Genomic DNA, 124,513 nt, shown 5'->3' with positions numbered 1-124,513 from the left:
GAAAGGAAAGGAAAGGAAAGGAAAGGAAAGGAAAGGAAAGGAAAGGCAGACAGGAAGTCAAGGCAGGTAGGAAGGCAAGGCAGGCAGGCAATATGACAAGCAGGCAAGGTATTTAAGGCAGGTAGGGCAGAGCAGGCAGAACAGGCTCTCGTGAGGTTCATGGCTGTTTGCTCTAGAGTTCACAGCAGGTTCTGAATGCCTCACCCGAATTACTGTATACAACTTTGGACTTGGCTAGTCCTGGGAGCCTCTGTCAAATATGTTCTTTCCTTTCATGTGAAGGATTTGAGTTATGATACTTCTGTTGAATTCAATATAATGAATAGATTATATTTGTCAATACAATATTTTTAGAAATGTGTACAGCAATGTAAATGTTATTTTTAAAGGTTGAATAAAAAGACAATAAAAAAATCTCCATTTGATATGGAGAATCTTTCATTGTTATGAAATGGGTAGTATAACTTGGTGGTTTATGATCAGAAAACAGTAACCCAACCACCCACCAACTAATGCACATAGCTCTCCTGTTCCACCGAGACACTCAGGTGCTGTGACGGCCCGATCATTACAGTCTGTTTGCACAACTGTGCCTCTCCCACAGCCAGAGTCAGAGCAGGACACTGTCCTCAAGGCAAGATGTCACCCCAGGGCAGGGAAAGGCTGTGTTGCATCATGGTTAAATTGAGAGTGACTGACTGATCTACAGATAATAATAAGTAGTTATTTATGATGCAAGGTGATTTGTAGATCGGTCAGTCTCGCCTCGCCTTTAAAGCCGGCTGCAATGTGGAACACGCCCAAAGTCTCTCTGTGCTTGGCCCAGTACGGCCTGCTCTTCATTTCAGGAAGGTGTTTCCTCCACGACCCTTAAAAGATCTGATCGGACTGGATTTGTTAAAGCAACATGGCAGAAACTGGATGGTGAAGCTATTGCTTAAACCTACCAAGTTGTCTCAGATTCATAAAAGGGGAGTAAAGGAGGACATAGGAGAGGGAACTTCTTGGAATGAAATGCAGCCTGGTGGCTCTGCAAACAGCCTCAACCCTAGCCCAGTTATCAGGAAAGATGTTGACCCTTAACACAGCTAGCTGTCTGGCAAATGGAAGATCATATGTATTTCACATCTCTATGTAGGCTAGTGTTGTTACAAGAGGAAGGGGCAGCAGTAACATACTGTATCCTGTTTGTGTACAGTTGAAGCAGTGTGCTGGGGAAGACAGGGATATGAGTCAATCCAGGGATTAAAACAAATGTGCCTGGATACATAAAATCAGTCAAATCTAAAATGTCATCTATTCACCTACTGTCACTGAACAGAACTTGGTAAGTCTACAACAATTCATGGCAACTCTGAAAACTTCTTGTGATCCAATCAAAACCCATGTGTGCTGTGACTACTAAATGTATAGCTGTTAATAAAAAATGTTTTTGCATACAATTTACTTTGCAAATTCTTCCTAATCATTTGATAATCCCTTGCAAACCACACTGTTTTCTAATCATAGGTGCTCCATATGCCATAAGGATGCTAATCGAATGTACACGTGAATATACAGTACAGTGCTGTGTGGGTGTGTGTGTGTGTGTCGAAGTTGATGTGGAATCTATGAAGTTAATGGTCTCTGTAGCCCCAGAACACACACTCTCCACTGGGACCCTCCATTAGCTGCAGGTTTACCCACTCACGCACACACACACACACACAGACACACAACCCTTGCTGGTGGTGAAATCCTCCTCTGGCACACGTTAGGGTTGCCCTCCCTCTTCGGGGAATCCTGGCTTTCCTCTCTCTTCTCCTTTTACTTGTACCAAGTATTTTTCAGACAAAAGGGTTTAGCAGTTTAAGGCAAAAGCAAAGTGTAACATTATCCAGTTTTTCTTATTTGGATATTTTTATTGTGTGGATTGGAAACACTTGAGAGGCTGGTGAGAAATGTAAAAAAAGCCCTCGACTTTTTTCTTTATTAGATTTCACACAACACTGGATCGGCATCGACCTGCTCTAGTAACCTTTTTCTAATGTTACCATTTGACTGTTGTGTCTTGTCTTTTTGCTGTGTAGAGTTTCCATGGTAACACCTGAGGGAGAACACTGGGGTTCCAACGAAGAGAGATGCGAGGCCGCTGTTACGGAGAACTATCGAAATGTGATTCTCAGGAAAATGTGACGTCCTGGAGTTAAGTCTAACCGTTTTGTATCGTATCTACAATTAGATGGCTCGACTGATAAACATGTGGTTGTTTATTTCAAACAAATAAAACAATTTTGAAAAGGAGGGGGGCAAACCCACGCTACCGGATATTTCACTCAACAATCAAGAAGCAGTGGATGCTGCTGATAATGGCCGGAAAGGAGCTAATGGAATGGCATCAAACACATGAACACCATGTATTTATACCATTCCACTAATTCCGCTCCAGTCATTACCATGAATGAGTCAAAGGGCTTCCGAGTGGCACAACAGTCTAAGGCACTGCATCTCAGTGCTAGAGGCTTCACTACAGACCCTGGTTCGATTCTAGGCTGTATCACAACTAGCCGTGATTGGGCAGCCCACAATTGGCCCAGCATTGTCTGGGTTAGGGTTTGGCCAGGGAAGGCTGTCATTGTAAATAAGAATTTGTTTTTAACTGACTTGCGAAGATAAAAAAATTAAATTAAAATGAGCCTGTCCTCGCCAACTAAGGTGCCACCAACCTCCTGTAGTTTCTACGTTTCTTTCCCTCTCATTGGTTGTGCTTCGCGGAGCACTCTGTCTGTGAATAGAGTTCAGAGAGAAGGGCTTATCAGGTGATAGCAACCACACCTCTCCTCATAAACAGAATCATGTTGGCCGGGATCTCTCTCTTGGACTCACATGCCATGGCCTCAACTGTCTGAGTATACTGCTCTACAAAGGTATACTGCCCTATACCCTATATACGGATCAAAAAATGTTCACCAAATTCATAGTTACCGTTATTTGCCTTTGTAGGGCAGTATACACTACTATATTTTATGCTAGTATACAATACCGTTCAAAAGTTTGGGGTCACTTAGAAATGTACTTGTTTTTAAAAGAAAAGCACATATTTGGTCCATTAAAATAACATCAAATTGATCAGAAATACAGTGTAGACATTGTTAATGTTGTAAAGAACTATTGTAGCTGGAAATGGCTGATTTTTTATGGAATATCTACATATGCTTACAGAGGTCCATTATCAGCAACCATCACTCCTGTGTTCCAATGGCACGTTGTGTTTGCTAATCCAAGTTGATCATTTTAAAAGGCTAATTGATCATTAGAAAACCCTTTTGCAATGATGTTAGCACAGCTGAAACCTGTTGTTCTGATTAAAGAAGCAATAAATCTGTCCTCCTTTAGACTATTTGAGTATCTGGAGCATCACCATTTGTGGGTTCGATTACAGGCTCAAAATGGCCAGAAATTCTGAAAGTCGTCAGATTATTCTTGTTCTGAGGGGTCTCGTGGTTGATTTGGAATCCAGTGTACGAGAAACGCTCCATGCACAACGATCATAGATCAGGGATTCCTGTTGTGTATTATTATTATATTATATTGCCCTGAGAGCCTGGTGCTGGTGGTTCTAGAACATGATGTTGTTTATAGTGAATAGTAAAGAGACCTCCTGCCATTGTCCCTGTCTTCAACTCTCCTCTCAACAGCAGTTCCTTCAGGCCCTGATTCATTCAGCCCACATCTTCCTGTTTCATCTTCATTGTTTGCACTTCCTGAGATACAACATCTCTTTCTTTCTTTCTTTCTTTCTTTCTTTCTTTCTTTCTTTCTTTCTTTCTTTCTTTCTTTCTTTCTTTCTTTCTTTTTCTGTCTTTCTTTCTTTCTTTCTTTCTTTCTTTCTTTCTTTCTTTCTCTCTCTCTCTCTCTCTCTCTCTCTCTCTCTCTCTCTCTCTCTCTCTCTCTCTCTCTCTGTGTGTGTGTGTGTGCATGATTCACCTTTACAGTGCACAGGGTTCATGTCCTCAACCCAAAGATTGTATATAAATGGACAAAGTCATCGATCACGTGACACCATTCATACCAATGTGAGGACTCAATAGCACATTTGAACCCAAGGAAGTCAGTTAAGATGGTGTGTCATGGAGACATAAAATGCGCAGTTTGAGCTACTCCAGGAAGTGACGTTTCAGGCTAGCTCAGTGCTGCCCCCTCTCATTAAATAACTCAAGTTGAAGGCCGACCTGGGTAGGCAGGCTGCCATTAGCAACTAAATTATCGTTATAATGTCTTCTGTGTGTGATTTTAAAATAATCAGTTCAAGGATATACATCTGGTGTATTAGAAGCAATTAGTGGTACCATGAATGCCTTGTAATTTTTATTTATTTACACAAATATTTAGCACAATTATTTGCATCCTGTTTCTTTAATAAAACAATGCCTATAGTACAGTGGTTGGCCTTGAACTCCGTGGCTTCAATGAGAGGGGCCAGTCGTTCTCCCCTTCCTCAACCACACTACCTGCTGGTTTGGCAATAACTGGCAAACTGAAATATCATAATTTCCCCTGGAGCAGTACCTGGCTTTGTGTACTTAATAATATAGTTTCCTGCCAGGTCACTGTTTGCGCAACCTTAAGAACGAGTCTCCTGTCCTGCCATTTTATTTTTGAGCAGTGTATTTTGTGTTTTGATTTTGTTCTGTTTTGTTGTTACAGTTGTTGATGTGTCAGAATGTTGCTTAAACTAGGTTTTCTTGGTATGTCTTGCCTACTTATCATTATGGATGCGATGTTAACCCCCATCCTGTCATGAGTAACACATTCAGCACGAATAACAACAGTAGGCCTACAATACATGTCAAATTGCTGTGAACACACACACTATCCCTCCCATTCCCCCAGTTACAGTCAGCTAGGAGTACTGTCTCTTTAAGATCTTGACGCCCTCTCCCCAACACCCCTGAGGTCATTGGCCTTCCTTAGGCTGTCTGCCAAGTGCTGTGTTACTGTCAAGGGTTTACAGAAATGGCAGCAAAGCCATTAGTCTAGACTCTTTTCAACAGGCAACAGGCTGGCCAGTGTGAGGGGCCAAACAGAGAGGAGAGAGGAGGGGACGGGAGGAGGGGGCTTTCATTGAATAACCTGAATACTGATTTGCTGTTGAAACACAGACAGGTGCAGTCTGCAGATTACATGTACATGTATCATTACTACATTACTACAGTATGACTGATGTTACATGTACATGTATCATTACTACATTACTACAGTATGACTGATGTTACTACTAATTTTACTAATACAACTAATAATACTGCTACTACAAATACTACTACAACTAATACTAGTACTACTACTAATAATAATACTGCTACTACAAATACTACAACTACTACTACTACAATTAATACTAGTACTACTACTACTACTACTACTACTAATACTACTACTACTATTACTAATGCTGCTGCTACTACTACTACTACACCTACTACTATTAAAACTACTACTGTTACTACTAGCACATGCCCTACTAATACAACGAATACTACAACCAATACTACTAACACTAGCTACTACTACTACTACTATTAATACTAGCATATGACCTACTACTACTACTGCTACTTCTACTAGCATATGTCCTACTAATACAACTAATACTACTACCAACACTACTAGTGCTACTGCTACTACTAATAATAATACTACTCCTAATACTACTAGCATATGACCTACTACTACTACTACTCCTACTAATAGTACTACTACTATCTCTAATACTACTACCACTACTACTCCTATTAATATTACTACTACTATGTCTAATACTACTACCACTACTACTTCTACTACTACTCCTACTAATACTACTATGACTAATACTAATACTACTATGACTACTACTACTACTACTACTACTAGCATATGACCTACTACTACTACTAGCATATGACCTACTACTACTACTACCTGTTGATTTGACTAACAATACATTACTACCACACCTCTCTGATTCAGGGGGGTTGGGTTAAATGAGGAAGACACATTTCAGTTGAATGCATTCAGTTGTACAATTGACTAGGTATCCCCCTTTCCCTTTCCCATTTACTACTTCACCACCAGTATTATATTGACTAATAATATAGTACAATTAATGAAAATGTAGTTACAGTTATCAGTTAGAGTGAAGCCTAAATGCAATGTAAGTACATATTCATAATGAATAACACATGATCATCACACATTTTGCTTAAAGAAACATATAGCTGCAAAGTAAATATTGTAGGGGCCTGTGATTGACTACCCCTTTGGTTAAATTATCTGTGCTGTCTGGGTTCCTTGGGACATCCGTACCCCAATGAAGTTGACCATTTAACAGGTTATGGTAAGGGTTATGGTTTTTAACTAGGAAAGGCAGTTAAGAACAAATTCTTATTTTCAATGACGGCCTACCAGGGAAAAGTGAGATAACTGCCTTGTTCAGGGGTAGAACAACAGATTTTTACCTTGTTAGATCAGGGATTTGATCTTGCAACCTTTTGGTTACTAGTCTGACACTCTAACCACTAGGCTACCTGCCACACAGCATCTGGGTTAAGGTTAGTGTTTAGGGTACTGATGTCCCAAGGATCCCGTATAGAGGTGACTCTTATTCAATTTGCCTCTAATTAAAATGGCTGTATACTGTGTAATGGCTGTATAGAATCTCTCAAATGCCTGATTTGCGCCCCCATGTGGTGGTGCTGGCTCCTGCAATGCTTGTGGTATACTGACATTCAGCAGCATCAGGTGGTAGAAAGTGAGAACTACAAGTGTGCATCATATGACTAGCAATATGCTATAACACCATTCTCCACCATTGGTAAACACACACAGGTTTACGTTCATATACTAGGATGAATGTTGAATCTTTTTTTTCTAATCGTGGCAAGGTCAGAGCACACTTTGGATAGAAGTTGACACTCCAAACCTATCAGAACTCACCATTTCGTCTAAAATGGATTGAAAAGTCCCCAGATGGTGCAGAGCTGATTAGTGTAAGCTGTAATGGGGGGAGAGGGTAGGGTGGCGGGTCAGGATGTCTTGTCCTGGTGGGGTGGGTCGTAGTGGCGGAGACCTGCTGCCCTGCTAGAAATCTGATTAACAGGTTGAGGAGCCCAGTTGAGGGGGCCAAATCATGTGTGGGGAATTCTCTTGGTGAAGTGGTGCTATGACCAGCCAACATGGCCAGGATCAGTATGGGACCCCTGTGGGCAGTCATTGTGGAGGGCTGTGTGTGGGGAGACCAACTGACCACAACACATCCAATGATCAGCACCCACTTAGAGCCAGTCAAAGGTATTTAATATGTAATCCGAGATGGTGTAGCAGTCAGGCGTCTTTGTCTTAATCTTGTCGTGTCCCGTGTATTTATATTTTTTCTTCACATATATTTCGTATATATTTTTTAAATATTTTTAAACTCCAACATACTCTCCTGCAGCCCGCCTCACTCAATGTGGTATGTGTATAACTTTAGACCGTCCCCTCGCCCATACCCGGGCGCGAACCAGGGACCCTCTGCACAGATCAACAATAGTCACCCACGAAGCATCGTTACCCATCGCTCCACAAAAGCCATAGCCCTTGCAGAGCAAGGGGAACTACTACTTCAAGGTCTCAGAGCAAGTGACGTCACCAATTGAAACGCTATTTAGCGCACACCGCTAACTGTTTCACATCCGTTACACTCACCCCCCTTTTGACCTTCCCCCTTTTCCGCAGCAACCAGTGATCCGGGTCAACAGCATCAATGTAACAGTATAACTTTAGACCGTCCCCTCGCCCATACCCGGGCGCGACCCAGGGACCCTCTGCACACATCAACAACAGTCACCCTCGAAGCATCGTTACCCATCGCTCCACAAAAGTCACGGCCCTTGCAGAGCAAGGGGAACTACTACTTCAAGGTCTCAGAGCAAGTGACGTCACCGATTGAAACGCTATTTAGCGCGCACCACTAACTAAGCTAGCCGTTTCACATCCGTTACATATGGATCTTCTATTTTCTAGCCAGCTAACTAGCTACTAGCTAGTAGTCAGCTAGCCATTGCTAGCGGTAATCAGCTAACCTTTAGCCCGGACAGCTCCTGGCAGTCTGCACAGCGCATTCAAACCAGAGCATACCGGACTCTTTCTCCCCACATCTCCGGATTCCTACCGCAAGCTCTGAACCTTTCCACCTGGATCATCGTAGCTAGCTAGCTGCTATCCGAGTGGCTACTCCTGGCTGACGTCTCTGTCCCGAAGCAAGCACCAATTAGCCTGGAGCTAGCCTATGCTAGGCCCATCTCCCAGCTAGCTGAAGAGGTCCATCAGCCACTTCCTTGGGCTACATTACCTATTTTACCAATTGGACTGGACCCCTTTACTGCCGATACGGAGCCCCGCGTGTCTCCAGCCCAACGTGTCTCCAGCTCGCCTCGCTACTCACTAGACCCCATGATCACTCGGCTACGCATACCTCTCCCTAATGTCAAAATGCCTTGTCCATTGCTGTTTTGGTTAGGGATTATTGTCTTATTTCACTTTAGAGCCTCAGCCCTGCTCAATATACCTTAGCTAGCTCTTTTGTTCCACCTCCCACACATGCAGTGAACTCACCTGGTTTAAATGGTGTCTCTGGAGACAATACCTCTCTCATTGTCACTCAATGCCTTGGTTTACCTCCACTGTATTAAAATCCTACCATACCTTTATCTGTACATTATGCTTTGTATCTATTCTTCCATGCCCAGAAACCTGCTCCTTTTACTCTCTATTCTGAATGGACTAGATGACCAGTTCTTATAGCCTTTAGCCGTGCCATTATCCTACTCCTCCTCTGTTCCTCTGTTGATGTAGAGGTTAATCCAGGCCCTGCAATGTCTAGCTCCACTGCCATTCCCCAGGTGCTCTCAATTGTTGACTTCTGTAGCCATAAAAGCCTTAGTTTCATGCATGTTAACATTAGAAGCCTCCTCCCTAAATTTGTTTTAGTCACTGCTTTAGCACACTCTGCCAACCCAGATGTCCTAGTCGTGTCAGAATCCTGGATTAGGAAGACCACCAAAAACCCTGAAATTTACATCCCTAACTATAACATTTTCTGACAAGACAGAAATGAATAAGCATGCAGAGTTGCAATCTACTGCAGAGATAGCCTGCAGAGTTCTGTAATACTATCCAGGTCTGTGCCAAAACTTTTTGAGTTTCTACTTTTAAAAATCCACCTTTCCAGAAACAAGTCTCCCACCGTTGCTACTTGCTATAGACCACCTTCTGCCCCCATCTGTGCCCTGGATATCATATGTGAATTCATTGACCCCATCTATCGTCAGAGCTCGTACTGCTAGGTAACCTAAACTGGGACATGCTTAACACCCCGCCCGTCCTACAATCTAAACTAGATGCCCTCAATCTCACACTATCTCACACTCACGTTATCCTGACCAACTGGCCCTCCAAATACACCTCCGCTGTCTTCAATCAGGATCTCAGCGATCACTGCCTCATTGCCTGTATCCGCTACGGGCCCGCAGTCAAACGACCACCCCTCATCACTGTCAAACGCTCCCTAAAACACTTCTGCGAGCAGGCCTTTCTAATCGACCTGGCCCAGGTATCCTGGAAGGATATTGACCTCATCCCGTCAGTTGAGGATGCCTGGTCATTCTGTAAAAGTAACTTCCTCATCTACTTAGATAAGTATGCTCCGTTCAAAAAATGCAGAACTAAGAACAGATATAGCCCTTGGTTCACTCCAGACGTCACTCCTGAGATCCTTAAAAGGTTCTACAGCTGCAACATCGAGTGCCCTGACTGGTTGCATCACTCTCTGGTACGGCAATTACTGCATTTGCATCGAACAGCCCCCGCGATATGCAACTTTTCAGGGACCTTAGGAACCAATATACACAGGCAGTTAGGAAAGCAAAGGCTATCTTTTCAAACAGAAATTTCCATCCTGTAGCACAAACTCCCCAAAATTCTGGGACACTGTAAAGTCCATGGAGAATAAGAGCACCCCCTCTCAGTTTCCCACTGCACTGAGGATAGGAAACACTGTCACCACCGATAATTCCACTATAATTGAGAATTTCAATAAGCATTTTTCTACGGCTGGCCATGCTTTCCACCTGGCTACCCTTGCCCTGGTCAACAGCCCTGCACCCCCACAGCAACTTGCCCATTTCTCCTTCACCAAAATCCAGATAGCCGATGTTCTGAAACAGCTGCAAAATCTGGACCCCGACAAATCAGCCGGGCTAGACAATCGGGACCATCTCTTTCTAAAATTATCCGCTGCAATTGTTGCAACACCTATTAAAAGCATGTTCAAACTCTCTTTCGTATCGTCTGAGATCCCCAAAGATTGGAAAGCTGCCGTGGTCATCATCCTCTTCAAAGAGGGAGACACTCTAGACCCAAACTGTTACAGACCTATATCTATCCTACCCTACCTTTCTAAGGTCTTCGAAAGCCAAATTAACAAACAGATCACCGACCATTTCAAATCCCACCGTACCTTCTTCGCTGTGCAATCTGGTGTCCGAGCTGGTCATGGGTGCACCTCAGCCACGCTCAAGTTCCTAAACGATATCATAACCGCAATCGATAAGAGACAATACTGTGCAGCTGTATTCATCGACCTGGCCAAGGCTTTTGACTCTGTCAATCACCACATTCTTATTGGCAGACTCAACAGCCTCGGTTTCTCAAATGACTGCCTCCCTGGTTCAACAACTACAGTGCCTTGCGAAAGTATTCGGCCCCCTTGAACTTTGCGACCTTTTGCCACATTTCAGGCTTCAAACATAAAGATATAAAACTGTATTTTTTGTGAAGAATCAACAACAAGTGGGACACAATCATGAAGTGGAACGACATTTATTGGATATTTCAAACTTTTTAACAAATCAAAAACTGAAAAATTGGGCGTGCAAAATTATTCAGCCCCCTTAAGTTAATACTTTGTAGCGCCACCTTTTGCTGCGATTACAGCTGTAAGTTGCTTGGGGTATGTCTCTATCAGTTTTGCACATCGAGAGACTGAAATTTTTCCCATTCCTCCTTGCAGAACAGCTCGAGCTCAGTGAGGTTGGATGGAGAGCATTTGTGAACAGCAATTTACAGTTCTTTCCACAGATTCTCGATTGGATTCAGGTCTGGACTTTGACTTGGCCATTCTAACACCTGGATATGTTTATTTTTGAACCATTCCATTGTAGATTTTGCTTTATGTTTTGGATCATTGTCTTGTTGGAAGACAAATCTCCATCCCAGTCTCAGGTCTTTTGCAGACTCCATCAGGTTTTCTTCCAGAATGGCCCTTTATTTGGCTCCATCCATCTTCCCATCAATTTTAACCATCTTCCCTGTCCCTGCTGAAGAAAAGCAGGCTCAAACCATGATGCTGCCACCACCATGTTTGACAGTGGGAATGGTGTGTTCAGGGTGATGAGCTGTGTTGCTTTTACGCCAAACATAATGTTTTGCATTGTTGCCAAAAAGTAAAATTTTGGTTTCATCTGACCAGAGCACCTTCTTCCACATGTTTGGTGTGTCTCCCAGGTGGCTTGTGGCAAACTTTAAACAACACTTTTTATGGATATCTTTAAGAAATGGCTTTTTTCTTGCCACTCTTCCATAAAGGCCAGATTTGTGCAATATACGACTGATTGTTGTCCTATGGACAGAGTCTCCCACCTCAGCTGTAGATCTCTGCAGTTCATCCAGAGTGATCATGGGCCTCTTGGTTGCATCTCTGATCAGTCTTCTCCTTGTATGAGCTGAAAGTTTAGAGGGACGGCCAGGTCTTGGTAGATTTGCAGTGGTCTGATACTCCTTCCATTTCAATATTATGCTCCTTGGGATGCTCCTTGGGATGTTTAAAGCTTGTGAAATCTTTTTGTATCCAAATCCGGCTTTAAACTTCTTCACAACAGTATCTCGGACCTGCCTGGTGTGTTCCTTGTTCTTCATGATGCTCTCTGCGCTTTTAACGGACCTCTGAGACTATCACAGTGCAGGTGCATTTATACGGAGACTTGATTACACACAGGTGGATTGTATTTATCATCATTAGTCATTTAGGTCAACATTGGATCATTCAGAGATCCTCACTGAACTTCTGGAGAGAGTTTGCTGCACTGAAAGTAAAGGGGCTGAATAATTTTGCACGCCCAATTTTTCAGTTTTTGATTTGTTAAAAAAGTTTGAAATATCCAATAAATGTCGTTCCACTTCATGATTGTGTCCCACTTGTTGTTGATTCTTCACAAAAAAATACAGTTTTATATCTTTATGTTTGAAGCCTGAAATGTGGCAAAAGGTCGCAAAGTTCAAGGGGGCCGAATACTTTCGCAAGGCACTGTAATTCTCTGACAGAGTTCAGTGTGTCAAATCGGAGGGCCCGTTGTCCGGAACTCTGGCAGTCTCTATGGGGGTGCCACAGGGTTCTAATCCCGGGCTGACTCTTTTTTCTGTATACATCAATGATGTTGCTCTTGCTGCTGGTGATTATCTTATTCACCTCTACATAGAAGACACCCTTCTGAATACTTCTGGCCCTTCTTTGGACACTGTGTTAACTAACCTCCAGACGATCTTCAATGCCATACAACTCTCCTTCCTTGGCCTCCAACTGCTCTTAAATGCAAGTAAAACTAAATGCATGGTCTTCAACCGATCGCTGCCTGCACCTGCCCGCCCATCTACCTTTACTACTCTGGACAGTTATGACTTAGAATATGTGGACAACTAAAAATACCTACGTTTCTGGTTATATTGTGAACTCTTTTTCCAGACTCACATTAAGCAACTACAATCCAAAATTAAATCTAGAATCGGCTTCCTTATGTCGCAACAAAGCATCCTTTGCTCATGCTGCCAAACATACCCTCGTAAAACTGACTATCCTACCGATCCTTGACTATGGCGATGTCATTTATAAAATAGCCTCCAACACTCTACTCAGCAAATTGGATGCAGTCTATCCCAGTGCCATCCGTTTTGTCACTAAAGCCCAATATACTACCCACCATTGCGACCTGTATGCTCTCGTTGGCTTGCCCTCGCTTCATATTCTTTGCCAAACCCACTGGCTCCAGGTCATCTACAAGTCTCTGCTAGGTAAAGCCCCGCCTTATCTCAGCTCACTGGTCACCATAGCAGCACCCACCTGTAGCACGGGCTCCAGCAGGTATATTTCACTGGTCACCCCAAAATCCAATTCCTCTTTTGGCCGCCTTTCCTTCATGTTATCTGTTACCAATGACTGGAACTAATTGCAAAAATCACTGAAGCTGCAGACTAATATCTCCCTCTCTAAATTGAAGCACCAGCTGTCAGAGCAGCTCACAGATCACTACACCTGTACATAGCCCATCTGTAAATAGCCCATCCAACTCCCTCATCCTCATACTGTTATTTTTTTTGCTCCTTTGCAACCCAGTATCTCTACTTGCACATTCATCTTCTGCACATCTATCACTCCGCTCCTTTAATTGATACATTTTAATTATTTCGCCACTATGGCCTATTTATTGCCTTACCTCCCATATCTTACCTCATTTGCACACACATTGTGTTATTGACTGTATGTTTGTTTATTCCATTTGTAACTGTGTTGTTGTTTGTGTCGCACTGCTTTGCATAATCTTGGCCAGGGAGCAGTTGTAAATGAGAACTTGTTCTCAACTAGCGTACCTGGTTAAATAAAGGTGAAATAAAAATATATAGATTTTTTAAATTACGTTAAAAAAAATTGAAGTTGGAAGTTTACATACACCATAGCCAAATACATTTAAACAGAGTTTTTCACAATTCCTGACATTTAGTCTTTGTAAAAATTCCCTGTCTTAGGTCAGTTAGGATCACCACTTTATTTTAAGAATGTGAAATGTCAGTATAATAGTAGAGAATGATTTATTTCAGCTTTTATTTCTTTCAGCACATTCCCAGTGGGTCAGAAGTTTACATACACACAATTAGAATTTGGTAGCATTGCCTTTAAATTATTTTACTTGCGTCAAATGTTTTGGGTAGCCTTCCACAAGCTTCCCACAATAAGTTGGGTGAGTTTTGGCCCATCCTCCTGACAGAGCTGGTGTAACTGAATCAGGTTTGTAGGCATCCTTGCTCGCACATGCTTTTTCAGTTCTGCCCACAAATGTTCAATAGGATTGAGGTCAAAGCTTTGTGATGGCCAATCCAATACCTTGACTTTGTTGTCTTTAAGCCATTTTGCCACAACTTTGGAAGAATGCTTGGGGTCATTGTCCATTTGTGACCAAGCTTTAACTTGTTGGGGATAGGGGGCAGTATTTTCATTTTGGATGAATTGCGTGCCCATAGTGAACTGCATCCTACTCTGTCCTAGATTGCAAATATATGCATATTATTATTACTATTGGATAGAAAACACTCTGAAGTTTCTAAAACTGTTGAATTATGTCTGTGAGTATAACAGAACTCATAGGGCAGGCAATCTTCCAAACAGGAAGTGAAATTCTGAATACATGTCTAATTTCAAGTCATCGCCTATTCACCTGCAAATAAGATATGGATCTGGTAGCACTTCCTACGCCTTCCACTAGATGTCCTCATTCAGTAGAACGTGGAGTGGAGCCTCTGGTGTGAACTTTGACTGAATGGGAGGGGAATGAGTCACTGTCCTGGCAGAATGCAATTTCCCTGTTGCGAGTTCGTCTGTTGATATCACCATCGTTCCATTTGGCTGCAGATGAAAACGTATGCTCCGGTTGGAACGTTATTGGATATATATGAAAATAACATCCTGAAGATTGATTCTCTACTTAGTTTGACCAGTTTATTCGACATGGAATATATCTTTTTGAAGTTTTTGTCCGAGTTCTCCTGGACCAGCGTCAGCTTTTGGGAACGTGAGCTGAAAGTGCTAGCAAATGCAGCTAATTGGACACTAGTATTGGACATTATGGAACAAAACAATGATTTATTGTGGAACTAGGACTCCTTGCACTGCATTCTGATGTAAGATCATCAAAGGTAAGGGAAACTTTATGATGTAATTTCGTATTTCTGTTGTCTCCAACATGGCGGAAAAATATATTAACGTCTGAGTGCCGTCTCAGATTATTGCATGGTAGGCTTTTTTCGTAACGTTTAAAAAAAATCTGACAAAGTGGTTACATTAAGAACCAGTGTATCTTTAATTATATGTAGAACATGTATCTTTCGTCAAAGTTTATGATGAGTATTTCTGTTATCTGGCATAGCTCTCTGTAATTACTCCGGATATTTTGGAGGCATTTCTGAACATGGTGTCAATGTAAACCGAGATTTGTGGATATAAAAATGCATATTATCGAACAAAACATACATGTATTGTGTAACATGTCATATGACTGTCATCTGATGAAGATTATCAAAGGTTAGTGATTCATTTTATCTCTAATTCTGCTTTTGTGACCCCTATCTTTGGCTGGGAAAAATGGCTGTGGTTTATTTTTGATTTGGTGGTGGTCGAACATAAATATATGTTGTGTTTTCGCTGTAAAACATTTAAACAATCGGACATGATGGGTAGATTAACAAGATGTTTATCTTTCATTTGCTGTATTGGATTTGTTAATGTGTGAAAATATTCTAAAGAATATTTTTGAATTCCCCAAGGGGAACTCCTCGCCATATTAACTTCCTGACTGATGTCCTGAGATGTTGCTTCAATATATCCGCATAATTTTCCTCCCTCGTGATGCCATGTATTTTCTGGAGTGCGCCAGCCGCTCCTGCAGCAATGCACCCCACAACATGATGCTGCCACCCCGTGCTTCACGGTTGGGATGGTATTCTTCGGCTTGCAAGCGTTTTTCCTCCAAACATGGCGTTGGTCATTATGACCAAACAGTTCTATTTTTCTTTCATCAGACCAGAGGACATTTCTCCAAAAAGTACGACCTTTGTCCCCATGTGCCGTTGTAAACCGTAGTCTGGCTTTTTTATGGTGGTTTTGGAGCAGTCGCTTCCTCCTTGCTGAGCGGCCTTTCAGGTTATGTTGATATAAGACTTGTTTTACTGTGGATATAGATACTTTTGTACCTGTTTCCTCCAGCATCTTCACAAGGTCCTTTGCTGTTGTTCTGGAATGGATTTGCACTTTTCGCACCATAGAACGTTCATCTCTAGGAGACAGAACACATCTCCTTCATGAGTGGTATGACGGCTGCGTTGTCCCATGGTGTTTATACTTGCGTACTATTGTTTGTACAGATGAACGTGGTATCTTCAGGCATTTGGAAATTGCTCCCACGGATGACCCAGACTTTTGGAGGTCTACAATTTTTTTTCTGAAGTCTTGGCTGATTTCTTTTGATTTTCCCGTGATGTCAAGCAAAGAGGCACTGAGCTTGAAGGTAGGCCTTGATATACATCCACAGGTAGACCTCCACTTGACTCAAATTTAGTTAATTGGCCTATCAGAATCTTCTAAAGGCATGACATAATTTTCTGGAATTTTCCAAGCTGTTTAAAGGCACATTCAACTTCCGCCACCTCCCTTCCTCTGCATTGTCCCTTCGATTGTGCCATTGATCTCCTCCCGGGCACTACACCGCCGCATGGGCAAAAAATTCTACATCACCTGTACTCCACACACAACGACTTGTACAAAGCTCTCCCTTGCCCTACATTTGGTAAATCCGACCACAACTCTATCCTCCTGAATCCTGCTTACAAGCAAAAATTAAAGCAGGAAGCACCAGTGACTCGGTCTATAAAAAAGTGGTCAGATGATGCAGATGCTAAACTACAGGACTGTTTTGATATCACAGACTGGAACATGTTCCAGGATTCTTCCGATGGCATTGAGGAGTACATCACATCAGTCACTGGCATTATCAATAAGTGCATCGAGGACGTCGTCCCCACAGTGACTATACGAACATACCCCAACCAGAAGCCATGGATTACAGGCAACATTCGCACTGAGCTAAAGGGTAGAGCTGCTGCTTTCAAGGTGCGGAACTCTAACCCGGAAGCTTACAAGATATCCTGCTATGCCCTGTGACGAACCATCAAATAGACAAAGCGCCAATACAGGGCTACGATTGAATCATACTACGCCGGCTCCGATGCTTGTCTTATGTGGCAGGGCTTGCAAACTAGTACAGACTACAAAGCAAAGCACAGCCGTGAGCTGCCCAGTGGCACGAGCCTACCAGACGAGCCAAATCACTTCTATGCTCGCTTCAAGACAAGCAACACTGAGGCATGCATGAGAGCATCAGCTGTTCTGGATGATTATTTGATCACGCTCTCCATAGCCGATGTGAGCAAGACCTTTAAACAGGTCAACATACACAAGGCTGTGGGGCCAGACGGATTATCAGGACGTGTGCTCCCGGCATGTGCTGACCAACAGGCAGGTGTCTTCACTGATATTTTCAACATGTCCCTGATTGAGTCTGTAAACCCAACATGTTTCAAGCAGACCACCATAGTCCCTGTGCCCAAGAACTCACGTCCGTAGCCATGAAGTGCTTTGAAAGGCTGGTAATGGCTCACATCAACACCATTATCCCAGAAACACTAGACCCACTCCAATTTGCATACCGCCCAAACAGATTCACAGATGATGCAATCTCTACCTCCCTCCACACTGCCCTTTCCCACATGGACAAAAGGAACACTTATGTGAGAATGCTATTCATTGACTACAGCTCAGCATTCAACACCATAGTACCCTCAAAGCTCATCACTAAGCTAAGCAACCTGGGACTAAACACCTCCCTCTGCAACTGGATCCTGGACTTCCTGTAGGGCCGCCCCCAGGTGGGGAGGGTAGGTAGCAACACATCTGCCATGCTGATCCTCAACACTGAAGCCCCCCAGGGGTGCTTGCTCAGTCCCCTCCTGTACTTCCTGTTCACCCACGAATGCATGGCCAGGCATGACTCCAACGCCATCATTAAGTTTGCAGACGACGCAACAGTGTTAGGTGTGATCACCGACAATGACGAGACAGTCTATAGGGAGGAGGTCAGAGACCTGGCCATGTGTTGATGGGGCAACAACCTCTCCCCCAATGTGATCAAGACAAAGGAAATGATTGTGGACTACAGGAAAAAGAGGACCGAGCACACCCCCATTCTCATCGACGGGGCTGTAGATTGAGAGCTTCAAGTTCCTTGGTGTCCACATCACCAACAAACAAACATGGTTTGGCAACAGACAAACAGAAACCACCAGTATATATACACAGGGAATAATGGAACAAATGGGAGACACCTGGTGGGGGGTAGAGACAAGGATCCACACCAAGACAGTCGTGAAGAGGGCATGACAAAGCCTATTCCCCCTCAGGAAACTAAAAGGATTTGGCATGGGTCCTGAGATCCTTAAAAGGTTCTACAGCTGCAACATCGAGTGCCCTGACTGGTTGCATCACTCTCTGGTACGGCAATTGCATTGCTCGGCCTCCAACCGCAAGGCACTTCAGAGTGTAGTGCGTACGGCCCAGTACATCACTGGGGCTAAGCTGCCTGCCATCCAGGTCCTCTACACCAGGCAGTGTCAGAGGAAAGCCCCCAAAAATGTCAAAGACCCCAGCCACCCCTGTCATAGACTGTTCTCTCTACTACCACATGCTTGCGGTACCGGAGTGTCAAGTCTAGGACAAAAAGGCTTCTCAACAGTTTTTACCCCCAAGCCATAAGACTCCTGAACAGGTAATCAAATGGTTACCCGGACTATTTGCATTGTGTGCCCCCCCTGCAACCCATCTTTTACACAGCTGTTACTCTCTCTTCTAATATATGCATATGTCACTTTAACCATATCTACATGTGCATACTACCTCAATCAGCCTGACTGACCGGTGTCTGTATGTAGCCTCGCTACTGTTTTTCACTCTCTTTTTCTGTTGTTTTTATTTCTTTGTTTTATTTATTTGTATTGTTCACCTAATACCTTTTTTGCACTATTGGTTAGAGCCTATAAGTAAGCATTTCACTGTAAGGTTTACCCCTGTTGTATTCGGCGCATGTGACAAATAAACATTGATTTGATTTTATTTGAGAGGAACTATGGCGTTGGTAATCGGGATCTTCTTGCAGTCAAGATGGCACTGGAGGAGTGGAAGCACTGGCTTGAAAGGGCAGAAAACTCATTCTTAGTTTGGACCGATCATAAGAATCTTGAATACACCCTTCCCTGCTCGGCCACTGGGCTCTCGCCTTTCGAGTGTTCCCTGGGTTACCAGCCTCCGCTCTTCCCAGAGCAAGAGGAAGAGGTCAGCGTACCTTCAGCACAGAAGTTCGTCCGTCACTGTCGGCATACCTGGAAGAGAGCCCGGTCCGCTCTTCTTAAGACCACCTCCAGGTATCAGCGACAGGCGGACCTCCACTGGACCACGGCTCCCCGCTATAGTCTCGGACAGAGGGTATGGCTCTCTACTCAGGATTTGCCCCTCAGAGTGGAGTCCCGTAAACTTTCTCCCTGCTTTATCGGCCCCTTTCCCATCTCTAAAATCATTAGTCCCAAAGCTGTTCGTCTTCTGTTGCCCCAAACCCTCCCCATACATCCCACTTTTCATGTGTCAAAGATTAAACCTTTGTCTCACAGCCCTTTGTCTCCTGTTTCCAGGCCCAACCCCCCTCCTCGTCTCATGGATGGCCATCCGGCATACACGGTGAGACACCTCCAGAGGTTTCCAGTGCCTGGTTGACTGGGAGGGTTACGGTCCGGAAGAGAGGTGCTGGGTCCCCGCTAAGGACTTCCTGGACCTGGCCCCCATCGCTGACTTTCAACGCCGGCATCCCGGTCAACCAGGTATGGGGGGGGGGGGTGGTACTGTCACACCCTGATCTGTTTCACCTGTCTTGTGCTTGCCTCTTCCCCCCACCAGGTGTCTCCCATTTGTTCCATTATTCCCTGTGTATATATACTGGTGGTTTCTGTTTGTCTGTTGCCAATTCGTCTTGTCTTATCAAGCCTGCATGTTTTTTAGTCCCTGTTTTCTAGTCCTCCCGGTTTCAACCTTTTCTGCTTGCCCTGACCCTGAGCTGGCCTGCCATACCATTCTGCCTGCCCTGACCTCGAGCCTACCTGCCGTCCTGTACGCATCTGACTCTGACCTTGTTTACAAACTTCTGCCTGTCCTCTACCTGCCTCTTTCCCTGCCCCTTGTCTATTAATAAATATCAGAGACTCTAACCATCTGCCTCCTGTGTCTGCATTTTGGTCTTGTCCTGTGTCGTTATAGTACGAACTGGCCATGACTGACCCAGTAGACTCGGACCAGCTCCGCAACACTGTCTCCCTGCATGGAGCCACAATTGGAAGAAATGAGGAGCTACTCCAGAACATTTTGGGCACACTTACTCATTCAAGGTTTTTTTCTTTATTTTTACTATTTTTTGACATTGTAAAATAATAGTGAAGACACCCAAACTATGAAATAACACATTTGGAATTTACGTAGTAACCAAAAAAGTGTTTGAGATTCTTCAAAGTAGCCACCCCTTGCCTTGATGACAGCTTTGCACACTCTTGACATTCTCTAAACCAGCTTCACCTGGAAAGATTTTCCAACAGTCTTGACAGAGTTCCCACATATGCTGAGCACCTGTTGGTTGATGAACTTCACAGGGTGGTGAAAGTCCACTTGTATTCTTGATGCTTCATTCCAATAAATATCGAGGGTCTTATTCTGGTGACATGATGCCAAGACTAGCCTTGCCGCACAGCCTACCTGCACTGTATCTGCAAGATGTTGGCTAGAGCTCACGTGGCAAAACCAGAGTAGGCACATTTCCTATTTAACGCAACAGTTTTTGTGACAAAACTATTGGTATAGTTGATAACGTTATGGAAACACATTCAACTTGAGATTTTTATTAGGTACATGAAAACTGAAGCAAAAAAGTACATTTTGTGTGCATTAAATCATCACGCATTGAGTTCTTTCTGCAACAAGTCAGTTTGGTGGAAACACACCACTGGTGGGAAATTGCTCATATTTAAGCGGATTTTAGAATACTTGCATGAAAATCTGTTGCTATTTTTGTGGAACACTTTTTTAAGAGGTTAAAATAATACTGTGAAATTGTGAAAATTATGATAATGCCCTTTCAGTCTAATAGCTGTTTGAAAACACATTTCAGCATATTGTGGTGAGATGACATCATCAGGCAGTAAATTAGTTAATAGGCCAATAAGAGAGTTCCAAATCTTTCTGCCATTAACAGCTAGTTTTCAGTTTTCCCTCCCCACTCAGATGACTCCCAGACCGTCCTGTCAAAATTCCTGCTTGAGAAATTGCTCTTTGCTAAGAAGCAATTTATGTTTCTGTTTGACCATTATTTTTGACCACAGTAAGATACTTAATTGTTACCCAGAAATGATTTATATTGAGATAAAAAATGGCTGCTTAACTGGACCTTCAAGAAAAGTGCAAGGGTGCCAGTATATTTGGCCAACTGTAGATGTCCCCCCCTGGCCCAGCGCCTCTTTAAAACCGCTGTAGTGGTCTTCATATGAGCTTGACAGTGCTTGAGCATGGTAGAAATGTTTGCATGCCAATCCTTCCCATACCCGAGAGCTCACACATTTCTCCACGGCTACTAATAATACCCACACCTTGTTTCCATAGGTTCTGTCCAAGTAAGACCAATCAGGGTCTGTCAGGGGAAAGTTCTACTGTTACCATGATGATAATTACAGTAGGCCCAGTTCCCTCACAATGTGACCTAATAAATAAAATAACATTTTATTGGTCACATAAACATATTTAGCAGATGTTATTGTAGGTGTAGCGAAATACTTGTGTTCTTAGCTCCAACTGTGCAGTAGTATCTAACAATTCACAACAATACACAAATCTAAAAATAAAAGAATGGAGTTAAGAAATATATACAGTGCATTCGGAAAGTATTCAGACCCCTGGATTTTTTTCCACAATTTGTTATGTCGCAGCCTTATTCTGAAATTGATTTTTTGGATTGGATTTGTTCCCTAATCAATTTACAAACAATGCCCATACATAAAAAGCAAAACAATTTTGCAAATGTATAAAAAAAACTGAAATATCACATTTACATAAGTATTCAGACCCTTCACCTCAGTACTTTGTTGAAGCACCTTTGGAAGCGATAACAGCCTCAGCTCTTCTTGGGTATGACTCTACAAGCTTGGCACACCTGTATTTGGGGAGTTTATCCCATTCTTCTCTGCAGATCCTCTAAAGTTCTGTCAGCTTGGATGGGAAGCATTGCTGCACAGATATTTTCAGGTCTTTCCAGAGATGTTTGATCGGGTTCAAGGCCAGGCTCGGGCTGGGCCACTCAAGGACATTCAGAGACTCCTGCATTGTCTTGGCTGTGTGCTCATGATCATTGTCCTGTTGGAAGGTGAATCTTCAACCCAGTCTGAGGTCCTGAGCACTCTGGAGCAGGTTTTCATCAAGAATCTCTCTGTACTTTGCTCTGCTCATCATTCCGTTAATCCTGACTAGTCTCCCAGTCCCTGCCGCTGAAAAACATCCCCACAGCATGATGCTGCCAACACCATGCTTCACCGTAGGGATGGTGCCAGGTTTCTTCCAGACATGTCGCTTAGCATTCAGGCCAAATCTTGGTTTCATCAGACCAGAGATTCTTGTTTCTCATGGTCTGATAGTCTTTAGGTGCCTTTTGGCCAATTCCATGTAGGCTGTAATGTGCATTTTGCCGAGGAGTGGCTTCTGTCTGGCCACTCTACCATAAAGGCCTGATTGGTAGAGTGCTGCAGAGATGGTTGTCCTTCTGGAAGGTTCTCCAATCTCCACAGAGGAACTCTGGAGTTCCATCAGAGTGACCATTGTGGTCTTGGTCACCTCCCTGACCAAGACCCTTCTCCCCCTATCAGCTTTCGGCTTATGTACATGATGGGGTGCTCCTCCCCATTGTGTATCTAGGACAGAACGGCCCTTAGCCTAACATCACATGCATCCGTCTGGACCAACAACGGCACCTGGAAATCGGGCGTTACGAGAATCGGATGGGAGTACATTGCTTCCTTCAGCCGCCTGAATGCTGCTTCGGTCTGGTCTGTCCATTTCACTGTTTTCGGGAGGCGGGCCCTGGTTAGATCAGTGAGGGGGGAAGCTATAGCCGCAAAGTTGGGGATAAACCGGCTATAGTATCTTGCCAGTCCCAGGCCGGAAGGACTTGACCTGTGTCTTGGTGAGTGGAACGGGCCAGTCACCTACCGCATGAACCTTCCTCTCCTGGGGCTTGACGTTCCCCCGTCCGATCAAATATCCCAGGTACTCCACCACCTCGAACACTAGTTTGCATTTCCTGGGGTTCACTGTCAACCCTGGCTTGTCTGAGAGCATCAGGCGCGTCAGGTGCTCTTCCCAACCTTGGCTGTGGATGATAATATCATCCAAATAGGCCGCTGCGTACTGCTGGTGGGGTCGAAGTAGTTTGTCCATCAGGTGCTGGAATGTGGGCGGGGCTCCGCGGAGATCAAGTGGGAGTACCTGGTACTGATATAATCCATCTGGTGTCAAAAATGCCGTCTTCTCCCGGGAGGAGGCTGCCAACGGTATCTGCCAATATCCTTTGGTCAGGTCAAGGGTGCTGATGAACCGGGCCTTTCCCAATCGGTCAAAGAGCTTGTCCACCCTCGGCATGGGGTAGGCGTCGAACAAGCTGATGTCGTTCACACCATAGAAATCATTACAGAAGCACAGGCTACCGTCCAGTTTGGGCACCAACATGATGGGGCTGCACCATGCACTGTTGGACTCTTCAACAACCCCATCCTCAGTATAACCTTCACTTCCTGCTTCACGGCCTTCCTTAGGGCCTCAGCAATCCAATATGGCCTCTTTCGTACTGTTTCCCCGGGCCGGGTATGGATGTGGTGTTCAATGAGTGTCGTGCGGCCCGGCTTCTCGGAGAACAGCGCTGTGTTCCCGATCGACGAGCTCCCTGAGCTCTTGCTTCTGGGCCAGGTCAAGGTCCACATTGCTCGGGACCACCACTGATACCGTTGGCATCCTGGGTTCCGACCATAACACGGCCAAGGCTGTCCTCCCGTGCCACTTCTTCAACAGGTTCATGAGGTACATCTGTTGGGGTTTCCGTCTCCCCGGCTGCCATACGCGGGAATTGACACGTCCCAGCTTCTCTATCACCTCATAGGGCCTGTGCCATGTTGCCAGGAACTTACTTTAAGCCGTGGGGATTAAGACCAACACCCTGTCTCCCACCTGGAATTCTTGGGACTGGGTTCCTCGATTGTAGACCTAGGCTTGGGCGCATTGGGCCTTCTCCATATGTTCCCTACCACGGGCCATATGGCTGACATCCACTCCCTCATCGTCTCCATGTGCTCTACCACGCATAGTAAGGGGGTCGGCTGGGCTTCCCACACCTCCTTGGCGAGGTCCACTAGGACGTGTGGCCTCCTTCCTTAAAGGAGTTTGAAAGGGGAAAAACCTGTGGAGGACTGGGGTAGTTCATTTATCCCCTTACACTGTGTATAAGACAGTAGTTTTTTTTGGAATTGTTAGTTAGATTACTTGTTCGTTATTACTGCATTGTCGGAACTAGAAGCACAAGCATTTCGCTACACTCGCATTAACATCTGCTAACCATGTGTATGTGACAAATAAAATTTGATTTGATTTGAGATGGGGTAGTAGCTGGTCCCAGTTCTTCCCATTCTGCTCGATGACCTGCCGCAGCATTTGTTTGAGCTTTTTATTGAACCGCTCGATGAGCCCATCTGTCTGCGTGTGAAAAACGGAGGTCCGGATCTGCTTGATTTGCAGGAGAGCACCCAAATCTTTCATTAGGCGGGACATAAACTCAGTACCTTGGTCTGTCAGGATCTTGTTTGGGATGTCCACCCAGCTGAAAGGTGGAACAGCTCCCGGGCGATTCCCTTGGATACTGTCGCCCATAGGGGAATGGCCTCGGGATACTGGGTGGCATAATCTAGTATTACCAGGATGTACCGATGTCCTCATGCTGTTTTTACCAGGGATCCCGCTATATCCATGGCGATGCGTTCAAAGGGAACCCCGATGATCGGTAGGGGGACCAGTGTGTTTCGGAAGTGTGCTTTTGGGGCAGTGATTTGACACCCAGGGCAGCTGCGACAGTAGTCTTCCACGGCCCTCCTCATCCCGGGCCAGTGGCACCGGGCAGCGATCCATTCCCGGGTCTTCTCCATTCCCAGGTGCGCCCTCAACAGGTGGGTGTGGGTGTGGGACACTGTCGGGGCAGCAACAATACCTCTCGAAGTTCCCCTGTTGGCGTGACACCTGATACGAAAGGTTATTCTTGATTTGGAAATGGGGGTATCACCAGTCACTCACCCCGGAAGTAGCTGTCCATCCACCGCTATCACTTGGGCTGCAGAGGCTTTCAAGTTCGGATCCTCCCACTGGGCCGTCCCGAATTGCCCCCTCAGTTGGCCCCCAGCGGGTGTCTCGACTGGCCCCTTGAAATCAAGGAGGGGTAGGCTGGGCTACAGTGGGCTCCAGTGGTTCCCCAGAGGGGTCGGGTTCCAGTGCCCCCTCTGACTCCGGACACATAGATACAGGTTGGTCAACCGTTCGCTTCAGGGCTGCACAGGCGATGGGTCGTCGAGCCGGGAAATTCCAGACAATGTGCCCCCGGGCACCACATCCAAAACACATCCTTTGGTCTCTATCTACCTGGGGTCGTTGGTGGCGGGTCGGCCCTACCCCAGCCACCCGAACACGGGTTTGCGGTCGTTTGGCCCTGCCGAATGTTGGTTCGGGGTACACAGCAGTGGGGCTGTACTTCCGTCCCCTCGAATGGGTCGCCGACTCGGCCCTGCTCCCACTCAGCAGGGCCTGAGTGTTCTGATGCATCTCCACTGCTTCCAGGAGGCCCTCCAAGGTCTGGGGCGCACATAGACTCACTGCCCTCTTCATGTCGGGGGGTAGTGCCCTTAAGAAGCGATCCAGGACCACTTTGTCTAGGATTAGAGAGGGTGGATACATCGGTTGGAGCCATGCCCTGGTGAAGCACAGTAGGTTGCTCGTCTGGGGTCAGGGGGCTGCGTCGGTTATGAACCTCCAGTTGTGGAATAGTTGAGCCCGATGGAATAGTTGAGCCCGATGTAACCGTAGAAGCTGACTATCTCCCATTTGAGTCTGTCGTAGTTAGCCGCCTGTTCATCGTTCATGTCCCAATACGCCTTTTGGGCATTCCCAGAGAGGAACGGGGTCAGCAGACTTGCCCACTTCTGCCTTGGCCATCCTTCCCGTAGCGCTGTCCATTCAAACGTGCAGAGGTATGTTTTCGATGTTATCATCTTCCCTTAGCTTGATTAAAAACTAGTTTGGATGTGATTCAGTAGACGCTCCTCCTTGTAGCTTCCTGATTTCCTCAATGAGGCGGACATTTTGTAGTCGCTGTTCCTCCAGCGTTCTTTCCTGAACTGCTAGTTGGGCCCGGACAAACTGAGCTATCAACTCGTCCATGCTGATGCTGCGTAAACGTCAACCCTGATCTGACCAAGTTAACAGATTGCCCGCATTCTCCACCACTTGTGGCAGACCAGGGGGTTTGGTCAAAACGCTTACACAGATCAGACACGGACAGAGTAGGATTAGCTTGGTTTCAAGGGTATTTATTTGAATAACAAACCAAAATAAAAGAATAGGTCTCCTCCATGAGACCCTCTCCGGGATACCGTCTTCTGGGCTCCGGGTCTTGCTGTATCCTGTGGGGAACAAAAACAGAACTCCCTCCTTTTACCTCTGGAATCGTCCCCAACTATACAGTAATAACCTTTCTTCCCCCAGTACCTTCTCCCATGTGCTGCCCTTCTGGCAGCTTTATGAGACCCGTCCAGAAGGTGAGCAATCAGCCCTTGATTTACTCACCAACCACAATCAGCCCCAATTAGTCCTGGCTGGAGAGCCCGTCGAGACCTGTCACGTCCAGCAGAGGGAGTAATCGCCTCGTGATGTATACTCCGTCTGTCACCAGGCCTCGACGAGTCCCCCCTGGTGGCTGTTCTGCTGTACGTTACAATAAGGTATTTCAGTTTTTTATTTTTAATACTCAAAAAATTTAAATGACCTGTTTTCGCTTTGTCATTATGTGATATTGTGTGTAGATTGATGAGGATTTTTAATATTTTATTTACTCCGTTTTAGAACAAAGCGGTAACATAACAAAATGTAGAAAAAGTAAAGGGATCTGAATACTTTCCGAATGCACTACATATATTAGGACGAGCAATGTCGAAGTGACATGGACTAAAATAGAGTAGAAAAGAATAGAGCATATACATATGAAATGAGTACAGCTAAATGTAAACATTATTAAAGTGACTAGTGTTACATTCTTAAAGTGGCCAGTGATTCCATATCTATGTACACAGGGCAGCAGCCTCTAAGGTGCAGGGTTGAGTAACTGGGTGGTAGCCGGCTAGTGACGGCTATTTAACAGTCTGATGTCCTTGAGATAGAAGCAGTTTTTCAGTCTCTCGGTTCCAGCTTTGATGCACCTGTACTGACCTCGCCTTCTGGATGATAGCGGGTTGAACAGGCCGTGGCTTGGGTGGTTGATGTCCTTGATGATATTTTTGGCCACCGGGTGCTGTAGGTGTCCTGGAGGGCAGGCAGTGTGCCCCCGGTGATGCGTTGGGCACACCAATAATAATAATGGCACAAACCAACCTCTGCTGGGATGTGTTCTGGAGAGAGCAATTCTATAGATACTTTGTAGAACAGACATCACACTCTATCATGAAGAATAATAAAGCTCTATTCAACACAATGTAATTTCTGTCTTGCCAGAACGAGTGTCTGAGTAAAATAACTATTAAAAAGTGTCATGCTATTTCAAAATGTATTCCACTGGTCTCAAAATGAGTCCGCTCCACAGAAGGTAAAAGTCCATCATAACAAAAACCACATCTAGGTAGCTGGGTGTGCCTTTTTTGTCCATTGTTAAGACACTAGCTGTTCATCTCCATGTCTATTTGCGCCACTTTTTTTGGTCATGTGAGAATAAATTGTTGTGTCCGAGACAAAGTTGGTTGGTTATGAGTCACATGGACCATTACATCCAGGAGGGGGGTGTCAAGATATATATAGTGGACCTGTGCTTGTCCTCTGTGTTCTCATAACATACTTCTTACCCCTAGTCCCACGCCATGTTGGTTCGTCCTGTTGACGTGTCTCTGTCTCTGAAGAACAGATGGCTTTACACATAAATCCTATTAGCAACTTTCTGCTGATGGTGAACCATTCAGTTCAAGGCTCCTCACTCTCTTAATTAACCTCCATTGTGTTGAATTGCCTCATTTTGTCTTTCTTTTTACTAAGAACGTTTTCAGTAAAGAGGAGTTTGTAGTTTATTAGAGCCGAAGTCACTGGCCACACCATGTCTGCAGAGAAGGTAACGTTATAGAAACTGTGTTTTGAAGAGCTTTTGTTGTTGAAAGGATGTGAGAGAGGGAATAATGGTGATGAACTTAGAGCATTTCTTTACGTAGCATTTTGATTCAGATATACCGTCATGGTGTTTAGATGAATACAGATGAATGACTTAAAGTTATTCCCTCTAGATCGTTAGACAATTCACTGGATAGAAGACCAGTTGACCTGTAATCAGATTATTACAACAGAATGCTGCTGTGGTATTGTTACAGTTATTTTTTTATTTAACCTTTATTTAACCAGGCAAGTTTATTTAACTAGGTATTGTTACAGTTGTACAGTTGTAGTTGATTTCCCCCAGCCTGGACTGGTGTGCATAGTAGTGCTGGTTATGTAGAATTAGCCACCTAGTTGTGTGGAGGTTCTGGGATAAATGTGCTGTAGTGTGGGAAAGACTTGGGAGGTGGTTCTATGTTGTCTGTCATTCATGAAACCAATCATGTCTCTCCTCCTATTTTATGGACATAGTACCCAGATTTATTTCAGAAAGAGTGTTGTTAATGGACTGTGGTTGTCATTGGCTATCACGTCATGGTGAAAAACCCACAGGTGGTAAGATGAGAGTGGATCATTTGCCTCTTCCTTCTCTGCCCCACTGTCAGAGGCCTCATGTCCATTAAAACTGATGGGGAAGGATTTACCTATCTGAAGGATACAAAAATATGAAAAATACTGTTTCCTTGAACATATTGATGCAGTTGATGCAATGATTTTGAATTCGGTCATCAGTTCCCCCCTTACAATTGCCTGACGACTTTGTCTGTAGGCTGCCATTATTCAACTGACAGCTTGTCTAAGGTGAGGACAGAAATAGAGCCACATCTTAATCGGATTACTGTGGACATCCATCACTGCACCCCGTCAGTCAGTGTTCAAATGACCAGCAGGATCACAGTGGATGACATCCTTATTCTCTGTGTCTTGGGATGCTGGGTTGTGCTGTGTTGTTTTGTGGTGTGTTGTGTTGAAAGGGATTTCTGGGATGTTGGTTGACATAATACCAGATCATATAGTGGACAACTGTCTGGTTACTGTGGGAAATGGGACTAATTGGGAGAGAAGCTGTATGTGCTTGTGTTTGAATAGAGTTGGATTGTCCAGTGCACTTCCAACTGCACAAGAGTGTTTTTAAGAATGCAAGTAAAACATCTGCCCAATTTCAATTACATTTGCATTGATTTAAAAGTCCAGAGCCATTACTTTCTATACTTATTTTCCGGAGCAACCTTGTGCAGTTGATATGTAAATCTCTAAAACACTATTACTACAACTAATATACAACTACTTAATCTCTGTAGCACTGGATGTGACGCAACATGTTCACGTGACTGAGGCAGCTGACTGTGATTTTCTCAGTCCTGACCAGTTTGTTAGGTCACTGTGTCATTAGGACAGGTTACATAAAATAGATTAACTAGAATATTCTAATGATTATTATCAGTTCCAAATGAAGATATTCATGGATTGATTACTATTTCCTTTTTGAAAGGAAATCAGTTTTAAGAGAATGTCTTGAAAATATGCATTTTTGGATAATCAAGTGTACTGTATTTGTAGTAGTGTGATTTGAAATGTACAATGTTTGACTTGTTTCTGTCTCCATACCTTTCTGCTTGCATATTCCACTGTCTTTTGAATGGTAAGTCACTAAAATCCTCATGCTCCTAAGCACACATTTCCAGTGATGGGAAAAAAAGTACATGCATATGCAATAAACACATAATCTAACTGGGGACAGCTAGCTAACATAATGTCAATAAGCATGATGCGCTTGCCAGTTAACTTTCACCATATTTCTGAGTTGGTCAGATATTAGTTTAGAAAGACATGAAATTGGCATGGGAGCTAACTAGCTAGCAAGCCACCAGCTAGATGCTTATCAAAGGTAGATAGGTTGTTGGTTCATTTTTACAAAAGAAATTGACCAATATACAGTACCAGTCAAAAGTTTGGACACACCTACCCATTCAATTAAAAAAATAAAAATATTTACTATTTTCTACATTGTAGAATAATAGTGAAAACATCAAAACTATGGAATTTGAGTTTCTTCAAAGTAGCCACCCTTTGCCTTGACGACAGCTTTGCACACTCTTGACATTCTCTAAACCAGCTTCACCTGGAATGCTTTTCCAACAGTTTTGAAGTAATTACCATACATGCTGAGCACTTGTTGACTGCTTTTCCTTCACTCTGCGGTACAACTCATCCCAGACCATCTCAATTGGGTTGAAGTCAGGTGATTGTGGAGGCCAGGTAATCTGATGCAGCACTCCATCACTCTCCTTCTTGGTCAAATAGCCCTTACACAGCCTGGAGGTGTGTTGGGTCAATGTCCTGCTGAAAAACAAATAATTGTCCCACTAAGTGCAAACCAGATGGGATGGCGTATCGCTCCAGAATGTTGTGGTAGCCATGCTGGTTAAGTGTGCAATGAAGTCGAAATAAATCACGGACACCATTTTATTTTTTAATTTTTAATTTTACGGATAGCCAGGGGCACACTCCAACAGTCAGCATAATTTACAAACAAAGCATGTGTCTTTAGTGAGTCTGCCACATCAGAGGTAGTAGGGATGACCAGGGATGTTCTCTTGAATTTGACAATTTTTCTGTCCTGCTAAGCATTCAAAATGTAACAATAACTTTTGGATGTCAGGGAAAATGTATGTAAAAAGTACATTCTTTTCTTGATGAATGTAGTGAAGTAAAAGTACAGATAAAGTACAGATACCTCCAAAACTACTTAAGCATTTTAGTACTTTATTTTTACTTAAATACTTTACACCAGTGCCCATTGACATAAATGCATGCTTCATGCAAAAGGTAGAGTTACAGAGTTTAATGGTTGTGATAGGATGATTAAAAATATTGTAGTTATTCCACAATACTAACCTAATTGACAGAGTGATAAGAAGGAAGCCTGTACAGAATAAAAATATTCCAAAACATGCATTCTGTTTGCAACAAGGCACTAATGAAATACTGCAAAAAATGTGGCAAAGCAATTAACTTTCTGTCCTGAATACAATGCGTTATGTTGGGGGCAAATCCAATACAGCACATTACTGAGTACCACTCTCCATATTTTCAAGCATAGTGGTGGCTGCATCATGTTATGGGTATGTTTGTAATCGTGAAGGACAAGGGAGTTTTTCGGGATAAAAAAGAACCCGGAATGGAGCTAAGCACAGGAAAACTCCTAGAGGAAAACCTTTTCAGTCTGCTTTCCACCAGACACTGGGACATTAATTCACCGTTTAGTTGGACAATAACCTGAAAGACAAGGCCAAATCTATACTGGAGTTGCTTACCAAGAAGGCGGGGAATGTTCCTGAGTGGCCGAGTTACAGTTTTGACTTAAATCAACTTGAACATTTATGGCAAGACCTGAAAATGGTTGTTTAGCAATGATCAATAACCAATTTGACAGAGCTTGAAGAACTTTGATAATTATCATGTGCAAATGTTGGAAAATCAAGGGCTAACCCAGAAAGACTCACAGCTGTAATCACTGCCAAAGGTTCTCCTACAAAGTATTGACTAATGGGTGTGAATATTTATGTAAATGAGATATTACTGTTTTTCCTTTTCAATAAATGTGCTTCATTTTCTAAAAACATGTTTTCACTATTTCATTATGGGGTATTATGTATAGATGGTTGTGAAATTTTAAATTCAGTCTGTAACACAACAAAATGTGGAATAAGTCAAGGGGTAAGTCAACACTTTCTGAAGGCAATGTAGATCTGAAATTAGGATTTTCTCCTTACTTCATATCTGTGTCATCTGTCTCTGGTGTCTGACCCTCTCTTTCCTCACCTCACCTGACTCTTCTTCCTATAGATAATGCTTTATAGAAGCCAAAGAAGAAGAAGGCAGAGACAGCGAGCTCAGCCACCAATGGTGCCGACGCAAAGCCCAAAAAGACCAAGAGCAAGAAGAGTGATGACCTGTCTGGAGAGGAGAGTCCTGCAGTTCAAAGTACGGACAGTTCAGATGAGATATCTTCCAAAGAGCTATATGGAAATGATTGTGTAAAATATCACCAGTATTTTGCCAGGAAACAGACCCAGGCGAAGTGAACTTGCTGCCAAAATGTTGTTTCTTAAACAAATCATTTTTATCTGAGATAGAGTGAGCGGCTTAAAAATGTAATGAATAAATATATCAAAACATTACATTTCTTTGGAGGTCATCCCTCTCTCAATCTTCCTAACGATGTTGTTTCTTTTCATTACGTTTGTCAAATAGATGGAAAAAAGGTAAAGAAAAAGAAAGCAGATGAAGAAAAAACTGAAAAAGAGAAAGAGAAAGGGAAAGGGATAGAAAAAGAGAAAGACGAGCCAAAGAAGAAAACAAAAAGTGTGCCAAAGAAAAAGAAAGGTGAGCAGTCAGAAACATAACTGGTATTATGCCCAAGGTGAACTGCATGTTATAGCATCAAAACTTCTGTAAAACCCAATGAAATGTACTCTTCTTTTCTGCCCAAGGTTCAGATACAGAAGATGACGACGATGATGATGAGGAAGAGACTCCACAAAAGAAGACAAAGAAAAAGACCACAAAGGAAGCTTCTGAAAAAGATGGCAAAGATGGCAAAGAGAAGAAATCCAAAGCTAAAGGTGGACAGATGTATAGGAAAGCAATTTTCTTAAAGGAGTTAGTAGACAACAAGAATAAGACCTGTTTTAAGAGGATTAGGTAGGAGATTGAATTGTAATGTTGAGTGAAAGGAAACACTAGTCCTGCACACGAGGTGGAAGGCCACAGTCTTATGCTGTCATCACCTAACAAGCTGTTGCAGATTACACAACAAGACAGTGTGCAAAACATATAAACGAAATAGCATCACTGATAGAAGTATTTTCGTCTCACGTCTTTTTTCAGATGACAAAGAGTCTGACAAAAAATCAAAGAAAGACACCAAGAAAAAGGAACCAGCTTCTCTGTTCTCTGTAAATGGAGATAAGGATAAGTCAGACTCCAAGAGCAAGAAGAAAGGTACAGTAAGCCTCAACACTATAGCTTTAAGTACTCATTTTAAACTGATGCAACTTTAGGGATAATGATTAACTTTGTGGTTGAGAATCAATAACCCATCATCATGTATGATTTGTGTCTAAACATCTCCAACATCGGAAGTCTCACACCCCTTTTGCAAGAGCACATACTGCAGTGTCACAGTACTGTTGGTAAAGCACTGTAGGTACACTGTGATACGATTATAACCAGAAGTGGATTCTTTTAAACCAGCAGCCAAATCAGATAGTGAAGACAGCGAACCAGAAACCAAGTCCAGCAAGTCAAAATCAAAGAAGAAGGAGAACGCCAACCCAGCATCCATGTTCTCAGCAGGGGGGGACAAGGACAAGGACAAAGACAAGGACAAAGACAAGGACAAGAAGAAGAAGAAGAAAGGCAAGTGTTTTCTGTTATAATTAAACACAGCTCCGGTGTTTGACCATATTCCTGCTGGTCAGTAAAATAAAGTTGTCTGATATTTCCCAACGTTCTATTTCCTACCAGCCAAAGCATCAGACAGTGATGATTCTGACTCCGAAGCAGAAAAAGGAAAAAAGAAAAAGGGAAAAGGGAAGAAGAAAAAGGTTTGTTTGTTTAGTTATCTAGGTCATAGTCTGTTTAGTTAGCTAGGTCATAGTCTGTTTAGTCAGCTAGGTCATAGTCTGTTTAGTTAGCTAGGTCATAGTCTGTTTAGTTATCTAGGTCATAGTCTGTTTAGTCAGCTAGGTCATAGTCTGTTTAGTTATCTAGGTCATAGTCTGTTTAGTTAGCTAGGTCATAGTCTGTTTAGTTAGCTAGGTCATAGTCTGTTTAGTCAGCTAGGTCATAGTCTGTTTAGTTAGCTAGGTCATAGTCTGTTTAGTCAGTTAGGTCATAGTATGTTTAGTTAGCTAGGTCATAGTCTGTTTAGTCAGCTAGGTCATAGTCTGTTTAGTTAGCTAGGTCAAAGTCTGTTTAGTTAGCTAGGTCATAGTCTGTTTAGTTATCTAGGTCATAGTCTGTTTAGTTATCTAGGTCATAGTCTGTTTAGTTAGCTAGGTCATAGTCTGTTTAGTCAGCTAGGTCATAGTCTGTTTAGTTAGCTAGGTCATAGTCTGTTTAGTTAGCTAGGTCATAGTCTGTTTAGTCAGCTAGGTCATAGTCTGTTTAGTCAGCTAGGTCATAGTCTGTTTAGTTAGCTAGGTCATAGTCTGTTTAGTCAGCTAGGTCATAGTCTGTTTAGTTATCTAGGTCATAGTCTGTTTAGTTAGCTAGGTCATAGTCTGTTTAGTCAGCTAGGTCATAGTCTGTTTAGTTAGCTAGGTCATAGTCTGTTTAGTTAGCTAGGTCATAGTCTGTTTAGTTATCTAGGTCATAGTCTGTTTAGTTAGCTAGGTCATAGTCTGTTTAGTTAGCTAGGTCATAGTCTGTTTAGTTAGCTAGGTCATAGTCTGTTTAGTCAGCTAGGTCATAGTCTGTTTAGTTAGCTAGGTCATAGTCTGTTTAGTCAGCTAGGTCATAGTCTGTTTAGTTAGCTAGGTCATAGTCTGTTTAGTTATCTAGGTCATAGTCTGTTTAGTCAGCTAGGTCATAGTCTGTTTAGTTAGCTAGGTCATAGTCTGTTTAGTTAGCTAGGTCATAGTATGTTTAGTTATCTAGGTCATAGTCTGTTTAGTTAGCTAGGTCATAGTCTGTTTAGTTAGCTAGCTCATAGTCTGTTTAGTCAGCTAGGTCATAGTCTGTTTAGTTAGCTAGGTCATAGTCTGTTTAGTTAGTTAGGTCATAGTATTTTAGTTAGCTAGGTCATAGTCTGTTTAGTTAGCTAGGTCATAGTCTGTTTAGTTAGCTAGGTCATAGTCTGTTTAGTTATCTAGGTCATAGTCTGTTTAGTCAGCTAGGTCATAGTCTGTTTAGTTAGCTAGGTCATAGTCTGTTTAGTTAGCTAGGTCATAGTATGTTTAGTTATCTAGGTCATAGTCGTCTGTTTAGTTAGCTAGGTCATAGTCGTCTGTTTAGTTAGCTAGCTCATAGTCTGTTTAGTCAGCTAGGTCATAGTCTGTTTAGTTAGCTAGGTCATAGTCTGTTTAGTTAGTTAGGTCATAGTATGTTTAGTTAGCTAGGTCATAGTCTGTTTAGTTAGCTAGGTCATAGTCTGTTTAGTTAGCTAGGTCATAGTCTGTTTAGTTAGTTAGGTCATAGTATGTTTAGTTAGCTAGGTCATAGTCTGTTTAGTTAGCTAGGTCATAGTCTGTTTAGTTAGCTAGGACATAGTCTGTTTAGTTAGCTAGGTCATAGTCTGTTTATTTAGTTAGGTCATAGTCTGTTTAGTTAGCTAGGTCATAGTCTGTTTAGTTAGCTAGGTCTCAGTCTTGCCACAGTGATGGCAGGTGGGGTATACAATTCTGCAATCCTTTAATAAAGTATTACATATAAATTAACCTAAAAGGTCCCCAAACGAACATTGGTTAAAGATGCTGATAAGCTTATAACCATATTCTTTCCTGTCCCACATCCAGGAGAGGCCTCCGTCCCCGGACATTGAGTTTGACAGCCTGGAGGAGTTTGTTCTGCAGCCAGCCCAGCAGGGGGTGACTGTCAAATGCAAGGTGACCCGGGACCAGAGGGGCTTGGACAAAGGCCTATACCCCACATACTATCTCCACCTGGACAATGAAAAGAAGGTGAGGCACTCTCAGAGGACAGGTTTAGGGGGTTTACTGTCACACACAGCTTTAGAGATTTGAGATTCATTTTGAAACCAATCCGAGATGGAGCCAACGCGCATAAAACCAAGTTGTGGACTTGTGATACAGTATGATATGCATTTGAGGAATCATTGTCCAGGGGATTAATTATGTGTTTTTACAGGTCTTTCTACTGGCTGGGAGAAAACGAAAGAAAAGCACAACCTCCAATTACCTTATCTCCATAGACCCCACAGACTTGTCTCGGGGTGGAGAAAATTTCATTGGAAAGTTGAGGTATGCTGTAACCTACATTCATAGCTCAAACTGAAGAATTTCCATAAAACATGTTTTATTGCAGCTGTAATCAGGCATTTCATAAACTTGTGTAATTCATGAAATGATTCTTTAAGCATGTGTAATTCACAGAGTGATTCTTTACACTCCATAGGTCCAACTACTTGGGCACGAAGTTCACAGTGTTTGATAATGCACTGCACCCAGACAGAGCTCTACCAGACATGTCCAACGCTCGCCAAGAATTAGCAGCCATTATTTACGTAAGGCATTGAAGTGTACATTAATGAACCATTTATAAAGGTTTTTCCAAAGGGTTCATAAGTATTTTATAAATTGCTAATTATTATGGTGTAGTAAAATGGGTTATAAAGGGTCTGTAAAGGGCCTATAAGTATACTGAGCAAAAATATAAATGCAATATGCAACAATTTCAAAGATTTTACTGAGTTACAGTTCATATTAGGAAATCAGTCAATTGAAATACATTCATTAGGCCTTAATCTATGGATTTAACATGACTGGGAATACAGATATGCATCTGTTGGTCACAGATACCTTAAAAAAAGATAGGGGCCTGGATCAGAAAACCAGTGTGACCCCCATTTGCCTCATGCAGCGTGACTCATCTCCTTCACATAGAGTTGATCAGGCTGTGGATTGTGGCCTGTGGAATGTTGTCTCACTCCTCTTCAATGGTTGTGTGAAGTTGCTGGATATTGGCGTGAACTGAAACACGCCATTGTACATATTGATCCAGAGCATCCAAAACATGCTCAATTGGTGACATGTCTGGTAAGTATGCAGGCCATGGAAGACATGGGACATTTTCAGCTTCCAGGAATTGTGTACAGATCCTTGCGAAGTGAACTGTGCATTATCATGCTGAAACATGAGATGATGGCGGCAGATGAATGGCACGACAATGGGCCTCAGGATTTCGTCACGGTATCTCTGTGCCATCGATAAAATGCAATTGTGTTTGTTGTCTGTAGCTTATGCCTGCCCATACCATAACCCCACCGACCACCATGGGGCACACTGTTCACAATGTTGATGTCAGCAAACTATTCGCCCACACAACGCCATACACGTGGTCGGCGGTTGGACATACTCCCAAATTCTCTAAAACGATGTTGGAGGCAGTTTATGGTAGATTAAAGAACATTAAATTATCTGGCAACACTTCTGGTGAATATGAGCCAGCATTCCAATTGCACGCTCCCTCAAAACTGTGTTGTGTGACAAAACAGCACATTTTAGAGTGACCATTTATTGTCCCCATCACAAGGTGCACCTGTGTAATGATCATGCTGTTTAATCAGCTTCTTGGAATACCACACCTGTCAGGTGGATGGATTATCTTGGTAAATGAAACAGGGGTGTAACAGGGGGTGTAAACAAATTTGTTCACACCCCCTGATAAGCTTTTTGTGCATATGGAACATTTCTGGGATCTTTTATTTCAGCTCATGAAACATGGGACCAACACTTTACATGTTGCATTTATATTTTTGTTCAATGTAGTTAATAGACTGTTCATTATTAGATTGTTATTACAAAATCTTAGTTTAAATTGATCTATGATGGAATCCAATTTCCCTAAAAATGTCATTCCTAATTCCGCTTATCTCTCTGACCTTTGGGTATAGGAAACAAATGTCTTGGGAATGAAGGGTCCCAGAAGGTTGACCGTTATCATCCCAGGGATGGGCAAGGACAGTGAACGAGTACCCATCCGACCTCGCAGTGTAAGCAAACCGTTGTTATACAGATGCCACTCTGTCAGAGTTATGGATGAGGACAGAACAGCAGTACTGTTCATCATGATTTCATCTTTGTAGGACATTACATGCTGTGTAAGCTACATACAGTATGGTACAGTATATCTGATGATTTTATCACATTATTCCTCATTATCCATATTGTTATTGTGACCAGCTGGGTCGTTCCACCAATTTGGTGCCTTTTGAGATGTGTAACTCGGTAAAACCATTACTTGATGTCACCTAATTTTAACATTCTGTCATAAAGACCAAATTGTTCAACTTCATAAAATAGATATTTTCCTATTTCAAGATGTTAAATAAAAATGTGACTATAGTAAGTGCTTAGTAATAAGTGCTAAATAAAGTAACAGGGTTGACCGAAACAGGTTTGATCGAAACAGGGTTGACCGTAACCTGGTTGACTGTAACAGGGTTGATTATATCAACTTAAATCATCCATAAATCCCCTTGTGCCATGGAGAATGGAAGCTTGTTGTGTACAAAAGGAAGTGGTAATTGAATGTAAACTTCACAATTCTGATTTATTTTTACATTCTAGCCTGTCTATCTATGGGTAACAGTGTTGACGTGTTATGTTCGACCCGCTCAGTTTTCCACCAGAAAATGGCCAAAAAGAGTACAACCAGCTCACCTGCTTTTACTCTATGATTTCACTTTTAGATGTTAAATGTTACTTTTAAAAAGGAAGTTTCACCATATTAAAATGGGAGCTCAGTTCACATAATAGGGTTGACCTTAAAATGGGGGACAGATGTAAATAAATCACTAATCACATGAAATAAATAATCTTCAGAAATGACAAAGCAACAAAAGCAACAAAATAACTCAGGCTTTAAAAATGTTTGAATTTTGTGGTCTATATTAAATTAAAGGACACTTCATTGAATATAACAGGCTTTTAAAATTCTATATTTGTGCAAAATTTCTACTTAAAATGTAAATGGGAGGCAAAAGGCACTAATTTTAAAAGGCACTAATTTCATGGAACTTAATTTCATGGAACGACCTAGCTAATGTTGCTAATGTTGCCATTTCTTCAGGACAACGATGGTTTATTGATGAAGTTCCAGAATAGAAAGTTGGACAATCTAATCGAGCTCCACAACAAGACCCCCACGTGGAATGAGGAGACGGCGTCCCATGTGCTGAACTTCAACGGCAGGGTCACACAGGCCTCCATCAAGAACTTTCAGATCGTCCACAGCAAGGATTGTGAGAAGAGTCTCAAACCGCAATCATTACATTATTTACATATTGTTTATTTCTAGTACATATCATAAATAATACAGGTGAACAAAAGTCAAGTTGAATAAGGTTGAATAAAGTCACAAAATGTAATTTGCCATTTTCCTGTTAAGAATGTAAATGTTAAATGTTTTTTGTGTGTTTAAAATATTTTATTTATTTTCTTATTCTAGTGGACTATATTGTGATGCAGTTTGGACGAGTAGCAGACGATGCCTTCACTCTGGACTATAGCTACCCTATGTGTGCAGTGCAGGCCTTTGCCATTGCTCTATCAAGCTTCGATGGCAAAATAACCTGTGAATAAGAGGGAACCATTTAGGCTCTGGTGCCTCCTCAAGCTGCTGCAACTCGTTATTGGCATACAGATGCCAACTACCAGAAAGAAGAATTTTCTTCACCATTACTCAACATCAGTGCAAGGTACATGGAAGGACGGAAGTCCTAGATGGAATGGGGGTCCAAGTGCATTTCATATCATGGACTGCCTCGGGATTGTTTTCTTTGTTTGTGTCTCATTGCAATGATAATCATGAGCTTTTCTGGGAACCAGATTATTTTGACCAATTGGAGATCCTTGAGTGCAGTGAAGGACGTGAGGGGATGCTGATGCACCATGCAAGTCTGAGCACTGGAGCTTTGGTGCTTTGGCATTACACCATTTCAGTTTAGCGGGACGTGGACCAATTGGGGGATGAAAGTGACATCTGAAGAGTGAAAGCCTATTTTCCACCTACATCAATGCTTTTATAGCATAGTACATGTCCAATATTCGTTCATTCTGTTGCGTTTAATTTGGCATACAAATCCAGTAATGTGTCGGTAAAAAATCAATCTATTGGTAAAAAAATGTAAATATTGGTAACACAAAACTGTGTCTACGTGGACTTATATAAAATTAATTTAAAAACATGTCAAAGTATATTTATTTATGCCTACTTTTTCTTATTATTTTTAGGGTTATATTTGTTTCCATGCATTATTTGTGGTATTTCCAGATTATGAAATTGACTTAATTTGACAAATTAGAGGTTTCATTGTGAACAGTTATGAGACAGAGGTATAAGGCAATATGCTTGTACCATGTGACTGTGGGCAGTCACAAGTATTTCTCTAATCATTTGCTGTTCTCATTCCACTCAAATGACAATTTTGTTGTTGTTCTGCCTTTTTAAGTTATATGTTCTCTCTTCGGCTAGATTCTGTCTTTGTATGAATCATGTGGACAAGAGCCTTATATTGACATATATTGACAAATATAAAGCACTGATGTGGACCATTGTTGTTTTGATAAGGATAGTTAATATATGTTCCAAAGGTAAACAATGCATTTCAGTCTCTTGTGAACTTCTCTTGAATGAAAGTCAAAGTGCAGGCTTGAAGAAAACATGCTCAATAATGAATTAATCTGCAAATAAAGTATGACATGTTTAAAATGAATTCTTACAGGATAAATGTACAGTAAACACCCAACATTATGCTGTATAGTTTACTGTGCATTTGACACAGTACTATATTAGTGTTAACTTGATAGATAATTGTCAACTCAATGCTCCCTGGGAACCTGCATTGATTCGACATCTTGCTTTTGAATGACAATGCTTTATGACACAATGTCAGCAGTCAGCAGCAGAACACTGGTTTCAAATGAATCAGTTGTTCGTTTTCTAGTTTTCTGAGACAGTCGTACTGTTTTGTAGATGTTGTTACCTTACAAAATGTGGGGTAAGAGAAGAAACTTGATTTTAGGAGGAAAAACCTGTTTGGGCTGACAGCAGAGGATCCTGAGAGCAAGTGGAAGGTGTGCTCTCTGCCCGAACCTGCTCCGGCAGTTGTCCAAACTCGCAGAGGCAATGAAGCTAATCACAGACAATGTTTTTGGACAATTATGTGCACACTTCCTCAGAGTTGACTTCACAGAAAGTTGTCTTCTTGAAGTGTCCATGTTTAGTTAACAGAGCGAGTTATGACTATGACGCTGTTGTTTTACCCACACGTTTTCTTTTGTCGTCTGTAATTCTCTAGAGGAACGCTACTTAAAAAAAAAAAACATTTTCAGCAGCAACCAATCCTATTAGCAACGTAGGCCGAATTCCAATGCCAACAATCGAAATCATTATTTTTACCAACAGAGGGAGCTATTCTATTGTCAGATGTGAATAGGTATACATGTTCAAATGAAAGCTTCTAAAACATTTCATGAATTCGAACCTGAAAGGGTTTACATCATGGAGTTTGACACTCTTGACATGCATAATGACATTTTCGACCTATATTCGACCTTACTTCAGTGGAATGTGTAAATTCCTCGGCAGGAAACAAACAGTAATATAATAATAATAATAAGGATTGAGTTTAATGTTTGTTTAGACTAAATGTTAACAATTATATTATTATTGTTGTTGTGGTATTATTAATATTGTTGTTGTAATTATTCTTACTTTATTAATTGTAGCCTACAGGTCTCATATAACACTTCATTTTGTATGCATTATCTATTCCACCGGCTTTGTAGCAAAGTAGTCTAATAATAGACATAGACATTTTCACATTGAACAAAACAAGTCATGTGATATTTACTGATACTATAAATGTTACTGCATAGCTCATGTTGTCATTTTTGTCATTTTATGTGGCACGGCCAGAGAACAAAAGGCAACTTCAAAGAATAATTATATATTGATAAAGACTTCTCTGGAATATCCTGCAGTAAAAGTCATGGGGGTGGAGATTTGAGTGGAGGCACTGCCCCCAAGTATTTTGATTGACAGTACCCAATGGCTCCTCCTTGAACGTTTTTTTCTTCGTTTTCCAGTGTAGTGCGTTCATTGATTTCATACCAAAGTCATACTTAACATTCCACTTACACTGTCAAACCAGGAGAAATATTACTGAAAACTATAAGGCGCCAAAAAAATATATAGTATAAAAATAAGTAAGTTATCTTCGCTTTTGTCAGGAGGGGTGACTTCCAAAAAAAGGTGAGTAAGCATGAATTTGTTCCCTTTGTTTAAGAGCTTTCGGTGAAGTTTTCATGCTCTCATGGTGAAGTTTTCAGATCATTGTCATTTTTTGCATTTTTCCATGGAACTCCTTGCCTTTGGGAAGGAAGAAAATAACGGATTGATCGGCTATATCAATTGTGTGTGACTTTTTTTGTGTGCAGGACATCTTTGCTAAGATGTAACTTTATTGACTCTACTCATTGACAATCATAAGACGTTAGTAGGCTAATGCTTTCTTTGTCATAACTATGGGACAACAAGCATGTTTCCTTTCTTTTTCATACAGCTGCTTGGATCCTGATCACTTTCCTCCTAAGTTGTTCTCCATAAGAATCAAGTCTTTACATATCCGAGGATTGACAGACAGAAAAAGGCAAATTGGAGGAATACATAACTCGATATTTTACGCGCTGTTTTACTGCACCCCATAGGTAAGTGAATCACCCAATTTGGTAACATTGTGTCGAAGAGAAGAGGCCATATACGAGCCCCCCAACCAATGCATATTGCTAGCTGCTGTTGCATCTTTAGAAGTTGACATTTCAGTAACCAAAAACATATTGTGTCAATTAACCAAAAACATATACGCGCTACAAGGCCTAGGTCAAGAATACACATTTATTTCATCGTATTCTTCATCTTATTACAGTAATCTATTATGTTATGTGTTCAATACAGGTTTACAGTTTTTTTCTGGAAAAAATGAAACACTGACAAAACGAATCTCAGTTTCACGCAACACATATATACTGCTGATCTTGCTACATTTTGACATGGTTATTTATGCATGTTAATAATATATTTAAATATACAACAGAGACTAAATATAGCAATCATATCATAACACATCATAACTTTAGGACTCACACCAGAACACCCACTACACACACTGTTGTCTACAAACTTTCAGATTTACTTAGGACACATGAAAAGTATTTTCTATTCTTGTCCAAAACACATTAAACGTCTGTTTTAATTTTTTATTTAGTATTCATTTGTATTTGGATGTGCCTTAATGAATGATGCATTATTCATTTATGTGTATCCCTTACTGACTTTGATGAGAAAGATTCTAGTATGTTACATGTTGTTTTTAGACACTACTCCACAGTCTAAACAGTCTGACAAATGGACAGTAGTATTTTTATTAATACTTGTGAAATTATATCATCCAATAGTTTAGAGTCTCAGGTAAAAACTCTATTACCGCTGTGTCAATGCTCCATACATGTATGCTACATGACAATTAGATGCATCATCATCTCACTTTAATAACAGTTTGGACAGCCAAATTAGTGCAGATTTCTAATCAAAACATTTCGCGGTAGCCTACTGACGGTATTTCAAGAAAACCGTATTCTTTCCAACAGTTTCTTTCAACCATCCTTTCTGTTGTATGGGTAAATAATGTTTAAGTAAGGGGTTTGTATTTTAGAGTTGTGGATCTTTCTTCATCTCTTCCACAGGGACCAGTGATGTTTCACTGGAAATCCTTATATTAGGATTTTCAATGCATGGAAATTGTTTATAATTCTAATTGTATGACTGTATAAATACCTCTTCAAGCATCACATGTTCATGGTGTACTGTTGGTTAAGATTGGGTAAACCGACTTTTCCTGTTTTGCTTATTAGAAATACAAAAATCTGTGCGATGCTTTACTTAGGATTTATTATTGTTGTTCTTTCTTAACAATCGTGTAAACAGGTGTACACAACAATGCTACAGCACATTCAGTGTCATTCAAAGGGTTTGGCCAAAAAATAGAATGTTGTCTTTCAGGTTTCTCGCTACGTAATTTTAATAGCCTGTTAACATTTACGGTTGACATTATAGGCATGTTCTGTGTCTTTGTTATATCTCAGACTGTCAAACTTTCCTACGTTACATTCAAATGGTAAATCAGCCATTCACTCTGAAACGAGAACAGATTATTACAAAATATTTGACACGACTCGAAAGATACAGCCAGTCAATCACCATTTGGTCAAACGATACGAAGCAATCACACCAAATCACAATTTAGGGCTTGTTTATAATTGACATACGAACACAGTTGACAGAATGGATCCATACAAAGTTACAAACGCTAGTCCCAGGTCATCTGCATCCTGTATGCCCAGCTGTAAATCTTTCAGATGGACTGAGTAGCCCAAATTGTTGAAGCACTGCAGGCACTCCCAGTCACAGTTGCACCTTCTCTGACTCTCGAAGAGATAGACCAGTGTTTGCCTATACAGTCTCCAGTACAGATTGAAGTTGACATACAGTATTTGGTTGAGATTGTGATAAAAGTGTTGCCTAATAGAACTAGTACTCCAGCTATAATATAGTAAGTGTAGTGCGTGATGTCTGTTGGAGCATTGTGGCAATATGAGTTTCAGGATAGGGAAACAGTATTTATTCTGACAGAGGGACATAGAGTCAACAGGTTGAAGGGACATTTTTGGAATTGTTTTTATAAAAAAAAAAATATATATATTTAACTAGGCAAGTCAGTTAATGACAGCCTACACTGGCCAAAACCAGACGACGCTGTGCCAATTGTGCGCCGCCCTATGGGACTCTCAATCACAGCCGGTTGTGATACAGCCTGGATTCGAACCAGGGTGTCTGTAGTGACACCACTGAGATGCAGTGCCTTAGACCGCTGTGCCACTCTGGAGTTTATACCCTAAAACAGGGAAGTGTGTCTGGTGAATCACACTGAACAAAAATATAAATGCAACATGTAAAGTGTTGGTCTCATGTTTCATGAGCTGAAATAAAATATACCAGAAATGTTACATATGCACAAAAAACGTATTTCTCAAATTTTGTGCACAAATTTGTTTATGTCTCTGTTAGTGACCATTTCTCCTTTGATAATCTATCCAACTGAGAGATGTGGCATATCAAGAAGCTGATTAAACAGCATTAAACAGCATTATTATTACACAGGGGCACCTTGTGCTGGGGACAATAAAAAGCCACACTAGTTTTGTCACACAACACAATGCCACAGATGTCTCAAGTTTTGATGGAGCTTGCAATTGGCATGCTGACTGCAGGAATGTCCACCAGAGCTGTTGCCAAATCATTAAATGTTCATTTCTCTACCATACGCTGCCTCCCAACGTCGTTTTAGGGAATTTGGCAGTACGTCCAACCGGCCTCACAACAACAACACGTGAATGGCGTCGTGTGGATGAGTCGTTTGCTGATGTCAATGTTGTGAACAAAGTGCCCTGTGGCAGTGGTTGGGTTATGGTATGGGCAGGCATAAGCTATGGACAAAGAACACAATCGATGACAATTTGAATGCACAGAGATACTGTGACGCGATCCTGAGGTCCATTGTTGTGCCATTTATCCACTGCCATCACCTCATGTTTCAGCATTATAATGCACGGCCCCATGTCGCAATGACCTGTACACAATTCCTGGATGCTGAAAATGTCCCAATTCTTCCATGGCCTGCAGACTCACCAGACATGACACACATTGAGCATGGGGATTGGGATGCTCTGGATCGACGTGTACGACAGCGTGTTCCAGTTCTCGCCAATATCCAGCAACTTCTCACAGCCATTGAAGAGTGGTGGGACAACATTCCACAGGCCACAATAAACAGCCTGATCAACTCTATGCGAAGGAGATGTGTCGCTTTGCACGTGGCAAATGGTGGTCACACCAGATACTGACTGGTTTTCTGATCCACACCCCTACTTTTTTTTACGGTATCTGTGTCTAACAGATGCATATCTGTATTTCCTTATGTAAACTGTTGCATGTTGTGTTCATACTTTTGTTCAGTATACTTCCATATATTAGAGGTGATGCCTTACATGCTGACTACACTGCTCGCGTCGCGTGTCTGAGCGATATATATATTTACACATACATGTTCTTCAGTCACTGCACCCACACTGCTTGCGCGCGTCAACGAGCATCTGCGTAGCCAGTCGCTAAAATAGAACTTGGTTTGATTTGTGAGGATTGACACGCTGCGAATCACGCCTCTGCCATCTCCTCATTGTTTTTTAGGAGCATATGCCCACATGGGTGATTGAAAGGTGAACTGAGGTCCACACTCCAGTCCAGTTGGTAGTGGTAATGCACCTTAAAGTTGGTTGCCAACCGCCATATAAAGTCCAAAGAAGAAGAAGCCTGAAGGAGGAGAGATGACGAGAAACTAACTCGGTTTACCCTTTTATCTGTGGATTAATTGTCAGAGTAGAGGACCTTGTGCATTTCAGGTAAAATAACAACCCAATGTTTATATCCCAGGACAAATTAGCGAGCAACAGCAAGATAGCTAGCTAATATAGTTGGCATTTCAACCTGGTTGTCCTGATTGCGTCTGGTGTTCGTGGATAAAATCAACATGTGCTGGATGGCAGACACCAGGGCGCAAGCTGTCTGGCCCACATATTATAGTGCAGCCTGCTTTGTATCATAGTAGTGCAACCAATAGTGCAACCAATAGTGCAACCAAACAAAAAAACAATCAGGCATATTTTACCCTACACTCTTAGAAAAAAAGGTGCTATCTAGAACCTAAAAGGGTTATTCGGCAGTCCCCATAGAACCCTTTAAAGTTCCAGTAGTACCCTTTTGAGTTCCAGTAGAACCCTTTTGAGTTCCAGTAGAACCCTTTTCGAGTTCCAGTAGAACCCTTTTGAGTTCCAGTAGAACCCTTTTGGTGCCAGGCAGAACCCTTTTTGGTTCCATGTACAACCCTTTCAATATAGAGTTCTATATGGATACCCAAAAGGGTTCTACCTAGAACCAAAAAGGGTTATGCCTGCAACCAAAAAGGGTTCGGCAGGGTAGCCTAGTGGTTAGAGTGTTGGACTAGTAACTGAAAGGTTGCAAGTTTGAATCCCTGAGCTGACAAGGTACAAATCTGTCGTTCTGCCCCTGAACAGGCAGTTAACCCACTCTTCCTAGGCTGTCATTGAAAATAAGAATTTGTTCTTAACTGACTTGCCTAGTAAAATTGAAAAACATTTACCCTATGGAGACAGCCGAATAACCCTTTTGGAACCCTTTTTTTAGGCTTGACAGTGAAGTAATTGGAGCTACATGCACAAACAAGTAAAAGACAGTTTTGTGGCCGTTATTAATAATTTATACACTTACTGGCAAAACATGGTGAAATGAAACCAGGGGAATAAAGTATTGTCTTTACCTATTTTGGGTGGTCCGTTATAAAACAGAACCCATCAGACCATAATTTGAAGTTACATGTTGTTGATTTCAGTTTCCTGTGGTAGAATTGTTTACTGCACTGTTGGAACTAGGAACACAAGCACTTCGCTACACCCACAATAACATCTGCTAAATATGTGTATGTGACCAATAACATTTGATTGTAATCCAACGTGAACACTTGGGTGAAAGTTGAGATTGAAGATTGATCACACTTAATACCCTTTAATATCTACAAAGCTGGACCAAAATACTTTCTCTCTGAACATGTGGAAATAGAAGAAAGTAATGGAAGCATCATTGGTGAATGAAGGTGTGATATTTTAGATGGAGAAGAGGAGGGTAAATCTGCTGCTGTAACAGATCCTCTGTTCTCAGTGTGTTTTATGCAACATGCATGTAGTGGGCTAGTGCTCTTGCTCTCAGTCCCAATCAGCTCTTCTCAAACAAACTGCAACGCTGCAACTCACTCTGAATCTATTCTATGGGCTAAGTATTTTTTTTACATCTTGCAGTTTTACTTTTAAGGCAAAAGGCCATAGCTGCCTGTCTGCTTTAAGGCTCCTGGTCAATTATTAGATTATTTGAACAATATCCTGTTAAAGTGACTCGTTTCTTTGTTGGTCTTCCTTGCTGTAGTTCCTCAGGCCATGGGTTGAAGCAATAATTTAATTAACCTGTTCCATCCCAGGTTCGTGAACAAGCACTGAGCAGGGACTTTTGTTTCAGAACAGAATGGAGGTAAGACTGTTAAGTGCAGATATTAAAAATACAGTTAGATCTCGAAGATATTATTTTTGACGAGATATCGTATCGTTTTGTCAACATCGCAATATTATTTTTGCTCTAGTCGGCTGTACCTGCATCATACTGCATTATTATTCCTTCATAGCTTGCTCTCCATGTTATTTTTTAAATAGGGAGCCAATGTGTCTTTAGCATTTTTATTTCCATGACTGATCAAAACTTGTTTTCTCATGGCTCCCTCTTGGCATTCTGCAGCAGACATATTTGGAACATCGAATCGCAATAAAACCACAGAATCGAATTGCAATATATATATAGAATTGTAAGAATCGTGAGAATCGCAATACATATCAAATTGACACATAAGTATTGTTATAATATCGTATTGTGATGTCCCTGATATTTCCCAGCCCTACTTACAACATGTCATTTCCCAATGCAAAAGCTGATAATATACAGTACCAGTCAAAAGGTTGGACACACCTTCTCATTTAAGGGTTTTTCTTTATTTTTACTATTTTCTACATTGTAGAATAATAGTGAAGAGATCAAAACTATGAAATAACACATGGAATCATGTACTAACCAAAAAAGTGTTAAACAAATCAAAATATTTGTTATATTTGAGATTCTTCAAAGTAGCCACCCTTTGCCTTGATGACAGCTTTGCACACTCTTGGCATTCTCTAAACCAGCTTCACCTGGAATGCTTTTCCAACAGTCTTGAAGGAGGTCCCACTTATGCTGAGCACTTTTTGGCTGCTTTTCCTTCACTCTGCGGTCCAACTCATCCCACACCATCTCAATTGGGTTGGGGTGGGGTGATTGTGGAGGCCAGATCATCTGATGCAGCACTCCATCACTCTCCTTCTTGGTCAAATAGCCCTTTGGGGGGTGATGATGTGGCTATTTCATATTACATTAGAACACAGCTACTGTCCAGGCATTCACTCAGATCTTCATGCATTTTGCACGTTATGTGTCACTCTCTTGGGTAATTTAACAATGTAATCAGGGAAATCTTTTTTATGTTGCCACAACTGTGGTTTTAATGGTCATGAATAAAATGGGCTATTTTCTGTACTGCAATATAAACAGAGTCTATAATATTTGTGTTTTTTTAAATCAACTTGCTCAGACAGCATATCATTTGAACATTTTATATTTTGTGTGCTACTATTCATCTCCTATATTCATCTACTATTTTGAAATGTACCTTCCTTGAAAATACAGTAGGTAATTTGTTGTTACAGAGATTCTGGGCTGTTTCTAGGTCTATCTTTGCTGACTATTTGAGTGCAACTTCACTGTAGGGCTGACCCCATTTAGTCGACTGGTCGATTGTTTGGTCGATAGGTTGTTGGTCGACCAAGATATTTTTAGTCGAGCAGTCACAAATATATATATATATATATATATTTTTTATTTTTATTTTTATGGCACCTGAGACACCTGTCTGATTCATTCCTGTCTGAGTGGACTAATCCATTGTGGAGGCCACGGAGATGGCACACCAGTATCACCAGTAGTACATTTCCCATTAATTACCATAATTTCTAATGTACAATGTTTGTTTGGTTAAGGTAATTTATGTTAATGCTTTCAATATATTACTATTACAGTCTTTTACTGTTCTCATTGTCAGAGTGGACACGTTATTTGCAGACTGCACAACCTAGGCTACACTTGTGAGGAACACGTTTTGGTTTATTTCATTCCATTTACGAGTTGTCAATTTATTCATTGTATTTTGTTTGTAGTGCTCCTGTCAATGTTGAGTAAGGACACGCACCTGATTTATACATAGAAGTAGGCCTAGACTACCAGGCAAATGTAGGCCTATAAATGTGCCCGTTTGGCAGTGGTGGAAAAAGTACTCAATTGTCATTCATGAGTAAAAGTAAAGATACCTTAATAGAAAATAAAAGTAAAAGTGAATGTTACCCAGTAAAATAGATACTTCACACAACTGCCATTTGAGGATCTGATACTATTTCTGATTATCTTAACTCACCACCACTGTGGAGCTTCTTTTCTTCATCTCAAACAGCAAGAAACCAAAGTCTGTTTTTACATACATTGAGAATGACAATAGTTCCTCAAGTTCCTTGCAGACAGGCCATGCATAGCCAATGTGATTTATAGTCTATTTATTTTTATCAGGATATTTTCTACTTACAGGCAGCAATGTTTTTATTTGTTAGCTTTATGTAGGCTATTTTTACATAGTTGCTAATGGCAATATACGTTTCTTTTAGAATTTTGATTAACCACATGATAAGGATTTTGAGATACAAAGACTTTATTGTAAATTAAATGAAGCTGTTCCACCAACATTTGCATACTGTTGCAAAATCATAACTGGCACGCAGATCGGTAGATAAAGTGGCCTATTATCTACCGTCAAATACAGGAGCATAACAGCAGAATATGTGAAGGCCAGCAGCAGCCGGAGGAGGAGGGTCGGGAACTGTTTTTATCTTCTTCTGGTTAGGCTATCTTGATTCCTGGTTCCATATTGAGTCATTTGTGTGTCTTAATTATTTAATCACTGTATGCTTAAAGCATCAGACAAGCCCAGTAGCATACATATAGTTGATTTTATTAAACAGATGACTCTAGGTCGGCCAAGTTTTTTTTTTTTGTCGGGACAACCCTACTTCACTGGTTTGTGTTGAAGCCACAGAAGAATGACTAATGAGCTCTGCCCATTTGTGCAGACGTTGGTTGCCTTTTAGCACCATCCCCAGAAGTGGTCTTCCAAATGGTGGCACTTACCTTTCTGTCAACAGAGGTCTGAACAAATACCACTTGTGACTGTTGCAAACACACAGACAGAGCCTCAGAGCAAACTGGCCTTTACAACATGGTATAACATCTAACTCAGGCCTCAAGAGTGCATATTAGTTGTATCATTAAGGATATTCATTTGGGAAACTTCATTTAACCTTTTACTGCAATGGGCTAAATCAGGATTGCACAGTGTTTGTTGGTAGTAGTTAACAAATTTACTTTGAAACAAAAGTATACACCTCACACACATGGTTATGGGCTTAAAAGAAGACACCTGTACCATGTCAGGTATAGAGTTTAAATGTATTCAATTCTAAGTTTGCATCCCAATATTACAACGTATATACAGTTGAAGTCAGAAGTTTACATACACTTAGGTTGGAGTCATTAAAAATTGTTTTTCAACCACTCCAAAAATTTCTTGTTAACAAACTATAGTTTTGGCAAGTTGGTTAGGACATCTACTTTATGCATGACACAATTCATTTTTCCACCAATTGTTTACAGGCAGATTATTTCACTTATAATTAATTCACTGAATCACAATTCCAGTGGGTCAGAAGTTTACATACACTAAGTTAACTGTGCCTTTAAACAGCTTGGAAAATTCCAGAAAAGTATGTCATGACTTTAGAAGCTTCTGATAGGTTAATTGACATCATTTGAGTCAATTGGAGGTGTACCTGTGGATGTATTTCAAGGACTACCTTCAAACTCAGTGCCTCTTTGCTTGATATCATGGGAAAATCAAAAGAAATCAGCCAAGACCTCAGAAAAACATTGTAGACCTCCACAAGTCTGGTTCATTATTGGGGGCAATTTCCAAATGCCTGAAGGTACCATGTTCATCTGTACAAACAATAGTGCGCAAGTATAAACACCATGGGAGCACACTGTCATCATACCGCTCAGGAAGGAGACGTGTTCTGTCTCCTAGAGATGAACGTACTTTGGTGCGAAAAGTGCAAATCAATCCCAGAACATCAGCAAAGACCTTGTGAAGACGCTGGAAGAAACCGGTACAAAAGTATCTATATCCACAGTAAAACGAGATTCAAAATTCACCCAACTTATTGTGGGAAGCTTGTGGAAGGCTACCCGAAACGTTTGACCCAAGTTTAACAATTTAAAGGCTATGTTACCAAATACTAATTGAGTGTATGTAAACTTCTGACCCACTGGGAAATGAAAGCTGAAATAAATCATTCTCTCTACTATTATTCTGACATTTCGCATTCTTAAAATAAAGTGGTGGACCTAACTGACCTAAGATAGGGCATTTTTACTTGGATTAAATGTCAGGAATTGTGAAAAACTGAGTTTAAATGTATTTGGCTACGGTGTATGTAAACTTCTGACTTCAACTGTATACTATATATTAGAGGTCGACCGATTATGATTTTTTAATACCGATACCAATTATTGGAGGCCCAAAAAAGCCGATACCGATTAATCAGACAATTTTTTAAATAGTTTTATTTGTAATAATGACAATTACAACAATACTGAATGAACACTTATTTGAACTTAATATAATACATCAATAAAATCAATTTAGCCTCAAGTAAATAATGAAACATGTTCAATTTGGTTCAAATAATACAAAATAAAGTGTTGGAGAAGAAAGTAAAAGTGCAATATGTGCTATGTAAGAAAGCTAACGTTTCAGTTCCTTGCTCAGAACATGAGAACATATGAAAGCTTGTGGTTCCTTTTAACATGAGTCTTCAATATTCCCAGGTAAGAAGTTTTAGTTTGTAGTTATTATAGGAATTATAGGACTATTTCGCTCTATACCATTTGTATTTCATTAACCTTTGACTATTAGATGTTAGATAGGCACTTTAGTATTGCCAGTGTAACAGTATAGCTTCCGTCCCTCCCCTCGCTCCTCCCTGGGCTCGAACCAGCAACACAACGACAACAGCCACCCTCGAAGCAGCGTTACCCATGCAGAGCAAGGGGAACAACTACTAGAAGGCTCAGAGCGAGTGACGTTTGAAACGCTATTAGCGCGCGCTAACTAGCTAGCCATTTCACTTCGGTTACACCAGCCTCATCTCGGGAGTTGATAGGCTTGAAGTCATAAAGAGCGCAATGCTTGACGCACAACGAAGAGCTGCTGGCAAAATGCACGAAAGTGCTGTTTGAATGAATGTTTACGAGCCTGCTTCTGCCTACCACCACTCAGTCAGATACTTAGATACTTGTATGCTCAGTCAGATTATATGCAACTGTAACAGTATAACTTTAGACCTTCCCCTCGCCCATACCCGGGCGCGAACCAGGGACAGTCTGCACACATCAACAACAGTCACCCACGAAGCATCGTTACCCATCGCTCCACAAAAGCCACAGCCCTTGCAGAGCAAGGGGAACTACTACTTCAAGGTCTCAGAGCAAGTGACGTCACTGATTGAAACGCTATTTAGCGCGCACCATCGCTAACTAGCTAGCAGTTTCGCATCCGTTACACTCACCCCCCTTTTGACCTCCTCCTTTTCCGCAGCAACCAGTGATCCGGGTCAACAGCATCAATGTAACAGTATAACTTTAAACCGTCCCCTCGCCCATACCCGGGCTCAAACCAGGGACCCTCTGCACACATCAACAACAGTCACCCACGAAGCATCATTACCCATCGCTCCACAAAAGCCACGGCCCTTGCAGAGCCAGGGGAACCACTACTTCAAGGTCTCAGAGCAAGTGACGTCACCGATTGAAACGCTATTTAGCGCGCACCACCGCTAACTATTTCACATCCGTTACACAACGCAGGTCACACTAGATAATATCTAGTAATGTCATCAACCATTTGTAGTTAACTAGTGATTATGATTGATTGTTTTTTTATAAGATAAGTTTAATGCTAGCTAGCAACTTACCTTGGCTTACTGCATTCGCATAACAGGCAGTCTCCTTGTGGAGTTCCAACGAGAGAGAGGCAGGTCGTTATTGCGTTGGACTAGTTAACTGTAAGGTTGTAAGATTGGATCCCCCGATTTGACAAGGTGAAAATCTGTCGTTCTGCCCCTGAATGAGGCAGTTAACCCACCGTTCCTAGGCCATCATTGAAAATAAGAATGTGTTCTTAACCGACTTGCCTAGTTAAATAAAGGTATAATATATATATTTTTTTAAATAAAATAAAATAAATCGGCGCCCAAAATACCGATTTCCGATTGTTATGAAAACTTGAAATCGGCCCTAATTAATCGGCCATTCCGATTAATTGGTCGACCTCTACTATATATGCAAAGGTTTGTGGACACCCCTTAAAATTAGTTGATTTAACGTCATTTTGTACACCTGTCAGCAACAGGTATGGCTAAAATAGACGAATCCATACATTTGAAGAGGTGTCCACATACTTTTGTATAAATAGCGCATAACAAAACTGTTTGACATAGAAACACAGGATTTTCGTTGGGTTTAATTTTTTTATTTTTTATTATGAAATTCTGAAAAATATGAATAACATTCCACCCATGAGGCCATGAGGTCATTTGCCTGCAGTAACGGGCTACAGCCCATTTCAATCTTCTATGATTTGGTTATAAACATACCGTATTTGATGCTATCCTTTTTTCCAGAGTCCAATTCAATGTACCCCTCAGCAATTACTGTGTCTTAGTAGCCTAATTACAATACCATTAATCAACATTTGATTAAAGTTAATGCATTGAGTGCATGGGCTTGTTTACATATTCTCCAAATTCAGCAAGGTCCTATCTAACAGATAAGACTTCTGGCTCTCCAACTACTCAATGGAGGCGCTTGGGAGTGACCTAGAACAGGAAAGCCTTTGTGTCCGTTTGTCCGAAATGGCTAAACATTTCGGTTGCTCTTGTTGCGACCAGCTCCAAATCTCTAATGTACGTATCCAGAAAATGACAACAGAACTCTGTGGGCCCAATGACCCATGCTTCATATAGCAGTGAACAGGAGAGTATGCATCTGTTTGTTAGTTTGGGTTTCTAGCTGGTGTTCATTATAAATGATGGAGGCAACAATCTGGGCATGGCTATATGGGATCTAGTCCTATGCCTGATGTGTGTGGCCATTGTGTTGGAGTGGTTCTCCATTGACTTTAAGGGGCACTCACTCATACGAAGCCTTGCTCTTAGTCCCTACCTTCAGAGTGTGGATTTGGAGGACGACCCCTGTAAAACCAAACCACACACTTACTGAACAATTTAAACCATACTAAGCATCATACTTGTCTAGAAGTGTTGTTTAAAGGATCAACATGATTTGTCTGTTAAAAGAGTTCTAGGCTACACAAAGGCTGTGAAGTCATTTTAAAATGATGATCACCTCTGGGTTTGGGTTTGAAAGTTTGTTCCTTTATTTATTAAAAACCCCTCTCTCTTCTCAACCTCCTTATTGTTCTTGCGATGCAAATACCACATCTTAGCTATGTAGCCAGATTCCAAAATTGATATGGGTAGATGAGTGGCCTTATTAGCGTGTATACTTGTGCATAAATTACGGATGTCGTAAAAGTTTCACAGATTAGGGCACCAAACCGCTGGTCTCACCACAGAATGACCAACTCAGGCTAGGAGGAGAGGATGACTGCTCTGCAACGCTCCCTGGAAAATGTCAGATTAAACTGCTGAATCAGGCTGTAAAAGAAGCAGTCTGGCGCTCTCTGCTTTGTCAGTCTTTCCTCTGTTTGTGGGCCAGATTAAGGCTTTACTCCATGGGGCCCGTAGGTAGCCAAGCGGTTAAGAGAGGGCAGTAACCGAAAGGTCGCTGGTTTGAATCCCTGTGCCGACTAGGTGAAAAATCTGTAGATGTGCGCTTGAGCAAGGCACTTAACCCTAATTGCACATTTAAGTTGCTCTGGATATGTGTGTTTGCTAAATGACTAAAATCAAATAAAAGACACTGAGGTAGACTCTAGTCTGTGTTGTACTAGGAAAGGGGTATACCTAGTCAGTTACACATCTGAATACCTTCAACCAACCTCTGAATCAGAGAGGTGCCTTAATTGAGGTCCACGTCATCAGTGCCCAGGGAGCAGTTGTTGTTGGGGGTTAACTGTCTTGCCCATGGGCAGAACGGCACATTTTTATACCTTGCCGGCCTGGGGATTCAAACCAGTAACTTTTCGTTCTCAATGCTCTTAACCGCTAGGCTACCTGCTGCTATTCGTCAATTACTGCCCCATTCAGGCCCTGGCTTGATGTTTTGTACTTCAAGGAATACTTTTTTCATGTGTCAAGGCAGATTGTGAAAGATTGAAATGTTATATCTCCTTCTGTCAGACTTGGAAATATGTTGTTTGATTTCAGACTTTTCCATCTCAAACATGCCTTTTTGGGGGAATTTGAAATTGTATCAAGCTGTGAACTGCCTTACTGACTATAAATATAAGCCCCTCTACCCTCTCTCTCTTTCTGCCTCACTCTCTCTTTTCCCTACTCTCTCTCTCTGTCTCTCCTTCTCTTTTTCCTCTCTCTATCTCCCTTCCCTCCCTCTGCCTCTTGCTGTGTGAGCTGTTGGTCGTCCAGCCCTCCTCTCACCCTCAGCCCTGATTGTTTCCTGAGAGCTGTGCCAAAGAGGAAGTAGGAGGAAGTTATTGGAGGAGCTGGAGAGAATTTATTAGGGCCAAACACAGACAGGGGAGGGAAGAGGAGGGGGAGGGAGAGCTCCTCTAGTGCTCTGAGATGGGGCTCTCATACTCTTGGGAGTCTAGGAGGGGAGGGAGTTAGGGAGGGAGGGTTGGCAGTGTCTTGGCCCTCTCTCCGTCTCTTTCCTCTCAGAGGCAAGACTCGACTAGGCTACTCAATAGGCAGCTCACTTTCCTTTTCAACTGTTGAAATGGAACATTTTTAAATGGATTTAAACCTGTGTGTACTGTAACCCAGTGGTAAAATAAGCTGCCTTTGATTAGAGAGAGGAAGAGCAAGAGTGTGTATCTGTGTCTGTGTGTGTCTGTGTGTGTCTTTGTGTGTGGGCTGGTGGGTAAGGCAGTGTCTCCAGCCCTGTCAAGAGAGTCAAAAATGTTTACTGTAACTGTAATCTGACCTAAGAGAGCAGCTGCTCCTTCAATCGCCAAGTCCTGTTGTTCTCTTCGTCAAGTGTGTGTTTGTGAGGCCTGGAGTGTGTGGGTGTCTCCGAGAAAGAGAGAGAATGAGCATCTGTGTGTAATTGTGTTTGAGAATATGCCCTTCAGCCATGAGAATGGGATTTATTTTCTGAGATTGTGTGCAGAGAGAAAAATCTGGTCTGTCTGTCTGTCTGTCTGTCTGTCTGTCTGTCTGTCTGTCTGTCTGTCTGTCTGTCTGTCTGTCTGTCTGTCTGTCTAGTATTGGTGAAAGATGGGTGTGTGCAGCGCTTTGGGTCTGACCTCAGGGGTCATCTCTCCCTCACCAGCAAGTGTCCCAGCTGCAACAGCAGTCCTAACAATGCCTGCATTCTAACACACAGGAACAATCTGACTAAAAGCATTATGAATAAATGGGAGGGAAGACCATGCAGTCCACCAACATGTACCATTTTTAAGTTGTTTAGTAGACACTCTTATCCAGAGCAACTAGGGTTAAGTGCCTTGCTCAAGGGCACAGCCACAGATAGTCCACTTTGCCAGCTCAACTTTGCCATACAGTTACTGGCCCAACACTCTAAACCACTAGACTACCTGCCATCCTTTTTCCCTGCAAACAATAATGTGTCATTAGGACGTCCCCGGGACATCACAAAATGGTCACCTAAAGCCATCAGGAAGTGTCATGGTCCATTTGAGGTTTTTGTCCAGTTCCCGGTTTGTCCCAGAGACATCACCAGATGGTCACAAAGAAACACCCCCCCACTCCAAAAAATACATGTTTTACCCAGTGCATGCGCACCCTAGTTTCATTACACATCACACCATGCAGAGCTTGTCATCCAAGATGGCGTAGCAGTTCAGACATCTTCGTCTTGTCGTGTCCCGTGTATATATGTTTTTTTCCCCTTTCGTATATAATTTTAACCTCCGTTTCAACATACTCTCCTGCAACCCGCCTCACACAATGTGGTATGGATCTGCTATTTTCTATACTTTAGAACCGGAACCCCCAACAAAAGCTAGCCAGCTAACTAGCTACCAGCTAATAGCCAGTTAGCCACTGCTAGCAGTCATTAGCTAACCTTAGCCTGGTCAACTCCTGCCAGTCTGCACAGCGCAATTCAACCCAGAGCATACCGGACTGCTTTTTCTCCACATCTCCAGGTTTCCTACCGCAAGCTCTGAACCTTTTCACCTGGATCAGCGCAGCTAGATAGCTGCTATCCAAGTGGCTATCCTTGGCTAAAGTCTCTGTCCCAAAGCAAGCACCAGTGAGCCTGGAACTAGCCTCGTGCTAGGCCCATCTCCTGGCTAGCTGAAGAGGTCCATCAGCCAATCCCCAGGCTACAATATATTTTTTGCCAATTGGCTTGAACCCGTTTTACTGCCGACACGAAGCCCCGCCGATTCCACCACGACTGGGCTACCGACGTTATCCGCCTGAGGGGTTTCAACAGGCTCCTCTGTCGCAACGTCCGGGGCTCGCAAGCTGCGGGGCTCGCAAGCTGTCTAGAACATACTGGACTGTTAGCTGAAGAGGACATTCATCCAATTTCTTGGGTTACAATACCTATTTTGCCAATTGGCCTGGACCCTTTTGCTGCCTACACGGAGCCCTGCCAATCCAACACGACTGATCTGCCGATGTAACCGTTCGAGGGGGCTACAACAGACTTCTTCCGTCACGACGTCCCCCTAAGGCCCTTCTGCTAGCCTGCTAGCCCCGGTCCGCTAGCTGTCTGAATCGCCGTGTTTCCAGCTTGCCTAGCTTCCCACTGGTCCCTATAATCACTCGGCTATGCATGCCTCTCCCTAATGTCAATATGTCATTGCTGTTATGGTTAGTGATTATTGTCTTACTTCACTGTAGAGACTCCAGCCCTGCTGAATATGCCTTAGCTAGCCCTTTTGTTTCACCTCCCACACATGCGGTGACGTCACCTGGTTTAAATGGTGTCTCTAGAGACAAAACCTCTCATCGTCACTCAATGCCTAGGTTTACCTACACTGTATTCACATCCTACCATACCCTTGTCTGTACTGTACATTACGCCTTGAATCTATTCTTCCACGCCCAGAAACCTGTTCCTTTTACTCTCTGTTCCGAACGCACTGTAACCGTAAAAGCCTTGGTTTAATGCATGTTAATATTAGAAGCCTCCCCGTAAGTTTGTTTTAGTCACTGCTTTAGCACACTCTGCCAACCCAGATTTCATAGCCGTGTCTGAATCCTGGCTTAGGAAGGCCACCAAAAATCCAGAAATGTCCATCCCTAACTATAACATTTTCCGACAAGATAGAACTGCCAAAGGGGGCGGAGTTGCAATCTACTGCAGAGAGAGCCTGCAGAGTTCTGTCATACTATCCAGGTCTGTGCCCAAACTATTCGAGCTTCTACTTCTAAAAATCCACCTTTCCAGAAACAAGTCTCTCACTGTTGCCGCTTGTTATAGACCACCTCTGCCCCCAGATGTGCCCTGTACACCATATGTGAATTGAATGCCTCCCATCTATCTTCAGAGCTCGTACTGTTAGGTGACTTAAACTGGGACATGCTTAACACCCCGGCCGTCATACAATCTAAGCTAGATGCCCTCAGTCTCACACAAATTATCAATGAACCTACCAGGTACAACCCCAAATCTGTAAATATGAGCACCCTCATAGATATCATCCTGACCAACCTGCCCTCTGAATACACCTCTGCTGTCTTCAACAAAAGGATCTCAGTGATCACTGCCTCATTGCCTGCGTCTGTAATGGGTCTGTGGTCAAATGACCACCCCTCATCACTGTCAAACGCTCCCTAAAACACTTCAGTGAGCAGGCCTTTCTAATCAACCTGTCCCCGGGTGTCCTGGAAGGATAATGACCTCATTCCGTCAGTAGAGGATGCCTGGTTATTCTTTAAAGGTGCTTTCCTCACCATCTTAAATAACCATTTAAAAAATGTAGAACCAGGAACAGATATAGCCCTTGGTTCACTCCAGGCCTGACTGCCCTTGACCAGCACAAAAACATCCTGTGGCGTACTGCATTAGCATCGAATAGCCCCTGTGATATGCAACTTTTCAGGGAAGTTAGGGACCAATATACACAGGCAGTTAGGAAAGCAAAGGCTTTTTCAAACATAAATTTGCATCCTGTAGCACAAACTCCAAAAAGTTCTGGGACACTGTAAAGTCCATGGAGAATAAGAGCACATCCTCCCAGCTGCACTGAGGCTAGGAAACACTGTCACCACCGATAAATCCACGATAATTGAGAATTTCAATAAGCATTTTTCTACGGCTGGCCATGCTTTCCACCTCTCTAACCCTACCCCGGTCAACAGCTCTGCACCCCCCACAGTAACTTGCCAAAACCTCCCCCATTTCCCCTTTACCCAAATCCAGATAGCTGACGTTCTGAAAGAGTTCAAAATCTGGACCCCTACAAATCAGCTGGGCTAGACAATCTGGACCCTCTCTTTCTAAAATCCACCACAATTGTTGCAAACCCTATTACTAGCCTGTTCAAACTCTCTTTCGTATCGTCTGAAATCCCCAAAGATTGGAATGCTGCCGCGATCATCCCCCTCTTCAAAGAGGGAGACACTCTAGACCCAAACTGTTACAGACCTATATCTATCCTACTCTACCTTTCTAAGGTCTTCGAAAGCCAAGTTAACAAACAGATCACAGACCATTTCAAATCCCACCATACCTTCTTCGCTATGCAATCTGTTTTCAGAGCTGGTCATGGGTCCACCTCAGCCACGCTCAAGGTCCAAAACGATATCATAACCGCCATCAATAAAATACAATACTGTGCAGCTGTATTCATCGACCTGGCCAAGGCTTTTGACTCTTTCAATCACCACATTCTTATCGACAGACTCAACAGCTTTGGTTTCTCAAATAACTGACTCGCCTGGTTCACCAACTACTTCTCAGACTGAGTTCAGTGTGTCAAATCGGAGGGCCTGTTGTCCGGACCTCTGGCAGACTCTATGGGGGTGCCACAGGGTTCAGTTCTCGGGCCGACTCTTTTCTCTGTATAGATCAATGATGTTGCTCTTGCTGCTGGTGATTCTCTGATCCACCTCTGCGCAGATGACACCATTCTGTATACTTCTGGCCCTTCTTTGGACACTGTGTTAACTAACCTCCAGATGGGCTTCAAAGCCATACAACTCTCCTTCCGTGGCCTCCACCTGCTCTTAAATGCAAGTAAAACAATGTCATTTATAGAATAGCCTCCAACACCCTGCTCAGCAAATTGGATGCAATCTATCACAGTGCCATCCGTTTGGTCAGCAAAGCCCCATATACTGCGACCTGTATGCTCTAGTTGGCTGGCCCTCGCTTCATATTCGTCGCCAAACCCACTGGCTCCTGGTCATCTATAAGTCTTTGCTAGGTAAAGCCCCACCTTATCTCAGCTCACTGGTCACCATAGCAGCACCCACCTGTAGCACGCGCTCCAGCAGGTATATTTCACTAGTCACCCCCAAAGCCTATTCCTACTTTGGCCGCCTTTCCTTCATGTTTTCTACTAATATCTCCCTCACTAACTTTAAGCATCAGCTGTCAAAGCAGCTTACAGCTCACAGATCACTGCACTTGTACATAGCCCATCTGTAAATAGCCCATTCAACTACCTCATCCCCATATTGTTTTATTTAAAAAAACAATCTCTTTTGCACCCCAGTATCTCTACTTGCACATTCTTCTTCTGCACATCTTCAGCACATCATTTTTCTATTGTGTTATTGACTGTACGTTTGTTTATTCCATTTGTAACTCTGTGTTGTTGTTTGTGTCGCACTGTTTTGCTTTATCTTGGACAGGTCGCAGTTGTAAATGAGAACTTGTTCTCAACTAGCCTACCTGGTTAAATAAAGGTGAAGAAAATAAGAAATAAAACATGTTTTACTCTTACAAACCCCCTCAACACCATAGTACCCTCCAAGCTCGTCATCAAGCTCGAGACCCTGGGTCTCGACCCCGCCCTGTGCAACTGGGTACTGGACTTCCTGACGGGCCGCCCCCAGGTGGTGAGGGTAGGCAACAACATCTCCTCCCCGCTGATCCTCAACACTGGGGCCCCACAAGGGTGCGTTCTGAGCCCCCTCCTGTACTCCCTGTTCACCCACGACTGCGTGGCCATGCACGCCTCCAACTCAATCATCAAGTTTGCGGACGACACAACAGTGGTAGGCTTGATTACCAACAACGACGAGACGGCCTACAGGGAGGAGGTGAGGGCCCTCGGAGTGTGGTGTCAGGAAAATAACCTCACACTCAACGTCAACAAAACTAAGGAGATGATTGTGGACTTCAGGAAACAGCAGAGGGAACACCCCCATCCACATCGATGGAACAGTAGTGGAGAGGGTACAAGTTTTAAGTTCCTCGGCATACACATCACAGACAAACTGAATTGGTCCACTCACACAGACAGCATCGTGAGGAAGGCGCAGCAGCGCCTCTTCAACCTCAGGAGGCTGAAGAAATTCGGCTTGTCACCAAAAGCACTCACAAACTTCTACAGATGCACAATCGAGAGCATCCTGGCGGGCTGTATCACCGCCTGGTATGGCAACTGCACCGCCCTCAACCGTAAGGCTCTCCAGAGGGTAGTGAGGTCTGCACAACGCATCACCGGGGGCAAACTACCTGCCCTCCAGGACACCTACACCACCCGATGCTACAGGAAGGCCATAAAGATCATCAAGGACATCAACCACCCGAGCCACTGCCTGTTCACCCCGCTGTCATCCAGAAGGCGAGGTCAGTACAGGTGCATCAAAGCTGGGACCGAGAGACTGAAAAACAGCTTCTATCTCAAGGCCATCAGACTGTTAAACAGCCACCACTAACATTGAGTGGCTACTGCCAACACACTGTCAATGACACTGACTCTACTCCAGCCACTTTAATCATGGGAATTGATGGGAAATTATGTAAATATATCACTAGCCACTTTAAACAATGCTACCTTATATAATGTTACTTACCCTACATTGTTCATCTCATATGCATACGTTGATACTGTACTCTATATCATCGACTGCATCCTTATGTAATACATGTATCACTAGCCACTTTAACTATGCCACTTGGTTTACATACTTATCTCATATGTATATACTGTACTCGATATCATCTACTGTATCTTGCCTATGCTGCTCTGTACCATCACTCATTCATATATCCTTATGTACATATTCTTTATCCCCTTACACTGTGTATAAGACAGTAGTTTTTTTTTGGAATTGTTAGTTAGATTACTTGCTCGTTATTACTGCATTGTCGGAACTAGAAGCACAAGCATTTCGCTACACTCGCATTAACATCTGCTAACCATGTGTATGTGACAAATAAAATTTGATTTGATTTGATTTGATTTCTAGGCCCATATTGGTGAACCTCAAAGCCAGCTGATGTAAAACCCTGCTGTACGACTATTCCTACACTTTGCACTTCAAAGTAAATCTCACCTTTGTTGAAAATACACTGAAGACTTATCAAATCAAATTTTAAAATCAAATTTTATTTGTCACATACACATGGTTAGCAGATGTTAATGCGAGTGTAGCGAAATGCTTGTGCTTCTAGTTCCGACAATGCAGTAATAATCCAACAAGTAATCTAACTAACAATTCCAAAAAAAAAACTACTGTCTTATACACAGTGTAAGGGGATAAAGAATATGTACATAAAGATATATGAATGAGTGATGGTACAGAGCAGCTTAGGCAAGATACAGTAGATGGTATCGAGTACAGTATATACATATGAGATGAGTATGTAAACAAAGTGGCATAGTTAAAGTGGCTAGTGATACATGTATTACATAAGGATGCAGTAGATGATATAGAGTACATTATATACGTATACATATGAGATGAATAATGTAGGGTATGTAAACATTATATTAGGTAGCATTGTTTAAAGTGGCTAGTGATATATTTTACATCATTTCCCATCAATTCCCATTATTAAAGTGGCTGAAGTTGAGTCAGTGTGTTGGCAGCAGCCACTCAATGTTAGTGGTGGCTGTTTAACAGTCTGATGGCCTTGAGATAGAAGCTGTTTTTCAGTCTCTCGGTCCCAGCTTTGATGCACCTGTACAGACCTCGCCTTCTGGATGATAGTGGGGTGAACAGGCAGTGGCTCGGGTGGTTGTTGTCCTTGATGATCTTTATGGCCTTCCTGTAACATCAGGTGGTATAGGTATCCTGGAGGGCAGGTAGTTTGCCCCCGGTGATGCGTTGTGCAGACCTCACTACCCTCTGGAGAGCCTTACGGTTGTGGGCGGAGCAGTTGCCGTACCAGGCGGTGATACAGCCCGCCAGGATGCTCTCGATTGTGCATCTGTAGAAGTTTGTGAGTGCTTTTGGTGACAAGCCGAATTTCTTCAGCCTCCTGAGGTTGAAGAGGCGCTGCTGCGCCTTCTTCACGATGCTGTCTGTGTGAGTGGACCAATTCAGTTTGTCTGTGATGTGTATGCCGAGGAACTTAAAACTTACTACCCTCTCCACTACTGTTCCATCGATGTGGATAGGGGGGTGTTCCCTCTGCTGTTTCCTGAAGTCCACAATCAGAACGCACCCTTGTGGGGCCCCAGTGTTGAGGATCAGCGGGGTGGAGATGTTGTTGCCTACCCTCACCACCTGGGGGCGGCCCGTCAGGAAGTCCAGTACCCAGTTGCACGGGGCGGGGTCGAGACCCAGGGTCTCGAGCTTGATGACGAGCTTGGAGGGTACTATGGTGTTGAATGCCGAGCTGTAGTCGATGAACAGCATTCTCACATAGGTATTCCTCTTGTCCAGATGGGTTAGTGCAGTGTGCAGTGTGGTTGAGATTGCATCGTCTGTGGACCTATTTGGGCGGTAAGCAAATTGGAGTGGGTCTAGGGTGTCAGGTAGGGTGGAGGTGATATGGTCCTTGACTAGTCTCTCAAAGCACTTCATGATGACGGAAGTGAGTGCTACGGGGCGGTAGTCGTTTAGCTCAGTTACCTTAGCTTTCTTGGGAACAGGAACAATGGGTGGCCCTCTTGAAGCATGTGGGAACAGCAGACTGGTATAGGGATTGATTGAATATGTCCGTGAACACACCGGCCAGCTGGTCTGCGCATGCTCTGAGGGCGCGGCTGGGGATGCCGTCTGGGCCTGCAGCCTTGCGAGGGTTAACACGTTTAAGTGTTTTACTCACCTCGGCTGCAGTGAAGGAGAGTCTGCATGTTTTCGTTGCAGGCCGTGTCAGTGGCACTGTATTGTCCTCAAAGCGGGCAAAAAAGTTATTTAGTCTGCCTGGGAGCAAGACATCCTGGTCCGTGACTGGGCTGGTTTTCTTCCTGTAGTCCGTGATTGACTGTAGACCCTGCCACATATCTCTTGCGTCTGAGCCATTGAATTGAGATTCTACTTTGTCTCTATACTGACGCTTAGCTTGTTTGATAGCCTTGCGGAGGGAATAGCTGCACTGTTTGTATTCGGTCATGTTACCAGTCACATTGCCCTGATTAAAAGCAGTGGTTCGCGCTTTCAGTTTCATGCGAATGCTGCCATCAATCCACTGTTTCTGGTTAGGGAATGTTTTAATCGTTGCTATGGGAACGACATCTTCAACGCACGTTCTAATGAACTCGCACACCGAATCAGCGTATTCGTCAATGTTGTTATCTGACGCTATACGAAACATATCCCAGTCCACGTGATGGAAGCAGTCTTGGAGTGTGGAATCGGCTTGGTCGGACCAGCGTTGGACAGACCTCAGCGTGGGAGCTTCTTGTTTTAGTTTCTGTCTGTAGGCAGTGATCAGCAAAATGGAGTCGTGGTCAGCTTTTCCGAAAGGAGGGCGGGGCAGGGCCTTATATGCATCGCGGAAGTTAGAGTAACACTGATCCAAGGTTTTTTCAGCCCTAGTTGCGCAATCAATATGCTGATACAATTTAGGGAGTCTTGTTTTCAGATTAGCCTTGTTAAAATCCCCAGCTACAATGAATGCAGCCTCACGATGTATAGATTCCAGTTTGCAAAGAGTCAAATAAAGTTTGTTCAGAGCCATCGATGTGTCTACTTGGGGGGGAATATATACGGCTGTGATTATAATCGAAGAGAATTCTCTTGGTAGATAATGCGATCGACATTTGATTGTGAGGAATTCTAAATCAGGTGAACAGAAGGATTTGACTTCCTGTATATTTCTGTGATCACACCACGTCTCGTTAGCCATAAGGCATACGCCCCCGCCCCTCTTCTTACCAGAAAGATGTTTGTTTCTGTCGGCGCGATGCGTGGAGAAACCCGCTGGCTGCACCGCCTCCGATAGCGTCTCTCCAGTGAGCCATGTTTCCGTGAAGCAAAGAACGTTACAGTCTCTGATGTCCCTCTGGAATGCTACCCTTGCTCGGATTACATCAACCTTGTTTTCAAGAGACTGGACAGTGGCGAGAAGAATCCAATGGAGTGGTGCACGATGTGCCCGTCTCCGGAGTCTGACCAGAAGACCGCCTCGTTTCCCTCTCTTACGGAGTCGTTTTTTTGGGTCGCCGGCTGGGATCCATTCCGTTGTCCTGGTTGAAAGGCAGAACACAGGATCCGCTTCGTGAAAATCATATTCTTGGTCGTACTGATGGTGAGTTGACGCTGATCTTATATTCAGTAGTTCTTCTCGACTTTATGCAATGAAACCTAAGATGACCTGGGGTACTAATGTAAGAAATAACACGTAAAAAAACAAAAAACTGCATAGTTTCCTAGGAACGCGAAGTGAGGCGGCCATCTCTGTCGGCGCCGGAAGTACACCACCATTGTGATTCAGGAGTAACATTTAAAACATAATAATATACCCCGCCAACACTTACAACTACACTGACAACCCAAACTCAAATTGCTCAAATGAATAAATGAAATCAATGAGTGAATAGTCAGATTAACTGATATCTAAAATGGCTTCTTCCAAACACCGGTATACGGTATTTGCGGTATACCGCCCAAACCTAGCAGATTACACTCTTTCGCTAAATGCAGAGAGGTATTGTGGGCAATGAATGTGTAGGGCACATTCCCAGGTGGGGTCATATTGAGAAGTTAGTACTAAGTGTTAATTTCAAATATTGTAATTGATTAAAGATTTGTACACTATTTTAGCTGAACAGTGTACCACTTACTTAAAAAACCCACACCATTTCTTTACTTTACTTATAATGGTTTGGGACACTTGGCACCATCACGTGACAAAAACCTCCAGGGAACCATGACACAACGTCCCAAGAATGTTCAAGAGACCTTCAGGGGACCACGACACAACATCCCAAGAACTTCCACAGGACAAACCAGGAACTATAAAAAGGTCCACCATCACACGACGTCCTAAGGACTAGTAAAATTAAAGTCCTGAATACATCCTGATATGGTCCTCAGTGACGTCCTAGTAACTTACAGGGAACTTCACAAAGGTCCCCTTAGAATGTTCCCTTGGGACCATCACGAAACCTTTATGGGGCCTATTGGGAACGTCATAAAATGTCCTCAGGACGTTCAATGTTAGCTGTGTTGTTACTGTGTTTTAAATGTCACTGTTGACTACATGAGGTACAATTTCATGGCCTTTGTATCTATCTCTAAAAATACAATTATTTTATTGTTTATGAGCATGACGTTGAGCAAATGCATATCACTTCAGTATTGTTATCCCATTCAATTTCAATTTGTAGTGTCACAGTTGAGCGTTGTGTGTTTGTCGAGAGCATTTTACACATTAACTTGAAGTGACTTCGTGGTAAGATGACTTCATTTGATTGACAGCTTTGGTTGGCTATCCAGTCCTAATCTACCTTGTGAGGATGGTGTCTGTCTGACGCTGGTTTCCTCGTCAGTTACACTATTGTCCCAGCTCAAAAGGCAGACTTCTCCCTCTCAGGGTATGTTTTGTCTCTGTAAAACTACGATTTATTTCTGAAATAAATCATGTTTGTTTCAAAGTGCAGCATATGAATGAAACGTGACTTTTCCACCACTTTTGGAATGGAGCAAGGACAGTCCCCATGTCATAATGTTACAGCCACCTACTGTCTCTTTAGAGTCGGGGTTGTCTGTTCCTTTTCATCCCCCTTTCTCCCAACAAAAAAACCCCAACAAGAAACGGATCAAATTTTGAATGTATCAGCATGATCTCATCTACATGCACTGTGTGAGTGAATAAATCACTGGTTATCCATTTACAATCCTCCACCCACAGCCAAAACACACACTACCTCTATTTGTTTTACTGTCTGTGGCTGACTGTGGGGGTTTTCCCACGTTGACTGTGGACAGTAATACACATGTTATAACACGTATACTCTCAGGACTCTCATGGAATCACTTCGTGTGTTTATACCTACAACTTTCCATATAAGAAAGACATATCAATAACATATCAAGCATTACATGGGATGTATGAGTGGAATTATGCAGTTTAGGAAGAAAAGGATACCAAACTTGCAGAGGCTTTGTAGAAGAGGCCTGTGCAAAGATATACCAGATTGCTGAGGCTTTGTAGAAGAGGCCTGTGCAAAGATATACCAGATTGCTGAAGCTTTGTAGAAGAGGCCTGTGCAAATATATACCAGATTGCTGAAGCTTTGTAGAAGAGGCCTGTGCAGAGATATACCAGATTGCTGAAAACGAAGTGCAACGTGATAGCTCTATGAGGCCTGGGAAAACAGGATTTCTGGGCTGTGAATGGTGGAGTTTGAATGAATGTGCGAGGTGCATAGCTTTCCACTGGTATTTACATTCCTGCTGCACATTGGAATTCTGTAGCATGATGGTCTCAGTCAGGTCTGTGGCTGGACACACTCCCAGAGAGTGTAGGAGGGGAAGTGTGTGCGTGCATGCTTGTGTGTGTCTCATCTGACTTTGTGATCAATCTGAGCGTACCATGTCATTCAATCAAGACGCCTAATATCCCATCTGGCAACAGGCGAAAGACTCCATTCATGGAAAGTATTCTAGAAGAGTTTGTGTGTGATGTTTGTAAGTGTGTGCTCATATTTCTGTCCGGATCAGTGTGCCTCCCATCACAGGAGTGTTGTGTGTCACCCATAAGGAGTCAAAGGGCCTTTCATCTGTGTGAGGAACAGCCGATTTGATATACAGCCTGTGTCTTCTAAAGGGTTTTGAGGGTTTTACATTTTCAAAGGCCCACATGGTCATGGAGTGCCGAGGCACTGATTTACAGTGTTCTCCCAATACTGTTGCTATATTGGACATTGCAGGTCAAAGTTATATTGCAGTCTCCTTCCGCCTAATGCAACCTTATGTTACTAAACTCCTTATAATCCCTATGAATGGTTGGGTGTTTTAATAATGGTAACAATGTCTAATAATGTCACTGTCTAATAATGTTAACACTGTCTTAATAACGTTAACACTGTCAAATAACCTTAATACTAGAGGTCGACCGATTATGATTTTTCAAGGCCGATACCGATTATTGGAGGACCAAAAAAGCCAATAAATATTTTATTTATTTGTAATAATGACAATTACAACAACACTGAATTAACACTGATTTTAACTTAATATAATACATCAATAAAATCAATTTAGCCTCAAGTAAATAATGAAACATGTTCAATTTGGTTTAAATAATGCAAAAACAAAGTGTTGGAGAAGAAAGTAAAAGTGCAATATGTGCTATGTAAGAAGGCTAACATTTCAGTTCCTTGCTCAGAACATGAGAACATATGAAAGCTGGTGGTTCCTTTTAACATGAGTCTTCAATATTCCCAGGTAAGAAGTTTTAGGTTGTAGTTATTATAGGAATTATAGGACTATTTCCCTCTATACCATTTGTATTTCATTAACCTTTGACTATTGGATGTTCTTATAGGCACTTTAGTATTGCCAGTGTAACAGTATAGCTTCCGTCCCTCTCCTCGCTCCTCCCTGGGCTCGAACCAGCAACACAACCACAACAGCCACCATCGAAGCAGCGTTACCCATGCAGAGCAAGGGGAACAACTACTCAAATGCTCAGAGCGAGTGACGTTTGAAACGCTATTAGCGAGCGCTAACTAGCTAGCAATTTCACTTCGTTACACCAGCCTCATCTCGGGAGTTGATAGGCTTGAAGTCATAAACAGCGCAATGCTTGACGCACAACAAAGAGCTGCCGACAAAACGCACGAAAGTGCTGTTTGAATGAATGTTTACGAGCCTGCTTCTGCCTACCACCGCTCAGTCAGATACTTGTATGCTTGTATGCTCAGTCAGATTATATGCAACGCAGGACACGGTAGATAATATCTAGTAATATCATCAACCATGTGTAGTTAACTAGTGATTATGATTGATTGTTTTTATAAGATAAGTTTAATGCTAGCTAGCAACTTACCTTGGCTTACTGCATTCGCATAACAGGCAGTCTCCTTGTGGAGTGCAATGGGAGAGAGGCAGGTCGTTATTGCATTGGACTAGTTAACTGTAAAGTTGTAAGATTGGGTCCCCCGAGCTGACAAGGTGAAAATCTGTCGTTCTGCCCCTGAACAAGGCAGTTAACCCATAGTTCCTAGGCCGTCATTGAAAATAAGAATGTGTTCTTAACTGACTTGCCTACTTAAAAAAGGTATAAAAAATAGAAAAAATAATACATTTTAAAAAATCGGCGCCCAAAATACCGATTTCCGATTGTTATGAAAACTTGAAATCGGCCCTAATTAATCAGCCATTCCGATTAATCGGTCGACCTCTACTTAACACTGTCTAGTAATGTCACTGTCTAATAATGTTAACACTGTCAAATAACATTAACACTGTCTAAAAAAGTTAACACTGTCGAATACCGTTAACACCTAATAACGTCACTGTCTAATAATGTTAACACTGTCTAATAATGTCACTGTCTAATAATGTCACTGTCTAATAATGTTAACACTGTCTAATAATGTTAACACTGTCTAGTAATGTTAACACTGTCTAATAATGTCACTGTCTAATAATGTTAACACGGTCTAATAATGTTAACACTGTCTAATAATGTCACTGTCTAATAATGTCTCTGTCTAATAATGTTAACACTGTCTAATAACGTTAACACTGTCTAATAATGTCACTGTCTAATAATGTATCTGTCTAATAATGTTAACACTGTCTAATAATGTTAACACTGTCTAATAATGTCAACACTGTCTAATAATGTCACTGTCTAATAATGTTAACACTGTCTAATAATGTTAACACTGTCTAATAATGTTAAAACTGTCTAATAATGTCACTGTCTATTAATGTTAACACGGTCTAATAATGTTAACACTGTCTAATAATGTTAACACTGTCTAATAATGTTAACACTGCCTAATAATGTTAACACTGACATTTTTGAGTGCCTTGGTCCCAGGAGTTCCCAATTATCGTAGTAGGCTAATGGAAATAGGTATATTGTAGCATTTGATCTGATTTGTACAACCTTCGTTGATAGTTAAATACACAATCAAATCGTTAAATGCAGCTCTCTCAGTTTCCTTTGTTGTGTCTATTCTTCACTATTCTACTGCATCAAATTGAATTACCCAGTAATATAGTGAAACAGTCTATATGGGCATAGCGTTGACAATGCCTTCTCTCTCTCTCTGCTCGTTAACATCAGGCAGCGTCATGGAGAGGCTGTGAGTGTGGTTGTGTCTCTCCCTGTCTCTGCTGATGTTGCATTCCAGCAGAAACAATCCTACTGTTTTCCAGACCCCGAAGTGGACGCCTAAATTGGACAATCCGCCCCCCTCCCCTCGTTCCCCTCGTCTCCCTCCCCCTTACATGTATCCTCTGGTCTCCCGTCCTTATTTGGGCAGAGACGTTCTGAGCGCTGGGCGGAGGGGTGGAGTGGGGGAGGGGATGGAGGGCGTCGGGTTGACACAAGGGAGGCAGAAGGAGAAACAGTGAACGCTCACAGCCCTTTCTTAATAAGGACATGTCTGGAATTTAAGCCTCGCTCTCCATGAGAGCTCTTTCACACACAGCACAGCAGCACCCCACTAAACTCATGTACTACTATAGCCCACTACCCAGGGATTCTGATCAGTATTGTCAAATCCCCATGACAAATCCCTCTCACTATTCCACAAGTTAGTCCCCGTTGGCTAGGAGACTCTTACTCCATACCTATACGTCTATGATCCTACACCTCGCGTTTATCGGAGAGAAACAGCTTAGTTAATATCATAATATCTAATATCTTTACAGACTCTAAACGTGTCTTAATACACAGTGGTCTTGCTGACCACCCGGACAGTGTTAAAGAAGGGTGGGTTTGTGTGTCTTCACTACCAGGAAAAACACTGGGACTGCCTCCAAAAAAGAACACATCAATTGGACACATTTGACACAACATTTCTGGTCTTAATAGACCTGACATGCAATGGATTCTTCTAGACCAGTGCATTTGCATTATGCTATATGCACCCACACTTTTCTACCACAGTGGATGTTTACTGTAGTGATTGTGGATGTTTCTGGTAATTGGATCTGCTCATCTTGAGTTGTGTTGGTGTAGATGTATAGCTGCAGCCTGATCTCTGTGGACTTTTAGCTTTAAATACTTGAGCTGCTGACCTACCTGCTGACTGCTGGGCGAGAGCTTCTCGAATTTTGCCGTGATCTCCACATTCAGTCATTGGGATTAAGATAGAGGTCGACCGATTATGATTTTTCAATACCGATACCGATTATTGGAGGACCAAAAAAGCGGATAAAAAAACTGTATTGGTAATAATGACAATAACAACAACACTGAATTAACACTTATTTTAACTTAATATAATACATCAATAAAATCAATTTAGCCTCAAGTAGATAATGAAACATGTTCAATTTGGTTTAAATAATGAAAAAAACAAAGTGCTGGAGAAGAACGTAAAAGTGCAATATGTGCTATGTAAGAAAGCTAACGTTTCAGTTCCTTGCTCAGATCATGAGAACATATGAAAGCTGGTGGTTCCTTTTAACATGAGTCTTCAACATTCCCAGGTAAGAAGTTTTAGGTTGTAGTTATTATAGGACTATTTCCCTCTATACCTCTATGTATTTCATTAACCTTTGACTATTGGATGTTCTTATTGGCACTTTAGTATTGCCAGTGTAACAGTATAGCTTCCACCCCTCTCCTCGCTCCTTCCTAGGCTCGAACCAGCAACACAACGACAACAGCCACCACATTGAAGCAGCTTTACCCATGAAGAGCAAGGGAAACAACCACCCCAAGGCTCAGAGAGAGTGAAGTTTGAAATGCTATTAGCACGCGCTAACTAGCCAGCCATTTCACTTCGGTCACACCAGCCTCATCTCAGGAGTTGATAGGTTTGAAGTCATAAACCGTGCAATGCTTGACGCACAACGAAGAGCTGCAGGCAAACGCATGAAAGTGCTGTTAGAATGAATGTTTACGCGCCTGCTTCTGCCTACCACCGCTCAGTCAGATACTTAGATACTTGTATGCTTGTATGCTCAGTCAGATTATATGCAACACAGGACACGCTAGATGATATCTAGTAATATCATCAACCATGTGTAGTTAACTAGTGATTATGATTGATTGTTTTTTATAAGATAAGTTTAATGCTAGCTAGCGACTTACCTTGGCTTACTGCATTTGCGTAACAGGCAGTCTCCTTGTGGAGTGCAAGGAGAGAGAGGCAGGTCATTATTGCGTTGGACAAGTTAACTGTGAGGTTGCAAGATTGAATCCCCCGAGCTGACAAGGTGAAAATCTGTCTTTCTGCCCCTGAACGAGGCAGTTAACCCACCATTCCTAGGCAGTCATTGAAAATAAGAATGTGTTCTTAACTGACTTGCCTAGTTAAATAAAGATTAAATAAAGGTGTAAAAAAAATAAATAAAATCGGCTCCCAAAAATCCCGATTTCCGATTGTTATGAAAACTTGAAATAGGCCCCAATTAATCGGCCATTCCGATTAATCGGTCGACCTCTAGTTTAAGACCAACCCTGGTCCTGGGGGGGCCAAAGTTCTCAGCTTTACCTCAGAATCTCATACAGTCCCTCAACCAGACTTTCCCTCAAATAGACTTAGGCACTAGTCTTAGTGGTGGTGCTCAGTTTGTCTCTAGCCTACTGCGTTATATTCAGGCCTAGTCAGACTGGAGGGTTTTCCTTCAGGAGGTAGAACTGGTTTTCCTGCCTTTGATCTGATGTCATTTGAAGTGCTAGACTGTCATATACACTGAGTGTACAAAACATTAGCAACATTCCATGACATAGACTGACCAGGTGAATCCAGGTGAAAGCTAGGATCCCTTATTGATGTCACTTGTTAAATCTACTTCACTCAGTGTAGATGAAATGGAGGAGACAGGTTAAAAAAAAATATTTTTAAGCCTTGAGATCATTGAGATGAATGGGCGAAAGAAAATATTTAAGTGCCTTTGAACGAGGTATGGTTGTAGGTGCCAGGTGCACCGGTTTGTGTCAAGAACTGCAATGCTCCTGGATTTCTCACACCAACAGTTTCCCGTGTGTATCAAGAATGGTCCACCACCCAAATGGTCCACCACCCAAAGGACATCCAGCCAACTTGACACAACTGAAGCATTGGAGTCAACATGGGCCAGAATCCCTGTGGAACGCTTTCGACACCTTGTAGTGTCCATGCCCAGATGAAAAAGCATAAAAATATGTCTGGATTGGGTTAGAGCTTTGATTGGCATGGAAATTCAAGCCTGATGAGCCATACATTAAAGACATTTAATGAGCCAAGCCCAAAAAAGACCAAATGATTGTACCGTTATCCAATACATAGCCTATGATATATAGACTACCGTACATTACGCACGACAGAAAAACACCAAAGTCCATAAATGTAGCTATCTATTCTTGGGTAAATAACTGAAACAAGCTCCAGTAGGCTAATCTTTTTGAGTGTAGACTGTATTACTGTACTGTATTGTATTAGCCTATACTGTATTATATGGATTGGAATTACACACCACGTTCAAACCATGAAGCTGGGAGACAGCATACAATGCTGGTGCAGGACATGCAGCCTACAATATTACAATTATAGGCTATTGAATTTGATTTTAATTTTGAAATGTAATAGTGCCTATTTAAAATGTTCATAATTAGTAGGCCGGCACATTAATACCTTTCATAATATTTCCCCTAATGTTGTGTGACGGATGTGTTAGCCTAAGCTCTCTATTGTTGCTTAATTCCTACCTCGACTTTCAACAGTTAAATGAAATAAGGTTTTGTTATTTTCAACATTGTAATGACATGTCTGAATAATAGAAGAATAAGATACAGCAGGCTTTCACTTCTCTTCAGGAGACTGAATGGTTATGGGTATGAATAAATAACTGCTATAGCCTAGCGCCGTCTGAATGGTTAGGGGTCTGAATAAATAACTGCTATAGCCTAGCGCCATCTGAATGGTTAGGGGTCTGAATAAATAACTGCTATAGCCTAGCACCATCTGAATGGTTATGGGTCTGAATAAATAACTGCTATAGCCTAGCACCATCTGAATGGTTATGGGTCTGAATAAATAACTGCTATAGCCTAGCGCCATCTGAATGGTTATGGGTCTGAATAAGTAACTGCTATAGCCTAGCGCCATCTGAATGGTTATAGGTCTGAATAAATAACTTCTATAGCCTAGCGCCATCTGAATGGTTATGGGTCTGAATAAATAACTGCTATTGCCTACTGACATCCCGCCTACCGACACCCCGCATTCTATTGACTGCTGCAAACAAGAGCTTGCATCCCTCTTCCAATAATAAGAAGTATAAGAAATGCATTTAGTCTAGCTTTTCCTGGGACTCCAACTCCAAGAGCTAAGGAGCGTTTTTTAAGGAGACAGGCCAGTTGAGTGCTGGTGTGCAATGCGCAAGCGACAGAGGCTATAAATTATAAGCTTATGAGTAACCCATCATTCATTAGCTAAATATAAGTCTAATACTGCATTGAATTTATTACCTGAAATAGGTAGGCTAGGACATCTATCTATAAACTGAACAAAAATATAAATTCAACATATAAAGTGTAGGCCCCATGTTTCATGAGCTGAAATAAAAGATCCCAGAAATGTTCCGTATGCACAAAAATGTGTTTACATCCCTGTTAGTGAGCATTTATCCTTTGCCAATATAATACATCCTCCTGACACATGTGGGATATGGGATGTGGGATATCAAGAAGCTGATTAAACAGCATGATCATTACACAGGTGCATCTCGTGCTGGGGACAATAAAAGCCCCTCTAAAATGTGCAGGTTTGTCAAACACAAATTCACAGAAGTCTCAAGTTTTGAGGGAGTGTAAGCATGCTGGCTCATGGAATGTTCAACAGAGCTGTTGCCAGAGAATGTTATCTTCATTTCTCTACCATAAGCCGCTTCCAACGTAATTTTAGAGAATTTAGTAGTACGTCCAACCGGCCTCACAACCGCCGACTACGTGTAACCACGCCAGCCCAGGACCTCCACATCCGGCATCTCCACCTGCTGGATCATCTGAGACCAGCCACCCAGAAATCTGATGAAACTGAGGAGTATTTCTGTCTGTAATAAAGCCCTTTTGTGGGGAAAAACTAATTCCCAGGTCCACCCATGGCTGAGCACCTGCCCAGTCATGTGAAATCCATAGATTAGGGCGTAATTAATTCCCTTATATGAACTGTAACTCAGTAAAATCATTGAAATTGTTGCATGATGCATTTATATTTTTGTTCAGTAATATATACTGCATATTAATTGAACAGGATAAGGCCCATCTATTTTGAATGCAATTTTAATGGAATTAATGGAGAGCAAGAAATACTGTGAGAGAGTGCTTGAGTGCACACGGATTAAAAGCAACGATATCCGAGTGATAGGGTGTTTTAAAACACTGCAGATTCAAAAAAATCTTTACAATAATATAATAAAACAGATGGAGATGTGCTAATTAGACGTGCATTCAGTCCTTATATTACTGTAGCATAGGCTAGAATAGGCTAGAGTCTTAACTTTCACAAGAAAATAAGTTACCATAATGAGTTACCATAAAGTTGCATTGAGAACTGTGCTCAATACTGTGCTGTCTGTCCCCACTCTGGGCGTTGATGATTGATCATGCAGATAAAAAAAAAATCTAAAGTCAAAATCAATATTTGTTTGTAACATGCGCCGAATACAACAAGTGTAGACTTTACCGTGAAATGCTTACTTACAAGCCCTTAACCAACAGTGCAGTTCAAGAAGAAAATATTTACCAAGTAGGCTAAAATAAAAAAGTAATAATAAAAAGTAACACAATAAGAATAACAATAACGAGGCTATATACAGGTGGCACCGGTACCGAGTCAGTGTGCAGGTGTACAGGCTAGTTGAGGTAATCTGTACATGTAGGTGGGGGGGGGGGGTGAAGTGACTATGCATAGTTAACAAACAAACAGCGAGTAGCAGCAGTGTACAAAAATAGATTTTTATGAATTGTTCAGCGTTCTAATGACTTGGGTGTAGAAGCTGTTAAGGAGCCTTTTGGTCCTGGACTTGGCGCTCTGGTACCGCTTACTGTGCAGTAGCAGAGAAAGAAGTCTATAACTTGGGTGCCTGGAGTCTCTGACAATTTTATGGACTTTCCTCTGACACCGCCTATTATATAGGTCCTGGATGGCAGGAAGCTTGGCCCCAGTGATGTACTGGGCCGTTCGCACTACCTTCTGTAGCGCCTTACGGTCAGATGCCGAGCAGTTGCCATACTAGGCGGTGATGCAACCTGTGAGGATGCTCTCGATGATGCAGCTGTAATAACTTTTGAGGATTTGGGGACCCATGCCAAATCTTTTCAGTCTCCTGAGGGTGAACAGGTTTTGTCGTGCCCGCTTCATGACTGTCTTGGTATGTTTGGACCATGGTAGTTCGTTGGTGATGTGGACACCAAGGAACTTGAAACTCTTGACCCGCTCCACTATAGCCCCCTCGTTGTTAATGGGGGCCTGTTCAGCACTCCTTTTCCTATAGTCCACGATCAGCTCCTTTGTCTTACTCACATTGAGGGATAGGTTGTTGGCCTGGCACCACACTGCCAGTTCTCAGACCTCCTCCCTATAGGCCGTGTCATTGTTGTTGGTGATCAGGCCTACCACTGTTGTGTCGTCAGCAAACGTAATGATGGTGTTGTGTTTGTTGTGTTTGGCCACGCAGTCGTGGGTGAACAGGGAATACAGGAGGGGACTAAGTACACACCCCTGAGGGACCCCAGTGTTGGCCCATCAGGAAGTCCAGGATCCAGTGCAGAGGGAGATGTTTAGTCCCAGAGTCCTTAGCTTAGTGACGAGCTTCGTGGGCACTATGGTGTTGAATGCTGAGCTGTAGTCAATGAACAGCATTCTCACATAGGTGTTCCTTTTGTCCAGGTGAGAAAGGGCTGTGTGGAGTGTGATTGAGATTGCGTCATCTGTGGATCTGTTTGGGGGGTATACGAATTGGAGTGGGTCTAGGGTGTCCGGGAGGATGCAGTTGATGTGAGCCATGACCAGCCTTTCAAAGCACTTCATGGCTACCGATGTGAGTGCCACGGGACGGTAATCATTTAAGCAGGTTACCTTCGCATCCTTGGGCACAGGGACTATGGTGGTTTGCTTGAAACATGTAGGTATGACAGACTCGGTCAGGGAGATGTTGAAAATGGCATTGAAGACACTTGACAGTTGGTCCGCGCATGCTTTGAGTACACGTCCTGGTAATCCGTCTGGCCCAGTGGCTTTGTGAATGTTGACCTGCTTAAAGGTTTTGTTCACATCGGCTACCGAGAGCGTTATCACACAGTCATCCAGAACAGCTGGTGCTCTCATGCATGCTTCAGTGTTGCTTGCCTCGAAGCGAGCATAAAAGGCATTTAGCTCGTCTGGTAGGCTCTCGTCACTGGGCAGCTCGCATCTGGGTTTGCATTGGATGAATCCCGGACCATATTCCAGTCTGTGCTAGCAAAACAGTTCTGTAGTGTAGCATCCGCATCATCTGACCACTTCCGTATTGAGCGAGTCACTGGTACTTCCTGCTTTAGTTTTTGCTTTTTGCTAAGCAGGAATCAGGAGGATTTGGTCAGATTTGCCAAATGGGGGACTTTGCTGCATCTCTGTGTGTAGATTAAAGGTGGTCTAGGATTTTTTTTTTCTGGTTGCACATGTGATATGCTGGTAAAAATTTGGTAAAACTGATTTAAGTTTTCCTGCATTAAAGTCCCCGATCACAAGGAGCGTCGATCTGGGTGAGCATTTTCTTCTTTGCGTATTGCCTTATAGAGTTGGTTGAGAGCGGTCTTAGTGTGGTGGTAAATAGACGGCTACGAATAATACAGATGAGAACTCTCTTGGTAGATAATATGGTCTACAGCTTATCATAAGGTACTCTATCTCAGGCGAGCAATACCTCGAGACTTCTTTAATATTAGACATTGCGCACCAGCTGTTATTGACAAAAAGACACACACACCCACCCCTCGTCTTACGAGTGGTAGCGTCTCTGTTCTGCCGGTGCATGGAAAATCACGATAACTCTATATTATCCATATCTTCGTTCAGCCACGTCTCGGTGAAACATAAGATGTTACAGTTTTTAATGCCCCTTTGGTAGGATAATCTTAATAGTAGGTCATCAATTTTATTTTCCAATGATTGCACGTTAGCAAGAAGAATGGAAGGCATTGGGAGTTTATTCGCTTGCCACCGGCTTCTCAGAAGGATCCCCGATCTGCGTCCCCTTTTCCGGCGTCTTTTCTTCATGCAAAAGGCGTGGATCTGGGCCTGTTCCAGTGAAAGCAGGATATCCTTCTCGTCGGACTCGTTAAAGGAAAAAGCTTCTTCCTGTCCGCGGTGAGTAATTGCTTTTCTGATGTCCAGAAGTTATTTTCAGTCATCAGAGATGGTAGCAGCAACATTATGTACACAATAAGTAAAAAAAAAATAAGTTACATGAAACGCACATTTGTTTTACAAAATAGCACAATTGGTTGGGAGAATGTAAAACGTCAGCCATGTTCTTCGGCGCCATCTTCAAACAGAGACAGCAGAATCGCCTTTGAAATTTAGACATTGCGTATCATTTAACAGTTACATTTCACGTTATGCTGTTCATATAAACAATTTATTTCTCACAGTTATTTATCCCTGAAAAGGGGAGAGGGTTTGGGAAGGAAATCTTGATAAATCTCGGTAACCCTGTTCTCGCTATTCATCTCTTGTGTGCATCGTTTGTCTTTTAGTGAAGAGAAATGTTCATGTGGTAGATTTTTAGTAAACAATTAAATAGCTTTACTTTTCACATCTCTTTTAATCCTCCACTTCATATTTTTTAAGTTGCATTATGGAAGTTTTCAACACCGCAACTTTAAAATGTTCCAATGATGCCCTCATGAATTCGTTTTTCAGCGGAACCTCAAAATGTTCTTGTAATGTGAGGAGTTGAGTTAACCCATAGGACCATCCCAAATGGCCTTCCCCATATTTGTCCAATATGTGTATTTATTTCAACATCGGCCATATTTCCAATATAAAAACGCAAGCATCATGGGATGATGGATACTTAGGGGACTCTACAACACGATGAAGAAGAGGCAGCTTGAAAAATACTTAAGATCTCGGCCTGCTCTCAGCCATAAAGCGACCACATTGGGAAGCATTCCCCTAACCACAATAATTCTTTGAGGCCACTGCTGATTAGTTTGCTATTAAAACAAGGTTTTATAGAATAGCTTGAATTCATTTGGCAGTTTTAGACACATACAAACGTGTCAATGATAACAATAATCAAGGGCTGTATTGTTTGTTCATACATATTTAAAGATTTCAAAACGGACAACCAAAGGAGCCTTCTTTATACGACTGAATTGTAAATGTACTCGCCTGCTAATGGTGACAATGATGATGAAGTTCTTGACAGCAGTTACAATGATGATGATTATAATGACTGTGTATTCTTCTCTTTCTCTCTCTCTCTCCCCCAGATCCTCTGACTGTGGGGCTCGTCGTCGGGCCCAGGGGGAGCCGCCACCATTGCTTCCAACGAGTGGAGTGCCAACGGTAGCCCGGAGGATGGGCTGGAAGAGGGGAACGATGAGCTGGACAAGGCCATGGACGGGGACGCCGAGGGGGTGTGGAGCCCAGACATAGAGCAGAGCTTCCAGGAGGCCCTGGCCATCTACCCTCCCTGTGGACGGAGGAAGATCATCCTCTCAGATGAAGGCAAGATGTATGGTGAGTAAGACACAAGCAAGCAATCCCACACTCACACACAATACATTTTTTATGGTACCTTTTTTCATCATGGGCCCTTTATGGTCTTAAAAACATCAAGTATAATTTTTTAAATGACTTGATGTGTCAGGCAGTCAATGTACTGATACCAAAACAGGGTGCTATGGTTTGATTGCCACATCATTGATGTTTGACCTTGATGACCTTGTCATCAACCAATCCGGTCTAGACAGTAGTTTATTTGTGTAGTTATACCTAACAAACTTTTTCTAATTCTTATTTAACTAGATATAAAACTGGAACGTACACACACACACACACACACACACACACACACACACACACACACACACACACACACACACACACACACAAACAAAAATCCAACTCATTCCATGTGTTAATCTGCCCTCCATCACTTTCTGGCTCATGTATTGAAACACCTGTGGCTTAATGTGTTTGGATCCCATTACCTTCTGTAGTGAGGAAGGAAAATAAAATCTCAGCAGTTTGTAGTCTATTGGTTATTATCAATAAATGTCACAATAAGGTGCATCTCAAGCTCTGTTAAAACATGAACTGTGTGTGATTTTCAAATAAATGTGACAATTATTTGGTTGTAATATGAGCATATCCGAACTACTAATTTCCAATTATTCCATGCAAAACAATTGTGCACATTAAGCTCTAGGTCAGGGGTAGGCAACACCCTGGTCCTATGTTTTTGATATAACCGACCTGGAAGACCAGGTGTGTTCAATTGAACTGATCAGTTGGTCAGGTGTGGTGTTGAGTTGAAACAAAATCGTTTAGTACCTGTGGCACTCCAGGGACAGGGTTGCTTAGCCCCTGCTAGGGTCTATATCATAGTTATAAAGCAAGTTACTGCATGCTTTTATGATCAGTAAACAGTCGGGGTGTAACGGTACACATATTTGTACCGAACAGTTCGGTATGGGGACCTCGGTTCGGTATGGGGACCTCGGTTCGGTATGGGGACCTCGGTTCGGTATGGGGACCTCGGTTCAGTATGGGGACCTCGGTTCAGTATGGGGACCTCGGTTCGATATGGGGACCTCGGTTCGGTATGGGGACCTCGGTTCAGTACACACTGTGAATGAATACATTAAAATAGTTCAAATAAAATACTAGGCCTATAGCAGTGTATGCCAACCATGGTCCTGGGGACCCCAAGGGCTGCACGTTTCGTTTTTTGCCTTAGCACTATACAACTGATTCAAATGATACAATCTTGATCATTTAGTTCATCATTTGAATAAGCTGTGTAGTGCTAGGGCAAAAACCAAAACGTTCACCCCTTGGGATCCCCAGGCCCGAGTTTGGGAAACGCTGCATTGTAGGCCTATGCCTCTTGAGTAAATCTGAGCTGAAAAAAAACATTTCAGGCTATTCCGTTAAAAGAACTAGAGCCTATGCATACGTTGTAATCACAATTCAAATCTTAATTGCCGCATTTCAAACAGTCCTTGTGTGAGTTGCAGCTAGGAACTAGTTCTGTACGATTGTGGTGAGTGGTGGGGTCGATAAACCAGAATTGGAGGATCCTCCAGTTTGGGAACATTTTGGCTTCCCGTATATTAAAATGGCGATGGACAGAGAGTTGTGGATAAAACGTTAACAGTATGTCGCCACACTCAATGACCTCAAATATGTTGACATATTTACACCGACATCACCCCAGTAGCCTGTACCGGAGCAAGATGGAAACGCAAAGAGACAACAACACAACATCTTCTTAACCCTGCATTCAAGCAGCCCTTGGCAGCTGATTCTGATCGGGCCAAAGAAATTACAAGAACGATAGGTTGACTATGTTTAGATTTTTTACAGTCTGGTTTATAGCTGCGGATATACAGTATGCCTATTCCCGGTTGTTGAGAATAGGATGAACATGCTAAGTTACGAACTTCCCTCTTGCACCCATTTCAGGAAACAGGTATTACCCTTTCTTGCAAACTGATAGAGCTTGCAAGAAAGGCAGTCAGAGCTTGCAAGAAAGGCATTTCACTGTACTTGTGCATGTACCATTAAAACTTGAAGCTTGAAACTATTTAAGCAAGCCAAAGCCGGGGATTTCAATGAATTGTCCACAACCCTGTGTTGTGCTTACTTAACAGTGACAGCCATCATATTACCCCGGAGTGAGAGATGTACCATACTACAGACACGCCCCGTGTATGAGTCACACTTGCGTATCTGGCAGTGAAGGAGGCAGTGTCATGGTGTGTTCATAACCAAGATGGAAGTGGAAATGTACCCATAGAGATAGATACAGGACTTATCTTTGTATCTGTGCCATTGTGGCGCCCGTGACAGCAGTGGCAGCACCATTCAGGCAATCTTCATTTTGAAGCAGTGAGTTTTCTTCTTCATGATTGGCTGATCCCTCCTGATGACCCGGTTGGACATGACTCCAACAGGGTCACCAGGAGGGACCATCCAAAGAAGTTGTAAGTTCCACCCCACTGGACACACACTGGTTGATTCAAAGTTGTTTCCACATAATTTCAATGAAATTACTTTGAACCAACGTTGAATTAACGTGTGTGCCGAGTGGGACCCAGTTTCCCATTTTAACACGGCATTTTGCCCACTAGAGGCCTCTATCATTCTCTATGGAGTTTACCACATATGACTGGGAAAACTCCACTTGAACATCCCTGCAACTGGTATTTACTTGTGCAAATCTCGTTTATCATTTTGAGCGTCCACTTCTCCCACATGGTGAACTCTGACGTTACCTACTAAGGAAATGGCCTCTATAACACTATTTCCAGCAGTTAAATGCAACAACAAAACCTTATTTATAAAAAGCAACATATTAATGTGTTTTTTTAAACTCTATAATTTGTTTATAAGCATGATAGCTGTACTGTTAGTTTATGGTTAACGCAGCTTGTTGGCCATTAGCCAATCTGCATTTCTCAACTAGTTCAAATCAGATGAATGCATCCAACTGTTATTTAGGACTTCATAACTGGTAAATTCCCACCTCCCACACGGAGAGGAAACTTGAGAGGCCCAACATCACAACAGACAATGCCAGGAACATTGTGAATGCTCAACATTGTGAATGCTCAACTTTGTGGATAGCATGTAGTACTTTCCTGCAATCAAATGAATATTTTTCATAAATTCACAATTAATAAACATGCTAAAATAATATAAAACACTGAAAATCTGGTGTTACTAAGTCAAAGTTTTTGTTATATTTCAGTCTTATGATAATATTGGGATACTAACTCAAAATGTAATTCATTCCAACTTTATATCTGACATTGTTCAGGTGTCTTTTTAAGCCCATAACCATGTGTGTGAATTGTATGCTTTTGTTTCAAAGTAGATTGTTTAAGACTACCGATTGTTTAAGACTACCGATTGTTTAAGACTACCGATTGTTTAAGTGAGGGTAGCAATATCCTTTCGGGATATAGCTAAGCTCATGTCATTTAGCTTGCTTCATCAGAGAAGGCTTTTGTGAAGATCTTGACATCGGCAAGTAGCTTATATTTTGAGTCTAAACTTGTCCTGGTAAAGTTGTCTGTCTCGACTACTGTCATTACTACTATAGGCAATAGGTATAGCTGGTCCATTATTCAATATCTTTATAAGTTGGTTTCCAGTAGCAATCGTGGATAAACAGCCTTAAAATCAATTCTGAAAGAGGTATAATATTAGCTAGCGAAGGTATGTTGGTTGGAGATAAAAAGTATAGAGCTTACCATAATGTTGAGGCGACTTTACAAAGTTGCTAGCTGGCAAACATTATTTCTAGCTAGTGTTACATGGGCATCTGTGCCCTTCTGCTGCTTTACAGGCAGAGGCCACTACGGACGGAAAATGTACCTAAACCACACATAATTGTCAGGTAAAGTACAGTTTAATATTATGTCACTCAAATTTCCAATTAAATGGGGGCCAATATATTGAGAGATGTAGTGTGTATTCCAGCTGTGTTCTGCTGTAATGCATTGGAGCATGCTGTGGCTTGCCCCCCAGCTGGGAATGGAATGTTTCAATATGATGTTATTGATAACAACCTATAGAAAGACACATCCTGTTTCGTTTATGTTTAATATTGCTTGATTTTTTTTTTCTTCATTCTTATCACAACATCATGGTGAGGCTCTAGCTTTCCTTGCTCAATGCATATATGCTCTCCCATACGATGTGTCACAGCAAACCGAACAGGTCTGAGCCTGTCGTCCCCTGACCCAGGGGCTGGTTGTTCCAGTCTCACTAGAAACATAGCATCAGAGCTGGAGCTTAGTTACCCAGAAGACACCACAGGCAGCTCCCCTTAGCTTGGTTTTCACCTGGCTTTCCTTAACGCTTCAAACCGGTTCTGTCAGTGTTATCACCTGTCAGTGCTGTCTCCAGCTATTTGCCACCTGCCATTTATTGCTCTTCTCTTCCTCATCTGCAGTCCTTAGACTGTGAATTAGGAAAGTGGCATACCAAGTGTCCTTTATAACTTCATGTCAGTCTAACACACCAAGGTGCTTCTTGCCATAACCAGTTATGCACTGTCTCTCACCTGGTCTCCAGAATAGCTTTTCCTGCTTCCTGAACCAGTTGGACCGACTTTGCAATTGTTTAACGCCATAAATCGAACCATGGAAACAAAAACATTGCAAAGAGTGCTATAAAACCTTCACACGGTCCTATAGGGATCTAAGCTATTTCCTCCACCAGCATGTTCATTAAAACGCAGGTGGAGAGAGCATGTTACTTGCTGAAATCCACTGCATCCAGATGGAGAAATTGGCAAATTGCTGATTAGAATCATAAAACATTCAGGTGTTAGAAACTGGCTGCATTTGTCTAAAGTTACTCTTTCTCCCTATGATGGGTGAGAAAACAGGGGATTGGCTGGCTGGGCTGCTGATGGGTGAGAAAACAGGGAAATGGCTGGCTGGGCTGCTGGTTTTGAATAAGACAGCCAAGTTGAAGAACATAAAACAGATTGAAATATGAATAGTCAGGAAATGCATGGAGCATGGGTTGAGATGTGGGCTTATTCGGGGGGTTTGACTTCACAATGTCCTCACAAAACCTCTTGGTTTTGGGGAACAGTGTTATGTTAACCAGCATGATATTGGCTGAGGAGATGATATAGGCTGAGGAGATGATATTGGCTGAGGAGATGATATAGGCTGAGGAGATGATATTGGCTGAAGAGATGATATAGGCTGAGGAGATGATATAGGCTGAGGAGATGATATAGGCTGAGGAGATGATATAGGCTGAGGAGATGATATTGGCTGAGGAGATGATATTGGCTGAGGAGATGATATAGGCTGAGGAGATGATATAGGCTGAGGAGATGATATAGGCTGAGTCTCCTCAAGTCCTGTTGTGTAACCATCAAGTCATTTAATTATTGTTCATGTCTCATAAACTTAAATTGAATCCTGCACTTTTGAAACCATTTTAAATCCAACATCGGCTTCTATCAGAACGTTTTTCAAGACTATATATATTTAAGGGATTTTTTGTTGTTTTATTTTCATGGCTGTCTGCATTGTTGTTCTGTCCTTGCTGCTGTAAAATGGAATGTTTAGCATGCGTCTATCAGGAATGTCATTCTTTGGGTTCTGAGAGAGATTTGATTGTTAGTGGACAGACATATGACTAAGCTGCTAGCTGCCGTGTGCTAGCTGCCTCTGTGCTAGCTGTCGTTGTGCTAACTGCCGCTGTGCTAGCTGCCATTGTGTTAACTGCCGCTGTGCTAGCTGCCGCTGTGTTAGCTGTCGTTGCGCTAACTGCCGCTGTGCTAGCTGCCATTGTGTTAACTGCCGCTGTGCTAGCTGCCTCTGTGCTAGCTGTTGTTGTGCTAACTGCCGCTGTGCTAGCTGCCATTGTGTTAACTGCCGCTGTGCTAGCTGCCGCTGTGTTAGCTGTCGTTGCGCTAACTGCCGCTGTGCTAGCTGCCATTGTGTTAACTGCCGCTGTGCTAGCTGCCATTGTGTTAACTGCGTTTCTGGCTAGGCTGGTTGCGGTCTAAACCGAAACTCTGACTAGCTCTCCTCTCCTGGGGGATGTGGTGTTGAGTCTGCCTACAGTTACATCCTTTTAACTGTATCTGATCTGACTGGATGGCTAGCTAGCTAGCTAGAGCATATTCATTGACATTGCTATATGTCAGAGGGACCTGTTGCTAAATGCTATTTCATAGTTGGTTGGCTGGGTGTTACAGGTAACCTACTATGAATGAGAATGGACCAGATTAACACCTTTCAGTTGTCTGTGAATGTATTCATGTATTGCCAATTGCGCGATAATAGCACTGCAGAAGTGCACAGTTTCCTCTGACAACATTGCCATGGTTTAACCTCTGTCTGTCTATTGACCTTCCCTCGAGTCTATTGAAGAAGAGACTTTAATGGAAAAGCAAGATGGTGGCTCCTCTCCTGGTTTAGCAGGACAGTGAAGTGTTCAGAACCTATATCCCAGTGTTGTTTCTCAGAAAAGGAACACAACAGAAGTGGCAGGTCAAACTGCAGCGTGTTCCCTCCCTAAGCAGCACACTGTCAGGACCCCCAGTAGAGGTCAAGAAGAGCGGCTGCTTTCTTTTTTCCAAACCAGTAAACACCCTATCCATTTACGTCATCTGAGGCCCTCCTGGCAGCGAGGCATGCCCCCAACCCAGAAGAAGCATTCTCACAAGGCGATGACCTCAGACATCTAAATTCTGCCCTGACGTGAGGCCGGGGGAATTTTAACGATTGCACTGTGTGTAATACTGTCTACTCCACAGTCTCTGACTGGGGAAGCGCTGCAAGTCCAATGCCGTGGCCTCCAAAACCAGGCAAGTCATCATCATCCCTCCTGTTGGGAATTCCATCTGGATTTTTCCACAAGGAATGTTCTTGTGGGAAATCAGTAGTGTTCCCTGATGACTACTGACCACAGATATCATGTGGCACTCAGAATTGCCCCGGTTTCTCCCTATGGTCAGAATGTCAGATGACCTTAAGATGAAAAATATAATTTGGAATGAAAAATCAATAAGTAGAACACCCTCAAAATGGTTGGAACATGGAGGCCATGATTCGTCTGTGTGTATTTGGCCACCAGCCAGCAGAGTTCAGAGGTCAGGAGGAAGAGAGGATGAAGGGAGGAGGGTGTGTCTTGTTTTGTGGTGGAGCACGGCTGAAATATTGTTCACCTGTGTTATCTTGCTGGAGAAAGGCATGCTGCCAAGTCCTGAGCACACCTCCTCCTCCTGCAATGCACTCTGGGTAAGAAGGAAAAAACAGCAAAATAGGGCACTGGAGGGAAACACATGTCTCCTAGTGACCTTTGCACGCTGCGCTAGGAATGAGTGATGGGTTCATTGCATGCAGTAGAAGTCGGTAGAAGGACAGAGTAATATATGCAGCAGTTGGTAGATGAGTTTTTTAGTTAGGCTGAACTTGAGTTTCATAGACAAGAGAGGAGTGGAAAGGAAAGCAGCATGTGATGACTAAGAGGGCCTGGTGTTTCCCTGTCATTCTCTTGCTGAGATGTCAGGAATGTTGTCTGTCATGGCCAAACAGTATGTTAGCAATTTAGGATTACCTCAATGTGAAAGGTTGGAGAGAGCAAGAGAGTAAGGGAGATAGACAGGGAGCGAGATAGAGATGGAGGGAGAGGGGGAGACAGAGGGAGATAGATCGACAGAAAGACACGAGGGAGAGAGAGAAAGAGGGTGGGAGATAGATAGATAGAGGGAGGGAGGGAGGGAGGGAGGGAGGGAGGGAGGGAGGGAGGGAGGGAGGGAGGGAGGGAGGGAGGGAGGGAGGGAGGGAGGGAGGGAGGGAGTAGATAGACATCATTACAACACTGTATACTGTATATACATAATATGACATTTGTAATGTCTTTATTATTTTGGAAGTTCTGTGAGTGTAATGTTTACTGTATTTGTATTGTTTATTTCACTTTTGTATATTATCTACCTCACTTGCTTTGGCAATGTTAACATATGTTTCATGCCAATGCCAATAAAGCAGGCAGACAGACAGACAGACAGACAGACGGAGGGAGGGAGGGAGGGAGGGAGGGGGGGGAGGAGGGAGGGGAGGGAGGGAGGGAGGGAGGGGGAGGGGAGGGAGGGAGGGAGGGGGAGGGAGGGAGGGGGAGGGAGGGGAGATAAATAGATAGACAGAGGGAGGGAGGGAGTTAACTCTGCTCCCCATCTCAGTGTGTAAGTGGAAAATTCCAGTGGACATGCAGTAAAAGAGGATAGTCATGGCAGGGAAGAGGTTAATCACGGCAGAGTCAGCCTGCGGGGCTCTGCAAACTGAGTGTTGAGCAATCTGAGGGAGGGAGGGAGGGAGGGAGGGAGGGAGGGAGGGAGGGAGGGAGGGAGGGAGGGAGGGAGGGAGGGAGGGAGGGAGGGAGGGAGGGAGGGAGATGGAAACAGGGTGAAGTAGAGTGGTTGCCGATTGATTGAGATAGAGGTAAGATGGCAAGCGAGGGAGATGTACAGAAAGTTATTGTGTGAGCATACACTTGTGTACGTGTTAGTGGTCCTTGTTCGTAACTTGGACTGTGAGTGTGTGTGTGTGCACTCGTGTGTGTGTGTGTGTGTGTGTGCCAACCTGTCCACCACCTGACTTGAGGCCTTGAAGGGAGACCCCGTCTCTTCCGCCTAGCTGAACCTTCTGTCTAGTCTGAACAGGCCTAGCCAGTCTGCCTCTCTAAATCAATCTTCTACTTTGCAAAAGTCTTGTGTAAAAGACTTGGTAATTCCATGGCTCACAACCCCAGTCAGTTACTTACAACCTTACAACCTTTAATGAAGACACACAGAACAGTTTTCTTAAAACTGCCTTTGTAAATTAAGCTCATTTCCAGTTATTTTTATGTTGAAAATGTGTATTCGGTACAGAGGGAACAGATTCTAGAAGCCATTTGTTTGATAGTTAGTTCCACTGCTCCCTCAGTCCAGAAGATTGATAGTAGCAGTTGGGCTGAAGAGGGTAGGGGTCGGGGGCCAGGGGTGTAGGGGGTTGTAATTGTTCTCTCCCACCTCCTGACTGCGACAGTCAGTGGCAGGTGTTACTGTCCGTTGGGTAAGGGGTCACACACAGGGGTTATTTTGGGAAGGGAGGGGTGTGTGTGTGTGGGGGGGGGCAGCCCTGATGCCAGGTGGCAGTTGTTGGTAAAGACAGTTATGGCTTTGTGTATCCTCCTAGAGTTACAGCCTCAGCTGCCCACCTACCCCCACCCCAACTCTTCACCCTCCACCCTAACCCCCAACCCCTCACCCTTCCGCCCACCCTAGCCCTCAACCCCGGAACCCTCCACCCCAACCCCTCACCCTCCACCCCTACCCCTCACTCCCTATCATATTGTCCCAAGATGGCATAGCAGTCAGACGTCCTTTGTCCTTGTCTTGTCGTGTCCCGTGTATATATATATTTACATATTTTCTTCGCATATCTTTTTTATTTTTTTAAATCTCAACTTCAAAACACTGCAACCCGCCAATAAAAAAAAAGTTTAAAAAGTATTATTCACCTCAAATCTGAAATCCACAATAGAAGCTAGGCAGTTTACTGGCTAACGTTAGTATTCAGCTAACCACGGTTGGTGGTCATCAGCTATCCTTTAGCTCGTAAAACTATCGGCAGTTTTGTACAACACGACTCAGACAAGGGCATACCGGACCTATTTTCTCTCCATATCCCCGGATTTCTACCCCAAGCTCTGGACATTTACACCTGGATTTTGCAGCTAGCTAGCTGCTATCCGAGTGACAATTGCTTACGTCGGTCCCGGAGCAAACATCAATTATTCTGGAGCTAGCCAACTGAAGAGTTCCATCAGCCACTCCTGGGCTACAATCACCTATCCGGACCCGTTTTACTGCCAATGCGGAGCCCCACTGGGCCTTCACGACTGGACTACCAACGTTATCTGCCCGAGGGAGTTATCCAACTGGCCCCTCCGTCGCGACGTTACCTGAACGCCCATCTGCGGCCCGCTAATCTTTAGCTGTCTTATCGGCTACTATCTGAATAGGTCTATCGGACAATTTTCTTGGGTTACTCTAACTATATCTATTTTGCCAATTGGATTGGTCCCCTCTACCACACCGAACCCCACTAATCTACTGACGGAAACGCACCAGGTGGCTAAAAACAGACCTCCATCCTCTGCCAGCTTGCTACCCATGGCCCGGCTAGCTGTATGAATCGCCAAGACCCCAACCAACCCCACTACTCACTCGACCCTTATGATCACTCGGCTAAGCATGCCTCTCCTTAATGTCAATATGCCTTGTCCATTGCTGTTCTGGTTAGTGTTTATTGGCTTATTTCACTGTAGAGCCTCTAGCCCTGCTCATTATACCTTATCCAACCTCTCAGTTCCACCACCCACACATGCGATGACATCACCTGGTTTCAATTATATTTCTAGAGACAATATCTCTCTCATCATCACTCAATGCCTAGGGTTACCTCCACTGTATTCACATCCTACCATACCTTTGTCTGTACATTATACCGTGAAGCTATTTTATCGTCCCCAGAAACATCCTTTTACTCTCTGTTCCGGATGTCCTAGATGAGCAATTCTCATAGCTTTTAGCCGTACCCTTATCCTACTCATCCTCTGTTCCTCTGGTGATGTAGAGGTAAATCCAGACCCTGCAGTGCCTAGCTCCACTCCTATTCCCCAGGCGCCCTCTTTTGATGACTTCTGTAACCGTAATAGCCTTGGTTTTATGCATGTTAACATCAGAAGCCTCCTCCCTAAGTTTGTTTTATTCACTGCTTTAGCACACTCTGCCAACCCGGATGTCCTAGCCGTGTCTGAATTCTGGCTTAGGAAGACCACCAAAAACTCTGAAATCTCCATCCCTAACTACAACATTTTCAGACAAGATAGAACGGCCAAAGGGGGCGGTGTTGCAATCTACTGCAGAGATAGCCTACAGAGTTCTGTCCTACTATCCAGGTCTGTACCCAAACTATTTGAACTTCTACTTTTAAAAATCCAACACTAAAAACAAGTCTCTCACTGTTGCCGCCTGCTATAAACCCCTCTCTGCCCCCAGCTGTGCTCTGGACGCGATATGTGAACTGATTGCCTCCCATCTATCTTCAGAGCTCGTGCTGCTAGGTGACCTAAACTGGAACATGCTTAAGACCCCAGCCATCCTACAATCTAAGCTTGATGCCCTCAATCGCACACAAATTATCAATGAACCTACCAGGTACCACACCAAAGCCGTAAACACGGGCACCCTCATACATATCATCCTAACCAACTTGCCCTCTAAATACACCTCTGCTGTTTTCAACCAAGATCACTGCCTCATTGCCTGCATCCGTAATGGGTCAGCGGTCAAGCGACCTCCAATCATCACTGTCAAACGCTCCCTGAAAAACTTCAGCGAGCAGGCCTTTCTAATCAACTTGACCCGGGTATCCTGGAAGGATATTGACCTCATCCCGTCAGTAGAGGATGCCTGGTTATTGTTTTTAAATGCCTTCCTCGCCATCTTAAATAAGCATGCCCCATTCAAGAAATTTAGAACCAGGAACAGATATAGCCCTGGGTTCTCTCCAGACCTGACTGCCCTTAACCAACACATAAACATCCTATGGTGTTCTGCATTAGCATCGAACAGCCCCTGTGATTTGAAACTTTTCAGTGAAGTCAGAAAACAATATACACAGGCAGTTAGAAAAGCCAAGGCTAGTTTTTTCAAGAAGAAATTTGCATCCTGCAACCCAAATTCAAAAACGTTCGGGGACACTGTAAAGTCCATGGAGAATAAGAGCACCTCCTCCCAGCTGCCCACTGCACTGAGGGTAGGAAACTCTGTCACCACCGATAAATCCACTATAATTGAGAATTTCAATAAGCATTTTTCTACGGCTGGCCATGCTTTCCACCTGGCTACCCCTACCCCGGTCAACTGCGCTGTACCCCCCACAGCAACTCGCGCAAGCCTTCCCCATTTCTCCTTCTCCCAAATCCAGTCAGCTGATGTTCTGAAAGAGCTGCAAAATCTGGACCCCTACAAATCATCCGGGCTAGACAATCTGTACCCTTTCTTTCTAAAATTATCTGCCGAAATTGTTGCAAACCATATTACTAGCCTGCTCAACCTCAACCTTTCGTGTTGTCTGAGATTCCCAAAGATTGGAAAGCAGCTGCAGTCATCCCCCTCTTCAAAGGGGGGGACACTCTTGACCCAAACTGCTACATACCTATATCTATCCTACTCTGCCTTTCTAAGGTCTTCGAAAGCCAAGTCAACAAACAGATTACTGACGATTACCACCGCACCTTCTCCGCTATGCAATTTCAGAGCTGGTCATGGGTGCACCTCAGCCACGCTCAAGGGCCTAAACGATATCTTAACCGCCATCGATAAGAAACAATACTGTGCAGCCGTATTCATTGATCTGGCCAAGGCTTTCGACTCTGTCAATCACCACATCCTCATCGGCAGACTCAATAGCCTTGGTTTCTCAAATGATTGCCTCGCCTGGTTCACCAACTACTTCTCTGATAGAGTTCAGTGTGTCAAATCGGTTGTCCGGTCCTCTGGCAGTCTCTACGGGGGTGCCACAGGGTTCAATTCTTGGGCCGACTCTCTTCTCTGTATACATCAGTGATGTCGCTCTTGCTGCTGGTGAGTCTCTGATCCACCTCTACGCAGACGACACCATTCTGTATACTTCTGGCCCTTCTTTGGAGACTGTGTTAACAACCCTCCAGACGAGCTTCAATGCCATACAACTCTCCTTCCGTGACCTCCAACTGCTCTTAAATACAAGTAAAACTAAATGCATGCTCTTCAACCGATCGCTGCCTGCACCTGCCCGCCCGTCCAGCATCACTACTCTGGACGGTTCTGTCTTAGCACATGTGGACAACTACAAATACCTAGGTGTCTGGTTAGACTGTAAACTCTCCTTCCAGACTCACATCAAACATCTCCAATCCAAAGTTAAATCTAGAATTGGCTTCCTATTTCGCAACAAAGCATCCTTCACTCATGCTGCCAAACATACCCTCGTAAAACTGACCATCCTACCGATCCTCGACTTTGGCGATGTCATTTACAAAATAACCTCCAATACCCTTCTCAATATATTGGATGCAGTCTATCACAGTGCCATCCATTTTGTCACCAAAGCCCAATATACTACCCACCACTGCGACCTATACGCTCTCGTTGGCTGGCCCTCACTTCATACTCATCGCCAAACCCATTGTATTTACTTTGCCACCATGGCCTTTTTTTGCCTTTACCACCCTTATCTCACCTCATTTGCTCACATCGTATATGGACTTATTTTTCTACTGTATTATTGACTGTATGTTTGTTTTACTCCATGTGTAACTCTGTGTTGTTGAATGTGTCGAACTGCTTTGCTTTATCTTGGCCAGGTCGAAATTTTAAATGAGAACTTCTTCTCAACTTGCCTACCTGGTTAAATAAAGGTTAAATATATATACACTGCTCAAAAAAATAATAAAGGGAACACTAAAATAGCACATCCTAGATCTGAATGAATGAAATATTCTTATTAAATACTTTTTTCTTTACATAGTTGAATGTGCTGACAACAAAATCATACAAAAAGTATCAATGGAAATTTATCAACCCATGGAGGTCTGGATTTGGAGTCACTCAAAATTAAAGTGGAAAACCACACTACAGGCTGATCCAACTTTGATGTAATGTCCTTAAAACAAGTCAAAATGAGGCTCAGTAGTGTGTGTGGCCTCCACGTGCCTGTATGACCTCCCTACAACGCCTGGGCATGCTCCTGATGAGGTGGCGGATGGTCTCCTGAGGGATCTCCTCCCAGACCTGGACTAAAGCATCCGCCAACTCCTGGACAGTGTGTGGTGCAACGTGGCGTTGGTGGATGGAGCGAGACCTGATGTCCCAGATGTGCTCAATTGGATTCAGGTCTGGGGAATGGGCGGACCAGTCTATAGCATCAATGCCTTCCTCTTGCAGGAACTGCTGACACACTCCAGCCACATGAGGTCTAGCATTGTCTTGCATTAGGAGGAACCCAGGGCCAACCGCACCAGCATATGGTCACACAAGGGGTCTGAGAATCTCATCTCGGTACCTAATGGCAGTCAGGCTACCTCTGGCGAGCACATGGAGAGCTGTGCGGCCCCCCAAAGAAATGCCACCCCACACCATGACTGACCCACCGCCAAACCGGTCATGCTGGAGGATGTTGCAGGCAGCAGAACATTCTCCACGGCGTCTCCAGACTCTGTCACGTCTGTCACATGCCCAGTGTGAACCTGCTTTCATCTGTGAAGAGCACAGGGCGCCAGTGCGCCAGACCTGGGCGCCAGACCTGTGAAGAGCACAGGGCGCCAGTGGCGAATTTGCCAATCTTGGTGTTCTCTGGCAAATGCCAAACGTCCTGCACGGTGTTGGGCTGTAAGCACAACCCCCACCTATGGACGTTCGGCCCTCATACCACCCTCATGGAGTCTGTTTCTGACTGTTTGAGCAGACACATGCACATTTGTGGCCTGCTGGAGGTCATTTTGCAGGGCTCTGGCAGTGCTCCTCCTGCTCCTCCTTGCACAAAGGCGGCGGTAGCGGTCCTGCTGCTGGGTTGTTGCCCTCCTACGGCCTCCTCCATGTCTCCTGATGTACTGGCCTGTCTCCTGGTCTCCATGCTCTGGACACTACGTTGACAGACACAGCAAACCTTCTTGCCACATATTGCATTGATGTTCCATCCTGGATGAGCTGCACTACCTGAGCCATTTGTGTGGGTTGTAGACTCCGTCTCATGCTACCACTAGAGTGAAAGCACCGCCAGCGTTCAAAAGTGACCAAAACATCAGCCAGGAAGCATAGGAACTGAGAAGTGGTCTGTGGTTACCACCTGCAGAACCACTCCTTTATTGGGGAGTGTCTTGCTAATTGCCTATAATTTCCACGTGTTGTCTATTCCATTTGCACAACAGCATGTGAAATTTATTGTCAATCAGTGTTGCTTCCTAAGTGGACAGTTTGATTTCACAGAAGTGTGATTGACTTGGATTTACATTGTGTTGTTTTAAGTGTTCCCTTTATTTTTTTGAGCAGTGTATATTTTTTAAATCCTCCCTCCTCAACCCCTGACCCTTGACCCCGTACCTCTCACCCCCAACCCCTCACCCCACCCTCAACCTCCACCCCAGCCAGTTAACCCTTGCTTAGCAGTGTGTGCATGTGTGTGTCCGCAGTCCGCACCGGCTGCGCTAGTAGGGACCTGGCCAATCAGACTGGCTAGCACAGATGTGACAGGCTGGGAGGAATGCTAGGAATGTGGAGGCGCTGGGGCGGGTGTGTCCCTCCTAATCCAGGGGGAGGGGCCGGCTGGCTGACTGACTGGCTGCTTCAGTTCAGTATCGGCTGGCCAAGCAGCTCATCTCAGTAGAGAGAGAGAAAGAGACCGATCGATAGGGGGAGAGAGAGAGAGAGAGAGAGAGATAGATGAGGGAGAGAGAGATAGACAGGGGAAGAGAGAGAACAAAAGGAGAGAGAGAGAGAGGGGGCTCAAGTCCTGCCAGCACTCATCTCCTAACATGTAGTACTTTTATGTTAATTACACCAAGCAGAGCAGAGCCTAAAGCAGGCCAAGGACCAAGGAAAAAGGCATATTGTCAGCTTTTCTCCTGTCATTGTGTCTGAGGTGCTGTCTGAAGTCAGTTGGCTTGGCCTGTCACAGGGCTTTTTTCAACATGGGTTTGCAATAATGTAAAGCTTTGGCTATCCTTTGTCCGTAACTTGGACTGTGTGTGTGTGTGTGTGTGTGTGTGTGTGTGTGTGTGTGTGTTTTGTTTTGTTTTACTATCATTGTGGATACCAGAAATCCAAAACAAGGAACATTCGGACAAGTGTGGGCATTTCGCTGGTCCTCACAAGGAAAAAGGCCATTTCAGGCTTTGGGGATAGGTTTAGGGTTAGGGTTACAATTAGGATTAGGAGTTAGGGGTTTAGGTTAGGGGTTAGGGATAAAATGATTTTGAATGGGAATAAACGTGACCTGTTTCAGGAAACTAGGCGTATGTCGCGGGTCACTACTTCACATGAGAGCAGTTTGAAAGTATTTTTATTTTATTTTGATAACAATGTGTTTTTTGGCAGAACATGTGAACTTTCATGTTCCTTTCGGGCTCCCGAGTGGCACAGCGGTTAAGGCACTGCATCACAGTGCAGGAGGTGTCACTACTGACCCTGGTTTGATCCTGGGCTGTATCACATCTGGCTGTAATCCAGAGTCTCATAGTGTGGTGCACAATTGGCCCAGTGTTGTTCGGGTTAGGGGAGGGTTTGGCTGGGGTTGGCCGTCATTGTGAATAACAAACTTGTATGTCATCTGTAAATACGAATATAATTCTGTCTATTTGAGCTGGTTAGCATGTGTAGGTAATCCTGTCTAACGATGCTTTAAAAATATATATATATTGCTTAGTAGAACTGCATAAGTGTTGCTCTCCACTTTCTGGAGGACCAAGTTTTGAAATCAGTGGAATTAGAGTATGATAGCTAAGGAGATGGAGAAAACACCTGTCTCCGGATTACATCTTCGAACTAAGGGCAACCATAGCATCCGTGACAGGGAGAAGCATCCAACCATGAATACGGGTAAGATAGTCTCGCTAGCTACATTTTTTTTAGGTATTACACATTTCTAATTTTGACAAAGTGGTTTTCATTTCAAGTTCAAGTGTACTGTTAAAGTTATCTGGCTGGGTCGCAAGCAAACGTTACGTGTATGAACTTATTATTCGTATCTCAGAACCATTTGCTTGTTATAGCCTATTGTTAGCTAGCTAACATTGAACCTGGTTGGTTAGCTACCTGCACATTCATACAGTGTAGTAACGTTGTGATTATGGTTAATTGTTTAGCTAGCTAGCTACATGTCTTAACAAAAGACTCCACTAGGCAAGTGTCCATTTTAATAGAATGTCACTGCGACAACTGTTAGCCAGATAGCTTGGGTTTTTGGCTGCTGTTTTTAGGACAGAACGCTCGGATCAACCCTTAAAGAGATTGGTGGACCTAAAGCTTAGCAGCATACCACCCTGCATACCACTGCTGGTTTGCTTCTGAAGCTAAGCAGGGTTGGTCCTGGTCAGTCCCTGGATTGATGCTGCTGGAAGTGGTGTTGGAGGGCCAGTAGGAGGCACTCTTTCCTCTGGTCTAAAAAATATATCACAATGCCCCAGGGCAGTGATTGGGGACACTGCCCTGTGTAGTGTTCCGTCTTTCGGATGGGATGTTAAATGGGTGTCCTGACTCTCTGAGATCATTAAAGATCCCATGGCACTTATCGTAAGAGTAGGGGTGTTAACCCCGGTGTCCTGGCTAAATTCCCAATCTGGCCCTCAAACCATCACGGTCAACTAATAATCCCCAGTTTACAATTGGCTCATTCATCCCCCTCCTCTCCCCTGTAACTATTCCCCAGGTCGTTGCTGCAAATGAGAACGTGTTCTCAGTCAACTTACCTGGTAAAATAACGGATAAATAAAAATAAAATAAAAAAGAGTGTGTGAACGATGCTGAATGTGTGTAGACAAAGAAAAGCTCTCCAGTAGGTCTACCAAAATATTCAAAGGCCATTTTCTTTAAAGTGTGGTTACAAGTTTATCAACTTTCAAAGCAGAATTACTTTCCCATTGTTCCTCAAATGCAGTGTATGATATAGAATTTAGTAGCTCTGAGTCTCTGCTTTTATCAAAAGTAAAACAAATAAAAAATAAACAATTTCAAATGTTGCTACATGAGACTGAATCAAGGCAGTCAGTCACAAATTGTTTGGTGCCCACAAGGATAGTAAAACAAACGTGTGTGTGTGTATGTGTTTTAGAGAGAGTGCCATGAGCGGGTGGCTGGTTTGTGGGGGAGTTTAGGTCATTATTCATGATACTGTTGTCTCTCTTTCTCCCTTTCTTTCGCTCTCTTTTTCTCCCTCTATTTATTTATCTCCTTCTTTCACATAAACACAGATATATACTGATGCACATTCACACCGATCCTCTTGGGGTAACTTCCTATCATTTCTCTTACTAGTCAGCAAATGTTAAAATGAGATTTTTGAGATGCAGACCTCCCTACCTCGTACAAAGAAACACAAACTGTACCTGGAAAATCCAACAAACTTGACCTAACAACCCTGGAAAATACTAATCACTTTGAGCATTGATAGATTCCACTGTTTGGTTGCTCTCTTTTGAAAAATGTTCAGATAAGTTGCATTCAGAGAAAAGTAACCCCTTTAAAGCCCCTGTCATCTGTCTGAGATAAAGCCATTAAAGCCAAGAATAGAAGGCCCTTCTCTGCCCGACCTGTTCGTGCAGAATGTCAAGTGTAGATGTTACATAATGAACAACATGTTCCTTCTATTTTTTTTAAGTACTGTGTCTGTAATTATGTGACGCATGAGCTAAAAGTCAGGAGGTGTCAGACGAGCTAATGAAATCAAAGCTCCTGAACTAGCCAGTTGTCGTTGTTTTATACGCCTGTTGAAAACATTTTGGAAGTGGTGTCCCAGGGTCAGTGATATAAAGAAATGTTCGCCTACTGACTGAGAGGTTGAGTAATGTGTGTGTTCCAAAGAAGAACCTTTTGGGAGGTCGACGGTGTGCGGCACCTAGCATTCTGTTGAGATCCTGTAGCTATTTACCGGCAGACCTTTAGCTCCACCGTGTGTTTGTTTTGGATAATCATGTTAACGTAGAAGTAGCTCACAGACACAGATCTAGAATCAGCCTTTTCTTTCCAAATATGAACAATCTTTTGGGTGAAAAATGCTTTTAACTGACCATAGTTCAGAGCCTACTCTTTTATCATCTGTGTACCAGCTATAGAAAAGCTGTATGGTTGCTAAATGTGTCAATGAGATTTGTTTCCAGGTTGTATTCTTCATGGTGTTGTTCACCTCTCTGTTCCAGGTCGTAATGAGTTGATAGCCAGGTACATCAAGCTGAGGACAGGCAAAACCCGTACCAGAAAACAGGTAACAATACTTTTTTATTTTACAGCAATGGGTTGATTAAAATGTTTTACCACTCAGACTTTGTAATGACTTGATTTTACATTACATTTACATTGAAGTCATTTAGCAGACACTCATATCCTGAACGATTTTACCTACATTTATTATTAGAAGTCAAATTAAATCAAATGTTATTTGTCACTTACACGTGTTTAGCAGATGTTATTGCGGGTATAGCGAAATGCTTGTGCTTCTTGTTCCGACAGTGCAGTAATATCTAACAAGTAACATCTCTGCCAATTTCACAACAAATACCTAATACACACAAATCTAAGTAAAGGAATGGAATTAAGAATGTATTAACATATGGACGGACAATGTCAGAGCGGCATAGACTGAGATACTGTAGATAGTATAGATATGAGATAAGTATACATATGAGACAGTATACATATGAGATAAGTAATGCAAGATATGTAAACATTATTAAAGTGACATTATTTAAAGTGACTAGTGTTCCATTTATTAAAGTGGCAAATGATTTCAAGTCTGTGTATGTAGGCTGCAGCCTCTCTGTGCTAGTGACGGCTGTTTAACAGTCTGATGGCATTGAGATAGAAAAGTCTACAAGACGTATTAGATATCCTGTAGCTGTAACATTTGGAACATGGGAACTACAGTTGAAGTCGGAAGTTTACATACACTTAGTTTGGAGTCATTAAAACTTGTTTTTCAACCACTCCAAAAATGTCATGTTAACAAACTATAGTTTTGGCAAATCGGTTAGGACATCTACTTTGTGCATGGCACAAGTAATTTTTCCAACAATTGTTTACAGACAGATTATTTCACTTATAATTCCCTGTATCACGATTTCAGCAGGTCAGAAGTTTACATACAGTAAATTGACTGTGCCTTTAAACAGTTTGGAAAATTCCCGAAAATGATGTCATGGCTTTAGAAGCTTCTGATAGGCTAATCATTTGAGTAAATTGGAGGTGTACCTGTGGATATATTTCAAGGCTTACCTTCAAACTCAGTGCCTCTTTGCTTGACATCATGGGAAAATCAAAATAAATTGAGCTCAGATTGACCAAGACCTCAGAAAAACATTGTAGACCTCCACAAGTCTGGTTCATCCATGGGAGCAATTTCCAAACACCTGAAGTTATCACATTAATCTGTACAAACAATAGTACGCAAATATAAACACCATGGGACCACGCTGCCGTCATACTGCTCAGGAAGGAAACGCGTTCTGTCTCCTGGAGATGAATGTACTTTGGTGCAAAAAGTGCAATTCAATCCCAGAACAACAGCAACACAAGGACCTTGTGAAGATTCTGGAGGAAACAGGTACAAAAGTATCTATATCCACAGTAAAACGAGTCCTATATCGGCATAACCTGAAAGGCCGCTCAACAAGGAAGAAGCCACTGCTCCAAATCCGCCATAAAAAAAGCCAGACTACGGTTTGCAACTGCACATGGGGACAAAGATCGTACTTTTTGTAAAATGTCCTCTGGTCTGATGAAACAAAAATAGACTGTTTGGCCATAATGACCATCGTTATGTTTGGAGGAAAAATAGGGAGGCTTGCAAGCCGAAGAACACCATCCTAACCGTGAAGCACGGGGGTGGCAGCATCATGTTGTGGGGGTGCTTTGCTGCAGGAGGGACTGGTGCACTTCACAACATAGATAGCATCATGAGGATGGAAAATTATGTGGATATATAGAAGCAACATCTCAAGACATCAGTCAGGAAGTTAAAGCTTGGTCGCAAATGGGTCTTCCAAATGGACAATGACCCCCAAGCATACTTCCAAAGTTGTGGCAAAAAGGCTTAAGTACAACAAAGTCCAGGTATTGGAGTGGACATCGCAAAGCCCTGACCTCAATCCTATAGAAAATTTGTGGGCAGAACTAAAAAAGCATGTGTGAGCAAGGAGGCCTACAAACCTGACTCGGTTACACCAGCTCTGTCAGGAGGAATGGGCCAAAACTCTCCCAACTTATTGTGGAAGGCTACCCGAAACGTTTGACCCAAGTTAAACAATTTAAAAGCCATGCTACCAAATACTTTTTGAGTGTATGTAAACTTCTGACCCATTGGGAATGTGATGAAAGAAATAAAAGCTGAAATAAATCATTCTCTCTACTATTATTCTGACATTTCACACTCTTAAAATAAAGTGGTGATCCTAACTGACCTAAGACACAGAATTTTTACTCGGATTAAATGTCAGGAATTGTTAAAAACTGAGTTTAAATGTATTCGGCTATGGTGTATGTAAACTTCTGACTTCAACTGTAGGTGTATTGCAGTAACAGCTCAGCCAATTGTGTCAGTATTCTGTTAATTTGTAGAAATTACATTTGTCTGTCTTTTCTATTTGTACTGAAGACAAGTAACACCATCCAACTCAAATCAAAGATACAAAAAAATACAAATAATGTAGTGGTGTGTGAAACATTTAATTAATGTTTGAGGGGCTGTATAATATTGTGTGTGTTTGTGTTTGTGTTTGGTGTGGGCGTGCATGTGTGTGTGTGTGCTTGTATCCATGTGTATGTCCGTATGTGTGTGTGTGTGTTTGGTATTTGTGTGCTTGTATCCATGTGTATGTCCGTGTGTGTGTGTGTTTGGTATGTGTGTGCTTGTATCCATGTGTATGTCCGTGTGTGTGTGTGTTTGGTATGTGTGTGCTTGTATCCATGTGTATGTCCGTGTGTGTGTTTGGTGAGTATGTGTTTCTATCCATGTGTATGTCCATGTGTGTGTGTGTACTCTATGATTTTTATAACTGTCTCGCACCCCTTTAGGTATCTAGTCACATACAGGTGTTAGCACGGAAGAAAGTTCGAGAATACCAAGCAGGTATCAAGGTAGGTGCTACTGAACAGGCCTCCTGCCAACTGTGACTGGGCTTCTCTTTCCTCCTTGGTTACGGCCTCTCTTGTCGTCTCTCTCTCGGTCTCCCTTTCTCTTCTTCTCTTGGCTCTCCTCCTCTTGGCTCTTCTTCTCTGCAGGTTTCTAGCCATTTGCAGGTTCTCGCCCGGAGAAAATCTCGCGAGATCCAGTCAAAGCTGAAGGTATGCGCTTCTCTGCGGGCTGGGCGGGGCTGGTCAAGGCTTGGCTTTGCGCTAACCAATTAGTACTTTAGTTCTTCTTACAGCCGTAGATGGATAGGTTCTCCGTGACTAGAAAATACCAACCCTGGTAAATAGTACTGTAGGAGACCCCCAGTCTGCATAGGGGTGTATTGGCTTGAGGTCACTGTGTGACTCATCATGTAGGCTAACGTGTCTGGGAGAGACTAGAGCAACAAGTTATAGCTAGTAGCTACCATGCATGCACGGCACAGGGCGCAACAGTCTAAAAAATATGGTCATCTGTTGACCACTGAAATACATCCCAATGCTTAGTACAGTACTGTACAAAGCTGTAAAGAAATTACATTATAGGAGCTGTCTTTATTATACTGCTTATCCTGTATATAGTAACTCAGCCTGCGGTGTAGCCTAGAGGAATGCTGTGAGCAGTATGATCTGTCTGTGGTGAACGGTGTTGCTGCATGATGGCCTTGTCGCTACAGCTGCACGCCTGTCCCTACTGTACCTATGCCAGCCATGCTTCTGCCTATAGGCTTTCCTCAAATCTTCCTCTGCCTTCAACCCTTCTCTCCGCTCTGACCCCAATCTCCATTGGATATCTCTGAATGTTCTTCTGTATGAGAGTTAACTACTCCAATCGTATGCAAATACCTACATGTTAGAATTAAACCATCATACTCTATACACTACTATAGCAGTATGCTTAGAACAAGTGTCCTACTGTACCTGTATACTTCTGCTATACTTCTACTATTTCCAGATAATATTGTTCCCTATTCCTCATCATGCTCCTTCTGCTTATATTCAGCAGAATATATATACATATACAGTGCATTCTGAAAGTATTCAGACCCTTTGACCTTTTCCACATCACGCTACATACAGCGTTATTCTAAAATGGATTAAATTAGCATTTTCCGCATCAGTCTACATACAATACCCCATAATGACAAAGCTAAAACAGGTTAAACATTTTTTTTTAAACAGAAATACCTAAGTATTCAGACCCTTTGCTATGAGACGAGAAATTGAGCTCAGGTGCATCCTGTTTCCATTGATCATCATCCTTAGATGGTATAGATCATCCTTGAGAAGTTTCTACAACTTGATTGGAGTCCACCTGTGGTAAATACAATTAATTGTACATGAATTATATAGACACACCTGTCTATAGAAAGGCCCACAGTTGACAGTGCATGTCAGAGCAAAAACCACGCCATGGGGTCGAAGGAATTGTCCATAGAGCTCCGAGACAGGATTGTGTGAATGCAAAAAATGTCTGCAGCATTGAAGGTCCCCAAGAACACAGTGGCCTCCATTCTTAAATGGAAGAAGTTTGGAATCACCAAGACTATTCCTAAAGCTGGCCGCCAGGCCAAACTGAGCAATCAGGGGAGAAAGGCCTTGGTCAGGGAGGTGACCAAGAACCCGATGGTCACTCTGACAGAGCTCCAGAGTTCCTCTGTGGAGATGGGAGAAACTTAAAGGACTGTCAGACAATGAGAAACAAGATCCTCTGGTCTGATGAGACCAAGATTGAAATCTTTGACCTGAATGCCAAGCGTCACGTCTGGAGGAAACCTGCCACCATCCCTACATTGAAGCATGGGGGTGGCAGCATCATGCTGTGGGGATGTTTTTCAGTGGCAGGGACTGGGAGTCTAGTCAGGATAGAGGGGAAAGATGAACAGAGCAAAGTGCAGAGAGATCCTTGATGAAAACCTGCTCCAGAGCGCTCAGGATCTCAGACTGGGGTGAAGGTTCTCCTTCCAACAGGACAATGACCCTAAGCACACAGCCAAGACAACATTTTCTATAAACCTGTTTTTGCTTTGTCATTATAGGGTATTGTGTGTAGATTGATGAGGGGGAAAAACTATTTAATACATTTTAAATTAAGACTGTAACGAAAAAAATCAAGGGGTCTGAATAGTTTCCCGAATGCATATATATATATATATATATATATATATATATATATTTGGGGCAAAAAAGTATTTAGTTAGCCACCAATTGTGCAAGTTCTCCCACTTAAAAAGATGAGAGAGGCCTGTAATTTTCATCATAGGTACACTTAAACTTTGACAGGCAAAATGAGAAAAACAAATCCAGAAAAATCACATTGTAGGATTTTTAATTTATTTATTTGCAAATTATGGTGGAAAATAAGTATTTGGTCACCTACAAACAAGCAAGATTTCTGGCTCTCACAGACCTGTAACTTCTTCTTTAAGAGGCTCCTATGTCCTCCACTCGTTACCTGTATTAATGGCACCTGTTTGAACTTGTTATCAGTATAAAAGACACCTGTCCACAACCTCAAACAGTCACACTCCAAACTCCACTATGGCCAAGACCAAAGAGCTGTCAAAGGACACCAGAAACAAAATTGTAGACCTGCACCAGGCTGGAAAGACTGAATCTGCAATAGGTAAGCAGCTTGGTTTGAAGAAATCAACTGTGGGAACAATTATTAGAAGACATACAAGACCACTGATAATCTCCCTCGATCTGGGGCTCCACGCAAGATCTCACCCCGTGGGGTCAAAATGATCACAAGAATGGTGAGCAAAAATCCCAGAACCACATGGGGGGACCTAGTGAATGACCTGCAGAGAGCTGGGACCAAAGTAACAAAGCCTACCATCAGTAACACACTACGCCGCCAGGGACTCAAATCCTGCAGTGCCAGACGTGTCCCCCTGCTTAAGCAGTACATGTCCAGGCCCATCTGAAGTTTGCTAAAGAGCATTTGGATGATCCAGAAGAAGATTGGGAGAATGTCATATGGTCAGATGAAACCAAAATATAACTTTTTGGTAAACACTCAACTCGTCATGTTTGGAGGACAAAGAATGCTGAGTTGCATCCAAAGAACACCATACCTACTGTGAAGCATGGGGGTGGAAACATCATGCTTTGGGGCTGTTTTTCTGCAAAGGGACCAGGATGACTGATCCGTGTAAAGGAAAGAATGAATGGGGCCATGTATCGTGAGATTTTGAGTGAAAACCTCCTTCCATCAGCAAGGGCATTAAAGATGAAACATGGCTGGGTCTTTCAGCATGACAATTATCCCAAACACACCGCCCGGGCAACGAAGGTGTGGCTTCGTAAGAAGCATTTCAAGGTTCTGGAGTGGCCTAGCCAGTCTCCAGATCTCAACCCCATAGAAAATCTTTGGAGGGAGTTGAAAGTCCGTGTTGCCCAGCAACAGCCCCAAAACATCACTGCTCTAGAGGAGATCTGCATGGAGGAATGGGCCAAAATACCAGCAACAGTGTGTGAAAACCTTGTGAAGACTTACAGAAAACGTTTGACCTCTGTCATTGCCAACGAAGGTGTCACGTTCTGACCTTTATTTCCTGTGTTTTGTCATTATTTAGTATGGTCAGGGCGTGAGTTGGGGTGGGCAGTCTATGTTTGTTTTTCTATGATTTGGGTTTTTCTGTTTCGGCCTAGTATGGTTCTCAATCAGAGGCAGGTGTCAGTAGTTGTCTCTGATTGAGAATCATACTTAGGTAGCCTGGGTTTCACTGTGTGTTTGTGGGTGTTTTTTCCGTGTCTGTGTTTTTCACCACACGGTAGTGTTTTGGGTTTCGTTCATTCCACGTTTATTGTTTTTTGTATTCAGTTGTTCATGTGTACATTTTCGTATTAAAAGAACCATGGACACTTACCACGCAGCATATTGGTCCTCTGATCCTTTTCGCCTCTCCTCTTCGGAAGAAGAGTAGGAAATCCCTGACAGAAGGGTATATAACAAAGTATTGAGATAAACTTTTGTTATTGACCAAATACTTATTTTCCACCATAATTTGCAAATAAATTCATAAAAAATCCTACAATGTGATTTTCTGGATTTTTCTTCTCATTTTGTCTGTCATAGTTGAAGTGTACCGATGATGAAAATTACAGGCCTCTCTCATCTTTTTAAGTGGGAGAACTTGAACAATTGGTGGCTGACTAAATACTTTTTTTGCCCCAAATATATATATGGTCATTGCTTAGGGTCATTGTCCTATATATATTTTTATATGAATATATAATGAACATATGCCACTTGTCTTCATTCCATCAGAGGATGGCAGGCAGAGGTGTTACAGTTACACTAATCCTCATCCAGTTTAGATCTTCATTCAATCCCTCAACCCCAAAACAATTACAAACACAAAGTGAATCAGCGTACAGTTAAAGTGTGCCTGTGTGCAGTTAAATTGTGTTCAAGTGTATATTACCGTCAGTTAGCATACTGTATAAATCATTTCCCCAAAATGTAGTTGGTAGTTCACCCTCTACCTTCATTGAAGTTTATTGGACCTTCTTTATTTAGACTTCTCTATTTATTTTCTAGTAGACTGTATCTAGTAGACCTATTATTGTAACCACCTCAATGTTTGGACATTTATTTGAATGAGAGGGAAATACTGTACCCTTCCCTACATTATTGTCCATTGCGTAGTTCCTGTCCCAGATAAATTCAGCTCCCATTTCTTTACATCAGGGCTCCTTATGGAGTATTAAGATATAACTACATAAGAGATGTTATACAGTGCCTTGCGAAAGTATTCGGCCCCCTTGAACTTTGCGACCTTTTGCCACATTTCAGGCTTCAAACATAAAGATATAAAACTGTATTTTTTTGTGAAGAATCAACAACAAGTGGGACACAATCATGAAGTGGAACGACATTTATTGGATATTTCAAACTTTTTTAACAAATCAAAAACTGAAAAATTGGGCGTGCAAAATTATTCAGCCCCCTTAAGTTAATACTTTGTAGCGCCACCTTTTGCTGCGATTACAGCTGTAAGTCGCTTGGGGTATGTCTCTATCAGTTTTGCACATCGAGAGACTGAATTTTTTTCCCATTCCTCCTTGCAAAACAGCTCGAGCTCAGTGAGGTTGGATGGAGAGCATTTGTGAACAGCAAATTTCATTTCTTTCCACAGATTCTCGATTGGATTCAGGTCTGGACTTTGACTTGGCCATTCTAACACCTGGATATGTTTATTTTTGAACCATTCCATTGTAGATTTTGCTTTATGTTTTGGATCATTGTCTTTTTGGAAGACAAATCTCAGGTCTTTTGCAGACTCCATCAGGTTTTCTTCCAGAATGGTCCTGTATTTGGCTCCATCCATCTTCCCATCAATTTTAACCATCTTCCCTATCCCTGCTGAAGAAAAGCAGGCCCAAACCATGATGCTGCCACCACCATGTTTGACAGTGGGGATGGTGTGTTCAGGGTGATGAGCTGTGTTGCTTTTACGCCAAACATAACGTTTTGCATTGTTGCCAAAAAGTTCAATTTTGGTTTCATCTGACCAGAGCACCTTCTTCCACATGTTTGGTGTGTCTCCCAGGTGGCTTGTGGCAAACTTTAAACAACACTTTTTATGGATATCTTTAAGAAATGGCTTTCTTCTTGCCACTCTTCCATAAAGGCCAGATTTGTGCAATATACGACTGATTGTTGTCCTATGGACAGAGTCTCCCACCTCAGCTGTAGATCTCTGCAGTTCATCCAGAGTGATCATGGGCCTCTTGGCTGCATCTCTGATCAGTCTTCTCCTTGTATGAGCTGAAAGTTTAGAGGGACGGCCAGGTCTTGGTAGATTTGCAGTGGTCTGATACTCCTTCCATTTCAATATTATCACTTGCACAGTGCTCCTTGGGATGTTTAAAGCTTGGGAAATCTTTTTGTATCCAAATCCGGCTTTAAACTTCTTCACAACAGTATCTCGGACCTGCCTGGTGTGTTCCTTGTTCTTCATGATGCTCTCTGCGCTTTTAACGGACCTCTGAGACTATCACAGTGCAGGTGCATTATACAGAGACTTGATTACACACAGGTGGATTGTATTTATCATCATTAGTCATTTAGGTCAACATTGGATTATTCAGAGATCCTCACTGAACTTCTGGAGAGAGTTTGCTGCACTGAAAGTAAAGGGGCTGAATAATTTTGCACGCCCAATTTTTCAGTTTTTGATTTGTTAAAAAAGTTTGACATATCCAATAAATGTCGTTCCACTTCATGATTGTGTCCCACTTGTTGTTGATTCTTCACAAAAAAATACAGTTTTATATCTTTATGTTTGAAGCCTGAAATGTGTCAAAAGGTCTCAAAGTTCAAGGGGGCCGAATACTTTCGCAAGGCACTGTAGTTAGTTTAGCATTCTGCTCTTGCTTTAGTATTCATTTTGCTGATCATATGCAGCCCACCTGTCATATGTTTAACACCCTGGCTTAGAGCAAACAGATTTAATGCATTATCCTTAGAATGAGTTAATAATAAAACACTATATGTCCTGCCTTTGTATATGACAGTTTTTCCAACAGGCTCAAAAGGAGATGATACTCAGTCATTATAAAGTCTTGCAATACATTTATGTGTGCATCATAATGTATTATACCTTGTATCACTATAATGAATTATACCTGTTGTCTTTCAGTTAGTTACCTAACTCTATCTCTATAATGAATTATACCTGTTGTCTTTCAGTTAGTTACCTATCTCTATCTCTATAATGAATTATACCTGTTGTCTTTCAGTTAGTTACCTAACTCTATCTATATTATGAATTATACCTGCTGTCTTTCAGTTAGTTACCTATCTCTATCTCTATAATGAATTATACCTGTTGTCTTTCAGTTAGTTACCTAACTCTATCTATATTATGAATTATACCTGCTGTCTTTCAGTTAGTTACCTAACTCTATCTCTATAATGAATTATACCTGTTGTCTTTCAGTTAGTTACCTAACTCTATCTATATTATGAATTATACCTGCTGTCTTTCAGTTAGTTACCTATCTCTATCTCTATAATGAATTATACCTGTTGTCTTTCAGTTAGTTACCTAACTCTATCTATATTATGAATTATACCTGCTGTCTTTCAGTTAGTGTTAACTTTTCTTCAGGGATAAGAACATACATTTTATGTCAACATCCTAGTGGCCTACAGTACATCTAGATCTTTTTCATTATTGATGTTTTTAGTTTGTACTGACACAGCCTATTAGCAAACCCATAGTTTATCACAATATCCCCAGAATTATATGCCTTTAGATGTGTATACTAATGGTTTCTCTTTCCTTTGATTCAGGCCATGAATTTGGTAAGTGGATTTGACTTTTACGATTTGCTTCCCCCCTGCTTGGCGGTGCCAGTGGATTGTCCACTCTGCTAATGCCCTCTGCTGGCATGGCAACCCAACCTCACTGCTATCCTATAATAAAGCAGATCTTAGCCATAGGAAATGTGTGTGCTTGGAACCACATTGCTGTGCATCGTACCTGATCATGATAATCATTGATTATCATGTTTTTGCAGGGTGGTTCTGCTTCTCTGAGGACACACTTCTCTGTAACACTTGTTTAGTGTATGCTACGTACAAAAATAAGTCTGCAACAGCAAACATGAACACATATTTAGCAGATGTTATTGCGGGTGTAGCAAAATGCTTCCATGTCCATAGGATATTATTGATAAAAATTGTAATCCAAGAGGATGTTGAGGCATGGTAGAATGTGGATGCAAAACCAGACACTTTTTCTCATCAATACTTTGAAGGACCGATATCACAATCTGATTGAGCATCTCCAAGATATGACCCCATCCACTACCAATATGTACGGTACTACTTAACCTAGGGCTGCACTAACACTATTTAGTGCAAGAATCGTCACATTGTGATACTGTAGAGAAACATAAACGTTGCCTGTGTTCCTCTACCTGGTCAGAGTCTATAGTCAGTTGTGGCTCAGTAAATCACTGCTACCAGTTTCACACAGTGCACTCGCTGTGTTTTGGTACTTTCATTTGACTTTGTTTACAGTAAGGATTTGGCATTTGGAGATTCTTTAGGTCAGATTTCTGCTGCTTCTACAGGTACATGTCTTTCCTATTTCAAGACGTGAAGTAATACTACCAACAAGGCAAATGTAGGATATCTTGTTTCCTTCTACGAAATGTCACATAGTTGCACAGTGATGAGAATACACCAAGGTGTTGGCATTTAGAGATACTTCACTTTTCTCTCTTACTCTGCTTTGTACAATGACAATATGATTGCAATATTGCTATGAGGGTAAAGATACTGGTTCAAGTGTGATGAGGCACACACAGTGTTGTTTCTGATGTTTCAGTATTGTTTTGTTGCTGGTAGACATACAGTAAGGTTGAATGCTCTTGATTGGCCAGGTACCAACATGCCAAGCTTAACCATAACCATCTACGCTTTGCTTTTCTATCTCTGACCATTACAATCAGCAGAACGTTCCAGACAAATCACATTCATTCCAATTGTTATCTGACCACATACAGTGCAGTGTACTGGCCAATGCGGCCATTAGTCCTACAGTATATATTCATCAAGAGTCCTGTTTCTCTGTTTTGAAACAAGAGGAACTTTTTGTTCTATTTTACTGTCTTTTTCTATAATAAGAGTGGTTGTGTCAACCACGGTTTCTCACAGACAGTCTGTCTTCCTGCAGGAGGCATTTCCTTCAAGGTCTCTACTAATTACAATCATGTGACTCCTGGAATGTTCTCTTTGATTATGTGGCTTAAAATCTTTTTGATCTGCTTCGATGAATTAATCATGTTCTCTTCACGTCTTCTTTTTCATTATTGTAGCCTACTAGTACTCCAAACGTAGTTGAAGTTAAGACTCAGATGTTTTATTTATTTATTAGATTGACTGTTTGTTTACTAGAGATCCTAATGGGAGTACATAAGAAGATCAGATAATGTTATATTTACAGTATAAATATAGTAGTGATAGCTAGTAGTAATTGTTGTAACTGTTGTTGTTTTTTAAACTATTGAACCAACTGTGTTCCTCTCGGGGCACTGTGAGTAGCCTAATAGTTATGTCAACCAGGTCAGTGTATACTAGGTGTTAGACTGCTCTCTAGTGGTGCATCTCCCTCACTTCCCCCTCCTTGTCAACAGGACCAGGCATCTAAAGACAAGGCCCTCCAGAACATGGCAGCGTTGTCGTCTGCTCAGATTGTGTCTCCGAGCCTGATCAAGAGCCAGCTACCCCCACTGCCCCACTCTCCCTACCCCCCGCAAGCCAGGGTGAGCCCTTCTACACTGGGTTTGGGGTTGCAATGATTGCCTTTTCTCTGCATTGACAGTATTTACATTATTGTTGTACTAGTAATTGATGTAGGCTATGGGAGTACAGTACAGTCCCTGAGCTACTTCATGTAAAGCTTGACCAAATGAGCCTGTGAATATATAACTTGAGGACAGAGCTTTTGTGAAACTCTGTGAAACCGACTCTGTTATATTTGCCTTCCAGTTTTGGCCAGGCCCTATCCCAGGACAACCCGGCCCCTCTCAGGAGTGAGTATGACTGTGTTTACTATCTGTTGAGTGACAGGTTCAAGTGTTTGGACTGTTCGTTTGATTGGTTGTTTGTTTGTTTGATTGACACTTGTGACTGGAATTGGAATGGCGGGTTCTCTTTGGCACGTTTAACGGATCGCATTTGTGCACATCAGGCTGATTCTAGAGCTCAACCAGGGAAGGACTCCTGGGTTTGGCCGCACCAGCTATGCGTAAGTTTCCTCCTAGTCCAGCTGTAGCACAAGGCAGCACTAACTCTGCTTCAGTATTTGTCCTGCTCCTGCACTAACTTTACGACCAGGGCACAACCAGCTTCACGTCTGAGAGAGAGAAGACCAAACATGCTATGAAGTTGTTTGCAAAGTCGTTCCGTTCTGGCCATTTGGGATGTAAAGACGTTACACGATAGGGTGATTTCATGACAAACTGGGGGCATAATGTTACATTAGTCTATGACAGCACCTAACTTGAGATCCATGTTTGTCACTCCAATATTAAAGTAAATCTTCCATTGACATCTATGCATGACTTGCACAAAAAGCGTACCTGAAGTTAGGATTTGGCCCATTGTGTACGTTCACGTGTCACACTTAAGCATCGCTCTGAAATGATGTGCCACAATCACACACAGAGAAACATCAATCAAATAATCAATCCACCAACCAATCAGTGTATGTAAATAGCATCACTAAATGTATGGTGTAGAGTGGTGACAGAGTGAAGCAGAGGTGGACTTACGTCTAGCTGGTGCAGCCACAGACACATGCCTATGTTGAGAAACGTGTCATAATACTGTGGATCCACGTCTGTCTGACATGCCAATGAAGCCCAAAGCCACATGCCACTAGCATAACCAGGTTTCACATGGAATTTCACTTTTGGAAATATGTGGAATAAACACAGCTGGATGAAAACTGAAAAGTTTGACTCCTCAACTGTGTGTGATAATCATTCTCTTTCAGTATCAAACCTTTTGCACCGTCTCCATACACAACTCTACCAGGCCCTCCCCCTCCCCCTATATCAAGTGAGTATGGAGTCAGTTAGCATTCATACAGTACATCCTCATTCATGATCCCTAAAAGAGGGAACTGTCCAATGATGACAGTAATGATACACGTGATATAACATACACATCAGCACTATATCTGGTGCTTAACATTAATACAGAAATTAAACATCAGCTTTGGAGACCTCAGCCTGACTGCCTCTCTCTCTCTCTCTCTGTGTTCTGCTGTTATCTCTCTCTCTCTCTCTCTCTCTCTCTCTCTCTCTCTCTTCTTCTCTGTGTGTTCTGCTGTTCTCTCTCTCTCTCTCTCTCTCTCTCTCTCTCTTCTTCTCTGTGTGTTCTGCTTCTCTCTCTCTCTCTCTCCCTTCTTCTCTCTGTGTGTTCTGCTTCTCTCTTCTTTGTGCATTCTCTCTCTCTCTCTCTTCTTCTCTCTGTGTGTTCTGCTTTCTCTCTCTCTCTCTTCTTCTCTCTGTGTGTTCTGCTTCTCTCTCTCTTTGTGCATTCTGCTGTTCTCTCTCTCTTCTTCTCTGTGTGTGTTCTGCTTCTCTCTCTCTCTCTCTTCTTCTCTCTGTGTGTTCTGCTTCTCTCTTCTTTGTGCATTCTGCTGTTCTCTCTCTCTCTCTTCTTCTCTCTGTGTGTTCTGCTTCTCTCTCTCTCTCTCTTCTTCTCTCTGTGTGTTCTGCTTCTTCTCTCTTTGTGCATTCTCTGTTCTCTCTCTCTCTTCTTCTCTCTGTGTGTTCTGCTTCTCTCTCTCTCTCTCTTCTTCTCTCTGTGTGTTCTGCTCTCTCTCTCTCTTTGTGCATTCTGCTGTTCTCTCTCTCTTCTTCTCTCTGTGTGTTCTGCTTCTCTCTCTCTCTCTCTTCTTCTCTCTGTGTGTTCTGCTTCTCTCTCTCTCTCTTTGTGCATTCTGCTCTCTCTCTCTTCTTCTCTGTGTGTTCTGCTTCTCTCTCTCTCTCTCTTCTTCTCTCTGTGTGTTCTGCTTCTCTCTCTCTCTCTCTGCGTGTTCTGCTGTTCTCTCTCTATCTCTCTCTCTCTCTGTGTGTTCTGCTTCTCTCTCTCTCTCTCTGCGTGTTCTGCTGTTCTCTCTCTATCTCTCTCTCTCTCTCTGTCAGACTATGAGCCTTTGGCACCCCCCCTCCCCCCGGCTGCTACTGCGGTGCCCGTGTGGCAGGACCGGACCATCGCCTCCTCCAAGCTGCGGATGCTAGAGTACTCTGCCTTCATGGAGGTGCAGAGGGACCCTGACAACGTGAGTCACCAAACCAACCACACTAACCAACCCGTGCTAATCAAAGTTGTCGATAAAGGCCTTTGTTTTATAGTCCACAGAGTCACGCGAGACAGATTCAATTTCTAGCGCTAACTCAGTATGGCCAAGCTAGACTTCTGTCATGATGGCTAGTCTGACCATCTTCCTCTCTCTATCCCCTGCAGTACAGCAAACACCTGTTTGTCCACATTGGCCAGACCAACCCGTCCTACAGCGACCCTCTGCTGGAGGCAGTGGACATCAGGCAGATCTACGACAAGTTCCCAGAGAAGAAGGGCGGACTCAAAGAGCTTTATGAGAAAGGCCCACAGAACGCCTTTTTCCTAGTCAAATTTTGGGTGGGTGACAAATCACTTTTATTATTGTGTAATCCTCACCTTTTTACTGGGCAGTGTATGGATTTTAAACATGGTTGAAAGCAGAAAAATGCATCTTTCACACATTTAAACCTACACTCTCACACAGTCACACAGACAGTTACACTCTCACACAGTTGCACAATCAGTCACACTGTCAGTCACACTGTCACACAGTCACACTGTCACAGAGTCAGTCAAACTCTCACACTGTCAAACAGGCAGTCACACTCTCACACAGTCAGACTGTCACACTGTCAGCCTGTCACACAGTCACATAGTCAACCTGTCACACTGTCAGCCTGTCACAAAGTCACATAGTCAACCTGTCACACTGTCCCAGGGTCAGTCAAACTCTCACACAGTCACACTGTTACACAGTCAGTCACACTCTCACACAGTCAGTCACTCTCACACAGTCACACAGCCAAACTTTCACACTCTCACACAGTCACACAGTCAGTCACACTCTCAGTCACTGTCACACAGTCAAACTGTCACACAGTCACAATGTCACACAGTCAGTCAAACTGTCACACAGTCACAATGTCACACTCACACACAGTCACAATCACACTGTCACATAGTCAGACACACAGTCACACTTTTTTTTTCTCCCCAATGTCATGGTATCCAATTGCTAGTAGTTACAGTCTTGTCTCATCGCTGCAACTCCCGTACGGACTAGGGAGAGGCGAAGGTCGAGAGCCATGCGTCCTCCGAAACACAACCCAACCAAGCCGCTTCTTGACACAAAATCAAATCAAATCAAAATTTATTTGTCACATACACATGGTTAGCAAATGTTAATGCGAGTGTAGCGAAATGCTTGTGCTTCTAGTTCCGACAATGCAGTAATAACCAACAAGTAATCTAACTAACAATTCCAAAACTACTGTCTTATACACAGTGTAAGGGGATAAAGAATATGTACATAAGGATATATGAATGAGTGATGGTACAGAGCAGCATAGGCAAGATACAGTAGCTGATATCGAGTACAGTATATACATATGAGATGAGTATGTAAACAAAGTGGCATAGTTAAAGTGGCTAGTGATACATGTATTACATAAGGATGCAGTCGATGATATAGAGTACAGTATATACGTATGCATATGAGATGAATAATGTAGGGTATGTAAACATTATATAAGGTAGCATTGTTTAAAGTGGCTAGTGATATATTTACATCATTTCCCATCAATTCCCATTATTAAAGTGGCTGGAGTTGAGTCAGTGTCAGTGTCAGTGTGTTGGCAGCAGCCACTCAATGTTAGTGGTGGCTGTTTAACAGTCTGATGGCCTTGAGATAGAAGCTGTTTTTCAGTCTCTCGGTCCCAGCTTTGATGCACCTGTACTGACCTCGCCTTCTGGATGATAGCGGGGTGAACAGGCAGTGGCTCGGGTGGTTGATGTCCTTGATGATCTTTATGGCCTTCCTGTAACATCGGGTGGTGTAGGTGTCCTGGAGGGCAGGTAGTTTGCCCCTGGTGATGCGTTGTGCAGACCTCACTACCCTCTGGAGAGCCTTACGGTTGAGGGCGGAGCAGTTGCCGTACCAGGCGGTGATACAGCCCGCCAGGATGCTCTCGATTGTGCATCTGTAGAAGTTTGTGAGTGCTTTTGGTGACAAGCCGAATTTCTTCAGCCTCCTGAGGTTGAAGAGGCGCTGCTGCGCCTTCTTCACGACGCTGTCTGTGTGAGTGGACCAATTCAGTTTGTCTGTGATGTGTATGCCAAGGAACTTAAAACTTGCTACCCTCTCCACTACTGTTCCATCGATGTGGATAGGGGGATGTTCCCTCTGCTGTTTCCTGAAGTCCACAATCATCTCCTTAGTTTTGTTGACGTTGAGTGTGAGGTTATTTTCCTGACACCACACTCCGAGGGCCCTCACCTCCTCCCTGTAGGCCGTCTCGTCGTTGTTGGTAATCAAGCCTACCACTGTTGTGTCGTCCGCAAACTTGATGATTGAGTTGGAGGCGTGCGTGGCCACGCAGTCGTGGGTGAACAGGGAGTACAGGAGAGGGCTCAGAACGCACCCTTGTGGGGCCCCAGTGTTGAGGATCAGCGGGGAGGAGATGTTGTTGCCTACCCTCACCACCTGGGGGCGGCCCGTCTGGAAGTCCAGTACCCAGTTGCACAGGGCGGGGTCGAGACCCAGGGTCTCGAGCTTGATGACGAGCTTGGAGGGTACTATGGTGTTGAATGCCGAGCTGTAGTCGATGAACAGCATTCTCACATAGGTATTCCTCTTGTCCAGATGGGTTAGGGCTGTGTGCAGTGTGGTTGAGATTGCATCGTCTGTGGACCTATTTGGGCGGTAAGCAAATTGGAGTGGGTCTAGGGTGTCAGGAAGGGTGGAGGTGATATGGTCCTTGACTAGTCTCTCAAAGCACTTCATAATGACGGATGTGAGTGCTACGGGGCGGTAGTCGTTTAGCTCAGTTACCTTAGCTTTCTTGGGAACAGGAACAATGGTGGCCCTCTTGAAGCATGTGGGAACAGCAGACTGGTATAGGGATTGATTGAATATGTCCGTAAACACACCGGCCAGCTGGTCTGCGCATGCTCTGAGGGCGCGGCTGGGGATGCCGTCTGGGCCTGCAGCCTTGCGAGGGTTAACACGTTTAAATGTCTTACTCACCTCGGCTGCAGTGAAGGAGAGACCGCATGTTTTCATTGCAGGCCGTGTCAGTGGCACTGTATTTACTCAAAGCGGGCAAAAAAGTTATTTAGTCTGCCTGGGAGCAAGACATCCTGGTCCGTGACTGGGCTGGATTTCTTCCTGTAGTCCGTGATTGACTGTAGACCCTGCCACATGTCTCTTGTGTCTGAGCCGTTGAATTGAGATTCTACTTTGTCTCTCTACTGACGCTTAGCTTGTTTAATAGCCTTGCGGAGGGAATAGCTGCACTGTTTGTATTCAGTCATGTCACCAGTCACCTTGCCCTGATTAAAAGCAGTGGTTCGCGCTTTCAGTTTCTCACGAATGCTGCCATCAATCCACGGTTACTGGTTAGGGAATGTTTTAATCGTTGCTATGGGAACGATATCTTCAACGCACGTTCTAATGAACTCGCACACCGAATCAGCGTATTCGTCAGTGTTGTTGTCTGACGCAATACGAAACATCTCCCAGTCCACGTGATGGAAGCAGTCTTGGAGTGTGGAGTCAGCTTGGTCAGACCAGCGTTGAACAGACCTCAGCGTGGGAGCTTCTTGTTTTAGTTTCTGTCTGTAGGCAGGGATCAACAAAATGGAGTCGTGGTCAGCTTTTCCGAAAGGGGGGCGGGGCAGGGCCTTATATGCGTCGCGAAAGTTAGAGTAACAATGATCCAAGGTCTTTCCACCCATGGTTGCGCAATCGATATGCTGATAAAATTTAGGGAGTCTTGTTTTCAGATTAGCCTTGTTAAAATCCCCAGCTACAATGAATGCAGCCTCCGGATAAATCGTTTCCAGTTTGCAGAGAGTTAAATAAAGTTTGTTCAGAGCCATCGATGTGTCTGCTTGGGGGGGGATATATACGGCTGTGATTATAATCGAAGAGAATTCTCTTGGTAGATAATGCGGTCTACATTTGATTGTGAGGAATTCTAAATCAGGTGAACAGAAGGATTTGAGTTCCTGTATGTTTCTTTCATCACACCATGTCACGTTAGTCATAAGGCATACGCCCCCGCCCCTCTTCTTACCAGAAAGATGTTTGTTTCTGTCGGCGCGATGCGTGGAGAAACCCGTTGGCTGCACCACCTCGGATAGCGTCTCTCCAGTGAGCCATGTTTCCGTGAAGCATAGAACGTTACAGTCTCTGATGTCCCTCTGGAATGCTACCCTTGCTCGGATTTCATCAACCTTGTTGTCAAGAGACTGGACATTGGCAAGAAGAATGCTAGGGAGTGGTGCACGGTGTGCCCGTCTCCGGAGTCTGACCAGAAGACCGCCTCGTTTCCCTCTTTTTCGGAGTCGTTTTTTTGGGTCGCTGCATGGAATCCACTCCGTTGTCCTGTTTGTAAGGCAGAACACAGGATCCGCGTCGCGAAAAACATATTCTTGGTCGTACTGATGGTGAGTTGACGCTGATCTTATATTCAGTAGTTCTTCTCGACTGTATGTAATGAAACCTAAGATGACCTGGGTTACTAATGTAAGAAATAACATGTAAAAAAAACAAAAAACTGCATAGTTTCCTAGGAACGCGAAGCGAGGCGGCCATCTCTGTCGGCGCCGGAAGTTCAATGCCCATCCAACCCGGAAGCCAGCCGCACCAATGTGTCGGAGCTAGTGCGCGATGCAGTGCCTTAGACCACTGTGCCACCCGGGAGGCCACACTGTCACACTCTCACACAGTCTGTCACAGTCACACAGTCAGTGACACTCTCACACAGTCACACGGTCAGTCACACAGTCAGTCAAACAGTCAGTCAAACTGTATCACTATTAAACTGTCACACAGTCATACTGTCACACAGTCAGTCCCACTCTCACACAGTCACACTGTCTGTCAAACTCACACTAAAAGTCACACTGTCACAGTCAGTCACACTCTTACACTGTCAGAATGTCACACTCTTACACTGTCATACTCTCACACTGTCACAGTCAGACACAGTCAGTCACACTGTCACACTTTCATACAGGCAGTCATACTCACACTCTCACACAGTCACACAGTTAGTCACACTGTCACAGAGTCAGTCACACTCTCACACAGTCACACTGTCACACAGTCACACAATCACGCTCTCACACATTCACACTCTCAATCAGTCACACAGTTTCACTGTCACACAGTCAGTCATACTGTCAGTCACACTGTCACACAGTCACACTCTCAGTCAGTCACACAGTCGCACAGTCAGTCACACTCTCACAGTCACACTGTCACACAGTCAGTCACACTTTCACACAATCACGCAGTCACACTCTCACACAGTCACACTGTCCCTTTTGGTAGTTTGAATATTCTCTCATTTAGAGTAGAATGAAAAGGGGTTAGGCCTGTTAGTCTAGCGTTAATCTGACTTGTGTGTGTCCTCTCTGCAGGCGGATCTCAACAGCAGTGGCATGCAGGACGGCCCAGGCTCCTTCTACGGAGTCAGCAGCCAATACAGCAGCTCTGAGAACATGACCATCACCGTCTCCACCAAAGTCTGCTCCTTCGGCAAACAGGTGGTCGAGAAAGTAGAGGTGAGCCCATTATCCACTGGGTCTGCTTTAACAGCTGACTCAGACAGCTGACTTACCAGGTTAGGTAAAGGTCTAATCAAATTTACTGTCAGACACTATAATTGCATTTCATGCAATCACAATGGTTACCTCAAGTCAGATGTTGTTTTGCTGTTTTGCAGACGGAGTACGCCCGGATGGAGGGAGGGAAGAGTGTCTACAGGATCCACCGCTCTCCCATGTGCGAGTACATGATCAACTTCATCCACAAGCTCAAACACCTGCCAGAAAAATACATGATGAACAGTGTTCTGGAAAACTTCACTATACTTCAGGTAACATTATGCTTTATTACAAGATAATAAGATGGTAACTAATTTACTATTTGGGAATAGACTGTCACTGTATTTCAACCTAGAACAATAGATTATGTTTTTGACCTCATTGTTTTGCTTCATTGTTCCTCCTTTTGTTGTGCTTTGTGAATTGATTGATGTTTCACCTACTATATACAACTACCGTTGGATGACATGTATTTTACCTGGTGTTGACCTACTGTTCATTCCCCAGGTGGTGACAGACCGTGACACTCAGGAGACCTTGCTGTGTATAGCGTTTGTGTTCGAGGTCTCAACGAGTGAACACGGGGCACAGTACCACGTCTACAGGCTCGTAAAAGACTGACCCACCCACCGCTCTACCACGTCTACAGGCTCGTCGAAGACTGACCCACCCACCGTTCTGCAGGGAGGTTTGGGAATCAGCTGACGAAGCACTGCGTGACAATATGTACAGTACAGACTGCTCAACTGCCAAGTAACATTCAAAACGACGTTAGAATGAACTGACATGAAAACATTTTAAACTTCCACACATTTATGTGAAATAGGAAAAAGGAGGAAGTCTCTCAAAAGACAAGAAAGAAAATTAGGAGAATTCATTGTTTTGTTTTAAAGGCAACTTTTTAACCCATATAGTTAAATATGCTGAGACAAGTGGGTCAAATTGGTAATGACAGTAAATGTACAGTAGGTTGAGATTCACTGAGGGCATGAGAAAGTGAACAAGGTTAAGAGCTTTGTCTCCAAGGGAACACACTCTAAGCAATATAAGAAGAAGTGGATAGATTGGAATGGTACAGGTACAACAACCATGGAAGAAGTGGATAGATTGGAATGGTACAGGTACAACAACCATGGAAGAAGAGCAAACACAAAATAATCTAAACGTAGAAGGGCTCTACCGAGGGGTGTTTATAAATTAGATAGGATGGCAACCAAGTGCCTTTCTCCAAAGACAAGTATTGATCAGTTGCCAGCCACTCTGGAATGCCTTATTTACTACCTCTTGTCTTTAAATAAACAGAAATAAAGTGGACAGATGTAAATGCATCATTGAATAGGAGAATAGGAAACTGAACATGACTATGCAGTTCATCCTTTCTCATCTAGATCCTTGAAGCGCACTTCTGATCCAGGAATATTATGTTATGGAATAAACTATTAATACATTTTTCTCGTGATGTGTTATCATGAATGGTTACAAGTTTAGCTGCAGTCCACGTGTACAGCAAGGGCATAGCAAGATCAGATCATTCAGTTTCCAATCCCTGGGCTTTTACGGGTCTCTAGACAACAACACATCAATGTGCTGTGGTGCACTTAAAAGATCAAGAAGGGGTGAAGCAACAAATATTTTTATTTTCAGCCTTTAGTTATGTTATTGAAATGAACCGTTTCTGTACTGGGAGTCAGCGGATGCAACAGGAATATGTGTTACATAGGATTCTTTTGGGGACGTGTTTATATTTGTGATTAACATTAACACTGTTTTCTTAAAAACATGGCTTGAGAATCAAATCAAATGAAATTTTATTTGTCACGTGCGCCGAATACAACCTTACCGTGAAATGTTCACTAGATTAGAATTTGCCAAATTGGAACTGACCAAATTTTACAGTGAGTTTTAACTCATGTAAGAACTCATGGTAATTCTAATCCAATCTCCCCATTCAAGAGATCCCAATTGATGGATATCACTTTCAATCTGGCAAGGCGGAAGGTAGCCTAGTGGCTAAGGGCGTTGAGCCAGTAACTGAAAGTTTGTTGGTTTGAATTCCTGAGCCGGCACAGTGGAAAAATCTGCTGTTCTGCCCATGATGTTGCAGCCACATTTCGGCTGAATGCATTCAGTTGTACAACTGACTATGTATGCCTTTTCCCTAACCCTAAAATAAGTTTCTCTTTCCTAAATTCTATTAATAAAAACAAAAGCTCTCTCTCATTTTATGAGCGAACCTTCAAAAAATGAATCTTAATTTGCCAATGCCATCAGCCAATGAAAAAACAATTTTATGTTTTGAAAGAGAGCTATCCTCTGTGCTGTGGTGTGTGACCATTGATTGTTATTTATATTGAAAAGAATGGTGGGAGGGCAGGGCTGGGCTGGGATATGGGCCATATGTGTTTATCCTTTGCCATTGAAATGGTGGTGTTACAAGTATTGCTGAGCTGAACTTTATCCTAATGACACAATAACTTTCATCCCCTAGCTAGGGGATGGTCTCTGCCTTGGACGGTTCACTGGACTTCTGTCATAAGAATTCATTACATCAGACTTTGTATGGTGGATTTAGTACACCAGGCTTTGAATGTCATACTTCAAGAGCTAGATTTAAAACAACTGCTTAATCTTTACTAGTGGATTTCTCAATTTTATCTTTTTTTACAGGCCCATGTTTTTTATTATCATTATCATAATTAATTGTTTTCTGTTAGTTTTTGTGACTTTCAGCATCCGTTGAAAACGTGTGTTTTTGTTGACATTGATGATGAGATACTGTATCTTATGTATCATAATCTGAATGGTATGGGCAAGTTTGTTTGGTTAAAAGGTGGTTTATTGTGGCCTTGGTTACCAATTGTGCATTGCATTTTAGTATTTTCTGTTATCTTCAAACTAAGGGGGTTGTATTATATAATCAAATCAAAGTGTATAATCTAACAATAAAAGACGCATGGTGCCTTTGGGGCCATTTTCCCCTGAAAACTCATTAAAACAGGTTTGTTCATTTAATTGGTCAATACAGTTTCCTTCACAGATGAAATACATTGTCACTACTGTAGATGGCAGTGTTATACTGTTCAAACAGTATTGCATAAACAGCAGGCATAGGTTGTACTTTAAACTTTCCTTGGTCCTCTGTTACATTTTTACTGATGACCAGGAGACCACAAGAGTAGGTCTAGTAGGCCCAAGCAGGCCTATGATATGAGCACACTCTTGGAAAAAAGGGTTCCTTTAGGGTTCTTCGGCTGTCCCATAAAACCCTTTTTAAAAAGGTTTCTACATGGAACCCAAAAGGGTTCTACCTGCAACCAAAAAGGGTTCTTCAAAAGGTTATCCTATGGGGACAGCCAAAAAAACATTTAAGGTTCAAGATAGCACCTTTTTTAAGAGTTTAGGCTTTATTCAGGTATATTGTCAAGATACACTATATATATTTTTTAATTAATGTCCCCAGATTCTCAGAAGCTCAAGCCCAGACACATACAATGCATTCGGAAAGTATTCAGAACCCTTGACTTGTTCCACATTTTGTTACATTACAGTCTTACTATAAAATGGATTACATTATTTTTTCCCCCTCATCAATCTACACACACAATGACAAAGCAAAAACAGTTTTTCAGAAATGATTGCAAATGTATA

At 42.8% G+C, this 124,513-nt stretch overlaps 2 protein-coding genes and 1 long non-coding RNA gene across 12 annotated transcripts; all 3 read left to right on the top strand.

Annotated features, from left to right (window-relative positions):
- Positions 1–18,977: 18,977 nt before the first annotated feature.
- Positions 18,978–32,747, top strand: LOC112221314. 2 transcript variants are annotated; one of them, XR_002949011.2, is made up of 4 exons: positions 18,978–19,803; positions 20,237–20,364; positions 32,300–32,437; positions 32,708–32,747. It is a non-coding gene; the product is annotated as an uncharacterized LOC112221314 (long non-coding RNA). The 2 variants fall into 2 exon arrangements; XR_002949010.2 differs by lacking the exons at positions 18,978–19,803; positions 20,237–20,364 and adding an exon at positions 27,630–28,412 and having other exon boundaries at positions 32,314–32,437.
- A 38-nt stretch (positions 32,748–32,785) lies between these two features.
- LOC112221325 (tubby-related protein 1) lies at positions 32,786–42,039 on the top strand. 2 transcript variants are annotated; one of them, XM_024383490.2, is made up of 11 exons: positions 32,786–32,839; positions 32,947–33,078; positions 33,344–33,457; positions 33,713–33,874; positions 33,983–34,062; positions 35,974–36,138; positions 36,326–36,438; positions 36,593–36,701; positions 38,091–38,189; positions 39,269–39,440; positions 39,647–42,039. In XM_024383490.2, the coding sequence occupies exons 4-11, from the start codon at positions 33,799–33,801 to the stop codon at positions 39,778–39,780; spliced, it is 948 nt and encodes a 315-aa protein (XP_024239258.1). In that variant the 5' UTR covers positions 32,786–32,839; positions 32,947–33,078; positions 33,344–33,457; positions 33,713–33,798; the 3' UTR covers positions 39,781–42,039. The 2 variants fall into 2 exon arrangements, with proteins under 2 accessions (XP_024239258.1, XP_024239254.1); XM_024383486.2 differs by having other exon boundaries at positions 33,710–33,874; positions 39,647–42,038.
- A 250-nt stretch (positions 42,040–42,289) lies between these two features.
- Positions 42,290–123,877, top strand: LOC112221339 (transcriptional enhancer factor TEF-5). 8 transcript variants are annotated; one of them, XR_002949012.2, is made up of 16 exons: positions 42,290–42,454; positions 42,765–42,909; positions 81,248–81,497; positions 100,467–100,531; positions 103,336–103,398; positions 110,741–110,752; positions 112,591–112,719; positions 112,946–112,989; positions 113,148–113,204; positions 113,955–114,019; positions 115,114–115,250; positions 115,436–115,609; positions 120,680–120,823; positions 120,985–121,137; positions 121,373–121,943; positions 121,987–123,877. XR_002949012.2 is itself a non-coding variant. In XM_024383502.2 (15 exons), exons 3-15 carry the CDS (start codon positions 81,374–81,376, stop codon positions 121,484–121,486), a joined length of 1,281 nt encoding a protein of 426 aa, XP_024239270.1. In that variant the 5' UTR covers positions 42,290–42,454; positions 42,765–42,909; positions 81,248–81,373; the 3' UTR covers positions 121,487–123,877. The 8 variants fall into 8 exon arrangements, 7 of the variants coding, with proteins under 7 accessions (XP_024239270.1, XP_024239265.1, XP_024239278.1 ...); XM_024383502.2 differs by lacking the exon at positions 103,336–103,398 and adding an exon at positions 103,543–103,605 and having other exon boundaries at positions 121,373–123,877; XM_024383497.2 differs by having other exon boundaries at positions 121,373–123,877.
- The last annotated feature ends 636 nt before the right edge of the window (positions 123,878–124,513 follow it).

This window comes from Oncorhynchus tshawytscha, linkage group LG02, assembly GCF_018296145.1.
Source record: "Oncorhynchus tshawytscha isolate Ot180627B linkage group LG02, Otsh_v2.0, whole genome shotgun sequence".
NCBI classification, from domain to species: Eukaryota; Metazoa; Chordata; class Actinopteri; order Salmoniformes; family Salmonidae; genus Oncorhynchus; species Oncorhynchus tshawytscha.
The sequence above is the reverse complement of the archived record's forward strand: the minus strand, read 5'-3'. Positions and strand labels throughout refer to the sequence as shown.

Coding starts and splice junctions, on each gene's coding strand:
- LOC112221325 (XM_024383490.2), top strand. CDS start 33,799: ATGTTCTCAGCAGGGGGGGACAAGGACAAGGACAAAGACAAGGACAAA. Junction 34,063..35,973: donor GAAAAGGGAAGAAGAAAAAG/GTTTGTTTGTTT, acceptor TCCCACATCCAG/GAGAGGCCTCCGTCCCCGGA. Junction 39,441..39,646: donor GATCGTCCACAGCAAGGATT/GTGAGAAGAGTC, acceptor TTCTTATTCTAG/TGGACTATATTGTGATGCAG.
- LOC112221339 (XM_024383502.2), top strand. CDS start 81,374: ATGGACGGGGACGCCGAGGGGGTGTGGAGCCCAGACATAGAGCAGAGC. Junction 81,498..100,466: donor AGATGAAGGCAAGATGTATG/GTGAGTAAGACA, acceptor TCTCTGTTCCAG/GTCGTAATGAGTTGATAGCC. Junction 114,020..115,113: donor TCCCCCTCCCCCTATATCAA/GTGAGTATGGAG, acceptor TCTCTCTGTCAG/ACTATGAGCCTTTGGCACCC.